At 34.6% G+C, this 144,179-nt stretch overlaps 16 protein-coding genes across 17 annotated transcripts in view; 10 read left to right on the forward strand and 6 right to left on the reverse strand.

The window, feature by feature from the left end:
- The first annotated feature begins 7,385 nt into the window (after window positions 1-7,385).
- On the forward strand, window positions 7,386-8,725 carry LOC132800287 (lignin-forming anionic peroxidase-like). The gene is made up of 2 exons (XM_060813648.1): window positions 7,386-7,704; window positions 7,798-8,725. The coding sequence occupies exons 1-2, from the start codon at window positions 7,486-7,488 to the stop codon at window positions 8,533-8,535; spliced, it is 957 nt and encodes a 318-aa protein (XP_060669631.1). The 5' UTR covers window positions 7,386-7,485; the 3' UTR covers window positions 8,536-8,725.
- A 9,679-nt stretch (window positions 8,726-18,404) lies between these two features.
- Window positions 18,405-19,912, forward strand: LOC107405827 (lignin-forming anionic peroxidase). Its single transcript, XM_016012921.4, has 3 exons — window positions 18,405-18,725; window positions 18,835-19,026; window positions 19,134-19,912. The coding sequence occupies exons 1-3, from the start codon at window positions 18,480-18,482 to the stop codon at window positions 19,692-19,694; spliced, it is 999 nt and encodes a 332-aa protein (XP_015868407.2). The 5' UTR covers window positions 18,405-18,479; the 3' UTR covers window positions 19,695-19,912.
- A 1,612-nt stretch (window positions 19,913-21,524) lies between these two features.
- LOC125418719 (lignin-forming anionic peroxidase-like) lies at window positions 21,525-22,963 on the forward strand. The gene is made up of 2 exons (XM_060813650.1): window positions 21,525-21,877; window positions 22,014-22,963. The coding sequence occupies exons 1-2, from the start codon at window positions 21,663-21,665 to the stop codon at window positions 22,753-22,755; spliced, it is 957 nt and encodes a 318-aa protein (XP_060669633.1). The 5' UTR covers window positions 21,525-21,662; the 3' UTR covers window positions 22,756-22,963.
- Window positions 22,964-32,754: 9,791 nt separating this feature from the next.
- Window positions 32,755-34,340, forward strand: LOC125418506 (lignin-forming anionic peroxidase-like). Its single transcript, XM_060813670.1, has 3 exons — window positions 32,755-33,046; window positions 33,159-33,350; window positions 33,583-34,340. The coding sequence occupies exons 1-3, from the start codon at window positions 32,834-32,836 to the stop codon at window positions 34,141-34,143; spliced, it is 966 nt and encodes a 321-aa protein (XP_060669653.1). The 5' UTR covers window positions 32,755-32,833; the 3' UTR covers window positions 34,144-34,340.
- Window positions 34,341-36,911: 2,571 nt separating this feature from the next.
- LOC107429730 (serpin-ZXA) lies at window positions 36,912-37,736 on the reverse strand. The gene has a single exon (XM_016040477.1). The coding sequence runs from the start codon at window positions 37,734-37,736 to the stop codon at window positions 36,912-36,914; it is 825 nt and encodes a 274-aa protein (XP_015895963.1).
- An 8,954-nt stretch (window positions 37,737-46,690) lies between these two features.
- LOC107405828 (lignin-forming anionic peroxidase) lies at window positions 46,691-48,027 on the forward strand. The gene is made up of 2 exons (XM_048463043.2): window positions 46,691-47,004; window positions 47,098-48,027. The coding sequence occupies exons 1-2, from the start codon at window positions 46,791-46,793 to the stop codon at window positions 47,838-47,840; spliced, it is 957 nt and encodes a 318-aa protein (XP_048319000.1). The 5' UTR covers window positions 46,691-46,790; the 3' UTR covers window positions 47,841-48,027.
- A 1,844-nt stretch (window positions 48,028-49,871) lies between these two features.
- Window positions 49,872-54,422, reverse strand: LOC107429729 (serpin-ZXA). The gene is made up of 3 exons (XM_048462075.2): window positions 54,261-54,422; window positions 50,278-50,679; window positions 49,872-50,183 (listed from the first exon to the last, which is right to left on the reverse strand). The coding sequence occupies exons 1-3, from the start codon at window positions 54,420-54,422 to the stop codon at window positions 49,872-49,874; spliced, it is 876 nt and encodes a 291-aa protein (XP_048318032.2).
- Window positions 54,423-58,784: 4,362 nt separating this feature from the next.
- Window positions 58,785-59,168, forward strand: LOC125418507 (lignin-forming anionic peroxidase-like). Its single transcript, XM_060813204.1, has one exon. The coding sequence runs from the start codon at window positions 58,785-58,787 to the stop codon at window positions 59,166-59,168; it is 384 nt and encodes a 127-aa protein (XP_060669187.1).
- A 1,713-nt stretch (window positions 59,169-60,881) lies between these two features.
- On the reverse strand, window positions 60,882-63,038 carry LOC107429735 (serpin-ZX). The gene is made up of 3 exons (XM_016040481.3): window positions 62,895-63,038; window positions 62,278-62,705; window positions 60,882-61,833 (listed from the first exon to the last, which is right to left on the reverse strand). Exons 2-3 carry the CDS (start codon window positions 62,677-62,679, stop codon window positions 61,030-61,032), a joined length of 1,206 nt encoding a protein of 401 aa, XP_015895967.2. The 5' UTR covers window positions 62,680-62,705; window positions 62,895-63,038; the 3' UTR covers window positions 60,882-61,029.
- A 21,134-nt stretch (window positions 63,039-84,172) lies between these two features.
- Window positions 84,173-86,495, reverse strand: LOC107429736 (serpin-ZXA). The gene is made up of 2 exons (XM_016040483.3): window positions 85,960-86,495; window positions 84,173-85,142 (listed from the first exon to the last, which is right to left on the reverse strand). Exons 1-2 carry the CDS (start codon window positions 86,338-86,340, stop codon window positions 84,336-84,338), a joined length of 1,188 nt encoding a protein of 395 aa, XP_015895969.2. The 5' UTR covers window positions 86,341-86,495; the 3' UTR covers window positions 84,173-84,335.
- Window positions 86,496-89,140: 2,645 nt separating this feature from the next.
- LOC107429740 (lignin-forming anionic peroxidase) lies at window positions 89,141-90,586 on the forward strand. Its single transcript, XM_016040486.3, has 2 exons — window positions 89,141-89,407; window positions 89,681-90,586. Exons 1-2 carry the CDS (start codon window positions 89,198-89,200, stop codon window positions 90,425-90,427), a joined length of 957 nt encoding a protein of 318 aa, XP_015895972.2. The 5' UTR covers window positions 89,141-89,197; the 3' UTR covers window positions 90,428-90,586.
- A 742-nt stretch (window positions 90,587-91,328) lies between these two features.
- Window positions 91,329-94,915, forward strand: LOC107429734 (pentatricopeptide repeat-containing protein At3g09060). Its single transcript, XM_016040480.4, has 2 exons — window positions 91,329-94,101; window positions 94,320-94,915. Exon 1 carries the CDS (start codon window positions 91,471-91,473, stop codon window positions 93,550-93,552), a length of 2,082 nt encoding a protein of 693 aa, XP_015895966.2. The 5' UTR covers window positions 91,329-91,470; the 3' UTR covers window positions 93,553-94,101; window positions 94,320-94,915.
- Window positions 94,916-97,237: 2,322 nt separating this feature from the next.
- LOC107429739 (defensin Ec-AMP-D1-like) lies at window positions 97,238-98,053 on the reverse strand. Its single transcript, XM_016040485.4, has 2 exons — window positions 97,894-98,053; window positions 97,238-97,613 (listed from the first exon to the last, which is right to left on the reverse strand). Exons 1-2 carry the CDS (start codon window positions 97,955-97,957, stop codon window positions 97,444-97,446), a joined length of 234 nt encoding a protein of 77 aa, XP_015895971.1. The 5' UTR covers window positions 97,958-98,053; the 3' UTR covers window positions 97,238-97,443.
- Window positions 98,054-101,878: 3,825 nt separating this feature from the next.
- Window positions 101,879-105,139, forward strand: LOC107429717 (uncharacterized). Of its 2 annotated transcripts, XM_048463283.2 has the most exons (4): window positions 101,886-102,718; window positions 102,908-103,148; window positions 104,342-104,459; window positions 104,652-105,139. In XM_048463283.2, exons 1-4 carry the CDS (start codon window positions 102,111-102,113, stop codon window positions 104,741-104,743), a joined length of 1,059 nt encoding a protein of 352 aa, XP_048319240.1. In that variant the 5' UTR covers window positions 101,886-102,110; the 3' UTR covers window positions 104,744-105,139. The 2 variants fall into 2 exon arrangements, with proteins under 2 accessions (XP_048319242.1, XP_048319240.1); XM_048463285.2 differs by lacking the exon at window positions 104,652-105,139 and having other exon boundaries at window positions 101,879-102,718; window positions 104,298-104,427.
- A 28,759-nt stretch (window positions 105,140-133,898) lies between these two features.
- LOC107429733 (glucose-6-phosphate 1-dehydrogenase, chloroplastic) lies at window positions 133,899-138,047 on the forward strand. The gene is made up of 10 exons (XM_016040479.4): window positions 133,899-134,358; window positions 134,666-134,910; window positions 135,003-135,097; window positions 135,196-135,310; window positions 135,912-136,117; window positions 136,229-136,378; window positions 136,461-136,581; window positions 136,682-136,911; window positions 137,006-137,206; window positions 137,520-138,047. The coding sequence occupies exons 1-10, from the start codon at window positions 134,139-134,141 to the stop codon at window positions 137,767-137,769; spliced, it is 1,833 nt and encodes a 610-aa protein (XP_015895965.2). The 5' UTR covers window positions 133,899-134,138; the 3' UTR covers window positions 137,770-138,047.
- A 5,235-nt stretch (window positions 138,048-143,282) lies between these two features.
- The window catches only part of LOC112493117 (disease resistance protein Roq1-like), a gene marked incomplete at its 5' end in the record, with an annotated part of 1,673 nt that continues 776 nt past the window's right edge, over window positions 143,283-144,179 (reverse strand). Inside the window, one exon of the mRNA XM_048462077.2 lies at window positions 143,283-144,036. Within this exon, the coding sequence (XP_048318034.2) occupies window positions 143,283-144,036 (754 nt within the window). The remainder of the gene's footprint in view (window positions 144,037-144,179) is intronic.

The raw sequence follows: 144,179 nt of genomic DNA on the forward strand, positions 1-144,179 counted from the left end.
TTTCTTTTCTTTTTTCCTTCCTTCTTCCCCGAGCCCGACCAAAACACAAAAAACACGCAGCAAGCTTTTTTCTCCCTTTCTCTCTCCTTTGACTCTCTGCGGCCGGCGAAGTCGCGGCGGCGAGGTGAAAATTTTCCGGCGATTCTCGTCGTTTCCGACCAACCCAGCCCGTCCCATACCTCTATCCCACCATTTTCGACCCCTCTGAGTCCATTTCCGGGGTTAGTTTGCCCAAAATCCCCACCGTTTGAAAGATCCCTCAATATCAAAACCGGCCGAAGCTTTCCGGCCACCTCCGGCGGAATTGGGGTCGATGGAGACCGGATTTGTGATCCTCGTCCCACGAGCTTCGATTCGGTATATCATTCGCCTATTTTGGTTAACGTTTGCGTTTAAGCCCCCGGTACCAGGTATTATTTATCCGATTAAAATATTAATTTATTTGACTGTCTGTGAATTTTGTTCTAGGAGCACCGGTGAGTCGTAGAATTGATCCCGTGGTAGATCATGGGTTAATTGCGTGCTCCAGGTGAGTGACCCACCTTCAAATTAATTTTGGGAATTTAATTGGTGAATATATTATGTGTGATTTAAATATTTGGAATTTCATTACTATGCCAAATATTTATTGGATTTATTGTGGAATTATTTATGAATTTATTGGATTTAAGAAATGTGCATTTCACCAATTTATGCCATGTGAAATTATTTTATGGTTTTGCGAATTTTGAAACTCGAGTGGTTTTAATGTTAAATGGGACATGATTTGATTTTCAAATATTTCAAAGAAAATATTTGGTTATGTTGGTGATTTCAATTTTTATAAAATATGCCCATGGAATATTATGAGATTTGATTATGATATTTCGAGAATTTATTTATGCTTGGAAAAATGTGAATATTTGAATTGATGGATTTGGGAGTTGGTGGATTTGAAAATTATGAAATTTATGGTGTTGATTATAAAGAAATTAAGGAGAATTTCCGGGTTCAAGCGGATGGACTATGCCCGCTATGTTTATGAAAAATGTGAAATTTGTTATATAATTTAAACATGTGGATTTTATGATTTTTGGATGCACCGTGCACGTACTGGTGTTCTGTTTATATGTGATATGGTTAGTGTGCACACGGTTGTGATTAGCGCGCAGGTGATGTGATTAGCGCGCAGGTGGGTGTGAGTAGCGCGCGGTTGATATTATAAGGTTGTCCTGTGGATGCCATCGGATGAGGGTAGGCCACCCCCCATGGCCGGGACACCTGGTTAGCAGCGGCGCAGTGGGACGCCACGCGACCGTATGCCGGTTTCTCTCTATAACCTCCTGTCTGGCGGTACCTTGGGACGCTGGGTACTGTTGGCGCCACTGGTATATAGTGGGTGCATCAAATGATTTTCAGAACTGTGTTTTAAAAATAAAATGTTTGGAAACTGTATTGGAATTAAAAATATAATTATTACTGTTTGTGGTATTTATTTGATGTCTTGGTTTTCGGGGAGTCCGAACAAAGGGTTTTGTGAAAAGGTTTTAAAAGGGGAACTTTTCCAACTGAGAGAATTGTAAGGGTTTTGAGAGAAATTATTATTTCCAATTAATTATTATTTATATACTTATTACTGTGATATTATATTGTATAGTAGATAGGGTCACTCACTGAGATGATTAGCATCTCACACTCTTAAATTTCGTTCCTCTAGGTACCAGGTTGTCGGTGTTCATCCAGAGCGGACTTGATCTTCATCGCTGTTTTACTTCGTGAAGTACCCTGTTCTTCTTTCATTGCAGTTGTACTATTTCTTCACTCTTGTTGTATTTATTTTGCACTGAATTACTGTATTTATATTGAAGTGCTGAAATTTATGGAAACAATTTGTAGTCTGTGGGAGGAATAAGGGGATGTTGTTAAAAGTGTATTTTCAGTGCAGGTAATTTGTGGTAAGTAAATCCCTTAGGGGAGGCTCTGCAGAATTTTCCGTTGGAGGGTTCGGTAGGGTTTCCCTGGGATCAGGGCTGTCTAGGGTTCCGGGAAAGGAATTCTGGACGGGTCCTGACATTTCGAAGCCAAGAGACCCGAGAAACTGGTCCAAAGTTTTGCCTGCCGACCCGGAAGCCGCCATGTTTAGGACAATGTTCATGGATGCCGGAGACATCACAACGTTCTTGTTGGGATTATTCTTGGTCAGCTCCTTCAAAATCCCTTCTGTTACAACTTTCACACACAACTCCATTTTTTGGAAAAGGGAGAATTATTGTGAGCTTTTAGCGGAACACCCTATTTATATTGAAATTGAAGAGAAACAAATCAAACTTGCGTGAAAAGAAACTACTTCAGGTTCTCGTTTGAAATATGGATTTATACACCTATAAATATATATTTATATATATATATATATATATATATTTTGGACTTAATGCCTAATAAGAATATGCAAAAGTTATTACTTTTTTTTTTTTTTCCCTTCTCCAATGCAACCTGAGATTGCAGGGTAGATCGGCGGCTCAAGGTTTCAATGCAAGACAACGCAGAATAAAACCCTTGCATTTTTAAGCCTATATGTAAAGGCATAATTTTAATTTTTCTTTTTCTTTTTCTTTTTTAAAAAAAAAAGTTTGGCATTTTAATTTCGTAGGCCCATACAATACAATGGAAATTGTGCCAAATAACCCAATTAAAAATCTTGTTGGACAAGTCCCTATCAATAACTATGCCCGCATCTGTTACATGAAATAGGAATTATGTTTCAAACAAATTAATTACATTACATACATATTTGATGAAAGGCTGGCTAATAAATAAACACTAGGCTTGTATATCATTTTTATCTTCATTTTGATCAATTGTAAATAACTATGAGATCAATTTTAATTTATTATATTATTCCTTTTTTTTTTGTGCTCATAATAAGAACAATAATACAAAAACAAAAAAAAAAAACAAAAAAAAAACATTGATATAATATAATTTATAGTTTTTTGCTTTCCAATTATCATTTAAATATGATGTGGCAGCCATATGATAGACTTACCAATAGAAAGTAATTTCAGTTGTAAAAATATTTTCATTAATCTTATTCTGCTTTTTTTTTTACACAATTTCAACTGAAATTACAGTTCAAGGATGACGGAGACATTGCGACGTTGTTGTTGGGATCCTTGATCATCTCCTCCATAATACCTTTTGTAACAATATTCATGCAAACTCCATATTTTTTTTTGCAAAGTGTTGAAAATAGAATAAAAGGTTGGTGGATGAGTGTGAGGTTAGAATACGAACAAAATAATATAAAAAGACAAATTTGTGTGACAAGCAACTACTTGAGATATGAACAAAATCTGCTTAGTAGCAATATTTTGAGATTAAGGATTTGAATAAAAAATGTAACACCCCGTCCCAAAGTACAATAGAAAATTTTCAACTTTGACCGTTGACCGTTGACTTTGACTGTTGACTGTTGACTGAAGGGGGTCAAAAGTTGACTTTTTGTTCCGATTGGAATTCTAGGTTGACTGAGGTACTGTTACGAAGTACACGTTGGCACGAGTTCGTAGACTAGTAGCACGTTCAAAACGGAGCTACGGTTTGAAAGTTATGAGTAAAACAAGTTGAGGTCCAAACTGTCCAAGGAGTGCCCGAGTTGACTTTTTATTCATGCAAAGTTGAGCGTTGACTCATGCATGGTTGTGAAGTGCTCATTGATAGGAGTCCGTAGACTAGCGGCACGTCCGATTTGGACATGTGGTTTGGAAGTTATGGACCTGTAGAGTTTTTCAAACACGATATTATTTTAATATTATTTTTGAACGTGTAACGATGTGCCACGTGTGACTTAATGAAGGTGACCATGTGTCACCATGGTGAGGTGCCGCATGTCAACCATGTTTAATATCAAATTATTTTATTATTATTTTATATAATATTGTTTTTATTATTATTTAATTATTTTTATTTTATTTTATTTTCCTTTTTATTTTCTTTTTCTTTTCTTTTCCCCCACGTGGGAAAAAAGGCCATGGGGCCCGATCCTTCTTCTTCTTCTTCTTCTTCTTCTTCTTCTTTCTTTCTTTCTTCCCACCGGCCGTCTCTCTCTCTTTCCCTGCTGCACATTTTCCGGCCACCGGAACCACTCACGCGCCGGCCGACGTGAAAGCCCGCAGCTGGGCAACACCGGCAGCCAAATCTTCTGCCGAATGGCCAGCAGACGCACCGAGATCGGCCTCCAACGCCGGCGGCCAGTGTGTCGCTGGTTTGCCCATTTTCCGGCAGCCACCGTCATGCAATCGGTCCTTTCTCACTAATTTGGACCCTCTGATTCCGATTCTGAGCTCCAATTAACTCAACTCCCGTCGATTTGCAAGATACGAAGGGATCAAAATCGGCCAAATCTTTTCGACCAAATTTCAGCCACCGCCGGTCGAATTGAACTCAATGGAGGTCGGTAATGTGATCCTCATCTCACAAGCTTTCCATAGACATATAATTTGTCAATTTTGGATAACGTTTGTGTTTGACCCCCCGGGTACCGGGTATTATTTACCCGAATAAAATATTAATTTATTTGACTGTGTGTGAATTGTGTTCTAGGAGCACCGGTGAGTCGTGGAATTGATCCCACGGTGGATCATGCTTTAATTGCGTGCTTCAGGTGAGTGACCCACCTTTAAAAATATTTTGGGCAATTTATTATATTTATTTGGTGTTTATTTGATATCTGGAATTTATGCTCATGTGGCGTATTTTAAATATAATCGGGAAAAATATTATTTTATATATATAATTACCCATTGGTGGTAAATGAAATTTTGGGGTCATTAAGAAATTCCCGATTCTTATTTTATGGTGATTAAATGGTATTTATTATGCATGAGCAAAGTATATTTCAGTAATAATCGTACGTGGTTTTAAGTGTTATTTTTCGGGCATAATTGGGTTAAATATTTTATGAAAATATTTGTTTAAGTTGGTGGTTTAATTTTATAAATTATGCCCGCGGTATTTTAATTGTTGAACCTCGTACTACGAGAAAATTATGGTTTTGTTTGTTATCGATGTTTTCGTACCGGTTTGTTAAATAAAAATATGTGGGATGGTAAGTGTGAAAATTTGGTATATTTTCCACGGTAATTTTGGAAAATGGTACGGTTTGTTTAATAATTATTTTAGACGCATTCACACAGTATTGGTGTTCTAATATATGTATATGTGGTTCAGCACGCAAGTATTATTATTTCTCCCGTGAGTTGCCATTGGACCGTGGGCAGGCAAGTCTTATATAGTGCACACAGCCGCCCCCCTCCTTGGCCAGGATGACGGTTTCAGCAGCGGTACTGTCGGGACGCCGAAGTGCCGTTTGCAAGTTTCTCTCTTTAATCTCCCCACCAGTCGGTGCTCAGGACGCTGGGTATCGGAGGGCATCACTGGTATATGGTGTGGTGCATCAAGTACAAATTTTTCGAATAGAAATTTCAAACCCAAAGAGTACAAAATTATTTATTATAATTTATTGCAGTTTATTTATATTTGGGGTATTTATTTATTTATTTGTTGTTTATTAAATTATTTGGTCCCTTGGTTTTCAGGAAGTACGAATATCGGGTTTTGTGAAAATGTTTTAAAATGGGAACATTTCCAACGGAGTGAATAGTGAGGGTTTTGAGAGAAATTGTTACCTCAATTGTTTATTTATTTATTTATTTAATTGTTCGGTATTGATTAATTAAATCCCTTTATTTGGTATATTATTAATATTAAAGGTGTACAGTAGATAGGGTCACTCACTGAGATGATTAGCATCTCACGTTTTTAAATTCCGTTCCCCTAGGTCCAGGTTGGGAGACGTTGATTGTCCGGGGCGAGCCCAACGTCTCAGTTCGTTGCCGAAAGTCCAAGAAGTATTTCTTCCCTTTTTCCTCTCCATCCTGTATTACTTCTTATCTGTCATTGTATAAATTTCACATTTATCTGTATAATGCTCTGTATACTGTATTGGACGTGTAGTTATTATTTATGCACTTGGTTGCTGCTGTTATTATTTGAAGTACTGAAATTTGTGGAATCAATTTGTAGTATTGTGAGAGGAATAAGGGGATGTTTATAGAAGTGTGTTTTCAGTGCAGGTAATTTTTGGTTAGTCTACCCTTAGGGGAGGTGCTGCCGGATTTTCCGTTGGAAGGTTCGGTGGTATTTTCCTGGGATCAAGGCTTGTCTAGGGTTCCGGGAAGGAATTCTGGATGGGTCCTGACAAAAAAAAAGTTAGATATATTTTTATAAAAATATGGATGGATTTTGAAAATGCAAAATTTTACTACATTTGCAATGGTTTGATGTGGATTTTTTTTTTTTTTTGGGTACATAATTTCTTTTTTGGAGATTGAGAGGCAATAGGATTTGAAAAAAAAAAAAAAAAAAGTAGGATACAATATTTATAGATGGGTTTAGGAAACTATTTAGACGTATTTCAAATTTGAAAACGTGTTGTACAAAAAGATATGTATTGTTTCGATCACCAAAAAAAAAAAAAATGAAAACAAAAACAAAACAAAAACAAAGAAATATATATTGTTTATGTACATTTAAAAATAGCCCTACATGTATATTTTACCATTAGAAATTGTAACTAATTATTTCAAAAGCAATGCTACAGTACCAAATTTGTGTACAAGATTATTTACTAATTGATGTAGTTTAAATTACCAATTTACATTAATTGATGCCCCACATAAAGTTCGAATACATATATATATATATATATATATATATATATATTGCTTCAACGAATATTTTTGGATATTTGATTCCAAAAAGATCAATGACAATGACAGTTATATATATATATATATATATATACATATTTGGATATACTTGGTATATATAGCTCAGCGAGGCAGTTCGTATATGTAGCAATGACAATGATCCCAATTCAAGTACATATAACACAATATATATATATATATATATATATATTACTTTTTTATTTTCAATAATATATACAAATTACTTTACAATATAAAATGGGCCGGAAAAATGTTAAAACTAATTTGCTAATGCCAATGCGGAAAAATGTCAAACTTGTGCAAAGAGTCTGGATGCAGGTGTTACCTTTTGGTGAATTGGATGCCAGCCGTTATATACTTTGGAATATCATTATATTTATATATTCGGCTGCAGCTTTCATATGTAGATTGTCTTTATTCACAAATTGCCAAAGACGACCAACTCCAACTTTATATGCATGGAGTTATCATCTTTGACTTTTTGTACAAATTCAACCCCACTGAATTTTCTTTCAAACAAGTACTTAGAACTATTCAACGCGTCACAGCAGACAAAAAAATGAACTATAAATTTGACGAGAGGCTCCTTTTTTCTCCACACCATTTGCAGTTAATATCATTTGCTTCTTTCTCTTCATCAATATTTCCCTTTCCCCACTGAAGCAAAACTCCACTCTAATTTGCCAAAAAACTAGCAAATTATTAATTTTATACGATGGCTTCCAATGCATTTGCATTTGTTCCTGCCCTTCTCTTTCTGTTGATGATGCTTTTCAGCTCAACAAGCAAAGCTCAACTATCTTCTACATTTTATGACAAAACTTGTCCTAATGCTCTCAGTACAATCCGAACTTCCATTAGAGCTGGAATTTCCCGTGAACGTCGAATGGCGGCCTCTCTCATTCGCCTTCATTTCCATGACTGTTTCGTCAAGGTATTTAATCAAAATTCATATGCATAAATATGGTGTGCTCGTTGTTCTTTAATTTTCCTCGCATATTAATTAATATTGTTCCTCGTTTTGCAGGGTTGTGATGGATCCATTTTACTCAACGATACTGCTAATAATGAAAGGGAGGTAATTTTCAATAAGAATTCAGCAAGAGGTTACGAACTCATAGACAATGCGAAAACAGAGGTCGAAAAAATCTGCCCCGGTGTTGTATCTTGTGCTGATATTCTAGCAGTGGCAGCTCGTGATGCATCGGTTGCAGTGAGTGGTCCATCATGGACGGTGAAGCTTGGAAGAAGAGATTCAACAACACCATATCCAGATGTTGCATTGTCTGATCTTCCTCGTTTCACCGAAAGCCTTCCGGAACTTATAGCTAGATTCGAACACAAAGGCCTAAGTGAAAGGGACATGGTTGCCTTGTCAGGTTCGCATTCAATCGGACAAGCTCAATGCTTCACATTCCGCGACAGAATTTATAATGGCGGCGACATTGATGCTGGCTTCGCTAGCACTCGAAGACGGGGTTGTCCGGTTAGCTCAGGCGATTCAAAGTTGGCACCACTTGAGTTGGTGACACCAAATCAATTGGACAATAATTACTTCAAGAACTTGCTTCAGAAGAAAGGTCTTCTTCAATCTGATCAGGTTCTATTCAGTGGAGGATCAACGGACACCATTGTATCTGAGTATAGTAGGAATCCTTCAACTTTCTTGGCTGACTTTGCTTCTGCCATGGTTAAAATGGGAGATATTGAACCTCTTACTGGTTCTGCTGGACAGATAAGGAGGATTTGTCATGCTGTCAACTAATTGGAATCTGCCAAATGTATAAGCTGCCTTAAATATTCTTTAACCTGTATCTAATTACAGATTTGTTAATTTGTTTAAATAAATAGACACTTTGTGTAATGATCATTTGTATTTTCATTTCAATCAATTGTAAACAATCAAGAGATCAATGTTAAAATTTTATTATTTCACTTCAATCCAACAAAAAAGGAAAGAAAAGACTTGAGTATGTATTAAACCTTGTTAGTGTGATTAATTCGGTGATCTTCATTTAATTTGTTGAGGATATATATAAAACCGAACAATGCAAATTAAACAATGTTGGCTTAATGCTTTCTTATTTTCAATTTCAGATTTCTTATTTCTTTAAGTTAATAATATGTTGAACTTTGTACGGAATTTTTTAGCAATAATTGTGGTTTCAAGTTCCTAGTTTTCCGATCAGCATTAATGGTCTATCTTAATAGCATGGGTGTTCTTTGTACTAACAGAGGAACTTAATTGGGAAAATAAATTCAAATTCAAACTCAATATTACAGTAGTAACATTGATATTGTAATTCAAGCATAATTTAAAAAAAAAAATAGAAAAGGAAATATTAAAAAGAGCTAGCAGCATGCCAAAACCGTTGAATTGTAAACAATTATATCCCAATATATATGCTTGTCATAGATAGGCAGCGACATAAACTTTTTCAATTATCCAGAAAGGGGATTAAGAACAGCCCCAGTGAAAATCACAGCCCGGGAAACTTTTTCTCTGATCGTGAACATGAAAGGATGGTTGGCTACAAACTCAGGAGGGCGATATCTTGATCTTGCCATTCCTCCCGAGATTAGTTTACAAGAAACTGAACTGCTTCTGTTCCTTATCAATTTCAATACATGATTTCTGAAACATTTTGTCAAAAAAAAGCAGTTTTCCAAGCGGCTTGTAACGGAAAGGCAATGTCAGTCCTAATTTCTTCATGAGCTTAACAGTATCAAAACCGTAAGAAAACTTCCAACGTGGAATTCATATTTTTGCAATTTTCTTTACTTCAAGGTCAAAATCGAGGAGTAGAAGTTTTGTATCAGAATTGAACTTCTTTAGCATATCTTGAAGTCCATTTTTTTCTTTCAGGAAGAATGATATCCAGACGGAAATTTGGGTGGTTGTTACTGTAATCGTGACAGCCACTTGTATCATAACAGAGTCTGGTAATATCATAATAATGTCTGTTAGACTCTGCATATTCTACTCGATTGGAGTCAGGAAAGGTACTTTAATGGTTTTCCCATCGGGATGGTGGAAATCTTTGTACCAAGGCGACAAGGCTATGAATGGGTCCCTCCAGGCTCCTTTAAAGCAGAGAGCATTTGCAAGTAAGAGTGGTGGTTCCAATTTTACTAAGCGTGGCAAATAGTCTTCGGTGAGGCTGTTTGTGCTATTCTCTGCCCATGAGTTCACTTCATTCCTCATATTTTCTGTCTGCTCAATTGGATTGAAATAATTATTTGTATGGACTGTTACTAATTTTATAATATGTATACACCAAGATTGGTTAATTTTAATGGTTCGAAATCTCTTAAAACCGAAGAGTACTCTGAGACTAAAGTATATATTACTAAAATATAAACTCTTTTTCCTTCTTCCTTCTATGAGTTTTTTTTTTTAACAATTAGGATGCTTTTTTAAGCACTTTGAGAAAGTAAACTTTAGAATTAAGTAAGGTTGGCTTAGTTGGCATGCATAACTGCATCTGGAAGGTAGTCATGAGTTTGAGACACCGCCTTAAAGGAAAATTGGTGTAAATGATTAAAAAAATAAATAAATAAACTTTAGCTTCTTTTGCATACTCCAATTTTGCCATCTGTACTGTCCCAAGGGTTCACCAAACATCACGTTCACGAAAGACAATTGGGGAAGAGCATTCTTCCTCTGCCTCTTCCTTCTTGATGATGATGATGATGATGATGATGTTTACGTGTTGGTATTGAGTCAAGAAGAAGAGCCATCAAATATGAAGACTTGGATCTCAAATTAGTGATGGTTTCTGACCCAAGACATCCACCAAGAGACTACTTCAAAGTTTTGCCTGAAGACCCCAAAGCCGCCATGTTTAGCAAAAGGTTCAACGACGATGCAGACATCACAACGTTCTTGTTGGCATCCCTGATCACCTGCTTCTGAATCCCTTCTGTAGCAACTTTCAAGCAGAACTCCATTTTAAGTGTTTGGATAAAGAATGAATATTGTGAACTTTGATGCTAACACTATATATAGAAGGAGAAATACAAGTAACTTGTGTAACAAGCAACTATTTTAGAGGGTTTCACTTTCTCCTGCTTGAAATATGGATTCTTATATATATCTATATATGGGTAAACAGTGAGATTGTATATTATGAGATATCACTAGTGTCAGGACCCATCTAAGACCCCTCACCAGAATCCTAGACAAATCCTGATCCCAGAGAAACATCACCGAACCTTCTCACGGAAAATCCAATAGCATCTCCCCTACGGGTAGGACTTACCACAATTTTCCTGCACTGAAAATACACTTCTATATACACCCCTTATTCCTCCCATCTTACTACAATATAAGTGCCACAACTAGCAGCACTTCGATAACAAATTATATAAAAGGCATATGATGGAATTTATTTAGTAAATAACCAATTAAAATATACCATCATAGATTCTCGTCCGCCCACACCACCCACTTAGTGCTGCACATATCAATTACACTTCAAATGTCGTTTTACAAATATGTCAATGCGTAACATAGAAAGAAAGGTAAAACGACATCACATTAACAATAATAAAAAAATAAAATAAAAACAATAACAAACATGTTAATGATAATGGTATTAATGTAACTTGCCTGAGGGCTATCATATTCCTATACATGCCCGAGGGCGATCACCTATCCAAAGGCTATCACATAACCACACCTGTGCAAGGGCTATCTCATCTAAGCAAAGGCTACCACTTGTCCGAGGACTATTATACTTATCCGATAGCTATCTTTCTTACTCGTAGGCTGTAATATTTGTCCGAAGGTACCATATGATAGTAATAATAATAAGAACAATAACAAAATTAATATTAAAGACCTAAATTATTTATTAAAATCTCAATAACTGAGAATAGCAACTGCGATATACCATTGATAATAACAATAATAACAACTATAATTATAATAATGATAATAATAGAAATTGGAATTACAATAAAAATAATCATTATAAATAATAATAACAATCTCGATAATAGTGACAATAATGATTGAATAAATAGTTAAATACAATTAATAGTAATAAGAATATAATAACATCGATTAAGACTATTAGTAAGAAATTAAATCACAAATAGATAACATAACATAATTACATAAAATCATATCTTAAAATCCATAGCATAAAATGAAATATGCACGCTCGTAATGGAGATACGTATGATACCTTCTAACATGCTATGTGATCCATGATTCCAGCTGTCGCCGACACTCTGCACCAATACAAACCAGGGTGGTTGCCTATATTGGTCATCCGATCCCTGGACTCGTAAGCAACATGGTTATAAGGCTAGCTCTACATGGACCACATTGGTTTGTTGCCTCTGTATGGTGCGGTATATGCAGTATAATATCAAATAATATAACATACAAATATATGTACGAACATATAAAAAAATACTTGATACACCATACTATATACCAGTGGTGCCCTATGATGCCCAGCGTCCCGAGCACTGTCTGGCGGGAGGTTAAAGAGAGAAACTTGCATACAGTCACTTCGGCGTCCCCACAATGCCGCTGCTTAAACTGTCACCCCGGCCATGGAGGGGGGCGGCTTATGTGCACTATATCAAACTTGCCTGCCCTTGGTCCGGTGGCAACTCACGGGAGACATTACAACTTACGCGCTTATCATAATCATATATACGATACAGAACACCGGTACGTGTATGGGTGCATCTTAAAAAAAACTATAAATTTTGTAATATTATAAAATATTAAATTTAGATAAAATATAATCCAATTCATATGTTTTTATCAAATACATACACAATAATAATAAATAATAAATAATCAAATATACGGATATTCCTGATCACAATAATTTGATATAATTATTTTCTCAAACCTTCAATTCAATTGATATCAAACATATCATTAAAGCCAAGTAAAATTTACACATAATTAAATTCCACAATTTTAAATATTATCCAATAATTCATATATTCTCAAGTATCAAAATCTCATAAATACTGCTGGATTAAATACTTCCTTTCAAGTCCATATAAATCACATTTTCTTTAGACCACCATCATAATCCTATCAGCTTAAATTCATCACTGTACATCCATTAATAGATAAATAAATAATAAACAAATGCATAAATAAAATTTTTGAACTCAATAATTAATACAAATATTCTCATAAATCTTCTTGAAATTTACTTGCACACAACCTCATTTAAATCGCATTATAAAATACGTGCTCATATTTGAATTCACAAATAACATTCTAATTTACATAACATTTCAACAATGATTTAACAATTATTAACAAAATTCCATATCCATGAATAAATAAATATCTAAAGGCATAAATATATTTACAGCCATATAGATATACACTTTTTATCAAATCCGTAGAATTTCATATTTTCTTTTAAACAATCATATAATTGAATATAACAAAAGTTTCAGTAATATAGATATATATATATATATATATATAATCAATTTTGCCAAACCATATAACGAATATTATATAACATTATGTTTAAATCAATTAAATAGCATAATAATTTAGATAATACTTCCTTAAATTTTCTAGTCAACCATAATACTTATCAGGATACACATATTTATATATATATATATATATATATATATATGATTACATCTATCTACTCGCACACACACACACATATATCCACATATATATAATTATCTTTTTTTCATATAAAATCACACATCTCCATATATATATATATATATATACATACATATATGTGTCATACGTTCACAGTACATGTGTATATATCTATATATATATATATCAATCTATACACTTGCTAACTATAATTTTCATATAATGATTCCAATCAACATAGCAAGTAAACTCACAAAAAATCTATAACAATCCTTTTACACCTTTTGCTTAATATTATCAACATTGTCCATCCTAATTTGATAGAATACAGGATGAACCCATATGGCCTAAACTGCAAATTTGTGATTTTTCAATATCTTGACATTTAATTCAAATTAACCATTCCTTTAGCCTCTAGCAATCATTAAGAACCCAAATGTAATGGCAATTGGCTAAGGACTTGTCCAACCTCTATCCAATTTCAACATAAACACAACCTAGCTCCATCAATGGCAACTTCCTAATTACTCAATTATAATTCACATTCTAACTACCAATTTGAAGCTTATAATGAGAGCATCAAGAAGATACCTTCAATTGGTCCAACCGCCGTCGGAGGTCGCCGAAATCCTATCGTGAAGTTGCTGCCGAAATGGGCTCTTATCATATCTCACAAATGAGCAAGATTTGAGCCAATCCGAGATTGGAAACGGACTTGGGGGCCCCAAATTTATGGAAAAGGACCCGTCACATGGCCGGTAGCAGTTAGAAAATCGGCCAATAGAGAGGGCACATGTCTCCGGTGTTGGGCACCGATCCCAACGCATCCGTCGACCAACCGGCAGAAGAATCAACGACTGAGCTCGCCTAGTCGTGGGCCATCCCATTGCCTGGCGCATGTAGCCGTCCGAGGGTGGGGAAAGCTGCAGACAGGGAGAAGGACCGACGGGAGGGAGAGAGGAAGAAGAAGGAGTCCCCTGCCCCCCCTTTTTCCCCAGGGGAGAGAAGAAAAAAAGAAAAAAAAAAGAAGAAAAAGAAAATAATTAAACAAGTATATAAAATAATATTAAAATAATAATATAATATAAAATAATAAAATGATGATAAGAAAATAATGTGATATTTAATTATTGTTGACATATGGTATTTTCTTGTCGTGACACGTGGCATCCTTTATAATGTTACACTGTGGCATCGTTGTTCATTACACTCACATATCGATGAATAGTCACAGTTGTCTCAGAAAACTTGATAGATCCATAACTTTCAAACCACATGTCTAAATCAGGCGTGCTGCTAATCTACGAACTCGTATCGACAAGTACTTCACAACCATACATGAGTCATAACTCAATCTTTCAAGGATAAAAAGTCAACTCTGACACTCTCGGACAGTTCGAACCTCAACTTGTTTTGCTCATAACTTTCAAACCGTAGCTCTGTTTTTTACGTGCTACTAGTTTACGGACTCGGATTGATGTGAAATCTGCAATGGTACCTTGGTAAGTGCAAAATTCCCTTTAAAGCAAAAAGTCAACATTTTGATCCACTTGGTCAATGGTCAAACTTGATCAACCCTCGGTCAACGTGAAAATTTCTGACGTATTTCAGGACGGAGTGTTACAACTAGTCTGTTTTTTGTTTCTTTGTTTTTTTTTTTTTTGGGGGGGGGGGGGTGGGGGATAAATTTGGAAGTAGAAATTTTAGCACATAGGATTATCACCTCCAACAGTTAAAAAGAAAAAATTATAAAAGGAAAATCGAATTTCTTTCCAATAGAGTAAATATAGCATAAAATTTGTTAAAGTATATAACGCAATTCTAGTTCACCTCATAAATTGGAGCTTTTTGACAACAATGGTATCGGGTTGTGGTTTGACAAGATTAATTAAGTACCCTACAATGCAATATTTAAAGTCTGAATTTGTTTATGCAAATAAGAAGGATTTGTACTTTGTTGTTGGTATCAACTCGATAAACAATATTGTTTGATGATCGAGTCAGGTTAATTATTTTTAGAGCATAAAAAAAAAAATTTAAAGTTTATTTTAGTATTGATTCAAATCCCATATTTTTGTCGTTCTGGAGATAATCCAATGATAAATTAATCACTGTTTAATTTTCCAAAGGTAAAGTTTATGAGTTGATCATATCCTTGCAACCCATTTAAATTCTTAAAAGACAAAAAAAAAAAAAAAGAAAAAAAAAAAAACTATGTCTTTCTTATGTACGAGATGGATGCATTTTAAAATTATTATAGATAATGAGCAAACTATTATAATGTTATTTGTGTTCCTTTAATTTGTGTAACTTTATGTTATAAGGGTAGCCCAAAAGGCCCTGCACCATACGTATAACATCTAGGCGGGTAGGTACTCGCTAAAAATCCAATATGGAGCCCACCCAACATCAGGGGCTGTATTTCACCTGTCACAAGCTCATTTGAGTCGTTCAGATAAGCCAGGTTGGGCAATCCATGCGGTCAAGATTCAGACACAAATAGGCAGAGTTTGTCATTATCTCCAAATGTCACCTCCTGAGAGAGCGGGAGTTCGTCCACCTCGCAAATGTAATTATTATCTTCATATCAAAAACTGAAAGTGACATTGGAATGTTTGACCATACATTTGCGTCTGCATGTGTCCAAATACCTATTTAACAACATTGGAAAGTTCAAAGATATTTCTTTGAGGGAGTGTCCCAGCTGTCCACAACTTCGACTACATTTTTAAATTTCTACTCTGTTTAATTTATTAATTTCATTATTCCAATTAGAGTATAGTTAAATATTTCTTTTGGGGAAGTTGCATGCATGGCTTCCTTAAAGTTTCTCTCGGCTGTCATCATCATTTCACATAGAATATTCATAATGAAACTTTGAAAGTGAAATCAATCAGAATTTTTTAGTCTTCCAAGCTCAAAAAGCACATGACGTATATGTATATATATATATATATATATGAATTTAATAGTAGATGATATATTGACTATGTGCCTCATATGACAAATCTACAACTTTATTATATTCTCTTGTCGTATTTAATTAATTGATTTATGCATGTATTCTACTTTCCATGTCGGTTCTTAATTAATTAAAGTACAGGTACTTTTAGAAATCGAGTTAAGACAACATACTAACTACAATTAATTATGTCAGAAAAAAGGAGAAGGTAGCATGTAAACTATTATGCTTTTAGTTTTTATGAAGATTAAAATATTTTATTTTCAAAAATAAGAAAAAAAAAAATTTTTTAACACCCGAAAAGTTTTCAATATTTGTATCTTATTTTGTTCAGGTTTCGAGAACACAGTGATAGTACTCAAGATAACACAAGTGCGGTAGACGTTAGATATATATATATATATATACATAAAGAGAAAGAATTCTTCTGTAGTACACATGTTTGCGTATTTTTAACGTCTGAATGTCTGTAATTTTTAAAAAAAATTAATATTATCAATAAAGAAGGTAGTTTTTTGAAAAATCATCTTTGTTAATGTTTGTATTTTAAAAAATATGTATATCTATACCATACAGCCAACCATATATATATATATATATATATATCATAAAATTAATTTCGTTTCTCATGAATCTGAGTATTAGAACTCCGAAGGTAAATTTATTACATAGTTTTACATAATTGATTTGTACATGAATTGATTTGTCCACACTATCCCAGAAAACTCCGAACGTAAAAAATGATGGCCAATGAATTGGATTTATTGTTTTTTTTTATTTTTTATTTTTTGTTTTTGTGTCGTTGTTGAAGGATAACATATTACAAATTTATAATTAGTTATGACCACGGTCTTGAGATGAATGCGGTGCAACCAATCATAAAATTGTTTAATCATTTTTCTTTTTCTATACCTTTTTTTTTTTTTTTTTTGGGGTGGCGGATGGAGGAGACTCGTTAAATAAGAGTTGGATTATATCACATGATTAAAAGAAATATTTTTAAAGAGGTTGGCGTGCATCAGAACTACGTCTGCTCAAATAATTAGAATCTAGACTAGACATCCTGTGCGAAGAGTTCAATTTAGTTGTCAGACTTAGTAAAATGTCAAGGGATGAGTTCGCGTGAGCAATATATATATATATATATATAAAATTTATGTGTATTACAATTGATCAATCTCCTAGAAAGAGAAATAATTGTACTGTATTCCAATCTTATGAAATTAAGATATTTTGATTTTAAAAATCAAAGTATTTATGAAAATGATTATACGTATACAAATTACATAAATGCTTTACGCAATGCAACTCTTATTTTCAATAGGAGAATTTATATATATATATATATATATATATGAAACTTAAATTATAATTCCATGATCGAAAATGAATAAGAGTATTAGCATTTTTCTTAAAAACATAAATAAAAAATACAGTTATTTATATGAATTTTCCCATTAATCTCTGCTTAATTCTACTCTTGTTTGACAATATTAGAATATATATTTTTCGTATTATTTGGTTGCAAAACTAAGGTGGAAAACGAGAAAACATGAGCTGCTTTTCTTAATTACCAAACGTACCTCATCTAGAAATCAAATCAAAGAGAGCTAGCTGTACCTCTTGCTAATTACCAATAGGGTCGACGATAGATATAATGTAAAATAAATAGTTTTGGGGATCATAATTCTCTCTTTATTCACAATAAGCCAAAAACCAAATTTAGCCTCCTATAGTGTGTGTGTATATATAATTGCAATTGGAATTATTATATATATATCTTTGACCTTCTTTTAATTTTATAATACATGTATAGTAAATTCCCGCACGCCATTTATGCATGTGGCAGCCAAAGAAGATCCAGAACCGGTCACACATCGCACACAGATTGATTTTTTCTTTTTTTGGGTAATAACATCGCAAACGGATTGATATATTATTTATTAATCTTCCATGAAACAATCCCAAATTAACCTACTCTGCTACACAGCTCTGGTATATATAGAGGATAGTCCCTAATAGCTTTTTCTCCAACATATTCACACATTTTTCCTCTTGATATCCATTCAAATTAAGTTTTCAGAGTTAGTGCTTCCTTTGGGGAACTTGTTTAGTAGCTAGAGAAACATAAAGAATGGCTTCAATGAATTGGAACTCGAAGAGCACTATTTCTTTTACATTTGTTAATGCTGCTCTATGTTTGCTGTTGGTTTTGCATTTCACGACAACTTGTGAAGCTACATTGTCTTCCAAGTTTTATGACAAAACCTGTCCCAATGCAATTAGCACCATTCGAAGCTCCATTCGGTCAGCAATTTCCCGAGAGCGTCGAATGGCAGCATCCCTCATTCGCCTTCATTTCCATGACTGTTTCGTTAAGGTACTTCAAATACACTATGTAGATGCTTAATTAGTATGGTACATATTTTTGACAAACATATAATTAATTAGTATAGTTTGCTTATGAATATGTTCTTGGTTTTTCGTAGGGCTGTGATGCATCAATCTTACTTGATGACTCTTCCACATTCACAAGTGAAAAGAACGCATTGCCTAATAGGAATTCCGCAAGAGGTTACGAACTCATAGAAGATGCAAAAGCAAAAGTTGAGAAAATATGCCCTGGAGTTGTATCTTGTGCTGATGTCCTTGCAGTTGCAGCACGTGAGGCTTCACTTGCTGTAAGTAGCAATTAAAATCCAACCTCGTCATATCAAAAATGAAAAACTATATATTATAAGATATTCCAATTAATTATTAAATTAATGTAAAAATTTAATTTATACAGGTAAGTGGCCCATCGTGGACAGTGAAACTTGGAAGAAGAGATTCAACAAGAGCATATCCAGATGTGGCCAATACCGATCTTCCTGGTTTCACAGAGAACCTTGACAGACTTATATCTAGATTTGGTGGCAAAGGCCTAAGCGCAAGAGACATGGTTGCATTATCAGGAGCACATACAATTGGACAAGCTCAATGCTTCACTTTCCGTAACAGGATTTACAGCAATACCAGCGATATCAATGCTAGCTTTGCGCGTTCTCGAAGAAGCCGTTGTCCTGCTGCTGTAACCCAAGGCAGTAGCAATTTGGCACCCCTTGAATTGGTAACGCCCAATTCATTCGACAACAATTACTTCAAGAACTTGATTCAGAAGAAGGGGCTTCTTCAATCTGATCAGGTTCTGTTCAGTGGAGGATCAACAGACAGCATCGTATCCGAGTATAGCAAGAACTCTGCTAGATTCAGGGCTGATTTTGCTGCTGCAATGGTTAGGATGGGAGATATTGAGCCTCTCACTGGTTCTGCTGGGCAGATTAGAAGGGTTTGCGGTGCTGTCAGCTAAAATTTGTGACTACATTCTTTCATTCTTTGATGTCTTCTTAAGAAATATATGTTCATTTGTTGAAAAATAATTAGCATTGGATTTATATGTTTTTAATAAAGAACAAACACAAACGTTTGTCATTAATTTGTATTTGCAGTTTTATCCAATTGTCCCAAAAAAGAAAAACACTTGTGTGATTCAAGTGTGTTCATTATATTTTAATTAATAAACGTGGTTTTTTTTTTCCCCCATTCTACCAAATAATACATTGGACAACAATTACTTCAAGAACTCGACTCGGTTAAATTAAAAAGGATCTTCTTCAAAACATTTTAAATTCAATTTACTTCAACCAAAATATTTTTTCCAATAGAGTAAATGTAGCATTAAAGTAATTAAAGTATCCTGCAATGCAATAGTTAAAGTCTGAATTTTTCTTCTGCAGATAAGAAGGATTTGTACTTTGTTGATGGTGTCAAGTGTCAACTAGATAAATGATATTGTTTTTTTTATTTAATCATGTTAATTACTTCCGACGTACAAAAAAGAAAATTAAAGTTTCTTTTAATGTTGGTTCAACATCCAGTATTTTTTTTTTTTTTTTGGTCGTTTTGGAAACACTGCAGAGACAAATTAATCATTGTTTTCTTAGATAATGTTTATGATTTCATAACCTTTCACCGCATTCAAATTAAAAAAAATAAATAAATAAATAAAACTTGTGTTTCTTGAGTCAACAAAACATGTTAAGATGGATTTATTTTAAAATTATTATAGATAATGTGCAAAAATATTAATTTTATTTGCAATCCTTTTATTTGTGCAAATATATTCTTGTATATACATATAAATCTAATTAATTATTCAAGTATAAAGTTGGTTAAAAAAAAAAAAAAAAAAGCTTAAAGGCCCAAATAAAAAAGTTAGATGAGATAGAATCAAGCCCTCGCATAATTATTCCACCAAAAGATAAGCAAATAAATAAAAGCCTCCAATTACTTAAAAAAGAATTTCCAAAGGACAAAAGTTGGTGGTCTTCGAATCGGTGCACGTGGTGCCTACCATCTACAGGGAAGGAAAAGCAACGTATCACGTCTAAGCTTATCCTTATTTATTTATTATTATTTTTTTTCTGAAACATCTAACTTTTTTTTTTTTTCTTTTTTTGAAACACTGAAATATCTAACTCTATCGGCAAATTTTATTAACAAAATTTTTCTAGCTAGCCAAACTATTTCAAGTTTTATATTAATCAATCAAATATATATATTTTTTCTTACATACATTGAAGGATTCAATTTTGGAACCTCATCTGAAAGAAAAATAATTTTGCCACTAGACCATCTTGAAAAGGACAATTAAATAGAAACTTTAATTAATAATCAAGTCATTAATTTTTATTATCCTTGATTTTTTTTCCGACCATCATGCGTTATTTACAATGTTTTTACTTTTTAGACACTTTGGAATGATTTGTTTACCATTTAACTAAGATACCACATAAAGTAGGCGGTAAAAATAATAAAAATATCAAACTTGGGCATGCAGGTGGGCCGGATCTGCAGCTGTTATATGCTTTTGGAAACTGGCATCATATATGCATATATTCTCTTGCAAATTTCACATGTGTGTACATCGGCTTTTGTTCACAATTTGCCCAAATAAGACCAACTCTAACTTATAGAAAAATCAACTTTGACTTGTACAAATTCAAATCTATAATAATTTTCAAATTAATCAATTTTGAGAGCCAACCAAAGAATTAATTATACTATAGAACAATTCATCAACGCGGTCAGTGAAAGAAGAAAAACATCATACTATAAATATGATAACAAACCCAACTCTTTCTCCACATCAATTTCCATTTGCTTCTTTTCTGATCATAATCATCTTTTTCTCCTTCTCTATCAAATTAGCAAAAAACTTGCATAATATAATTAATTGCAAAAAAAATCTTGCTATTAATTATATTTATATTATATAATGGCCTTCCGAGAACATCACGTTCTTCCTGCCTTTCTTTTCCTCTCCATGCTTGTCAGTGCAACAACGACCAAAGCAAACCTATCTTCTACATTTTATGACAAAACCTGTCCTAAAGCTTTAAGTACTATCCGAACTTCCATTAGAGCTGGAATTTCCCGTGAACGTCGAATGGCGGCTTCTCTCATTCGCCTTCATTTCCACGATTGCTTAGTCAAGATATATAAACTTACTAAATATATATAAAAAGATTTAATTATAAACAGATGCTTGTTATAATTAATTTGTTCTCCAATTGTTGTGCCAATATTATTTTATTAATTAACTTTTTTTTTTTTTTGGGGGTCTTTAACAGGGTTGTGATGGATCAATTTTACTTAATGATACTGCTAATAACGAAAGGGATGTAATTTTCAATAAGAATTCAGCAAGAGGTTACGAACTCATAGACAATGCGAAAACAGAGGTCGAAAAAATATGCCCCGGTGTCGTATCTTGTGCTGATATTCTAGCAGTCGCAGCTCGTGACGCATCGGTTGCAGTGAGTGGTCCATCATGGACGGTGAAGCTTGGAAGAAGAGATTCAACAACACCATATCCAGATGTTGCATTGTCTGATCTTCCTCGTTTCACCGAAAGCCTTCCGGAACTTATAGCTAGATTCGAACACAAAGGCCTAAGTGAAAGGGACATGGTTGCCTTGTCAGGTTCGCATTCAATCGGACAAGCTCAATGCTTCACATTCCGCGACAGAATTTATAATGGCGGCGACATTGATGCTGGCTTCGCTAGCACTCGAAGACGCGGTTGTCCGGTTAGCTCAGGTGATTCAAAGTTGGCACCACTTGAGTTGGTGACACCAAATCAATTGGACAATAATTACTTCAAGAACTTGCTTCAGAAGAAAGGTCTTCTTCAATCTGATCAGGTTCTATTCATTGGAGGATCAACGGACAGCATTGTATCTGAATATAGTAGGAACCCTTCAAAATTTCTGTCTGACTTTGCATCTGCCATGGTTAAAATGGGAGATATTGAACCTCTTACTGGTTCTGCTGGACAGATAAGGAGGATTTGTCATGCTGTCAACTAAAAATTTGGAGCCTATAGCTAGCTACTATATTGGACTTGTCAAATGTATATGCTGCCTTTAAATTCTGTCTTTGATTTGTATTCAAATTAAAAAGAAAAAATTATTAAATTTTTAATAAGTAGACACTTATAGTTATTTGTATTTTTCATTTCCATCAATTGTAAGAGATTATGACATTAATTAATGTTAATTTTCGTTACTTTGTTAATGTTCATGATGTGTTAAGCATTCTAACAAAAAGAAAAGAATTAATCTTTGATAGATATTGTTTAGTTTTAAGGCTATATATACAATAATTAAAAAAATAGTAATTATCCTCTTTCTCCAACAAAAGAAAAATTAAGTTATACACAGATTTCATCCTCTTGATGTGCCTAGTCAAATGTACAGATCCGATGCATTCGGTTTTTCCATAGTTTAGCTTTAGAAGAAAGATTATCCATCTTTAACTTTGGTTGTCCATCTTTATTTTGGCATTTTAAATTCAAACCTTATAAATTTTGCCCTATATTTACTTTTCTACTCTTGAGGAGATAGCGAAGTTCTAATAGTTTATTATTTCTTTCGATAATTATTTGAGTTTGAATCCTCAATTTTCAATATAAAAAAGCAAAAAAAAATATATATATATATATATATATATTCGTACCATTCTAAGTTCAGGGTTGAAGTACCACCATAAAGTGGTTGGAGGAGGGCTTGACGTTGAAACCAACCTCTCCTCCAGCGATTATTGGTGGTCCTCTAGAGGGCAATAGTGCACCGGCAATGACCAGCTGCTGGTGGTTTTCCGGTTGCAACTCACTAGAGTAGTTTTAAGTAAAAGAAAAACGCTAGGAGGCAGAAAAAAGATCGAGACAGCTAACCTCTATACATGCATGCGTGCAAGCATATAATATGAAATGGTCAACATCTCATGGAGCAAATCAACTTCAAAAATTAACTAATATGAAATCGTTTCAAAACCTTGACATTTGTGAAGAAGAACTTAAATTGGCTGCGATTAATGCGAACATATTTGACTACGGAACTTATAAAGAACGACACCTCTCAATAATTTTATATTTTATAATCTTGTTGTATGTATTTTAAAATTGAGGGATATCATAATTGGTCCAAATTAAAATCATAAAAGTCAAAGGGAAATTGAAATGTTGAGTTGGTCAAATCTTTGAGTTGACCACAATATTAATTCTTTTACCTAAATTCTTATCACCGCTGCGAGCGACGAGTACATATAATATTTTTATTTTTGCTGCACGGTATTTTTTATTTAATAATTACAATTAAAATATAAAGTCATTGTTAGGGAAGAAGATGCATGAGCTAAAGTAATTTAATTTCCTCATCGTCATCATCATGATATACTCCTTATACATCATAATGTAAGTGAACCACTTAAGCAGAATGTGATTTTCGTATGTCTTCCAGCTCAAGTCTCTTGATGAACACATATGTAAATTTTGAAAAAAATAATGTATTAATTAATTAAGGATATAATATTATTATATAATTAGGTAGCTGCTGACCTATATCTATATATATATATATATATTTTATTACGCTGAACTATATATTTATTGCTTTATTAATAGATCAAAATCCTATATATCTTAATCTATAATAAAAATCCACGTCACTTAGAAAGGACCAGTATTTATTTAGATATTGTTTACAAGAATTGATTCTCGGGCGATGTAATAGTGGCATTAAAGTGGTTAGTGCTTCGAAAAAAACATCGATCAAGGTAGGCTTTAATTAATAGTAAGGTGGGCTGGTGCCTTCGCCCATGTACCAATGCACACTGCCATATTTAAATAATAATAATTAAATTAATTTAACTTTTTTTTTTTTTCCTTCAATTATACTATGGACCCTTTGTTGATTTTTTTATATACTATTCTTTTTCTTGTTTGTTTTTACCCTTACGTTAATAAGATTAACATCTAATTAAGAGATTAATAAAGAATTGAATGCTATTAAAAATAAAATTTGAAGTACAAACATGAAAAATTCAAGTAGTCTTTGCCTAGGTACCAATACGCACACTACCAATTTAAAAAAAAAATAATAACAATTGAATTAATTTAAACATTTTTTTTAATTATACTATGGACCTTATCTTCATTTTTATTATATACTATTTCTTCTTTCTTATTTGTTTTTACCCTTGGGTTGGTGAGTTCAATATTCAATCAAGATATTATTCAACAAAATTGGAAATCTGCTAGTCATGCACATTGGCTGGGTTTAACTTTCATAAATACTTCATCTTTATTCACAATAATTTGCCAGACTAACTCCAACTTTTTAACTCTTGTATCGTAGTAATAATGTCTTCGTTGTCTTATTACTTTATACAAATCTATCATGATTTTTAAATCTACATAATACAATTCAATAGCCAGCCAAAGAATAAGAGAATTTGCCAAAGCCTTTCTTGTTAATTTCTACTACGTACTGAGTAATTATTTTCCTTCCCATCCATACAAAGTTTTCCAAAGAAACAAACATCTAATAAGTAATGTCCTCCCATACGTGCAATATTGTCCCTTCCACTTTATTCCTAATCCTGATACTTATTTTCACCACAACATGCAAAGCCCAAGTATGTATGTTTTCTTCGTGTTATGAATGAACCTGTCCAAATTAGGTTTCCATTCAATTTCATGTACGAAAACGTCAAATTCTTGTTACAATAGTACTATTGTTAACTTTAAAATAACATACTGTAATTATTGTTCCAAAACGACTACTTAAAAAGTTTAAAAAAAAAAAAGCCCAAAAGTTATTCTAATTACTTAATCTATGATCAAATATATATATATATATATATATGCTGTTCCAGTTTGTGGTGAAAGTAATAACAAATAAATTTTTTTCACCAAAAAAAACCATAACAATTAACATTTAACCTTGCCAGTTAGTGCAAATATTATATCATAATACTCTTAAAAGAAGTAGATGAGAACTCAAAGCCTAATTGGTCTAAATAAAATATATATCCCTTAGAGAGTTAAAAGGGTGACAATTCATTTAGACTCACTTTGGATGAATTGATCGCTGGGTCTTGTCACCGGAGCTTGTAACCAAGTAGGGTATTAATGTGGTTGGTGCTTTGAAGAACTTGATCAACGTGGGACTTTAATATGTGAAATGTTTGTAATGATTTGATTGGGAATATTAATGTGAAATACTGTGAAATGATTTGATTGGGAATATTACTGTGAAATTGTATGTTAGTTGATTAGGAATATATGAGAAATGCTTACAGTTATTTGATTGGAAATATTAAATTGAAATATTGTGAAACGTTTGCAGTAATAGTTTGGTAGAAGTAAATATAAAGTGAAATAACGTGAAAAGTTTCCACTTATAGTTGATTGGAAATAATAACTGAAATGCTTGCGAAGCCTTGGCTCAGTTGTCAATGCACACAACCATTTATTATTATTATTATTATTATTATTATTAAGTTTAAGTTTTAGTTTTTAAGGCTGTACAAAATTAATGGAAATAATTAAATAAATTAAGTATCCACTTTCTACAATTAAAAAAAAAAAAAAACTTAAATTGAAGTATATATTAAGATTTCAAAATCCTCTACATGCTAAGTCAAATACATCTATTTTAATTTGTTGTTGGCTTCTGAAGACAGTTTATCTATCTCGATCTTTAACGTCGGTTTTCCATTTTTTTCTTTTGGCATTCTGAATTCAAACATTACGTAAACACGCGATCTCTATACATGCATACTTTCAAGCATAAGCATGAAATGGTCATCTAATCTTAAATGGCAAATCAACCTCAAGAATTAATATTCGTTTCTAGGCAGGCATCGATCAAATCCTTGACATTTGTATGAAAAAAGAACTTAAATTGGCTGCAATTAGTGTGAACAAATTTGACCATGAAACTTAAAAACCTCTCTCAATATAAAAGTCACAAATCAAAAAGGGAAATTGGAACGTTGACTTGATCAAATCTTTGAGTTCATAATACTCTTTCATCTAAATTCTTATTACCTGTGGTGACGACGAGATGGGTATCTATAACATCTTTTAATCTTTTTTCCAATGGCATGGACAATTTTTTTTTTTTTGGGACAAAAAGACATTAGTTACCTTAATAATTCCAATTAAAACATAAAATAAAGATTTTTTTTTTTTTAAGAAGAAAGTACTCTTTCCTCATCGTCATCATCATCCTATATTCCTTCTACATCATAATTAATGAAAACGAACCAGTAAATTAAGCAGAATTTTTTGGTCATACCATCTCAAGTCCATAGATGAAGACATACATCCAAGTTTTAAAAATAGAAACGTATTAATTAATGATATAATATTAACATATTAATCAATGATATAATATTATTATAAACATTTGTTGTGCTGAATTATCTATTGCTTTGCTAACATATCACAAACATACTTTTAGTTGTTAGAGAAAAATATAAACCAAATGAAAGTTCACCTTTCATCGATTTAAGCTTTTGGAATAAGTGATAATTCAACATGATATCAAAATCAAATATTCAAAAGGTTTAATTAAAAAAAAAAAAAAACACATGCAAAGATCCAAAAGTGGACCTACATATGAAGGTATCAGAACCAGAAATCCAAAAAGTCTTGAGTTTAAAACTCATTAACTTCATCCAAAATAAATTAATTAAAAAAAAAACCACATGTAAAGATCCAGAGACAAACATGAGAGGGAGTGTTAGAGAAAAATAATAAATTAATTAATAAAAAACACATATAAAGACCCAAAAATTTTAAATTAGCTTAAACTTTTGAAATAAGTGTTAACTCAACATTAATATTCTATACTTTTAAATCCATACATCTATATAAGGTAATTTAAATAAAAATCCTACATCATTTAGAAAGTAAAAACAAGTAGTATTTATTTGGACATTGTTTAGAAAAGTTCATTGTTGGGTCTTATAACATTGTTTTCGTAATTAATTAAGTTGGGATATTAAAAAAGTTGGTGTATCAAAGAACTTTGAATTAAGGTGGGCTTCTATAAAGTTGATATACGTTTGCTTATATTGCATAGTGATTTTTTTGTACAAAACACAAAAAGTACGAGTAACCTTGACTGAGGTGCCAATGCACACAACCATTTTTTTAATCAAATAATTTAACCTTTTTTTTAAAAAAAAAAAATTATACTATGCACCTTTTTCTTTCATTTTTATTATATCTTCTTTTTTTCTCATTTGTTTTTACCCTTGGGATGATGAGTTCAATATATAATAATTTGCCTAAGACCATCTCCAAGTTTAGCTTTTGTATTAGATACAGTAATAATATCCTCTCTTTATTTTATTATATGTTATACACATTAATATATCAGAATTTTTAAAACTACATAAATAATTTAATAATTCAATAGCCAGCGAAAGAATAATAGAATTTGTCAAATCCTTTCTATTTCTACTATATGCTGAGTTATAATTATCCTTGGTCAAACTCTTTCTGATTTATACTATATGCTGAGTTATAATGATGTTACAATATTTTCCTTCCCATCTCATACTTTTCCAGTTTTAATTTTCTTTCCCATCCAAAAAAAAAAAATTCCAAAGAAACAAACAATCCAATAACTAATGGCCCTCCGTGCAATATATCTTCTTCGTTTAATGAATGTACATGTCCAAATTAGGTTTCCATTCAGTTTCATTGTAACACCCCGTCCCGAACTATGTCAGAATTTTCGCACGTTGATCGAGGTTGACTGTTGACCGAATGGGTCAAAAGTTGACTTTTTGACCCGATTGGAATTCTAGGTTGACTGAGGTACCGTTACGAAGTACACGTTGGCACGAGTTCGTAGACTAGTAGCACGTTGAAAACGGAGCTACGGTTTGAAAGTTATGAGCAAAACAAGTTGAGGTCCAAACTGTCCAAGGGGTGCCCGAGTTGACTTTTTATTCATGCAAGGTTGAGCTTTGACTCATGCATGGTTGTGAAGTGCTCGTCGATACAAGTCCGTAGATTAGCGGCACGTCCGATTTGGACATGTGGTTTGAAAGTTATGGACCTATAGAGTTTTTTAAAATACTGTATTATTTTAATATTATTTTTTTAACGTGTAACGATGTGCCACGTTTGACTTAATGAAGGTGACCATGTGTCACCATGTTGAGAAGCCACATGTCAACCATGTGTAATATCATATTATTTTATTATTATTTTAAATAATAATATTATTATTTTAAATAATAATATTATTATTTAATTATTTAATTATTTTTATTATTTTATTTTATTTTTGTTTTTCTTTTTCTTTTTCTTTTCTTTTCCCCCACGTGGGAAAAAAGGGGACCCAGCCCCGTTTCTGTTCTTCTTCTTCCTCTTCTTCTTCTTCTTTTCTTCTTCCTTTCCCTTCCTTCCTCCCTCTCGGCCTCACCGTATTTTTCAAATTCCGGCCACCCATAGTCCACACGCGCTGGCCAGTGATGAGCGGAGGGAGGAGGCAAGCTCGGTTGCCAATTTTCACGGTCACCGGCTGCCGGACGTGCCCCGATCGGGCTGGAGAAGCCGCCGGCGGGAAAAATTTCTCTTTCCTCTTTTCTTGTGTTTTCTGGCCAGCCCAATCCAAATTAAACCTCCTCTCCCCCTACTTTGGGTCCTCTGAGTTCAAATATGGCCTCCAATCTCAAAAATTCAAAGCGGTTTGCGAGATACGAGGAATTGAAAATCGGCCAAAGCTTTCCGATCAAATTTCGGCCACCTCCGGCCGAATTGGGGTCGATGGAGACTGGGTTTGTAATCCTCGTCGCTCAAGCTTCGATTCGGTATATTATTCGACTATTTTGGATAACGTTTGTGTTTGACCCCCCGGGTACTGGTATTATTTACCCGATTAAAATATTAATTTATTTGACTGTGTGTGGATTTTGTTCTAGGAGCATGGGTGAGTCATGGAATTGATCCCATGGTGGATCTTAGGTTAATTGCGTGCTTCATGTGAGTGACCCACCTTTAATAAATATTTTGGGATAATTAATTATATTTAATTGCTGTTAAATTGGTATCTGAAATTATGCTCATGTGGTGGAATTTAAATATAGTCGGGAAAAAAATATTATTTTATATATATATATTTTACCTATTGATACTAAACGGAATTTTGGGTTACTAAGAATTTCCCAAGTATTATTTTATTGTGGTTTAATTTATTTATTGTGCATGAGCAAAGTATATTTCAGTAATAATCGTACGTGGTTTTAAGTGTTATTTTTCGGGAATAATTGGGTTAAATATTTTATGAAAATATTTGTTTAAGTTGGTGGTTTAATTTTATAAATTATGCCTGCGGTATTTCAATTGTTAAATCTCGTATTACGAGAAAGGGTATGGTTTTATTTGTTATCGATATTTCCATACCGTTTGTTAAATAAAAATATGTGGGATGGTAATTGAGAAATTTGGTATATTTCCCACGGTGATTTTGGAAAACGGTACAGTTGGTTTAATAATTATTTTAGACGCATTCATACAGTATTGGTGTTCTGGTATATGTATATGTGGTTAAGCGCGCAAGTATTATTATTTCACCCATGAGTTGCCATTGGACCGTGGGCAGGCAAGTTTATTATTGGCCACAGCCGCCCCCCTCCTTGGCTGGGATGATGGTTCAGCAGCAGTACTGTCAGGACGTCGAAGTGCCGTTTGCAAGTTTCTCTCTTTAATCCCCCCGCCAGTCGGTGCTCAAGACGCTGGGTATCAGAGGGCATCACCGGTATATGGTGTGATGCGTCAAGTGTAATTTTCAGATAAAATTTCAAACCCCAAAGAGTACAAAATTATTTATTATAATTTATTACAGTTTATTTATATTTGGGGTATTTATTTATTTATTTGTTGTTTATTAAATTATTTGGTCCCTTGGTTTTCGGGAAGTACAAATATCGGGTTTTGTGAAAATGTTTTAAAAGGGAAACATTTCCAACAGAGTGAATAGTGAGGGTTTTGAGAGAAATTGTTACCTCAATTGTTTATTTATTTAATTGTTCGGTATTGATTAATTAAATCCTTTTATTTGGTATATTATTAATATTAAAGGTGTACAGTAGATAGGGTCACTCACTGAGATGATTAGCATCTCATGTTTTTAAGTTTCGTTCCCCTAGGTCCAGGTTGGAGACGTTGATTGTCCAGGGCGAGCCCAACGTCTCAGTTCGTTGCCGAAAGTTCAAGAAGTATTTCTTCCCTTTTTCCTCTCTATCTTGTATTGCTTCTTATCTATCATGGTATTAATTCCATATTTATTGTATAATGCTCTGTATACTATATTGGACGTGTAGTTATTATTTACGCACTGGATTGCTGTTATTTTTGAAGTGCTGAAATTTGTGGAATCAATTTGTAGTATTGTGGGAGAAATAAGGGGTTGAACATAGAAGTGTGTTTTCAGTGTAGGTAATTTTTGGTTAGTCCTACCCTTAGGGGAGGTGCTGCCGGATTTTCCGTTGGAAGGTTCGGTGGTATTTCTCTGGGATCAGGGCCTGTCTAGGGTTCCGGGGAGAAATTCTGGACGGGTCCTGACATTCATATTTATGGGAACGTTAATTTTTTTTTTTTTTAAAGATTATAGTACTACTGTTACTTATTGTTCTAAAATGACTACTTAAAATAAAAATAAAAAGCCAAACGTTATTCTAAGTACTTTATAATCGAATATATATATGTTGTTCCAGTTTGTGGTTTAAAAGTAATAACAATTAACGTTATAACTCTCTCAATTCATGTAAATGTGGTAACATTCTTAAAAGAATTAAATGAAAATTAAAAACATAATTGGTCTAAATAAAAAGGAAAGTACCACATCATTGTAAAAGTAAAAAGAATCACTAATTATTTAGACTCAGTTTAGAGGACTTAATTGCCGGGGCCCTGTAACGAGGCTTGTTACCAAGTCAGGAGTGATTGGTGCTCTGAAATGTTATGTCAAGGTGGGACTTGCAATTAGTTGATTGGAAATATTGTGTGATATGAAATATTGTGAAATGTTTGCAATTAGTTGATTGGAAATGTTAATGTGAAATGTGAAATATTGAGCCTGGGCTCAGGTATCAATTCACACAACCCCCTTTTTTTTTATGTGTATTATTACGCTTAATTTGCTAGCTAATTAATATTTTTATAGTATCCTAATTTTATTTTTTTAATTAATTTTACCCTTGGATTGATGAATTTAATTAAGAGATTAATCAATAAACAAAATTGGAAATCTGCTAGCCATGCAGGTGGGGCACTGAAATTAATTTTCATTTGTACTTTTCCTTCGTTTTGTTCTCTGCCATGAAATTTTGGAATGTTGATTGGTCGATCAAATATTTGAGCTGACCATAATATTCTTTTATACATTTAAATCCTTATCACTGTTCTCACAGCAAGTAAAATATAATACTTTACCCCCTCCCCCCCCCAAAAAAAAAAAGAAGAAGTAAAATATAATATTTTTTATTTTTTATTTTTAAGAAAACATAAAACAAATAAATTTTTATGGAAAGAAGATGGATAAGCTAATGAATTAATTAATATTTTTAATTATATCATTATGTACCTTTTTCTTCATTTTTATTAATCCTATTTTCTTTCTTGGTTTAATATTTAATAACTGATAAACAAAATTAGAAATCGGCTAGGCTGCTAGCCATGCAAGTGGGCTAGGCTGCTAGCCATGCAGGTGGGCTGGATTTAACTTATATATATATATATATATATACTTTGTCTTTATTCGCTATAATTGTCAAAGTCGACAAACTCAAACTTTATCTTTTGTATTATAATAATAATATCTTCTTTTGACTTACAATTATACTCTCTACAATTCAATCTGAATTTTCAAAATAAATAATAATTCAACGGTCAGCAAAATAATATAATAGAATTTGTCAAAGCCTTTCTTGTTTCTACTCTGCATTACTGAACTATAAATATGACCACTGGAACGCTAATCTTTCTCCAAACATATCGATCCCTATCTTTTTCCTTACCATCTCATTGTTTTTCCTTTCCCATCCAAAGCAAAATTTTCCAAAGAAACAAACATCTAAATAATGGCCTCCCGTGCAATATTTGTCCCCGCTGCTTTGTTCCTTCTACTTCTTTTCAGCACAACATGCAAAGCCCAACTATCCTCTTCCTTCTATGAATCTACATGTCCAAATGCCCTCGCTACCATCCGAAATTCCATTAGAGCTGCAATTTCCCGAGAACGTCGGATGGCAGCTTCTCTCATCCGCCTTCATTTTCATGACTGCTTTGTTCAGGTATATATATATATATATATATATGTACTTAATACACATACACATATATACTTTTTTATTTTTTGTACAAATAATGTAATTTTGGAATTATATATATTATTGGTTTTTGCAGGGTTGTGATGCATCAATTTTGCTTAATGGAACTTCTACTATTAGAAGTGAAATGGAAGCAGGACCCAATAGGAATTCAGCAAGAGGCCACCAAGTGATTGATGCTGCAAAATTGGAGGTCGAGAAAATATGCCCTGGTGTTATATCTTGTGCTGATATCCTTTCAGTCGCCGCAAGAGATGCATCTGTTGCTGTGAGTATATATTTCATATGTGTATATATATATATATATATATATATATGGAACCATTCACCTCATCGAAGATGTTACAATCTTTAGCACCCCCACATCACCATGTCTCTTATTATAAGTTACAAAATAGTTTTTGAGAAATTGAACTTCATGTATAAATAGTAGATTAATTATATCTAAATATATGTTGACATATTTACATACATATCAATGGCTCTGATTATATATGTAGGTGGGAGGTCCATCATGGACAGTGAAGCTTGGAAGAAGAGATTCAACTACAGCAAATCCGGACAAGGCTAACAGTGATCTTCCTAGCTTCAGAGATGGTGTTGATAGACTTATATCTAGATTTGCTGACAAAGGCCTCAGTGCAAGAGACATGGTTGCCTTGTCAGGATCACATACAATGGGACAAGCTCAATGTGTCACATTCCGTGACAGAATTTACAACAATGCTAGCGACATTGATGCTGGTTTTGCCAGCACTCGAAGACGCGGTTGCCCTGCTAACCAAGGCGATGGTAATTCCAATTTGGCTCCGCTTGATTTGGTGACACCGAATCAATTGGACAATAATTACTTCAAGAACTTGATTCAGAAGAAGGGTCTTCTTGAATCTGATCAAGTTCTCTTCAGCGGAGGATCAACGGACAGCATTGTTTCAGAGTACAGTAGCAACCCTTCAAAATTTCTGTCTGACTTTGCATCTGCCATGGTTAAAATGGGAGATATTGAGCCTCTCACTGGTTCTGCTGGACAGATAAGAAGGATTTGCAGCGCTGTTAACTAAAATTCTAGCCTCTGCCAGGAAATATTATTTCATTTATATCTTATTAAGCATTTGTTTGTTAAAAAGAACAATAAATAGACACCAGGATTGTCTATAATTTTTAATTTTCACTTCCATCAATTGTAAACAATTATGAGATCAATTTTAATGTATTACTTTATTTCAAGTTTTTCAAACAAAGATAGGAAAAAAAAAAAAATATATATATATATATGTACACCTTGTCAGTGATGTCTAAACCTAAATTTTCTGACCTCATTTCAATTTACAAGCACATACACAAAACGAAGCAATGCAAGCTTAACACTTGGCTCGTTTCTAATATTCTTATGAAAAGAAGAATTATTATAAAAATATATATTGTAGTATAATATAAAGTCTTTGACGTACTTTTAAGACTTACCAATAGCAAGTAATACAGTTAATCTGCTTCGATCGGAAGAGATTCTTCATTAACCAAGAAGTAAGGAAAGAGTGCAATGGTTGATCTGCTTTTACACACTCATTCTTTACCCCCAATACAAAAACTGTAGGAGAAATCTTTTGTGAGAAAAAAGCCAAAACCCTCTGATACCATTGATACTAGAACAAGTTGCATATTGGCTTCCCCAACTAAGACTCTCTCCAACTTTCTTTACAAGCTCATACAATGCTTCATTGTTAACAGCTACAGGATAAGGCAGTGGCATTTGCTCCTTGAAGTCCACAACCGACACCGAATTCTATATATGAACCGCGGCTTGATGATCTATGACCTTGACATGGAACAGAATTGTCAGTTTACATCAAACCAAATTCTTGAAAGGTCGCCAAATATCGAGAAGTTTTACCTCTTTGATTCTTTCCTTGAGGTAAGACAGACATTCAGAGGTTAAGCTCCTAAGGTTCCACCAAATTTTAGTCTCTGGGATTACATTTGCTGCTGGACAGATTAGAAGGATTTGCAGTGCTGTTAACGAAAATTTTGGCCTCTGCCAAGAAATATTCTAATTCTTTAGTTTTTATCTCATTGAGCATTTGCTTGATAAAAAAGATTAATAAATAGACACCAGGATTGTCTAGCTTTGTATTTTCATTTTCATCAATTGTAAACAATTATGAGAGATCATTTAATGTATTATTATTTCATGTTTTTCATTCGAAGATACAAAAAAAAAACAAAAAAAAAAAAAGAATTAAATATGTACACCTTGTTCGTGAGTGACATTCAAACCTAAACTTAATTTTGTGATCTCATTTGAGTTTTCAAGGACTTACATAATATATATATATATATATATATATACACATATATATAAATATATTCTTCTATTATAATATGGAGTTTTTTGCATATTTTGAGACTTGCCAATAGCGAGTAATACAGTTGAACAACTTTGACACTCTGTTTTCTCTGTATATTGATAGTGTTCCTACAGAAAAAAAGGATGCCTTTCTTGTAAAATTTGTAAATTGAGACATTCTTTTAAGGCCAAACCCCGTAATTCTTTGTAATGTTTACTACGATAGCTGGGAATAAAACAAATTATTCTTCTAGTTTTTTTGGTTTCAATCATAATTTGAACTTTGTGAGGAATTCTTAGCAGTATATATATACATATATATGTATTTACAGTAATAGTTTGTCTCATGCTAGAGTATGTATATGAGCGCTTTATGTACTGAGATGAAACTAAGAATGGAAGAATAATAATAAGAAGAATTGTTTAAAAAACTAATAAGAAAAAAAGCTAAAAGCAATTCGAAGTTATAGCAATAATTTGGTGTTATAACATCATCATAATCATAATTTTTCTTTTCAAAAAAAAAAAAAAAATGCAAACAGTAGTATGCCAATACTATTGAATTGTGAACATTAACTTTACAAAACAATTGAATTACTATATATGTATATAAACTTTTAATTATCAGAGAGGGGATTAAGAACAGCTCCAGTGAAAATCACAACCCCAGAAACCATTTCTCTTATCATGAACATAAACGGTTGGTAACTTGAACATCCAGCTCTTTATAACATTGGAAACCGTGGTCAAGGTGCACCAATGCACACAACCATTTTTATTTTTTATTTTTTAATAAAAGAAATCATACTATGGGCCTATGTTTATATACTTAATAACAAGCATCTAATAACTAATGAAAAAAACCCAAAAAATACAGGTAGCCTTGCCACACAGGTACCAATGCACACAACCTTTTTTCTTTTTTCTTTTTTCTTTTTTCTTTTTTAGTAAAAGAAATCATACTATGGACCTGTATTTATATAGTTCATAACAAACATCTAATAACTAATGGCCTCCCGTAGTTTAGCCGAAGAAAGCTAACTGAATCATCATACTTACTCGAGAATTGTGGTTTGAGTTCAATTTGATATGCCCTGCTATTTGCCTTGGCATGTCCCTTTTTAATGTCGCGTAGTGCAGGGCCATCGGCCTGAGGTTGTACAAATCTATCAGAATTTTCAAACTACATAATAATTCAATAGCCAGCCAAAGAATATGTATATAACAGAATTTGTCAAAAGCCTTTCTTATTTCTGCTATACACTACTGAGCTATAAATATGATCAATGGAATGCTAATTTTCTCCAAACATATCCCAATATTTTCCTCACCATCTCATGAAATTAAGAATGAAAAAAGAAAAACAATCTGAAATGATAGTCATAATTTTGGTATTATTGCAATTGCATCATAATCATAAATCTAATTAAAATAAAATGTTATAAAGAGATGGATAATTATATTGAATAAATATTCATAAATATTTCAAATATCAGAGAGGGGATTAAGAACAGCTCCAGTGAAAATCACAGCCCCAGAACCCTTTTCTTTGATCATGAACATAAAAGGATGGTCAGCAACAAATTGTATCTCAGGAGGGGGATACATTGAACATCCCAAATTTTCATCACAAGAAACTATTGAAGCTCCTTCTGTCCCTTCCTCATTAACTGAAATGCATGCTTTATGAAGCATTTTCAAGATAAAAATTTCTTCAGCATCCGGAGAATCCATTGCCTCAGTGAAATCAGCATCCGGGTAATTGAAAGGCAAAGTCAATCCCAATTTCTTCACGAGCTTAACCATGTCCAAACCATAAGAAAACTTCCACTTTGGAATCCATATCTCAGTAACCAGCATATCTTCCAGCTTAAAATCCTGGAGTAGAAGTTTTGTATCAGAATTAAAAATCTCTAGCAGATCTTGGAGTCCATTTTTTCTTTCAGGAAGAATGATATCCATACAGAAACGTGGGAAGTTGTTACTGTAACATCTACCGGCATTATAATTGAGTCTGATAACCTTAAAATCCTCGAATGATCCACACCTCTTCATGCTCTTTTCTATTTGGGTCATGAAAGGTGCTCTGATAGTTTTCCCATCAAGAAGGTGGAAATCTTCGTCCCGAGTCGATGAGGCAACAAATTGATCTAACCATGCTGCCTTAAAGTAGAGAGCATTTGCGAAAAAGAGTGGTCCTTTCAATTTTGATGTGGGTGGCAGAAACCCTTTCATGAGGCCCTTTGTTTTCTCCTCTGCCCATGAGTGCACTTCATTTTTAACTTCTCTTGCTGCACTTTCATTACTCATCAGCAATATTTCTAATATGCATACACCAAGATATTAATGATATTTTGTGCTTGCAATACTATAATGTAGGAAATTTATGAACTTAATTATGATGTTACAAACCAGGCATATTCAAAGAACAAACAAAAACAGAAAGGTATTGAGAAATTAGTCTCCAAGTAAGTACACTTTACTAGAATCAGCACTTACGTATTTTTATTTTTATTTTTTTCCTTTTTTCTAAAAGACAAATTTTAAGTTCTCAATCTTCCTTAAATTTTATACCATTGCAAATATTAACAGAAGTCCAAACTCCTAATAAGCTTTATCCCCAATAATAAAAATCCAACATTCTATATGAGACAGTCGAAATTCTCCGTGAAAACAGCCTTAATTCAATATATATACATTATCTCTTGTTTGTAGATGTTGTGGTTCTCTGACCACTTTAGAGAAGAAATATGAGAAGAAAAATAAAAAGAATTCTATTACTCTCTTTGAAATAGAATACAAAAATACAAAAACTTCTCTCTTGGATTCTCACGTGGAATCTCTCCCTACACTCTCAAATTCTCTCTGGAATTGCTCACTCTTCTCTCAAGCTCTCTCTGGAACTTAAACACTCTCTCTCTCGGAGTTTTCTCTCAATATTCCTCACTTGGGATAATATTGAGTTTTCTCACTTGGCTTGATTTGCATGCAACGGGAAGGAGCCTATTTATAGGCTTACAAGGTCGGTTGCATGGCCACAATCTTCAACAGTTTAGCCCACAATTGTTGATCAATCCATTTTCGGTGCAGCAATGGCCATTGTCAAGAATGGTGGCTGTCGGTGTGTCAAGAATGGTGGCTGTCGGTGTGTCAAAAATGGTGGCTGTGGGTGGTGCGGCTGGACTTCACAATTCTCCCCCTCCAGCCGAATTTAAAACTGATGGTCATCTGCCATCTGTTCCAGCTATGTCTCTGCATAGCTTCAGCTTCTCTTGAGCAACAACTTTTGTTAGCATATCTGTTGGATTCTCTTTTGTGTGAATCTTCATTAGTTTCAGCAACTGTTGATCTATTACTTCGCGTATCCAATGATAGCGGATGTCAATGTGCTTTGTACGGGAATGATACATTGAGTTTTTGCTCAAATCCATGGCACTTTGGTTATCACAATGTATCTTGTAGTCTTCTTGCTTGATACCCAATTCTATGAGAAAACGCTTTAACCACAACATTTCCTTACCCGCTTCCGCTGCAGCAATGTACTCTGCTTCAGTAGTGGATAAAGCAACACACTTCTGCAATCTTGACTGCCATGACACAGCTCCCCCTGCAAAAGTGTAGAGATAACCTGATGTAGACTTTCTATTATCAGGGTCTCCGGCCATATCTGCATCTGTATAGCCTTCTAAGATTGGATCACCTCCCCCGTAGCACAAGCACAGCTTCGATGTACCTTTAAGATACCTGAGAATCCATTTGACTGCTTCCCAGTGTTTCTTTCCAGGATTTGAAAGAAATCTGCTCACAACACCTACTGCATGAGCAATGTCTGGTCTGGTACACACCATTGCATACATCAGACTTCCTACCGCTGAAGAATATGGTACTGAAGCCATCTCCTCTATCTCTTCTTTGGATGAGGGGCACAATCTCTTACTCAACTTGAAATGATTTGCAAGTGGAATGCTGACCGGTTTGGCTTTATCCATGTTGAATCTCTTTATCACCCGTTCAACATACTTCTCTTGAGATAGCCATAACCTTCTATTCTTCCTGTCTCGGATTATTTGCATTCCCAAAATTTGTTGAGCTGGTCCTAAGTCTTTCATATCAAATGACTTAGACAATTCTTTCTTCAGCTGACTAATCTTCATTGCATCTTGTCCAACGATCAACATGTCGTCCACATATAGCAAAAGTGCAATGAAGTTTCCTCCTGAAAATTTTTGAATATAAACACACTGGTCTGCTGCAGTCCTTTTATAACCTTGACTCACCATAAACGAGTCAAACTTCTTATACCATTGTCTTGGTGCTTGCTTGAGGCCATACAAGCTCTTCTTTAGCTTGCATACGAGGTTTTCTTTCCCTGAAACCTCAAATCCTTCTGGCTGCTCCATGTAGATTTCTTCATGTAAATCACCGTGAAGAAATGATGTCTTCACATCCATCTGTTCAAGCTCTAGGTTTAGACTTGCTACTAAACCAAAAATGACTCGAATTGAAGTCATTTTTACCACTGGTGAAAAAATCTCATCAAAGTCAATTCCTTTCTTCTGAAGAAATCCTTTGACCACCAATCGGGCTTTGTGTTTCACCACCTTTCCGCTGCCATCTTTCTTGAGCTTGAACACCCATTTATTCTTTAGTGCCTTCTTTCCTGTTGGAAGCTCAACCAACTCATAAGTATGATTTTTCTGCAAGGATTCCATCTCATCTTGCATTGCTTGCAGCCACTTTTCCTTCTCTTGATGAGAAACAGCTTCCTGGAAACTCTCTGGCTCCCCCTCTTCAGTAAGCAGAATATACTCAGATTATGGAAATCTCTTTGATGGAATTCGGCCTCGCTCAGATCTCCGAACTTGTAAACCACTGGTTTCAGGAGGTGTACCATCATCTGACCGCTGTGATGGCCCTGCAGCTGCTTGAGAGGATTGAGTCTCCCCCTGCTCAATATCCCCTTCTTCCTCCTGGTCTGCTTCTGGTATATCTTCATGCACCTCATTATCTTCTGTGGCTATTTGTGCTGGTGCTGGATTAGGACAAATATTCTCGGCACTAGAACTACAATTAGGAGACATTCTGGGCTTTTCAATGTCTTCCATTTTCTGGTTTTCATGGAATACTACATCCCTGCTTCTAATAACCTTCTTTGTTTTCGGGTCACATAACCTGTATCCGAATTCTTCATCTCCATATCCTATAAAGATGCATGGAGTAGATCTTGCATCGAGCTTCTGTCTGAGCTCCTTGGATACATGTACATAAGCTAAACAACCAAACACTCTTAAATGAGAGTAGGAGGGAATCTTACCCGATCACATTTTCTCCGGAATTTCAAAATTCAACGGTACTGACGGTGATCTGTTGATTAAATAGCAGGCGGCACGAACAGCTTCTCCCTAGAATGGCTTTGGCAGCTTAGCCATACTGATCATACTTCTGACCTTTTCCATAATGGTTCGGTTCATTCTTTCGGCTATTCCATTATGTTGTGGGGTGCGAGGGACCGTCTTCTCATGTCGAATGCCGTGTCTTCTACAGTAGGCATCGAACTCCTTGGAAGTATACTCGCCGCCATTATCTGAGCGGAGACATTTCAGCTTCTTTCCTGTTTCACGCTCTACCATGGTATGAAACAGTTTGAAGTAATCCAATACCTGGTTCTTTGTCTTCAAGAAATATACCCACACCTTCCGTGAAGCATCATCAATGAAGGTCAGGAAATACTTGTTGCCACCTAATGATTCCACCTCCATGGGACCACAAACATCAGAATGCACCAGACTAAGCAACTCTGATCTTCTCGATGCAGAGGAACTGAAGGAGACTCTATGTTGCTTACCAAACAAGCAGTGATTACAAGGATCTAGCACAGCATCCTTGCAAACAGTGATAAGCTTTTTCCTTGCCAAAGTGGATAATCCTTTTTCACTCATGTGACCAAGTCTCTGGTGCCACAGATTTTGAGACGCCTCTCCTTCTGCAATATTGAGGCTATCTGCACATATCTTCACATGAGTCTTGTACAGCGTTCCACAAATATGTCCTCGGGCGACAACTATGGCACCTTTCGTCATTTTCCATGTGCCTTTGCTGAAGTAGTTGTCATAGCCTTGCTTGTCTAAGGCTGCTCCCGAAAGTAGATTAAGCCGAAGGTCTGGAACATGACGGACATCCTTCAAAGTGATTGTACAACCAACATTCGTTTTTATCTGAATATCACCAGTTCCCATAATCTTTGCGAAACTGGAATTTCCCATCTTTACCGTACCAAAGTCTCCTGCTTTGTACGTTTTGAAGAAATCTCTGTGTGGAGTGACATGGTAGGATGCTGCAGTATCGACTACCCACTCAACATCTTGGGTTGATTTATGAAGGCATGTCTCTACTTCGGTGGAGCAGAGCGCCACTTCGCTTGTAACAGTGACTAGTGTCTCTCCATCCTTCTTCGGCTGATTACCTTGGAGTCTCTGCTCTCTCAACAACTTTCTGCAGTTCTTCTTCATGTGACCCTCCAGGCCACAATGATAGCACTTATATGATGATTTTCTACCGTCTGTAGATCTGCCTCTGCTCTTGCTCCTGCCTCTCCCCCTATCTCGACTACCTCTTTGCTGTCTTCCTCTTTCTGTGACGAGGGCATGTGACTGATCCATGCCAATGTCTTTTCTCCTGGCCTCTTCATTAAATATGGCATCCTTAACCATAGACATAGTAAGTTTGCCATTTGGGGCCGAATTGCTGAGAGAGACTACCAATGTCTCCCAACTGTCTGGAAGAGAGCTTAGAAGTAGGAGAGATTGATCCTCATCCCCTAGTTGATAATCCACAGCAGATAGTTGATTTACCAAGCTCTGGAACTCACTGGTATGCTCGGCTACAGAAGTTCCACTCTGTAATTTTAGATTTACCAATCGATTTAGCAACAGGGCTTTGTTCCGAGCAGTCTTGGCCTGGTACATGTCCTCCAATTTTGTCCAGAGGGCATATGCATCCGTTTCCTTCGCTACATGATGGAAGACACTGTGATCGATCCATTGCCTGATTTGACCGATCGTTTTCTTGTTTAATTTCTTCCATTCTGCTACTTTGCTGGGATCGGGGTTTTCTCCTTTAGCTTCTATAGGATCAAATAGATCCTTACAATTGAGGAGATCTTCCATCCGAGGTCTCCAAAGTGTATAATTTGTGGCAGTGAGCTTAACCATAGCTCCTGAAGATGATTCTTCCATTGACATTATGGCTTGACCAAAAATGGAACTGAATTTGGCAAAACGGAGTTAACCGTTGCGTCCGGAACGGCCGAAAATGGTGGACTTGACTCTTTCGGGGTCAAAATATAATTACCAGAAATTTTGGGGCAAAACTGTAATTTCACAAAATTTCTGGATCAACCTGTAAATATACAAACTTAAGGGGTCAATCTGTAATTTACAATAGTTCAGGGGCTGTTCCGTAATTTCAAAAAATATTGATGACGTGGCAGATTGTGCTGACGTGTCAACACGTGGCAGATGACGTGTCAGATGATGTGGCGATGGCGTGGCTGACGACGTGTCGGCTGGCGTGGCAGATGACGTGGCAGGTGTGCTGACGTGGCTGCTGACGTGGTCGTCTTCAACCTCCAGACGGCGCGTGCGGCGCGTGAGGCGCGTGAGCTGTTGCAGAAAACTTCAGGCGGCGCGTGCGGGCACGTGAGACGGTGTCTTTCTCTCCGGAAAACTTGTGTGTTCTCGTCTCGTCGACTACTTTCACCTGGTATTGTCAAATTAATTATTTGAGCAACTTTTTGAAACACCAACTTGAAGAACAGTAGCTCTGTTTCTTCAAATTTTGAACCCAAGCTCTCGACCTGGAGCTCTGATACCACTTGTTGTGGTTCTCTGACCACTTTAGAGAAGAAATATGAGAAGAAAAATAAAAAGAATTCTATTACTCTCTTTGAAATAGAATACAAAAATACAAAAACTTCTCTCTTGGATTCTCACGTGGAATCTCTCCCTACACTCTCAAATTCTCTCTGGAATTGCTCACTCTTCTCTCAAGCTCTCTCTGGAACTTAAACACTCTCTCTCTCGGAGTTTTCTCTCAATATTCCTCACTTGGGATAATATTGAGTTTGCTCACTTGGCTTGATTTGCATGCAACGGGAAGGAGCCTATTTATAGGCTTACAAGGTCGGTTGCATAGCCACAATCTTCAACAGTTTAGCCCACAATTGTTGATCAATCCATTTTCGGTGCAGCAATGGCCATTGTCAAGAATGATGGCTGTCGGTGTGTCAAGAATGGTGGCTGTCGGTGTGTCAAAAATGGTGGCTGTGGGTGGTGCGGCTGGACTTCACAGTAGAAACCGGTTCTTATATTAAAGGCTAGAAAACATTAAAAAAAAAAATTGTATTTAACATAACAAAATGATCATAGCAAAATAGATGGTTAAATTTGTGGCACTAATTAAAGTTGAACATGTCTGTATATGTTAATTTTTATACGTGATTAATTAATTGCAATATATATATATATATATATATTAAGAGGGAAAAAATTACACGAACCTGATCAAAGTTAATCCTCTTTGGTTCTGTTTTGTAGATGTCTCGGACTATCTCTTGGAAAGACGGTTTCAAAGGATATTGCTGGTCTACAAACATGAGGTTCACTAAAGACAATTCAGGAGGAGCACTATACTCTGAATCAGTGTAGTCTGGGTCTGCCGCAGTGTTCAAGTCAAAAAGACCCATCAAAGATGAAGACTTGGAGCTCAACTCAGTAATGGTTTCCGAGCCAAGAGACCTGAGAAACTGGTCCAAAGTTTTGCCTGCCGACCCGGAAGCTGCCATGTTTAGAACAATGTTCATGGATGCCGGAGACATCACAACATTCTTGTTGGGATTATTCTTGGTCAGCTCCTTCAGAATCCCTTCTGTTACAACTTTCACACACAACTCCATTTTTTGGAAAAGGGAGAATTATTGTGAGATTTTAGCGGAACACCCTATTTATATTGAAATTGAAGAGAAACAGATCAAACTTGCGTGAAAAGAAACTACTTCAGGTTCTCGTTTGAAATATGGATTTATATACTATAAATATATATATATATATATATATATATATATATTTTGGACTTAATGCCTAATAAGAATATGCAAAAGTTATTACTTTTTTATTTTTTATTTTTTCCTTCTCCAATGCAACCTGAGATTGCAGGGTAGATCGGCGGCTCAAGGTTTCAATGCAAGACAACGCAGAATAAAACCCTAGCATTTTTAAGCCTATATGTAAAGGCATAATTTCAATTTTTCTTTTTCTTTTTCTTTTTAAAAAAAAAAAAAGTTTGGCATTTTAATTTCGTAGGCCCATACAATACAATGGAAATTGTGCCAAATAACCCAATTAAAAATCTTGTTGGACAAGTCCCTATCAATAACTATGCCCACATCTGTTACATGAAATAGGAATTATGTTTCAAACAAATTAATTACATTACATACTTATTTGATGAAAGGCTGGCTAATAAATAAACACTAGGCTTGTATATCATTTTTATCTTCATTTTGATCAATTGTAAATAACTATGTGATCAATTTTAATTTATTATATTATTTCATGTTTTTTTTTTTGGTGCTTATAAGAAGAACAATAACACAAAAACAAAAAACAAAAAAAAAAAAAAACATTGATCTAATATAATTTATAGTTTTTGGCTTTCCAATTATCATTTAAACATGACGTGGCAGCCAAATGATAGACTTACCAATAGAAAGTAATTTCAGTTGTAAAAATATTTTCATTGATCTTATTCTATTTTTTTTTTTTTTTTTTTTACACAATTTCAACTGAAATTACAGTTCAAGGATGACGGAGACATTGCGACGTTGTTGTTGGGATCCTTGATCATCTCCTCCATAATACCTTTTGTAACAATGTTCATGCAAACTCCATATAATTTTTGCAAAGTGTTGAAAATAGAATAAAAGGTTGGTGGATGAGTGTGAGGTTAGAATACGAACAGAATAATATAAAAAGACAAATTTGTGTGACAAGCAACTACTTGAGATATGAACAAAATCTGCTTAGTAGCAATATTTTGAGATTAAGGATTTGAATAAAAAAAAGTTAGATATATTTTTATAAAAATATGGATGGATTTTGAAAATGCAAAATTTTACTGCATTTGCAATGGTTTGATGTGGATTTTTTTTTTTTTGGGTACATAATTTCTTTTTTGGAGATTGAGAGATAATAGGATTTGAAAAAAAAAAAAAAAGTAGGATACAATATTTATAGATAAGTTTAGGAAACTATTTAGATTTAATACAAATTTGAAAACGTGGTGTACAAAAAGATATGTATTGTTTCGATCAAAAAAAAAATAATAATAATAATAATAATAATAATTGATAACAAAAACAAAGAAATATATATTGTTTATGTAAATTTAAAAATAGCCCTACATCTATATTTTACCATTAGAAATTGTAACTAATTATTTCAAAAGTAATGCTACAGTACCAAATTTGTGTACAAGATTATTTACTAATTGATGTGGTTTAAATTACCAATTTACATTAATTGATGCCCCACATAAAGTTCGCATATATATATATATATATATATATATATATATTGCTTCAACGAATATTTTTGGATATTTGATTCCAAAAAGATCAATGACAATGACAGTTTTACAAATATATATATATATATTTGGATATACTTCGTATATATAGCTCAGCGAGGCAGTTCGTATATGTAGCAATGACAATGATCCCAATTCAAGTACATATAACACAATATATATATATATATATATATATATATATATATATATATTACTTTTTTTATTTTCAATAATATATACAAATTACTTTACAATATAAAATGGGCCGGAAAAATGTTAAAACTAATTTGCTAATACCAATGCGGAAAAACGTCAAACTTGTGCAAAGAGTCTGGATGCAGGTGTTACTTTTTGGTGAATTGGATGCCAGCCGTTATATACTTTGGAATATCATTATATTTATATATTCGGCTGCAGCTTTCATATGTAGATTGTCTTTATTCACAAATTGCCAAAGACGACCAACTCCAACTTTATATGCATGGAGTTATCATCTTTGACTTTTTGTACAAATTCAACCCCACTGAATTTTCTTTCAAACAAGTACTTAGAACTATTCAACTCGTCACAGCAGACAAAAAAATGAACTATAAATTTGACGAGAGGCTCCTTTTTTCTCCACACCATTTGCAGTTAATATCATTTGCTTCTTTCTGTTCATCAATATTTCGTTTTCCCCACTGAAGCAAAACGCCACTATAATTTGTGAAAAAACTAGCAAATTATTAATTTTATACGATGGCTTCCAATGCATTTGCATTTGTTCCTGCCCTTCTCTTTCTGTTGATGATGCTTTTCAGCTCAACAAGCAAAGCTCAACTATCTTCTACATTTTATGACAAAACTTGTCCTAATGCTCTCAGTACCATCCGAACTTCCATCAGAGCTGGAATTTCCCGTGAACGTCGAATGGCGGCCTCTCTCATTCGCCTTCATTTCCATGACTGTTTCGTCAGGTATTTAATCAAAATTCATATGCATAAATATGGTTGTGCTCGTTGTTCATTAATTTTTCTCGCATATTAATTAATATTGTTCCTCGTTTTGCAGGGTTGTGATGGATCCATTTTACTCAACGATACTGCTAATAATGAAAGGGAGGTAATTTTCAATAAGAATTCAGCAAGAGGTTACGAACTCATAGACAATGCGAAAACAGAGGTCGAAAAAATTTGCCCCGGTGTGGTATCTTGTGCTGATATTCTAGCAGTGGCAGCTCGTGATGCATCGGTTGCAGTGAGTGGTCCATCATGGACGGTGAAGCTTGGAAGAAGAGATTCAACAACACCATATCCATATGTTGCATTGTCTGATCTTCCTCGTTTCACCGAAAGCCTTCCGGAACTTATAGCTAGATTCGAACACAAAGGCCTAAGTGAAAGGGACATGGTTGCCTTGTCAGGTTCGCATTCAATCGGACAAGCTCAATGCTTCACATTCCGCGACAGAATTTATAATGGCGGCGACATTGATGCTGGCTTCGCTAGCACTCGAAGACGGGGTTGTCCCGTTAGCTCAGGTGATTCAAAGTTGGCACCACTTGAGTTGGTAACACCAAATCAATTGGACAATAATTACTTCAAGAACTTGCTTCAGAAGAAAGGTCTTCTTCAATCTGATCAGGTTCTATTCAGTGGAGGATCAACGGACACCATTGTATCTGAGTATAGTAGGAATCCTTCAACTTTCTTGGCTGACTTTGCTTCTGCCATGGTTAAAATGGGAGATATTGAGCCTCTTACTGGTTCTGCTGGACAGATAAGGAGTATTTGTCATGCTGTCAACTAATTGGAATCTGCCAAATGTATAAGCTGCCTTAAATATTCTTTAATTTGTATCTAATTACAGATTTGTTAATTTGTTTAAATAAATAGACACTTTGTGTAATGATCATTTGTATTTTCATTTCAATCAATTGTAAACAATCAAGAGGTCAATGTTAAAATTTTATTATTTCACTTCAATCCAATAAAAAAGGAAAGAAAAGACTTAAATAGGTATTAAACCTTGTTAGTGTGATTAATTCGGTGATCTTCATGCAATTTGTTGAGGATATATATAAAACCGAACAATGCAAATTAAACAAAGTTGGCTTAATGCTTTCTTATTTTCAATTTCAGATTTCTTATTTCTTTAAGTTAATAATATGTTGAACTTTGTAAGGAATTTTTTAGCAATAATTGTGGTTTCAAGTTCCTAGTTTTCCGATCAGCATTAATGGTCTATTTAATAGCATGGGTGTTCTTTGTACTAACAGAGGAACTTAATTGGGAAAATAAAAATTCAAACTCAATATGACATTAATAACATTGATATTGTAATTCAAGCATAATTTTAAAAAAAAAATAGAAAAGGTAATATTAAAAAGAGCTAGCAGCATGCCAAAACCGTTGAATTGTAAACAATTATGTCCCAATAGATATGCTTGTCATAGATAGGCAGCGACGAAAACTTTTTCAATTATCCAGAAAGGGGATTAAGAACAGCCCCAGTGAAAATCACAGGCCGGGAAACTTTTTCTCTGATCGTGAACATGAAAGGATGTTTGGCTACAAACTCAGGAGGGCGATACCTTGATCTTGCCATTCCTCCCGAGATTAGTTTACAAGAAACTGAACTGCTTCTGTTCCTTATCAATTTCAATACATGATTTCTGAAACATTTTGTCAATAAAAAGCAGTTTTCCCAGCGGCTTGTAACGGAAAGGCAACGTCAATCCTAATTTCTTCATGAACTTTACAGTATCAAAACCGTAAGAAAACTTCCATCGTGGAATTCATATTTTTGCAATTTTCTTTACTTCAAGGTCAAAGTCAAGGAGTAGAAGTTTTGTACCAGAATTGAACTTCTTTAGCATATCTTGAAGTCCATTTTTTTCTTTCAGGAAGAATGATATCCAGACGGAAATTTGGGTGGTTGTTACTGTAATCGTGACAGCCACTTGTATCATAATAGAGTCTGGTAATATCATAATAATGTCTGTTAGACCCTGCATATTCTACTCGATTGGAGTCAGGAAAGGTACTTCAATGGTTTTCCCATCGGGATGGTGGAAATCTTTGTACCAAGCCGACAAGGCTATGAATGGGTCCCTCCAGGCTCCTTTAAAGCAGAGAGCATTTGCAAGTAAGAGTGGTGGTTCCAATTTTACTAAGCGTGGCAAATAGTCTTCGGTGAGGCCGTTTGTGCTATTCTCTGCCCATGAGTTCACTTCATTCCTCATATTTTCTGCCTGCTCAATTGGATTGAAATAATTATTTGTATGGACTGTTTCTAATTTTATAGTATGTATACACCAAGATTGGTTAATTTTAATGGTTCGAAATCACTGAAAACCAAAGAGTACTCTGAGACTAAAGTATATATTACTAAAATATCAACTATTTGTTTTTTTTTTTTTTTTTTTTTTTTGGGGTTAAAGAAGGGGGTAAAAAACAAAAACAAAACACAAATTTGAGACTCTGTTTTTCTGTTTACATGTTAATTTGAGACTCTATTTTTCTGTTTACATGTTTTCTTTTTTCAATTTCAGATTTCTTAATTATTTAAGTTACTTATAAATTGAACTTTGTAGGGAATTTTTAGCAACAATTGTTGTTTCAAGTTCCTAGTTTTCCTCAAAACTAATGGTCTATCTTAAATTAGATCCAAATTCAAAATTATAGGACTAACATTAATATTATAATTGAATCGTAATAATAATAAAAAAATAGAAAAAGATATCAAAAAGAGCTAGAAGTAAGCTAAAACCATTGAATTATAAACAATTATTCCAATATATATGCCTGTCATAGATAGGCAGAGACATAAACTTTTCAATTATGCAGAGAGGGGATTAAGAACAGCGCCAGTGAAAATCACAGCCCCAGAAACTTCTTCTCTGATAATGAACATGAAAGGATGGTCAGCAACAAACTCCACCTCAGGAGCTTGACAATACATTGATCTTCCCCCAAACCCAAGTCCACCAGAAACTGAAGCTCCTTCTGTACCTTCCTCATCAACTTCAATACATGATTTCTGAAACATTTTGTCAATAAAAAGCTGTTTGCCAAGCGGAGAATGGATCGTCTCTGTGAAATCAGCAAGCTTGTAATTGAAAGGCAAAGTCAATCCCAATTTCTCCATGAGCTTAACAGTGTCAAAACCATAAGAAAACTTCCACTTTGGAATCCATAACTTAGCAATTTTTCTTTACTTCAAGGTCTTCAAAATCACGGAGTACAAGTTCTGTATCAGAATTGAACTTTTGTAGCAGATCTTGGAGTCCGTTTCTTCTGTCAGGAAGAATGATATCCATACAGAAACTTGGGTGGTCGTTATCGTAATGGTAACACCCACCTGTATCATAGTAGAGTCTGACAACCTGGAAATCCTTGAATGATCCATAACGCTGCTTCTGCTCTACTTGAGTCATGAAAGGTACTTTAATAGTTTTCCCAGCCAGAAGGTGGAAATCCCGAGTCAATGAGGCTTTGAATTGATCCTTGCAGGTTGCTTTGAAGTAGAGAGCATTTGCAAGTAAGAGTGGTGGTTTCAATTGTATTGAGGGTGGCAAAAAGTCCTTGATGAGGCCTTTCGTGCTCTTCTCCGCCCATGAGTTCACTTCATTAATTACATTCTCTGCCTGCACAACGATTGAAATAATTATTATAGGGATTGTCACTAATTCTATAATATGTATACACAAAGATTCTAATGTTGTTTTTATATAGGGGACAAAGAAAACACTAACATTATTTTAGTAATATTTTATCCCCCCCAAAAAAAAAAAAATTATTTTGGTAATATATGAAGGATCACTTTTAGTCAACTAAAAAAACAGTTCATATATTAATGGAAGACCGTAAAACATAACAAAGATTTATTAACACAACTATCCAACAAATAGTAACTAATTCTAGGCACTAATTATTAACAAATTGCGAAATATTAGAACAAAAACCAAGAAAATTTATTTAAGAACCTGATTAATAAAGTCGACCGTTTCTGGTTCTGTTTTATAAATGTTTCGGACCTCCTCTTTGAAAGAAGGTTTAAAAGTATAGGTATGATCTAAAAACATCATATTCACCAAAGCCAATTGAGAAGGAATAATAGTCTTCTTCTTCCTCTTCTTCGATGGTGATGATGATGATGATGTTGTTGTTGCCATATCGGTATCCAAGTCAAAAATAAGAGCCATCAAAGATGAAGACTTGGAACTCAAGTCAGCAATGGTTTCTGACCCAAGATGTAACACCCCGTCCCAAATCGCACCGGATTCCGTGCACGTTGACCGTTGACCGTTGACCGTTGACCAAAGGGGTCAAAAGTTGACTTTTTAACTCAGTGGGAATTTCGAGTTGACCAGGGTACCGTGGCGAAGTGCATGACGCCCTGAGTTCGTAGAAAACGGAGCTACGGTTTGAAAGTTATGGGCAAAACAAGTTGAAGTGCAAACTGTCCAGAAGGTGCCGGGAGTTGATTTTTTCTTGTGATGTAATTTTGAGTTGACTCTTGTATGGTTGTAAAGTACTCGTCGATACGAGTTCATAGACTAGCGGCACGCTTAAATCGGACATGTGGTTAAAAAGTTATGGACGTTTGAAGTTTACCGGATACCGTATTATTTTAATGTTTTTGGGTCGTGAACAGTGAAATGCCATGTGTCAGCTTCTGAGTGGTCCACGTGGCATGAACAGTATCATGCAGGGTTTTAATTTTGAAAAACTCTCGGGGAATAGAGAGAAAGAGAGAGAAGAGAGAGAAAGAGAGAGAGGACCCGCCGGCCGCCGGTCATTTTCACGTTTTTCCGGCCTAGTTACTGTACACGCGCCGGCCAGCCAGATTGCCCACCTCATTTCCGGCAAAACCTCCAAATTTCACGGCGAACGGCCTCCGGACGCGCCCGGATCGGACGTCCGAAGTTTGGCGGCGATTTTTCCCCCTCCACCGCCGGCCACCGCGAATCGGACTATTCCGGCCGATATACAGTACACGCGCCATACACCCATCATCCTCTCCTCAAGTCCGGCCTACCAACCAAAAATCACGGCCATCGGACCACCGACGCGCCGGGATCGGAGCGTTTTCCGGCGAGGGGTCGAAAATCTTCAAACGGTGATTTCTCCGCCGTCCGACCTCCGTTTTGCTCACCGTCGGTCCCGTTGGATTGCTCTCCTCACGATCTACAAATCTGCAAAATTTCACAGCCAACGGCCACCGCCGGAAAATACTGTTCCAGTGACCGTCGCCGGAGACCGTGGCGGGCCGCCGGAAAATACTGTTCCGGCGAGTAGCCGAAAAATTCCGGCCAGCTCCAGTCCGCAGTGTTCGACCTCCTGAACCCAAATCCGACTTCCGTTTCCGCCAATTCGCGACGGTTTGGGAGAATTGAGGAGCCGAAATCCGGAAAGCTTCCCGACGAAATTCAAACCCCGTCGGATACGATCATCGAAAATTAAGACCGGATCTGTGATTAGCATCACTCGAGCTTCGATTCGGTATATCACTCGTAAATTCTAGATATCGTTTGTGTTTTGACCCCCTGGGTACCGGGTATTATTTACCCGAATAAAATATTAATTTATTTGACTGTCTGTGAATTTTGTTCTAGGAGCACCGGTGAGTCGTAGAATTGATCCCGTAGTGGATCATGGGTTAATTGCGTGCTCCAGGTGAGTGACCCACCTTCAAATTAATTTTGGGGAATTTAATTGATGAATATATTATGTGTGAATTAAATATTTGGAATTTAATTTCTATGTGCCAAATATTTATTGGATTTATTGTAGAATTATTTATGAATTTATTGGATTTAAGAAAATGCGAATTCTACAATTTATGCCATGTGGAATTATTTTATGGTTTTGAGGATTTTGAAATTGGTGTGGTTTTAATGGTAAATTGGGCACGATTCGATTTTCAAATATTTCAAGGAAAATATTTGGTTATGTTGGTGATTTCAATTTTTATGAAATATGCCCATAAAATATTATGGGATTTGATTATGATATTTCGAGAAATTAATTATGCTTGGAAAAAATGTGGATATTTGAATTGATGGATTTGGGAGTTGGTGGATTTGAAAATCATGGGATTTATGGTATTAATTATAAGGAAATTGTGGAGAATTTCCCGGTTCAAGAGGATGGATTATGCCCGCTATGCTTATGAAAAATGTGAAATTTGTTTTATGATTTAAATTTATGGATTTTATAATTTTTAGATGCACCGTGCACGTACTGGTGTTCTGATTATGTGATATGGTTAGTGTGCACACGGTTGTGATTAGCGCGCAGGTGGGTGTGATTAGCGCGCAGGTGATGTGATTAGCGCGCAGGTGGGTGTGAGTAGCGCGTGGTTGATATTATGAGGGTGTCCTGTGGATGCCATCGGAGAGGGCGGCCACCCCCCTTTGGCCGGGACACCAGGTTAGCAGCGGCGCAGTGGGACGCTACGCGACCGTATGCCGGTTTCTCTCTATAACCTCCTGTCTGGCGGTACCTTGGGACGCTGGGTACTGTTGGCGCCACTGGTATATAGTGGGTGCATCAAATGATTTTCAGAACTGTGTTTTAAAAATAAAATGTTTGGAAACTGAATTGGAATTAAAAATATAATTGTTACCGCTTCTGGTATTTAATTGATGTCTTGGTTTTCGGGGAATATGGATAAAGGGTTTTGTGAAATTGTTTTAAAAGGGGAACCTTTCCAACTGAGAGAATTGTAAGGGTTTTGAGAGAAAATATTTGGAACTTATTACTGTGATATTATATGGTATAGTAGTAGGGTCGCTCACTGAGATGATTAGCATCTCACACTCTTAAATTCCGTTCCTCTAGGTACCAGGTTGTCGGTGTTCACTCGGAGCGGACTTGATCTTCCTCGCTGTTTTAGTTCGGCAGTACCCTGTTATTCTTTTATTGCAGTTGTAATATTTCTTTCACTCTTGTTGTATTTATTTTGCACTGGATTACTGTATTTATTTTTTTTTTTTTTGTTTTTTTTTTTTTAAGTGCTGCAATTTGTGGAATCGATTTGTAGTACTGTGGGAGGAATAAGGGGATAATTTTAGAAGTGTGTTTTCAGTGCAGGGAATTTTGTGGTAAGTAAATCCCTTAGGGGAGGCTCTGCTGGATTTTCCGTTGGAAGGTTCGGTAGGGTTTCCCTGGGATCAGGGCTGTCTAGGGTTCCGGGGAAGGAATTCTGGACGGGTCCTGACACAAGACATCCATGAAACTGCTTCAAAGTATCCCCTGAAGAACCCAAAGCCGCCATGTTTAGCAAAAGGTTCATCGAGGTCGGGGACATCACAACATTCTTGCCTTGATCCTTGATAACCTCCTCCAAAATTCCTTCTGCAGCAAGTTTCACGCAGAACTCCATGGTTTCTAATTTTTTGGGAAGTGGTTGGGTAGAGAATGAATTTTGTGAGCTTTGACACCAACACAATCATATAGAAGGAGAAAGACAGCTAACTTGCGTAACAAGTGTAACATCCCATTCCAAAGTACATCGGAAATTTCTAAAATTTGACCAAGGTTGACCAGGTTTGACCATCATTGATCGAAGAAGGGGTCAAATGTTGACTTTTTGCTTCTGGTGGAATTTCACATTGACCGAGGTACCGTTACGAAGTACACATTGTCACGAATTCATAGACTAGTAGCACGTTGAAAACGGAGCTACAGATTGAAAGTTATGAGCAAAACAAATTGAGGTCCAAACTGTCCAAAGGATGCTGGAGTCGACTTTTTGTTCATGCAAAGTTGAGTTTTAACTCATGCATGGTTGTAAAGTACACATCGATACGAGTTCATAAACTAGTAGTACGTCTGATTTAGACATGTGGTTTGAAAGTTATGGACCTGTAGAGTTTTTCAAATACAGTATTATTTTAATATTATTTTAAATATGTGAACAGTGTGCCACATATGACTTAATAAAGGATGCCATGTGTCACAATGAGGAGATGCCACATGTCAACCATCTTAAATACTATATTATTTTAATATTATTTAATTATTTTCTTTTATTTTCTTTTCCTTTCTTTTTCTTTTCTTTTCTTTTCTTTTTTTCCTTCCCCCACGTGGAAAAACACCCCCAACCCCCCGAACCTTTCTTCTTCTTCTTTCTTTTCCTTTCCTTTTTCCTCCTCTCGGGTCCTTGCCGTTTCTCAAATTCCGGTCAGCGAACGGCCACACTTGCCGACTAGGGAAGGAGCCCATTCTCCGACGACGCCAACCTCCAAATTTCCCGGCCAAATGCCACCGGATGCGCCCAGATCGGGCCAGTGAAGTCGGCAGTAGTGGATTTGAGTTTTCCGGCGATTCTCGCCTTTTCCGGGCAACCCAGTCCGATCTTCCACCCCATTCCCCCTATTTTGGATCCTCTGAGTTTAAATATGGTTTCCAATTGTTTAAATTCGAAGTGGTTCGCGAGTTATGAGGAGGTCAAGTTCGGCCGGTACTTCCTGGGCAAATTCCGACCACCACCGGCGGAATTGGGGTCAATGGAGGCCGGTAATGTGATCCTCGTTCCATAAGCTTCCTTTCAATATATTACTCACAAATTTTGGTTAACGTTTGTGTTAAATCCCCCAGGTACCGGATATTATTTACCCGAATAAAATATTAATTTATTTGAGTTGTGTAATATTGTTGTTATAGGAGCACGTGTGCATCGTGGAATTGATCCGATGGAGGATCTTAGATTAATTGCGTGCTCGAGGTGAGTGACCCACCTTCAAAATTAATTTTGGGAGTCAAATTAATTATATTATGATGTTTTAATATTTGAATATTTTTATTTTATATTAATTGTTAGATAAATTGTGAATTAAATTTTGATGCCATATTTGAATAAATTGAAATATATGATTTTTGATAAATTATGGAAATCTAGATTTTATGACAATTTGATCTTTAAAGGAATTGTAAAAGTAATATTATTTGATTTATTACGGAATTTATTTGTGAATTTATTTTGATTAATAAAAAATGTATTTATATAAATTTATGCATTGTGGAAAATATTTTATGGTATTGAGGATTTGTGGAATTAAATTATATATGAAATCCATGTGGTTTTAATATTATTTTTTGTATGAGTTGATTTTAAAGATTTCAAGAAAAATATTGATTTAAGTTATGGCGCTCTCAAATATATATTTATGCACTTGAAATATTATCTAGTTGATTTTATGATATGAGAAAAATTATATAAATGGCTTGACCTTATGCCAATGAAAAATTTGTATATTTAAATTGATGGATTTTAAAGTGATGGATTTATGATGAGGACTAAAGCAAAATGTGGGATGGTAAATTTGAAAAATGGTATGATTCCCACGGTGAGTTTTGGAAAAATGATTATTTTTAAAATAATATGGTTATTTATTTTAGACGCACTCATACAGTACTGGTGTTCTGTACTGTATATGTGGATGAGCGCGCAAGTTATAATGTCTCCCGTGAGTTACCATCGGATCGAGGGCAGGCAAGTTTTATATAGTGCACATAAGCCGCCCCCCTCTATGGCCGGGTTGACGGTTTAAGCAGCGGTACTGTCAGGACGCCGAAGCGACCGTATGCAAGTTTCTCTCTTTAACCTCCCGCCAGATGGTGCTTGGGATGCTGGGTATCATAGAGCATCACTGGTATATAGTGTGGTGCGTCAAGTATTATTTTTCAGATATAAATTTCAAATCTTAAAGTTTTAAAGTCGTATTTGAATTAAATATATTTAACTTGTTTTATTACCTATTTCCAATTAGTATTTTCTAAAATTTATTTATTCATATTTTATGTCACTTATTTTAAATTAATGTTTTGAAAATGCATCTTGCCATAAAAATATTATATAGATTGGTTGAATATTTCAAAATGAATATTATAGTATTTTTCTACCACTTATTTTACATGATTGTTTGTAATTATTTAAATTATATTTTTGATACTGTTTATTTTGATTTATTAAATTAAATTTTATGAATTATATATTGAATTTTTTCTTTATGTTATATTTCTTTCATGCAAGTATTCTAAATTTATTTTATTATATTTCATTACATTTTATTCGTATTTGGATTATTTAATTATTTATTAAATTAAGTATTCCTTGATTTTTGGGGCATAAATGATTGGGTTTTGTGAAAATGTTTTAAAAGGGAAACCTTTCCAACGAAGTGAATAGTGAGGGTTTTGAGAGAAAATATTATTTTCAATTAATTATTATTTATTACTTATTTATTCTTAATTAATCAAATGTGCTATAATTATCGTTATTATTATAATTGTACAGTAGATAGGGTCACTCATTGAGATGATTAGCATCTCATATTTCTAAATTTCATTCCCGTAGGTACAAGGATTGAGAGACGTTGATCTTCCGGGGCGAGCCCAACGTCTCAGTTCATTGCCGAAAGTCCAAGAAGCATTTCCTCCCTTTTTTCCTCTCCATCTTGTATTGCTTTTTTATCTGACATTGTATTAATTTTATATTTATTTGTATAATACTCTGTATACTGTATTGGACATATTTTATTAAATACTGCATTAATTCCCTGTTATTATTTTGGAGTACTGTAAATTTGTGGAAACAAATTGTAGTAAGATGGAAGGAATAAGGTGGTGTTTATAGAAGTGTGTTTTTAATGCAAGAAATTTATGGTAAGTCCAACCCTTAGGGGAGGTTCTGTCGGATTTTCCATTGAAAGGTCCGGTAAGATTTTCCTGGGATCAGATCTTATCTAGGGTTCCAGTGAGGAATTTTAGACAAGTCCTGACAAGAAGCAAGTATGTTAGAGCGTTTCCTATTCTCGTGCTTGAAATATGGATTTTTATATACATTTTTATATAGATAATGAGTGACATCGTATATTATTAGATGTTATTAGTTTTTTTCTTTTTTTTCTTTTTTTTATTTTTTGGATAAAATTTTTGGAAGGAGAAGTTTTAACCGCATGGGATGATCACCGATAGTTAAAAATCACATATTATAAAAAGAAAGTTGGATTTTTTTTTTTTTTTTTTGGGAGAATAGGAAAATTGGAATACTGAGATGACCATATTTTTGCATTAAATGATATTTAATGTTTTTAATCTAAAGGTTTTTTCTTTTCTTTTCTTTTCTTTTCTTTTCTTTTCTTTTCTTTTTTTTTTTTTTTTTTTTAATCACCAGTGGCTACAAAATTAGTAGTTTTGAAATTTCTTTGATGGCATCATCGTGAACGGCTTTTTGTGGAATCATAGAACATGGAGACTAATTAGTTTATATGTTCATGCTGCTTGGTCTATTTAAATTAATTTCAATTTTGTGTATATCCTAGTTTTCTGGCCTCAAAATTAATTATGTTCTATCTTAAATTAGTTAGTATGAATGGGTGTTCTTTGTACTTCACCTCATCGAGGATGTGACAATCTTTGGCACGACCACATCACCATGTCTCTTATTATTGGTCACAAAATAGTTCTGGAGAAATTAAATTTCATGTTTATATAGTAGATTAATAATATCTAAATATATAAATATTTACATACATATTAATGCTTCTAAATATATATATATATATATATATATATATATATATATATATATGTGGGAGGTCCATCTTGGACGGTGAAGCTTGGATGAAGAGATTCAACTACAGCAAATCTGGACAAGGCTAACAGTGATCTTCCTAGCTTCAGAGATGGTGTCTATACACCTATATGAAGATTTGCTAAAACAGGCCTCGGTGCAAGAGACATGGTTGCACTGTCAGGATCACATACAATTGGACAAGCTCAATGTGCCACATTCCGTGACAGAATTTACAACAATGAGAGCGATATTGATGGTGGTTTTGCTAGGACTTGGAAACGCGGTTGCCCTGCTAACCAAGGCGATGGCAATTCTAATTTGGCTCCGCTTCATTTGGTGACACCGAATCAATTGGATAATAATTACTTCAAGAACTTGATTCAGATGAAGGGTCTTCTTGAATCTGACCAAGTTCTCTTCAGCGGAGGATCAACGGACGGCATTGTATCAAATACAGTAATAACCCCTCAAAATTTCTGTCTGACTTTGCTTCTGCCATGGTTAAAATGGGAGATAATGAGCCTCTCACTGGTTCTTCTGGACAGATAATTAGAAGGATTTGCAGTGCAGTTAACTGAAAAATCCTAGCCTCTGCCAAGAAATATTCTTTCATTTTGCATCTTATTAAGCATTTGTTTGTTGAAAAGAATAATAAATAGACACCAGGATTGTCTATAATTTTTAAACTTTCATTTCCCGTAATTTTAAACAATTATGAGATCAATTTTAATGCATTACTTTATTTCGAGTTTTTCAAAGAAAAGATAGGAAAAACAAGAAAATAAGTACACCTTGTCAGTGACATCTAAACCTAAATTTTCTTACCTCATTTAAATTTATTAGCACATACATAAAACAGAGCAATGCAAACCTAATACTTGGCTCGCTTCTAATGTTCTTATGAAAAGAAGAATTATTACATATATATACATATTGTAGTATAATATAAAGTCTTTGGCGACTTTTAAGACTTACCCATAGCAGGTAATACAGTTAATCTGATTCGATCGGAAGAGATCTTCATTAACGAAGAAGTAAGGAGAGAGTGCAATGGTTGATCTGCTTTTACACACTCATTCTTTACCCCCAATACAAAAACTGTCGGAGAAATCTTTTGTGAGAAAAAAGCCAAAACCCTCTGATGCCATTGATACTAGAACAAGTTGCATATTGGCTTCCCCAACTAAGACTCTCTCCAACTTTCTTTACAAGCTCATACAATGCTTCATTGTTAACAACTACAGGATAAGGCAGTGGCATTTCCTCCTTGAAGTCCGCCACTGACGCCGAATTCTATCTATGCACTGCTGCTTGAAGCCCAATGACCTTGACATGGAACGTAATTGTTAGTTTACTTCAAACCAAATTCTTGACAGGTCGCCAAAAATCCAGACGTGTTACCTCTTTGATTCTTTCCTTGAGGTAAGACAGACATTTAGAGGTTAAGCTCCTAAGGTTCCACCAAATTTTACAGTCTCTGGGATTACATTTGCTGCTGGACAGATTAGAAGGATTTGCAGTGCTGTTAACTAAAATGTTGGCCTCTGCCAAGAAATATTCTTTAGTTTTTATCTTATCGCGAGCATTGTCTAACATTAATAAATAGACACCAGCATTGTCTAGCTTCGTATTTTCATTTCCATCAATTGCAAACAATTATGAGAGATCAATTTTGATGTATAATTATTTCATGTTCTTCATTCGAATGTACAATAAGTAAATATGTACACCTTGTCAGCGACATTCAAACCTAAACTTAATTTTGTGATCTCATTTGAGTTTTCGAGGACTTACATAAAATATAAGTTTTTTGCATACTTTGAGGCTTGCCAATAGCAAGTAATACAGTTGAACTACTTTTAACACTCTGTTTTCCCTGTATATTGATAGTGTTCCTACAGAAAAAAACAGGGTTCCTTTCTTGTAAATTTTGCAAATTGAGATATTCTTTTAAGTCCAAACCCCGTAGTTCTTTGTAACGTTTACTAATATAACTGGAAAAAAAATAAAAATAAAAAATAAAAAATTATTCTTCTAGTTTTCTGGTTTCAATCATAATTTGAACTCTGTGAGGAATTCTTAGCAATATATATATATATATATATATATATATATATATATATTTTACAGTAATAGTTTGTCTCATGCTACAGTACGTATATGAGCGTTTATGTACTGAGATGAAACTAAGAATGGAATAATAATAAAAAGAAGAAGAATTGTTTAAAAAATAATAAGAAAAATGTTAAAAGCAATTCGAAGTTATAGTAATAATTTGGTGTTATAATATCATCATAATCATAATTTTAAAAATAATAATAATAATACAAACAGTAGTATGCCAAAACCATTGAATTGTAAACATTAACCTTATAAAACCATTGAATTACTATATATGTATATAAACTTTTCAATTATCAGAGAGGGGATTAAGAACAGCTCCAGTGAAAATCACAACCCCAGAAACTTTTTCTCTGATCATGAACATAAAAGGATGATCAGCCACAAATTGTACCTCGGGAGGGCGATACATTGATCCAGCCAGTAATTCAGCAGAAAAGATTGAAGCTCCTTCTGTCCCTTCTTCATTAACAGAAATACAAGCTTTGTGATACATTTTCCCAATGTGAAGCAACTTGCCAAGTGGTGAATCCATTGCCTCTGTGAAATCAGCTTCCGGGTATTTGAAAGGCAAAGTCAATCCCAATTTATTCATTAGCTCAATAGTGTCCAAATCATAAGAAAACTTCCACTTTGGAATCCATATCTCAGTAACCAGCATATCTTCCAGCTTAAAATCCTGGAGTAGAAGTTTTGTATCAGAATTAAACCTCTCTAGCAGATCTTGGAGTCCATTTTTTCTTTCAGGAAGAATGATATCCATACAGAAACGTGGGTGGTTGTTACTATAACATCCACCGGTACTATAATTGAGTCTGATAACCTTAAAATCCTCGAATGATCCACACCTCTGCATGCTCTCTTCTATTTGGGTCATGAAAGGTGCTCTGATAGTTTTCCCATCAAGAAGGTGGAAATCTTCGTCCCGAGTCGATGAGGCAACGAATTGATCTAACCATGCTGCCTTAAAGTAGAGAGCATTTGCGAAAAAGAGTGGTCCTTTCAATTTTGATGTGGGTGGCAGAAACCCTTTGATGAGGCCCTTTGTTTTCTCCTCTGCCCATGAGTTCACTTCATTTCTAACTTTCTCTTCCTGCACAATTTCATAATTGTTTAGGACTCATCACTAATATTTCTAATATGTATACACTACAATATAAATATTTTTTGTGCTTGCAAAACTATAGTGTAAATATGTAGGAAATTTCTAAACTTGTGATGTTACAAAGCAGGCATGTACAAACAACAAAAAGAATTAGTATAAATATATATATATATATATATATATTCTAAATATCCTCCCTAAATTTTATCCATTTTGCATATTAGCATAAATTCGAACTCTTTACTATTTAAGAAAGTAACTTTACGCCCCAATAATAAGACACCAATACCTTTTACTAATAATATATTAGGGATTACCCTAAATTTGATATGCATTGTCTCTTATATGTAAAACCCAGTTTTTATATTGAGGCACTAATTAAGTTGAAAAGAAAAAAGAAAAAAGAAAAAAAGAAAGAAATTAAATTAGAACCTGATTAAAGTCGACAATTTTTGGTTCTGTTTTGTAGACGTCTCGGACTATCTCTTGGAAAGAAGGTTTCAAAGGACATTGCTGGTCTACAAACATGACGTTCACTAAAGACAATTCAGGAGGAGCATTATACGCTGAATCAGAGTAGTCAGGGTCTGGGTCTGCCGCAGTGTCCAAGTCAAAGAGACCCATCAAAGACGAAGTCTTGCAGCTCAACTCAGTAATGGTTTCGGACCCAAGAGAGCCGAGAAACTGGTCCAAAGTTTTGCCTGCCGACCCGGAAGCCGCCATGTTAAGAACAACGTTCATGGATGCCGGAGACATCACCACGTTCCTGTTGGGATTATTCTTGGTCAGCTCCTCCAGAATCCCTTCTGTCACAACTTTCACACAAAACTCCATTTTTTGGTTTTTGCTTTTAGCATAAACTGTTAAAAAAGAGAGAATTAGTGTGATTTTTAGCGGAACACACTGTTTATATTGAAATTGAAGAGAAACAGAGCAAACTTGTGCGAAAAAAAACTACTTCGGATTCTCATTTGAAATATGGATTTGTTTATCTATAAATACATATATTTTGGACTTAATGCCTAATAAAAATATGCAAAAGTTATTACCTTTTTATTTTTTATTTTTTCCTTTTCCAACGCAACCGGAGATTGAAGGATAGACCGGCGGCTCAACGTTCCAATGCAAGACAACGCCAAATAGAACCCTAGCATTTTAAGCCTATATATAAAGGCATAATTTTAATTTTTTCTTTCCGAAAAAATTTAAAAAATTGGCATTTGTCTTTCACAGGCCCATACTATACAATGGACATTGAGCCCAATGATCCAATTAAAAAAATCTAATTGGACAAGTCATTCTATTCTCCCATGTATTTTTTTGAAAATTAATCATTTTCCGATTCAATTATTAAAATATAGTAAATTTAAAAAAAAAAAAAAAAAAAAAAACTAGCCAATTTTTGTTTCATCCCGATTAAAATATCTTTTTTTTATTTTTTTTTCTCTATTTTTCCTTTTTTCCTTTCAAAACGCATTCTAGGTTTTTTTTTTTCTCCCCCCCTACTTTCCCCATTTTCCATCCAAAACACATTCTAGGATTTTTTCTTTATTTTCCTTTTCCCTTTCAAAAATATCATCGTTGTTGCCACTTCAACTGTATTCTAAGGTTGTTTTTCTTTACTTTCTCCCTTTCCATCCAAAATGTATTCTAGTTTTTTTTTTTTTTTCCCCTCTACTTTCCCTTTCCCTTTAGAAGAATAATAGTCTCTGGTAGCTGCTTCAACCACTTCACCATTGCCAATTGTCGGTGTGATCCTCACACCTTCATCGTCCCACCAAAAGCCAAAGGCAATTGCAATTGAGAGTGAGAGCCACCCATAGGCAGAGGAGAGCCACCACGCATAGCCTTCTCACACCACCATCGGCCTTACTCTGACCTCCCGTTCACCAATATCGTTCTCACACCATCGTCATCCCACCAAGAGCTAGAAGCAATCTTCATCCTCGCCGTCCCTTTGTCACTTGTAATCCTTGTAGGTCTTTGTTTATTCATTATCATCATTTTATTTAATAATTCATTAAGCTCTGCTTTGATTCCTTCATATTTCTAGTACATTTCATTTGTTTACTGAAAGTTAAGATTTTTATGTGGTTTATTGGATTTTGTTTATTATTTACTTATTTATTTATTTTTTCATAGTTGTTATTGTTTGAAAATTTTAGAGTGTTTTTTCCCTCATAGAATAGAGGATCATTATTACATTGTTGCAATTGGTATTTTGTTTTGGTCACTAAAGTGACCATAATGTTCCGGAAGTCATGTTGAAGCTCTTGATTTTGGGCCTTTTTATACTTAATGGGATAATCACCATAATGTAATAGATATGGTATATAATTGAGAGGGAAAAAAAAGCCATTCTAAAATGGCTTTATATTTTGATGTTTTACCTCCAACCTATCCAAGTTTATTTTTTTATTTTTGTGTTTCACATCTGTATAAACATGTCCATTAGAAGTTTGAACAAACTAGAAGCAATTCCAATCTTTTTATTTATTTAATTTTTTTTTACCAGTCAATTTGTCGCTGTGCTTTGTCTTTGCAATTACTTTTTCACATTTTTTATACATTATTTTTTTTATATTATATATTAAACTATTTAAATCAAGTTAGCCAAAAAATAAGAGACTTTTTGCTCCTCCCTCTTTAACTATAAGCCATGCTCCTCTTGCATTAGTGTTTTCTGATGTGTGGGGACCAGCTCTGGTTGAGTCTCAAGAAGGATACAAATATTATGTTCTATTTATTGATAATTTTACTAGATTCTCATGGATATATCCCATGAAATTAAAGTCTGACATCACAAAAATTTTTCTCCAATTTAAATTAATGGTTGAAAATTTAACACCAAAAAAAAAAAAATTTAAATTTTACAAGGAGATTGGGGTGGTGAATATCGCCCACTACAACAACTTTTAAATAATTTTGACATCATCTTTCAACACCCGTGCTCTTATACTCATAATCAAAATGGAAAAGTGGAGCGTAAACATAGGCATATTACAGAAACTGCCTTAACCTTGTTAGCCCAAGGTTCTATGCCTCTTTCTCACCGGTGGAATGCTTGTTCCACTGCTACTTTTTTAATAAATAGATTACCTAAAAAAGTACTCAATTTTGATTCACCTTTTCAAAAATTATTTAATAAAAAATTTGATTTTTCTTTTTTAAAATGCTTTAGGTGTGAGTGTTATCCTTATTTAAGACCCTATAGATCAAACAAATTTTCTTATCGTTCTGAAAAATGCATATTTATTGGGTATAGTAACTCTCATCAAGGATATAGATGTCTAAGCTTAATATCTGGTAAAATTTATATTTCACCAAATGTTATATTTAATGAATATTCTTATCCTTTTGCTCAGCTACATGGTCCCCACACAAATGAAAACACATCATGTTTTTCTACCATTCCTTTATCTGTTTTACCGTCTTCAATTTCCTTACAGGATATGTCACATTGGGTACATGCACGTGAAGAGCCATCCCATACTTATCCTAGTGTGCCTTTTTCAACTCCTCGTACAACACAATTACCTACTCCACCTACTACTCATTTACCTAATCCTTCACCAACTGTACCACCTATTTTATCCACTACTTTGCCTTTATCTCCACAAAGCCCATCACTTCCTATTCCTTTAGACTCCCAAACGGTTACTCCTTCCTCCTCACTGCCCAACTCGACACCCATCATTCCTACCAACTCTATATCATGTGCTATCTGTGTCCTTCAGCAGGATTTTCAACCCACTCCTACATCCATCCCTACCATACTACACTCATCTCCTCCTCCTCTTAAAAGTCTACAACCCATTCACTCTATGATCACACGTGGCAAAGCTGGAATATTTAAGCCAAAACTTTATTCTGCTGCCATTCAACCAGCATCTCATCTTGCTGAACCCATTTCTGTCAAAGCTACTATTTTATGTCTAAAATGGAAACGTGCTATGGATGATGAGTTTCGAGCATTGCTAGCTAATCAAACATGGGTACTTGTTCTTCCTCACCCTTAATAACGTCTGATTGGTCACAAATGGGTGTTTAAAATCAAAAGAAATTCTGATGGATCAATACAGAGACATAAAGCCCATCTTGTGGCTTAGGGCTTCAATCAAACTCCTGGCCTTGATTTTTTTGAAACTTACAGCCTCGTTGTCAAGCCATCTACTGTTCGTGTTGTTCTCACCATAGTTGTTTCTCATAATTGGGATGTCTATCAAATGGATGTGAATAACGCTTTCTTAAATGGTATTCTTCATGAAGATGTGTACATGAAACAACCCAGTGGCTTTGAAGACCCTCATCAACCCACTGCTGTATGCAAGCTCCAGAAGTCACTTTATGGTCTCGGTCAAGCACCACGTGCATGGTATGATCAGTTAAAATGAACTCTCATAACCTGGGGATTTCATAACTCCAAAATGGATTCCTCTTTTTTTTTATTTCACCATGCTCTTGGTGTTCTTTGGGTTCTTGTATACGTGAATGATATCATCATCACAAGCAATAATAAAATTCTTATCGACCACTTCATCACTAAATTAAATGCCACTTTCTCTTTGGAGGATCTTGGATCTCTTAATTTTTTTCTTGGCATTGAAGTCCATCATACAAGGAGTGGCATCTTTCACAAGTAGGCTACATTAATGATCTTTTATCTAAATTATGTATGCATGATTGTAAACAAAGTCCTTCTCCCGCAAGCACTTTTGTCCAACTTGGGGCCACAATTGGTAATGTTTTCCATGATCCATCCTTATTTCGAAGTACTATTGGGTCATTACAGTATCTAACCATCACTCAATCGGAAATTTCTTTCATTGTGAATAAATTGAGCCAGTTTATGCATTGTCCGATGGATGTCCATTGGTCGGCATGTAAGCAAATCATTCGCTATCTTCGTGGCACTAAGTACCATGGCCTCCTTATTCGTCCCTCTTCCCATCTCAGCTTATGTGGCTTCACCAATGCAAATTGGGCTTCCAATGTTGATGATAGGAAGTCCACAAGCGGTTATTGTATTTTTTTGGGCAACACTTTGGTATCATAGTCCTCAAGAAAACAACAAGTTGTTGCCCGATCTAGCACAGAATCGAAATACAGAGCACTCGCTTTAGGTGCTGTTGAAGTCTCTAGGTTGCAGCAATTAATGTTAGAACTCAATCTCTTCTCACCTGCGGTTCCTATACTTTGGTGTGATAATAAATGTCAGGACCCGTCCAGAATTCCTCCTCCGGAACCCTAGACAGCCCTGATCCCAGGGAAATACCACCGAACCTTCCAACGGAAAATCCGGCAGCACCTCCCCTAAGGGATTTACTTACCACAAATTTACCTGCACTGAAAACACACTTCTATAATTGTTCCCTTATTCCTCCCACAAACTACAAATTGGTTCCACAAATTGCAGTACTTAAAAAAATAAATACAGTAATCCAGTGCAAAATAAATACAACAAGAGTGAAAGAAATATTACAACTGCAATAAAAGAATAACAGGGTACTGCCGAACTAAAACAGCGAGGAAGATCAAGTCCGCTCCGAGTGAACACCGACAACCTGGTACCTAGAGGAACGGAATTTAAGAGTGTGAGATGCTAATCATCTCAGTGAGCGACCCTACTACTCTACACTATCATACCACGGTAATAGGTATATAAATAATAATTATTTGGAAATAATAATGTCTCTCAAAACCCTTACAATTCTCTCAGTTGGAAAGGTTCCCCTTTTAAAACATTTTCACAAAACCCTTTATTCATATTTCCCGAAAACCAAGACATCAATTAAATACCAGAAGCGGTAACAATTATATTTTTCATTAACATTTTATTTTTAAAACACAGTTCTGAAAATAATTTGATGCACCCACTATATACCAGTGGCGCCAACAGTACCCAGCGTCCCAAGGTACCGCCAGACAGGAGGTTATAGAAAGAAACCGGCATACGGTCGCATGGCGTCCCACTGCGCCGCTGCTAACCTGGTGTCCCGGCCAAAGGGGGGTGGCCGCCCTCTCCGATGGCATCCACAGGACACCCTCATAATATCAACCGCGCGCTACTCACACCCACCTGCGCGCTAATCACATCACCTGCGCGCTAATCACACCCACCTGCGCGCTAATCACAACCGTGTGCACACTAACCATATCACATATACCATATCACATAATCAGAACACCAGTACGTGCACGGTGCATCTAAAAATCATAAAATCCATAAATTTAAATCATAAAACAAATTTCACATTTTTCATAAGCATAGCGGGCATAATCCATCCGCTTGAACCGGGAAATTCTCCACAATTTCCTTATAATCCATACCATAAATTCCATGATTTTCAAATCCACCAACTTCCAAATCCATCAATTCAAATATCCACATTTTCCCAATAGCATAAATAATTTCTCGAAATATCATAATCAAATCTCATAATATTCCATGGGCATATTTTATAAAAATTGAAATCACCAATATAACCAAATATTTTCTTTGAAATATTTGAAAATCAAATCATGCCCAATTTACCATTAAAACCACACCAATTTCAAAATCCTCAAAACCATAAAATAATTCCACACGGCATAAATTTGTAGAATTCGCATTTTCTTAAATCCAATAAATTCATAAATAATTCTACAATAAATCCAATAAATATTTGGCACATAGAAATTAAATTCCAAATATTTAATTCACACATAATATATTCATCAATTAAATTCCCCAAAATTAATTTGAAGGTGGGTCACTCACCTTGTGCACGTATCTCAATCAAGATCCTCCGCAGGATCGACTCCGCTACTTGCACGTGCACCTAAAACATCCACAGTACCAAAACCACAAATATTAATATTTTATTCGGGTAATCCCCAAATGGGTACCCGAGGAGCGAACACCAAACGATAACTAAAATTTACGAATTATATACCGAATCGAAGCTCGAGTGATGCTAATCACAGATCCGGTCTTAATTTCCGATGATCGTACCCGACGGGGTCGGAATTTTATCGGGAAGCTTTTCGGGTTTCGGCTCTGCAATTCTCCCAAACCGTCGCGAATTGGTGGAAACGGAAGTCGGATTTGGGTTCAGGAGGTCGAACACTGCGGACTGGAGCTGGCCGGAATTTTCGGGGTACTCGCCGGAACAGTAATTTCCGGCGGGCCGCCACGTCACCGGCAACCGTCGCCGGAACAGTAATTTCCGACGGTGGCCGTTTGCCGTGAAATTTTGCAGATTTGTAGATCGTGAGGAGAGCAATCCAACGGGACCGACGGTGAGCAAAACGGAGGTCGGACGGCGGAGAAATCACCGTTTGAAGATTTTCGACCCCTCGCCGGAAAACGCTCCGATCCCGGCGCGTCGGTGGTCCGATGGCCGTGATTTTTGGTGGGTAGGCCGGACTTGAGGAGAGGATGCTGGGTGTATGGCGCGTACTGTATATCGGCCGGAATAGTGCCGATTCGCGGTGGCCGGCGGTGGAGGGGAAAAATCGCCGCCAAACTTCGGACGTCCGATCCGGGCGCGTCCGGCGGCCGTTCGCCGTGAAATTTGGAGGTTTTGCCGGAAATGAGGTGGGCAAGCTTTCTGTCCGGCGCGTGTACAGTAACTCGGCCGGAACAGTGGCAAAATCCGGTGGCCGGCGGTGGCTCTCTCTCTCTCTCTCTTTCTCTCTCCTCTCTCTCTTTCTCTCTCTTCTCTCTCTTTCTCTCTCTTCCCCGAGAGTTTTTTCAAAATTAAAACCCTGCATGACACTGTTCATGCCACGTGGACCACTCAGAAGCTGACACGTGGCATTTCACTGTTCACGACCCAAAAACATTAAAATAATACGGTATCCGGTAAACTTCAAACGTCCATAACTTTTTAACCACATGTCCGATTTAAGCGTGCCGCTAGTCTATGAACTCGTATCGACGAGTACTTTACAACCATACAAGAGTCAACTCACAATTACATCACAAGAAAAAGTCAACTCCCGGCACCTTTTAGACAGTTTACACTTCAACTTGTTTTGCCCATAACTTTCAAACCGTAGCTCCGTTTTCGACGTGCTACTAGTCTACGAACTCAGGGCGTCATGCACTTCGCCACGGTACCCTAGTCAACTCGAAATTCCCACCGAGTCAAAAAGTCAACTTTTGACCCCCTTCGGTCAACGGTCAACGGTCAACCTCGGTCAACGTGCACGGATTCCGGTGCGATTTGGGACGGGGTGTTACAGCCTTCCCCCCTTACAAAAATTTCGTCCTCGAAATTTCCGCGCGTCACTAGAACAGATAAGGGTTCTGATCACGCACTTGCGCTTCGGGCTCCTACGTCGCTTCCTCGACTAAGTGGTTCCTTACCAACCAATCCATGCCCAACACTACTTCAAGTCCGGATAGATCCAACAGGATCAGGTCTGCTGCCATCACTTGATCTGTGAAATCGTCGGGCGTAGTCCTGGCTCCCTGCTGCGTCATAGCAAACACCCGGCCTTGACTTGTCTGCTGGGTTCTCCTTCCTCTACCTCGACTCGATCCTGCAGACGGCTGTACTGATCCCGAAGAAACTCCTACTGGCTGACTCCCCTGGGAACTCTATCCTGGAAATACCCTTGTAGGCTGTGTCCGTCGACCTGCTTCTAGCACACTGCCACTACCATAAGGGCAATCCCTCCTTATGTGACCTGGCTGCCCACACCGAAAGCATAAACCATCCATCTGACACTGCCCAGAATGATTCCCCCTACAAAGTGGACAAATCCGCGGAGAACTAATGCGTGACTGCTGATACGAGCTTGTATCCACACTGATCGAATGGCGAGCTAGCTGGGGCATGCGATAACTATCTCTCCTCTGGAATCTGCCTCGTGGGCTTAACCCATCACTGTCTGAGCCTGAGCTATGGCTCTTCTTAGCTGCCCCCTGTCGAGGTACTCCGCTATACGATCCTTCGAATGATCTGCGCCTCGAGGGTCTGTGTATCTCCTCCTATCTCTCTAGCTCGAGCGCTGCATCCCTGGCGGACTGATAGGTGGGATGTACTGATCCAGAAAGGGTGTAGCCGATGCTCTCTTTCAATCCGTCTATGAACCTCACCTTCTTCGTGTGATCGTCGGGAATCAGGTGCATGCAGAATCCTGATAGTTCTCGGAATCTCCTCTCGTACTCGGTCACTGTCATGTTCCCCTGTCGCAGTTCCTCGAACTCTCTCCTTCTCGCCTCACGGTACGCAGGAGGACAAAACTCTATCAATGGCAGTTGTTCATCCCAGCTACCACGAAACTGCATAATGCAAGACCTTAGCATGTCTTCTAATGTCTGGATTGTGCGCTCTGCTTGTCCATCAGATTGTGGGTGAAAAGCGGTGCTGTAGTTAAGTCTTGCTCCTAGTGCATCAGCCAACTTCCGCCATAGTCGTGAAGTAAAGCGCGGATCTCGATCGGAGACGATGGCTAACGGTACTCCATGAAGTCTTACAATGCGTTGCACGAACAACTGGGCTAACTTCTCGGGCGAAAAACGTTCTCGTACCGGTAGGAAGTGTGCCGACTTGGTGAGACGATCAATGATTACCCAAATGCCGTCGTACCTTCTAGGTGTGGAAGGAAGCTTGAATACGAAGTCCATGTTGAGTTCTTCCCACTTCCACACGGGAATCGGTAAAGGTTGGAGTAGTCCCGAAGGCTTCTGTCTTTCTGCTTTCACTTGTTGACAAATCAAACACTTTGATACAAAGTCTGCCACTTCTCTCTTCATACCAATCCACCAATAATACTTAACAAGCGTCCGATACATCTTGGTACTCCCAGGATGCATCGCATACATCGAGCTATGCGCCTCCTCCAAAATCTCCTTCTTGAGTCCTGGGATATCCGGAACGCAAAGTCGTCCTTTATACACGAGGGCTCCATCCCTCCTTATGGAAAATTCCGGATCAAGACCTTCTTGTACCTTGCCCTTAATTGTCCTCAACTTAGGATCTTCCATTTGGGTCTCTACTATACGATCCACCAACACCGGTCGTACCTGGAAGCTAGCCATGAGAACTCCTAAAGGATGCATATGCATTAACACCCCCATCTTCTTCAACTCCACCATGAGAGGTAGTTGGATGACTTGGATGTGAGCAAGGGATCCAGTAGCCTTCCTACTCAAAGCATCTGCCACTACATTCGCCTAATAGTGACTTTAACTTCCCTCTTGTGCAACTTTCCTTCTCATGCCCACTAATTAAGGATAGTCAAATTGGTCCACGAGAACACGATCTGCAAGTCTTGGTCATAGTCGAACGCTAACCATAAGGTGCTTCTAAAGCATGCATCCTTAAACCAACAACCAACTCTCGTGACTCGATCAGCACTTTAAAAGGTAAGATTAGAACTTAAGTCTAATTTCCTCAAATACTGGTATCACCAAGTTAAGGTTGAGATTAATTCACTTGTCTTCGATTACCCTCCTAGTACTTACAATTATAAAACCCTTGCTCCTCATTGATTAACCAAGAATCTTAACCTCGACAAACATCAATCTTTCTTTTAACGAAATTCATCAAGGTCATGAATAAAATTTCTCAACATCCAAATACCATTCTTGAAAACCCTAAGTTTCCCCCATTTCAAATAAATTCCATGAATCCACACCTTAAGCAATAAGAAATTTAAATCTTAATTCTAGCATCACCACCAATACTATGAACAAATCACTAGATCCTTAACCCATAAAAGTATTCCACACTTCTTAAATTCTAACTTCGTCCCAAAAATCATACTCCTTATCATTGTAAATTATCACCAACAATACCAACCACCTTGAATCGATGAAGCACCATCAATACGAACCTTAAATCTCCAAGGAAATAAGATATCAAGATCTTAGCTTCTAGAATGAAAAATAACCATGCTTAAACATCCAACCATGCCTAAGGAATCATCCTCATCTCATTAACCTCATCAACCACCAAGTAGAACTTTAGTCGCTATCCGGATCTTGCTTGATTCTCTAAACGCTGTCGTACCTTCTCTTTGTGAACGAAAGTTTAAGCACGAAATCCATATTTACATCTCCCTACTTTACTTGTCGGTGACTTAAGTACCTTTATTCGGATCTTGCAACTTCCTTTATCATGCCAAACCACCATGTCATCCAGTGAGCATTCCATACGTCTTGGTACCCTTGTGGTGTATCGCATACTTTGAATCACGTGCTTCCTTTAAGATCTCCTTTTTGAACTCAACGATACCCTGCTTTGGATTCTTAATTGGCGATACTTAACCTTAAGTCGCTTTTGGAAAAACCATAACAATAAACAAATAATAAAATATATTTTTCAAATATACCTAACTTGCATAGGCAATTGTTAAAACTCCACATTGAAATTCATATCTTAAAATCCATAGCATAAAATAAAATATGCACGCTTGTAATGGAGGTACGTACGACACCTTCTACATGTTACGTAATCCATGATTCCAACTGTCGCCGACACTCTGCTACCAATACAAACCAGGGTGGTTGCCTATATTGGCCGTCCAATTCCCCGGGCTCGTAGGCAACATGATCATGGGGCTAGCTCTACATGGACCACATTGGTTCGCCGCCTCCATATGGTGCAGTATAATATCAACAATATAATATACAGATACATGTACGAGCACAAACCAAAAATACTTGAATAAAACACCTTTAATTTCAAATACCACTTTGAAAAGCATTTAAATTTTGATAATCGATCGGGAAAATATTTTGACGCCTTGAAATCGATCGACACACATCCTTAGGCAATCATCATTCTTCTCCATAAACGAAACGGATACCATTCACGATGATAAGCTTGACCTTCAAAAAGAAAAGGCATCCTCGACCATCGACTAGGCCATAGGAATTTCCCGTTAGGCTAGATGATCCTAATTGACACCCTCGAAGATTAGAGTTATTCAAACTCGGGCAACGAATTTACTTCGAGACAAACAGAAAGAACGCTTCCACGCGGGTAAAACGAGAGACTAGACATGGATGGGACACACAACAATGCACAGTCCCTTCAGAATACTAGAACCTAGAGCTCTGATACCAACTGTCAGGACCCGTCCAGAATTCCTCCTCCGGAACCCTAGACAGCCCTGATCCCAGGGAAATACCACCGAACCTTCCAACGGAAAATCCGGCAGCACCTCCCCTAAGGGATTTACTTACCACAAATTTACCTGCACTGAAAACACACTTCTATAATTGTTCCCTTATTCCTCCCACAAACTACAAATTGGTTCCACAAATTGCAGTACTTAAAAAAATAAATACAGTAATCCAGTGCAAAATAAATACAACAAGAGTGAAAGAAATATTACAACTGCAATAAAAGAATAACAGGGTACTGCCGAACTAAAACAGCGAGGAAGATCAAGTCCGTTCCGAGTGAACACCGACAACCTGGTACCTAGAGGAACGGAATTTAAGAGTGTGAGATGCTAATCATCTCAGTGAGCGACCCTACTACTCTACACTATCATACCACGGTAATAGGTATATAAATAATAATTATTTGGAAATAATAATGTCTCTCAAAACCCTTACAATTCTCTCAGTTGGAAAGGTTCCCCTTTTAAAACATTTTCACAAAACCCTTTATTCATATTTCCCGAAAACCAAGACATCAATTAAATACCAGAAGCGGTAACAATTATATTTTTCATTAACATTTTATTTTTAAAACACAGTTCTGAAAATAATTTGATGCACCCACTATATACCAGTGGCGCCAATAGTACCCAGCGTCCCAAGGTACCGCCAGACAGGAGGTTATAGAAAGAAACCGGCATACGGTCGCATGGCGTCCCACTGCGCCGCTGCTAACCTGGTGTCCCGGCCAAAGGGGGGTGGCCGCCCTCTCCGATGGCATCCACAGGACACCCTCATAATATCAACCGCGCGCTACTCACACCCACCTGCGCGCTAATCACATCACCTGCGCGCTAATCACACCCACCTGCGCGCTAATCACAACCGTGTGCACACTAACCATATCACATATACCATATCACATAATCAGAACACCAGTACGTGCACGGTGCATCTAAAAATCATAAAATCCATAAATTTAAATCATAAAACAAATTTCACATTTTTCATAAGCATAGCGGGCATAATCCATCCGCTTGAACCGGGAAATTCTCCACAATTTCCTTATAATCCATACCATAAATTCCATGATTTTCAAATCCACCAACTTCCAAATCCATCAATTCAAATATCCACATTTTCCCAATAGCATAAATAATTTCTCGAAATATCATAATCAAATCTCATAATATTCCATGGGCATATTTTATAAAAATTGAAATCACCAATATAACCAAATATTTTCTTTGAAATATTTGAAAATCAAATCATGCCCAATTTACCATTAAAACCACACCAATTTCAAAATCCTCAAAACCATAAAATAATTCCACACGGCATAAATTTGTAGAATTCGCATTTTCTTAAATCCAATAAATTCATAAATAATTCTACAATAAATCCAATAAATATTTGGCACATAGAAATTAAATTCCAAATATTTAATTCACACATAATATATTCATCAATTAAATTCCCCAAAATTAATTTGAAGGTGGGTCACTCACCTTGTGCACGTATCTCAATCAAGATCCTCCGCAGGATCGACTCCGCTACTTGCACGTGCACCTAAAACATCCACAGTACCAAAACCACAAATATTAATATTTTATTCGGGTAATCCCCAAATGGGTACCCGAGGAGCGAACACCAAACGATAACTAAAATTTACGAATTATATACCGAATCGAAGCTCGAGTGATGCTAATCACAGATCCGGTCTTAATTTCCGATGATCGTACCCGACGGGGTCGGAATTTTATCGGGAAGCTTTTCGGGTTTCGGCTCTGCAATTCTCCCAAACCGTCGCGAATTGGTGGAAACGGAAGTCGGATTTGGGTTCAGGAGGTCGAACACTGCGGACTGGAGCTGGCCGGAATTTTCGGGGTACTCGCCGGAACAGTAATTTCCGGCGGGCCGCCACGTCACCGGCAACCGTCGCCGGAACAGTAATTTCCGACGGTGGCCGTTTGCTGTGAAATTTTGCAGATTTGTAGATCGTGAGGAGAGCAATCCAACGGGACCGACGGTGAGCAAAACGGAGGTCGGACGGCGGAGAAATCACCGTTTGAAGATTTTCGACCCCTCGCCGGAAAACGCTCCGATCCCGGCGCATCGGTGGTCCGATGGCCGTGATTTTTGGTGGGTAGGCCGGACTTGAGGAGAGGATGCTGGGTGTATGGCGCGTGTACTGTATATCGGCCGGAATAGTGCCGATTCGCGGTGGCCGGCGGTGGAGGGGAAAAATCGCCGCCAAACTTCGGACGTCCGATCCGGGCGCGTCCGGCGGCCGTTCGCCGTGAAATTTGGAGGTTTTGCCGGAAATGAGGTGGGCAAGCTTTCTGTCCGGCGCGTGTACAGTAACTCGGCCGGAACAGTGGCAAAATCCGGTGGCCGGCGGTGGCTCTCTCTCTCTCTCTCTTTCTCTCTCCTCTCTCTCTTTCTCTCTCTTCTCTCTCTTTCTCTCTCTTCCCCGAGAGTTTTTTCAAAATTAAAACCCTGCATGACACTGTTCATGCCACGTGGACCACTCAGAAGCTGACACGTGGCATTTCACTGTTCACGACCCAAAAACATTAAAATAATACGGTATCCGGTAAACTTCAAACGTCCATAACTTTTTAACCACATGTCCGATTTAAGCGTGCCGCTAGTCTATGAACTCGTATCGACGAGTACTTTACAACCATACAAGAGTCAACTCACAATTACATCACAAGAAAAAGTCAACTCCCGGCACCTTTTAGACAGTTTACACTTCAACTTGTTTTGCCCATAACTTTCAAACCGTAGCTCCGTTTTCGACGTGCTACTAGTCTACGAACTCAGGGCGTCATGCACTTCGCCACGGTACCCTAGTCAACTCGAAATTCCCACCGAGTCAAAAAGTCAACTTTTGACCCCCTTCGGTCAACGGTCAACAGTCAACCTCGGTCAACGTGCACGGATTCCGGTGCGATTTGGGACGGGGTGTTACAATAAAGGTGCTGGTTCACTGGCTGCTAATCCGGTGTTTCATAGTCATACTAAGCATATCGAAATTGATGTCCACTTCATACGTGATAAAGTTTTAAATCACAGTTTGGAGGTTCATTATATTCCTTCCATTGACCAAGTAGAGGATATTTTCACTAAGATCCTTTCCTCTGCTCGTTTCCAGTTCCTTCAAGACAAGCTCAATGTGGTTCTTCCCCCATTTCGCTTGAGGGAGAATGATAAAGATAAGTCCGTGCAGTTGAGATAGGTCTCTTAGCTCACATGTGAATTGATGTATCTGTTATACCAGTCAATGTATATCTAGTCAATATATATTTGATACCCTCTTGAACCACTGGATAAAGCTCACATCCTTGTATAAATAGCTGTATCATCTATTCAATAAAATAACACTTACTTTATTCCTTATTTTGTATGCTGCTTTATCATCTGGTCATAAACATGAAAGGATGGTCAACTGCAAACTCTGTGATTGGCTTCTTAGGAGGTGGATTCATTGACCATCCCAGAAGAAATTCAAAATTTGGTAATTAAACTCCCTCTGTCCCTTCCTCATTAACAGAAAAACATGATTTTTTAAGCAATTTTAGCGATATAAAGCTCGTTGCCAACTGAACAATCCATCACCATCTCTGCGAAATCAGCATGAGGGTAATCGAAAGATGAAAGTGAGACCTGATTTCTACATGAGCTAGACAACATCCAAACCATACGAAAACTTCCACTTTGGAATCCATAGCTTTGTCATTTTTGTCACTTTTTAAGGTTAAATTTCTGGTGTAGAAGTTTTGTATCAGGATTGAACATATGTAGCCCATCTTGTAGTATATTTTTTATTTTAGGAAGAATGATATCCATACAAAAATGTTGAAGATGCATGTATTTAAAGTCATATCCTCAATTATAATTGTCAGGACCCGTCCAAAATTCCTTACTGGAACCCTAAACAAGCCCTGATCCCAGGGAAACCCTACCGGACCCTCCAATGGAAAATCCGGCAGAACCTCCCCTAAGGGATGGACTTACCACAAATTCCTGCACTGAAAACACACTTCTATAACGTCCCCTTATTCCTCCCACAATACTATAAGTTGATTCCACAAATTTCAGCACTCCAAAAATAAATAATGATAATCCAGTGCATAATAAATACATAAGTGTCCCATACAGTATACAGAGCTTCATGAAGTACTACTAAGTATAGAATACAACAAGAGGGAAAAAAGTATTACAACTGCAATGAAAGAAGAACAAGGTACTTCACGAACCAACATAGTGATGAAGATCAAATCTGCTCCGGATGAACACCGACAACCTGGTACCTAGAGGAACAAAATTTGAAAATATGAGATGCTAATCATCTTAGTGAGTGACCCTAACTACTATACAATATAATACCACGGTAATAAAGTAAATAAATAATAATTAATTGGAACTAATAATTTTTCTCAAAACCCTTACAATTCTCTCAGTTGGAAAAGTTCCCCTTTTAAAACCTTTTAACAAAACCCTTTGTTCGTATTCCCCGAAAACCAAGACATCAATTAAATACCAGAAACAGTAATAATTATATTTTTAATTCCAATACAATTTCAAAAATTTTATTTTAAAATCCCAGTTCTGAAAATCACTTGATGCACCCACTATATACCAGTGGCGCCAACAGTACCCAGCGTCCCAAGGTACCGTCAGACAGGAGGTTATAGAAAGAAACCGGCATACGGTCGCGTGGCGTCCCACCGCGCCGCTGCTAACTGGTGTCTCAGCCATGGAGGGGCGGCCTACCCTCATCCAATGGCAACCACAGGACAACCTCATAAAATCACCTGCGCGCTACTCACACCCACCTGCGCGCTAATCACATCCGTGTGCACACTAACCATATCACATATAAACAGAACACCAGTACGTGTATGGTGCATCTAAAAATCATAAAATCCACATATTTATTTTATATCTCAAAATCACAAATTTTCCATAACATACCGGGTTTATTCCGTCCAATTGAACCCGGAAATTCTCCACAATTTCTTTATAATCAACATCATAAATTACATGAAAATTCAACTCCACCAACTCCCAAATCCACCGATTTAAATATCCACATTTTCCCAATAGCATAAATAATTCTTAAAATATAATAATTAAATCACATAATATCCCATGGGCATACTTTATAAATATTGAAGTCACCAACATAAACAAATATTTTCCTTGAAATATTTAAAATTCAAATCATGCCCAATTTAATGTTAAAACCACAAGAATTTCTCAATCCTCAATACCATAAAATAATTTTCACATTTGCATAAATTTATATAATGCATATTTTCTTTAATCAAAATAATTTCACCAATAATTCCACAATAAATCAATTAAATATTTGGCACATAGAATTTAAATTCCAAATATTCAAATTACATATAATATTCACCAATTTAATTTCCAAAATTAATTTGAAGGTGGGTCACTCACCTTACGCACGTATCTCAATCAAGATCCTCCGTAGGATCGACTCCGCTACTCGCACGTGCACCTAAAACATCCACAATACACCAAACCACAAATATTAATATTTTAATCGGATAACTCCCAAATGGGTACCGGAGGAGCGAACACCAAACGACATCTAAAATTTACGAGTTATATACCGAATCGAAGCTCGAATGATGAGGATCATGGATTCGGTCTTAATTTCCAGTGATCGGACCCGAGGTGGTCGGAATCCCGCCGGAAAGCTTTCGGGTTTCGACTCCGAAATTCTCCCAAACCATCGTGAATTGGCAGAAAAGGATTCCAGATTCGGGTTCAAGAGGTCGCACACAGTCGGGAGGGATCGGCGGTGCAATTGGGTACTCGCTGGAACAGTAACTTCCGGCGAGCCGCGGCGAGCACCGGCAACCGTCGCCGGCGGCGGCGTGTGCAGTGGGCGTTGGCTGAGATTTTTTGCAGATTTGTAGATCGAGGGGAGAGGAATCCAACGGGACCGGCGGTGAGGCAAACGGAGTCCGGACGGCGGAGAAATCGGGGTTTGAAGAATTTCGGCCCCTCGCCGGAAAAAGCTCCGATCCCGGTGCGTCGGAGGTCCGGTGGCCGTGAAATTTGGTGGGTAGGCCGGACTTGAGGAGGTGGTGAGGGGTGGCTGGCGCATGTGGCCTGCAAATGGCCGGAAAGGGGTCAATCGGCGGTGGCCGGCGGTGGAGGGAAAAATCACCACCGAATGTCCAGCGGCCAACGGCCTTGATCCGGGCGCGTCCAGCGGCCAACGGCCTTGAAATTTTGGGGTTTTGCCTGAAATGGGGAGAGGCGTCCGTCTGGCCGGCGCGTGTAAGGTGAATCGGCTAGAAAATTTAAAAATTCCAGCGGCTGGTCGGTCTCTCTCTCTCTCTCTCTCTCTCTCCTCCCTTTCTTTCTCTCTCTTCCCCGAGATTTTTGTCAAATAAAAGCCACCGTTGTGGCACTGTTCATTCAACGTGGACCAATCAGGTGCTGACACGTGGCGTACTGTACACTTAAACCAGATATAATAAAAAATTATGGTATCCGGCGAACTTCAAATGTCCATAACTTTTTAACCAAATGTCCGATTTAAGCATGCCACTAGTCTATGAACTCGTATTGACGAGTACTTTACAACCATACAAGAGTCAAAACAAAATTACACCATAAGAAAAAGTCAACTCCCGGCACCTTTTGGACTGTTTGCACCTCAACTTGTTTTGCCCATAACTTTCAAACCGTAGCTCCGTTTTCGACGTGCTATTAGTCTACGAACTCGAGGCATCATGCACTTCGCCACAGTACCCTGGTCAACTCGAAATTTCAACTGGAACAAAAAGTCAACTTTTGACCCGCTCGGTCAACGGTCAACCTCGATCAACGTGCACGAATTCCGATGTGATTTGGGACGGGGTGTTACAATAATAGTGTCTGATAACCTTGAAATCCTCAAATGATCCATAAGATTGCTCTCCTTGGCTTGTATTTTTGTCATGAAGAGGTACACGAATAGTTTTCTCATCGTAAGGTGAAAATCTTTGTCCCGAGTAGACGAGACATGGCTATGAATGAATTGCTGGAGACAGCAAACTAAAGAGTAAACCAAAAATTGATTTTTATTAATTAATATTTTAATTAGTACACTCTCACTCACACAAGTGAAAAATTCACACTAACACACACTCATTTGACACTTGACTTTTAATTGCTCACACTAGACACGACACAAACTACTTATTACACTCTTCTCACTTAATAAAAGACAGACACACACACTCACATACACTTTCCTTTTTTCTATTAGTATTGGACAAAACACAAAAACTCATACATCATCACCTTTTTATAGTAGTGAAGGTCGGTTGACTTGGATAATTCTAGATTTAATATATTAATATTTTAATTATAGATTTTTTTCTCATCAATCCCAAGATATTAGCTGCCTAGCCCCATTCTTAAGAGAAATCAAGACAATTTTAGATTCTTCTAGAAAGTAATTATGAGTCGGCATTAATATTTATCAATACTCTCCCTTTGTATCGACTCTTTTGAATGATTCTCTATTCACCATGTCTCCAACATCAACAAATTGACTATGCAATACCCTTCCATTATGATAACCAATCAGCAATATAATTGGTAGAGAATCCAGTATTTCATGCAAGGACAAAACATGTGGAGATACATTATCATTCTATCAGAGTGAGGTGGTCCAAGTTCGACTTTGTGGGAGCTTCTTATTCATGGTCACACAGTCAAAGACTAAGTTTGCATAGTGCTGCGGGAATTTTTGACAACCATAATGGGAGTCCTTCAAGTTGCTGGAGGCATTAAAAAGCTCAACAGTCAGAATTATGGCACGTTGTCGATGTGCATGGGGTCATATTTGAAAGGCCAAGATTTTTAGGAGATCATAGCTGATAGTGAAGTCAAGCAACTACAGGATGCTGAAGTTTTGAAGAAGTGTAATATTAACGTTGGTAAGGCAATGTTTGCCCTTAAATCTACAATTTAAGAAGAGATGTTGGAGTACATACAGGATATAGAAGTTCCAAAAGAGGCCTGGGACAGTTTCGCGAGACTCTTCTCAAGGAGGAACGACACGAGATTGCAGCTCCTCAAGAGTGAATTGCTGTTAATAACACAGACAATTCCATACGGTAAAAACTCTTAGTCGCAACATTACTGAATTAGATCCTAGTTCTTTTATTACAAAAACTTGAAAGAGGAGAATAATTGTATGTGGGTTGAGATCCAAATTTAAAGGATTTATTTCAGCCATTCAAGGTTGGCCAGTCAAACCTTTATTGATTGAATTAGAAAATTTTCTTATTGATCAAGAAAACATGATAAAGCAAATGTTTGGGGTCTCACTAAAGAGCGCTTCTTCAAAGTTAGCTATTTTAGTAATATGAAGGATCTCTTTTAGTTAAATAAAAACCAGTTCATATATTAATGGAAGACCGTAAAACATAACAAAGATTTATTAACACAACTATCCAACAAATAGCAATTAAATCTAGGCACTAATTATTAATAAATTGCCAACTATTAGAACAAAAACCAAGAAAATTTATTTAAGAAACTGATTAATAATGAAGTCAATTGTCTCTGGTTTTGTTTTGTAAATTAATGTTTCGGACCTCCTCTTTGAAAGAAGGTTTCAAAGTATAGGTATGATCTACAAACATCACATTCACCAAAGCCAATTGAGAAGGAATAACATTCTTCTTCTTCTTCCTCTTCTTCGATGGTGGTGATGATGACAATGATGATGATGTTGTTGTTGCATATTGGTATCCGAGCCAAAAATAAGAGCCATCAAAGATGAAGACTTGGAGCTCAAGTCAGCAATGGTTTCTGACCCAAGACATCTAAGAAGCTGCTTCAAAGTATCGCCGGAAGACCCTAAAACCGGCATGTTTAGCAAAAGGTTCATCGAGGTCAAAGACATCACAACATTCTTGCTATGATCCTTGACGACCTCCTCTAGATTCCTTCTGTAACAACTTTTATGCAGAACAGAATGAATATTGTGAGCTTTGATGCTGACACAACCATATAGAATGAGTATTGAAATACAACTGATCCCAAAAGCTTAAACTAATAGAAGGTGGACTTTTATTTCATTTATATTTTTCTCTAACACTCCCCCTTAAATGTAGGCCCACCTCTTTCAGGCTTCTCCTTACATTTGTTTATTTTTTTATTTTTTAATTTTTATTTATTTTGGGTGAAGTTATTGAGTTTTGAACTAAGGATCTCTTAGATCTCTAGCTCTGATACCATGTTGAAATACCATTGATCCCAAAAGCTTAAACTGATGGAAGGTGGATTTTCATTTCATTTATATTTTTCTCACTTCCCCTCAAATGTAGACCCGTCTCTTTTGTGCTTTTTTTTGGATCCTTATATATATATATATATATATATATATATATATATATATATATATATATATATATATATATATATATATATATATATATATATATATATATATTTGGTGGAGTTGTTAAGTTTTAAACTAAGGACCTCTTGGATCTTTGGTTCTGGTACCATATTGAATACCATTGATCTCAAAAGTTTAAGCTAATGTAAAGTAGGCTTTCATTTCATTTATATACCAGGAGAAAAATAGCTAACTTACGTAACAAGGAAGTATTTTAGAGGGTTTCCTTTTATCGTGATTGAAATATGGATTTATAAATATATATAGATAAAGAGTGACGTAGCATATTATTAGATGTTACTAGGTTTTTCTTTTTTCTTTTTTTTGATAAATTTTTGGAAGGAGAAATTTTAACCACATGGGATGATCACCACTAGGCAATAGTAAAAAATCTTGGACAACAGGAAAATTGGAATTCTGAGTTGACCATATTTTTGTATTCAATGACGTTTAATGTTTCTAATCTAAAGGTTTTTTCTTTTTTCTTCTTTTTTTTTTTTTTTTTTTTTTAATCACCAGTGGTGACACAATTAGTAGTTTTGAAATTTCTTCGATGGCATCATTGGCATGAACTACTTTTTTCGGAATCATAGAACATGGAGAATAATTAGTTATATGTACGTTTGCTGCTTTGTTTATTTAAATTAATTTCAATTATGTGTGAATCCTAGTTTTCTGGCCTCAACATTAATTAATGGTCTATCTTAAATTAGTTAGTATAAATGGGTATTCTTTGGACTAATAGAGGAGCTTATACAATGGGAAAATAATCCAAATTTAAAACTATAGCACTATTATTGATATTGTAATTGAAACATAATTTTTTTAAAAAAAAAAAAAACAGAAAAAGAAATATTAAAAAGAGCTAAAAACCAATTTGTTAAACAATTATCCCAATATTCCCGTCATAGATAGGCAGAGACATAAGCTTTTCAATTATTCAGAGAGGGGATTAAGAACAGCTCCAGTGAAAATCACAGCCCCAGAAACTTCTTCTCTGATCATGAACATGAAAGGATGGTCTGCTACAAATTCTACCCGGGGAGGAGAACACGGTGAACTTCCAAAACACCCAAAAACAGCAGTGACTGCAGCTGCTTCTGTCCCTTCCTCATTAACTTCAATAAATGATTTCTGAAGCATACTCTTAATGAAAATCTCGTCGCCACTTGGAGAATCCATCATGTTTGTGAAATCAGCAACTGGGTAATGGAAAGGCAAAGTCAACCCCAATTTTTTCATGAGATCAGTGGGATCCAAACCATACGAAAACTTCCACTTTGGAATCCATATTTTGCTAAATTCCATTGGTTGAAGGTCAAAATTATGGAGTAGATTTTTAGCATCATAGGAGTTGAACTTGTGTAGCAAATCTTGGAGTCCATCTTTTTTATGAGGAAGAATGATATCCATACACATTCTTTCATGCATATATCGGTAATCGTCACCCTGGTTATAATAGAGTCTGATAACCTTGAAATCCTTGAATGATCCATAACTCTGCGTCATCCGCTGTTTTTGAACCATGAAAGGTACTTCAATAGTTTTCCCATCGAGAAGATGGAAATTTTTGTCCCGAGTCAATGCGGCGTCGAATTGATCCTTCCAAGTTGCTTTGAAGTAGAGGGCATTTGCAAGAAAGAATGGTGGAAACAATTGGGTTGGAGGTGACAGAAAGTCTTTGATGAGGCCGTTTGTATTCTTCTCTGCCCATGAGTTCACTTCATTCTTCAATTTCTCTGCCTGCACAATTTGATTGAAATAATTATTTAAAACTGACTGTAAATAATTTTGTAATATACATATACGTTGGATAATATGCAAAAACGTATTTAAACTTGGAGATTTGGATAAAATGGAATCTACTTTCTTAACCATGAAGTATACAGATCAAACTTTTTCGCATGCTGCCGACTTTACTACAAAATTACAAATTATTTATTATTTATTTTTTAACATATACATATATATAGGACAAGATTCTAATGTATCTAATGGTTGGCTAATTTTAATGGTTGGAAATTTATAAAAACCAAATAGTACTGTGACTAAAGTATGTGCTACTACTTACTGGATTAATATCAAGGCTTTTTCTTTCCCCCCTTCATTGTAAGAGTCTTTTCTACTTGCCTCAGGAAAAAAAAAAAAAAAAAAAAGGGAAAAAATGTAATTTCTACAATTAGCATTTATTATTATTATTATTATTATTTTGTACGTTACAAAATTAAGTAAATTTTACCTTATTTTGCTATTTATAGCCGGCGCTAATATATTAGCATAAGTCCAAACTCTTCTTATTCTTTTCTTTTTTCTTTTTTCTTTTTTACTTCAAGAAAGTAAATTTTAGCTTATTTTGCGATTTTACGGCCGGCCCTAATATATTAGCATAAGTCCAAACTCCAAATTTTCTTCTAAGAAAGTAAAATTTATTACCTCGAATAAATATATGCTAAACATCAGTATATGTTAAATATACATGATTAATATATAGCTAAAAAAGTATTAGTATTTGAAAAAATAAAAACACAAGAAAGAATTAACTCAAAAAATTAATAATTACCTCATGAAAGTCAACAGAGGTGGGTTCAGTTTTGTAGATTTCTCGGACAATCTCTTGGAAAGAAGGTTTCAGTTGGGAAGAATATTGTTGATCTACAAACATGACGTTCACCATAGACAAAAGAGGTGCATTCTTGGCCGTGGTGGTTTTGGTGCTCCCGTTAAGTAGAGCCATTAAAGATGAAGAATGGGAGTTGAGATCTGTAAAGTTTTTGGCCCCAAGAAATCGAAAAAACTGCCCTAAAGTTTTGCCATTAGAGCCTGAAGCCACCATGTTTAGTACAACGTTCAACGACGATGGAGACACTACCACATTCTCGTTGGGATTTGTCATGAGCGCCTCCAGAATACCTTCTGTAGCTACGTTCATGCAGAACTCCATGTTTGCTTTTTTCTTTTTTTCAGAAGCAAAAGCACTGTGTTGAAGAGAAAAGGAGAGGGATGATCACCTATATATAAGAGAGAAGAAAGAGCAACAGTTGCTTCAAAACTAAGCAACAATGTTTAGAGATATTAGGACTATGTTGAAGAGAAAAGGAGAGGGATGATCACTTATATATATATAGAGCAACGGTTGCTTTAAAACTAAGCAACAATGGTCAGAGATATTAGGATATTCGCTTTAAAACTAAGCAACAATGCTTAGAGATATTAGGATATTGAAACAAAATAGGAAATACAAATAACGGTTAGAGATATTAGGAAATTGAGACAAAATAGGAAACACAAATAATCATTATATATTTAGATGTAGAATGCGTAATTTCCACGGGAGTTTTCTCCCACTTCCACGGTATTTATATTTGCAATCTCCATATTACCCTTTAATTTTCATAACTAAAAAATAAAAATAAAAAAAAAGGAAAATTAATCCCATCGAAAATAGTCGGGCGATCAATCGATATACTTCCACTTTCAGTGCAAAGTATCGAAACAAACGACCCGACAAAATTCTTAATTTTCTATCTTTCAATCTTTGTAATGCAAGTCAAGTAAACACAGAGCAAAAAATGGCACCTTTCCTATCCCCAAAATTTGATGAAAGATACTAGAAATTAAAAAGAAAGTGCAAAACAAAGTTGCATTCGTGATTTACAAACTCAACTGGCCTGGAACTAGTATTCGTTCTATGGGTTTGATTTTGCAAATTCAATTTATAAGTTCATGTCCATATTTAATTATCTGAAGAGTATATAGCACCACCTTTAGATATATGGCAAATTTTAAAAGCATGGGATAAAAACACAAACATTGTATACATAGTTTTAATATTTGACATGTTAACATCTTTTCACTGTTCTCAATAAAATAATTCTGTATAATTTCTGTATATGAGATATCTATTTCTAAATCAATTTAATTATTAATTTAAAAAGTTAACGCAATTAATTATTACTAGATCATCTGCGGTGCCACCTTAACAATAACAAGTAATGAAAATTGAAAAGAACAAAATTCTCTTCGGAATTCCGGCACCACCAATCATTAATTACACTTTTGTTGTATTTAATGACAAAGTTCTAATACGAAAAGAAGACGATGCAATTACACCAAAAAAAAAAAAAAAAATGGAAGAAGATTGTGTGTGAGGTGATGGGTTCAAACACCCAACGATCAAAATATATATACATAGAGAGTGAGGGGAAAGAAGACAATCATTATTATTTTTATAATATATAGTGCTTTTTTGGTTAGGATATCTTCGATAATTTTTTATCCATACTTCATCCAGTTGGCTTCATGATTTCCTGAATTGAGAAAAATCATATATATATATATATATATGAAGTTGATTAGGTATGGAATGCAAAATCATGAGAAGGAATGTGGATATACATATAGAGGAATGTGGATATTTTATGGGAAGTATTAGAGTTCACCACCGTGATTTCCATGACATATCAATTGGATCACTATTTTCTGCTGTGACGCGTTGACCAGCTTTATTCTATATGTCTATATCCTTTGGCTTGGCCTGGCATGCATATGCATATATAAAAGTGCCTTTTTTTTTTTTTTTTTTTTTTAGTGTTGTTTTTGAAAATTCTCAAAGTCAATGATAAATATGCAATATTATATTAATATAGCATATTCGGAGTTGCAATTGGTATTGGTCTTTTGGCCAGCTACGAAACCTAGATTTTTATAATTTTTTTGAAATTACTATGAAACCGAGGTTGAACAGCTCCTTTTGTATGTATCCAAAGGGCTCGTGCATATTGCTGATTTCCTTATGCGCAGGGCACTTTCTTTAACTTTGTTTTTTATTTATTACAGAATTAAATACATGCTATATATTGGAGTCCACGTTTCCTTTCAAACAAATATGTATATATATATATATAACAAAAACAAACAAATTAATCATTTTTTTAAACAAACAAACAAATTTAATTATCATTAAATATCATATATGTAGACCGTTTATGATATTGACTTTTTGAAACAGCTTAAGATTGTATTTGTTTCTATTTTTATTCTCTTTAATTATATGAAAAACCTAACTAATTATTTTAAGAAAATGTCAATTACTCTACACTAGTGAAGTAAAAAGACAAAGAAAAGCTAAGAATAATTAAAATATATATATATTACCAAAAAAAGCAGTGTGCTTGACATAAGAATTATAAAGTTAATTATTAAAACCATTAAGTTAAAAGAGTTTGGTTATAATACTTAAATTAATGCGTATTAATTATCCTTGTACTATAATATATATTTCTAGCTACTAATCTGCATGCCAATCATGAAAGCTTAGATTGGAAAACTAGGCGTATTGTCAATTTTGTAAAAATATATATATATTTGAGGATCATATATCAACTATTGTAAATTTTCACATGTCTTATGGCTTTCATTTATTGCCAGACAGCGACATAGCCCAAATCCAATTTTTAACTTTTTATACAATAACAAATATTTTATATTATATGGGATATCATCTTTGACCTGCAGGACTTTTCAAAGTACAGAAAATAATTAATAATTGAGAAATAGTGCATGCCAGCCAAAGATACATATCACTTAGTGATAGACAAAATAAAAAATAAAAAATGGCTCAAACGCGTTGCAGCAGAAAAAAGTGACCCAAACGAAAAATCCTATCTTTACCTACTACACTCACCTATATGTATATAAATATCATGGAGCTCTAATCGTTCTCCATCATCAAATCCATTCCTTGTAATATTTTCATATTCTTTCATTTAGTACGTGAAATTAAACACAGAGATTCATCCATGGCCTCTCGAGCATTTGTCCCATCTGTTTTGTTGCTCTTAGCGTTTTTCAGCTCAACATGCACGGCACAACTATCTCCTTCATTCTATAACACAACCTGTCCTAATGCTCTCAACACCATCAGAACAACAATTAGAAATTCGATTTCAACAGAACGTCGAATGGCTGCTTCTCTCATTCGTCTTCATTTCCACGACTGCTTCGTTAAGGTGTATACTTAAACTAACATACCATATAGCAATTAACTATACAAACTTTCTAAAATGCTAAAATTATGATAGGTATCGTCCAATTATATTCAGATATAGCAAGTAAAGAATTCAGTTATATACGAATATATATAATAAGACGATGTCCACCATAATTTTGGCTTTCACATTGATTTGTAGTAAAGTTGTATGGCTATATCCATACGTATATTCAATCATACTATACTTATTTAATACTTTGCATTAATATATGTAATTTTTTGGTTTATATAGGGTTGTGATGGATCAATTTTACTTAATGAAACTCCAACACTCAAAAGCGAAAAGAACACACTTGCTAATAAGGATTCAGCAAGAGGTTACGACGTCATAGAGGCGGCTAAATCTGCGGTGGAGAAGATATGTCCAGGTGTTGTATCTTGTGCTGATGTTCTTGCGGTTGCAGCACGCGATGCTTCGGTTGCGGTTGGTGGTCCGACATGGACGGTGAAGCTCGGAAGAAGAGATTCCACTGCAGCATATCCAGACATAGCAAACAGCGATCTTCCTCGTTTCACGGACAGCCTTAACACTCTTGTATCTAGATTCGGTGGAAAAGGTCTAAGTGAAAGGGACATGGTTGCCTTGTCGGGATCACATTCAATTGGACAAGCTCAGTGCTTCACTTTCCGTGGTAGAATCTACAACAATGGAAGCGATATCGACGCTGGCTTCGCTGGCACTCGGAAACGCGGTTGTCTGGCTACCGGAGACGATTCGAAGTTGGCTCCACTTGATTTGGTGACACCAAATCAACTGGACAATAATTACTTCAAGAACTTGCTTCAGAAGAAAGGACTTCTTCAATCTGATCAAGTTCTATTCAGTGGAGGATCAACGGACAGCATTGTATCTGGGTATAGTAGGAACCCTTCAACTTTCTTGGCTGACTTTGCATCTGCCATGGTAAAAATGGGAGATATTGAGCCTCTCACTGGTTCTGCTGGACAGATTAGAAAGCTTTGCAGTGCTGTTAACTAGATAACATTTTTGTGTGTCTATGTTACTATTTCTTTATGTTTGCCAATTTCATGTATTCATTTCTTAAAAAGTATATTCTTTAATGTGGTCTGTATTTCAATTAATTATAAGCATTTGTTTAATTGTAAAAAGCACACATTGTCTCATATTTGTATTTGTCTTTTCCATCAATTGTAAACAGTTTTGAATTAATAAACTAATTATTTTCTATTTTATGTTTTTTCCAATTAGATAGAATGTTATATTATATCTTGGTAATTATATGTACCAGATGACACAAATATTAATTTGTAATGATCTGTTATATATATATATATATATATTTTACTGATTATATGCCCCCAGACATATTTTGCTTTCTGATAAATTCGAATTCAATATAAAAAGTGTAGGTGAAATTGTTCTTACCATCTAAGCTATCACATTCATCTTGGTCTGTGATATTTATGTACTCACAAACTAGTAGTCATATTTTTGGTACACGCTCATCATGTGTCAAAAGTCTAACCTCCGGTTATTTTCCTAAAATAATACTCACATAGATTGTTAATTTGATCATTTAACTAGAAAAAAAAAAGGAAAAAGAAAAAAAATCACAAATACTTTATCTATTTTATCGATTTTATGTATAAACTTTTTTTTCTTTTTAAATTTTTAGAATTTACAGAAAACACTCGTCTTTTTTTTTTTTTTCTTTTTTTAATATTAGAAAATACTCCTCCTTGTATGTTACTTTTGTACAGCAGTAAAAAGATATCCAAAAGTCAATTACAGCAAATTATTAAAATAATACGATTTTTTGACCAAAAAAACAAAACAATACGATTTTAAAAAATGTGCCCCAAAAAAAAAAATGTTTTGTAAGTTTGCAAATACAAACATATATATGCAATATTAATTATTAATATTGTAATTTCATCTCCAAATTTTAATTTTAAACCAATTTCAAAGTCTGAAAAAAGCATGACTTCACACAACAAGAAGTGCGTCACCGGAGGCTTACTAGAACATGCCGTAACAATGAGCCAAAAAGCGTCTCCGCCATGGTCGACTTCCCCAAATCTCTCTCTGCGAAGCGACTTCTGAAGCTCCTCAAAGCCCAGAAGAATACCCACTCTGCGCTTTCTCTTTTCGACTCCGCCACTCGCCATCCGGGCTACACCCATTCTTCCGACGTGTTTCACCACATCCTCCGACGACTTGTCGTCGTCGACCCGAAGCTCCTCCCCCATGTGGGTCGGGTCGTCGAGCTCATTCGCACCCAGAAATGCAAATGCCCTGAAGATGTTGCTTTGACGGTGATCAAGGCCTATGCGAAGAACAAAATGGCTGATCAAGCTCTCGATGTGTTTCAACGAATGGACGAGATTTTTGGTTGTAGTCCTGGTATAAGGTCGTATAATTCTTTGCTTAATGCATTTGTTGAGTCGAATCAGTGGGACAGAGCCGAGTCGTTTTTCGCGTATTTTGAAACTGTGGGTGTGTCGCCGAATTTGCAAACGTACAATGTTCTGATCAAGATTTTGTGCAAGAAAAAGCAATTTGGCAAGGCCAGGAGGTTGTTGGATTGGTTGTGGGAAAAGGGTTTAGAGCCTGACGTGTTTAGTTATGGTACTCTGATCAACGCGTTTGGTAAAAGTGGGAACTTGGTGGATGCTTTGGTGTTGTTCGATGAAATGCCTGAAAGAGGGGTTACGCCTGATGTGATGTGTTATAATATCTTGATTCATGGGTTTTTTTTTAAAGGGGATTTTGAGAAGGCTAATGAGATTTGGGAAAGGTTGGTGGAAGATTCTTTGGCATATCCAAATGTTGTGAGTTATAATATTATGATTAATGGTTTCTGCAAATGTGGAAAGTTTAATGAAAGTTTTGAAATATGGAATAGGATGAAAAGGAATGAGAGAGATCAGGATTTATATACTTATAGTTCTTTGATTCATGGGTTGTCCAAATCGGGTAATGTTGATCGGGCTGAGAGAGTTTATAAAGAGATGATCGAGAGTGGTATAATACCTGATGTTGTTACATATAACGCGATGCTTGGTGGATACTGTCTAGCAGGAAAGGTAAGGGAGGCTTTGGAGTTGTGGGAGGTGATGGGAAAGGCTGATCGTCGAAATCTTGTAAGTTATAACATATTATTCAACGGGTTGTTTCAATGTGGAAAGGTGGATGAAGCTAATTCTATCTGGGAACACTTGTTTGAGAAGGGATTTTCTGCCGATTCCACAACTTATGGAGTACTAATTCATGGACTTTGCAATAATGGGTACCTGAATAAGGCTATATGCATATTAAAAGAGGCAGAACATAAAGGAGCTGATCTGGATATCTATGCATATTCTTCAATGATCAATGGTTTATGCCAAGAAGGGAGATTGGATGAAGCATCTGGTGTAGTTCATCAAATGGAAAATCATGGGCATGCACTGAATTCTCATATTTGCAATTCACTGATTGATGGGTTTATCCACGCTTCCAAACTTGAAGATGCAATCCGCTTTTTTAAGGAAATGAGCACCAAGGGTTGCTCTCCTTCAGTTGCTTCCTACAATATTCTCATAAATGGTTTATGCAAAGTGGAAAGATACAGTGATGCATATGATTTTGTGAGAGAAATGCTGGAGAAGGGGTGGAAGCCAGATATGATCACCTATAGCTTACTGATAGATGGCCTTTGTCAGAGCAAAAAAATCGACATGGCCCTCAACTTGTGGCAGCAAGTACTTGACAAGGGTTTTACTCCTGATGTGACCATGCACAACATTTTAATGCATGGGCTTTGCTCTGAAGGCAAAGTGGAAGATGCTTTGCAGCTCTGTTTTCAGATGAGGGAATTTAATTGTGTTCCAAATCTTGTGTCTTATAACACCCTGATGGAGGGCTTTTTCAAGGTCAGAGATTATGATATGGCATCGGGGATATGGGCCCTCATTTTAAAAAATGGGCTACAGCCAGACATCATTTCATATAATATTACTCTCAAGGGGCTTTGCTCCTGCAGTAGAATGTTAGATGCCATTGAATTTTTGAATGACGCTTTGGATCAGGGAATTATTCCTACTGCAATAACTTGGAATATACTTGTTAGAGCGGTACTTAGTAATGATGCAATGACGTAATTCTTTTTGGCTTATTATAGGTTGTAAGTATGCATGTCAATTTTTTGCTATCAAGCTATAACGATCTGAGAAGCTTTTTTCCATTTCTTTTGTATTAATACGGTATTAATGACAAAGAAATGTTCATAAAGCAGCACTGCAACAGTATGGTAACAGAGTTAGACTTTTTTGGAGACTGAAGTAAATATCGCCAAAACTAACAGATGTTGATGCAAGAGCTAAACGCTTGATGTATCAAGCCCAAGTCATTAGATTTTGCTTGGGACTATTGTATCATACTCCGTTCCTCCAGGTTAAGGCTAAGTACTTTACACAATAGTTCGCTTTAGTGGAAAGTACAGAGGTCGGGTATTTTTTTCCCCCTCTGTCCTTCTGTTTTTTGTTTCTTGTGTCTCTGATAAAATCGTCTGCTCAAGTATGTACTGAGAAATCGAAACCACTAAATTGCCCCAGTAACTGGGGCATTTCACAAATCAGGTGGAGGAGAGAATGAAAGAATTTAACAAGAATTAAACAATTCCAATGATTAGCAGGGCAATTTAAAGCAAGGTAATTTTTCTTTTTCTTTTTCTTTTTTTTTTTTTTTCTGGTTTTTGATCTTGCATTTTGTTTTGTTACATCTTTTATCCTTGCCATATGGTTCTTGGCATTGCTTTTTTCTTTCGGTTCCTTAACTTCAGGTTCTTATACAACAACTCTTCATTTTGATCTTTTTGCAATCTGATCTTTAAAATCTTCTAACTTGTTTTCATTGTAATGAATAAAAGCATCTTATCATGGGTATCCTCTCCAATCTTGTCGAACTCAGCGTTGGAATCTTCTCCATAGTGGGTGAGCTATGCAGAAGAAATAACCAGGTCGGCTTTTTGAGCTTGGAGCTGCATTATGCTGTAAGCAGCTCTTGCGTGTGAGTATCATCTCCTGGGGAGGGTAACTCTGAGTCAAATCATAAGACTTGCAGAGGCACAGGTCGAAAATGCTTTGTGTTGGACTATGTTGCTGTACAGAAAGAGGTATGAAAGAGCTTTGAGTGGCCTTATGCACAATCACCTCTTTCTTCCTTGTCTTGTGGAATGAGTAACAGGGGAAGAGGTAGAGAGAAAAAGTAGTATATATTTTGACAGTGTATCGTACAAGTTCTTTTTGAGGGTCTCATTTGGTCGAATAAAACTAGTTTTTTATTGTTTTGTAACTTAAAATGATAGAGCTGGTTGACTAAGCTTCTTTATTTGAGAAATGTAGTAAATTTCAGTTTGATGCAAGATTTGGGTCTGAATTTGTTTGATAAAGCCTCTACTAGAGTAGTTCGTTTTTAAATCGAGGGAAAAATAAATAAATAAAATAAAATTTGAGGATTGTTTCCTCTTTTGTATGTTTTGGTAGGAGAAAATAGACTGGAAGACTATTATTAATTGGATTGGGACTATTCAATCTAAATTAAGTGTGGATCATCATCACCTACGTTCTATGTATGGTTGCCATTGTAATTTGTTGTGGAGACTAGTATTAATTTGCTCTGCGACCCGCTATGATTTCCTTTTGTTGTATTTTGTAAGTGTGTGTTTCCCACTATTTTATTATCGAGATATAAGGAGCAGGCCCAAATTCGTCCAACTAGCAGCCGAAGAAAAGGGACTATGTATACAAACCCTGCCTAAATTTTTTAGGCCCAATAATATGTATCTTACAAAGTTATTTCACCATATTTAAACTACTAATTGGATTTTAAATTCTAAAATTTAATATGGTCTAAAAATTAATAAAAAAGATATGATGTTGAAACTATGAGATCGCTTTAATATGATTCTTGTCTAGTTTTTAATTGGATCAATCTGTACAAAATTTGAAATTTAAGAATTCAAATAGCATAATTTTAAAATGTTAGATTTAAATTACACAATCTTAAAAATTCAGGATAGTAAAGTAAAATTAACCCAAATATATATATATTTTTTTGGTTAAACTCAAAGTTTGATTTTACACAACTTTAATGTAACAATATGACCATATATCTATGATATAGATAAATTATTTATATCAAAATAAATCAATTAAGTAGTCCGATCAGTTATTATTATTATTAGTTGATTTTTGAGTCCGGTTGATAAAAAAACCATAGAGAATACACTTTGATAAAATTTCCCTTCTTTTTGGTTTAAAAATTAAAATATAGTGCAATCTCTCTCCAAAAAGAAAGGGGAAAAAAAATTAAAAAAAATCAACTGTTAAGCCTTAGGCTTTCATTTAACATCTCATTGTTTTCGAGAGAAGGTAACAAATGTGCTGCTGAACAATTCTTAAACTGCGTGTACCATTGCACTCTTTGCTATACCAAGTACAGAACCACCTCAAATATTGTTGAATTAGTTACAAATCTAGTTTCTTATACGCTTTGTTTATTTTATCTGTTTCTTTACATACAAAAATATACGTCAAAGATGTGCATAATTTGGTTAACACGGTAACTCTTTAAAGTGGAAACTATTGCAATTAATGTGGACAAGTTAAAAATGGTGTAAACATGAATATATGATTAAAAACTAAAAATCTAAATAAAGAACTGAGAATGGTTAAATATATATATATATATATATATATATATATATTTGCCCTTTCACTTATACAATTCTTGTAACCAATGATCACTTTCATTGTGACAGAATGGAATAAAGTTAATGATTATGTAGAAACTTGGTATGAAGGTTGCAAGAAGGATTACTAATTATAGTCTTGCTTTTGTTACGCAATTTTAAGACGGAATCTGGAAAGGAGTGAAGATGATGGGAAAAGATTAATAGAGCTATGGTCATTATTACTCTATAGTTATTTTTTGTGCTTGTTCACTTTTTTTCTTTTTTTTTCCTTTTTTTTTTTTTTTTTTTTGGGGGGGGGGCAATATTTGTCAAACCAAGCTTATATGACAATATCAAATGGGAGGATTTTGATTTATTTTATGTTTTAGTACTAAAAATTTAATATGAAAAAGTAAATTTTTTAATGACAGCAATAGCGTGTAAGTTCCACTAATATTTGATTATTAGTTATAACAAATAATTTTTTTTTTTTTTTTTTGGACTCTTTAGCATTTTTCTTTATGGATGGACTCATTAATTTGTTGTGTCATCAAGTTCTCGAACTTGATTTCATTGGCTGGTATTTATATCTTAGTTAAGACAAGAGCTTTTTAATACATTTTTAAAGTTGTATCAATAAAAGTATTAAGGTTATCTGGTATCACCGTAATAATCTATGATGAAATGAAATTAATTAACTGAGTTTGATTAAATTATTTTTTTAACTCTTAAAACTAACCATGATAATCTATAAAATTGAAATGTCAGCACATAGGACGACTAGTAATGGAGAAAAAGGAGCAAAGGCACCGAAAATTAAGTATGTGATAATTCCACAGATTAAAAACCTTCATCCTCTAATTGGTCTGCTCTGTCTTGGTGGCGTTATTGACTCAGGGATGTTTTTTTAATTAGCTCTTCCACGGTATATTTCTTTTATTTTTCCCATTTATATAAATATAATTGCCTTAACCCATTTATCAAATTTGTACATAAACAAGGCATTCCCTATTTAATTAATTTTGCGTGCTTATATTATAATTTACTGCTATTCACACATCAGTTGGAAAATTTAGTTTACATGTCCTAGAAAAATATTGTATGGCAAAAAATTATTAACATAAGATAGATTTTTATTCATAAAAATGCAAAATAATCAACATCAAAATGTGCATACAGGAACTCATGAGTAACAAACATTCAACAAAAGATACAAATTATCTCCAAAAACCCAGTTTTAGTTTCAAACAACTAGACTAATTTTATTTCACATTTATATTTATTATCTTCTTCCTTTAGACGACAAAGGTTCATGAAATTAACAAGGTTTAGTGCAGAAGCACCTCCGGCGGAAGCCCCGGCAATGGCCTCCGTGGAAGCCCTCTGTTTTGCAGATGCCTGCACAGTTGCTTTTGCTCACGCATACTCCTTTGAACTTGTGGCTTTGACTCTCACATGTCCTCCCTTCTGCAACCCTTGGCCCCATTTCTACATGCCCAAATCAAAAAAATCATATAATAAGCACATAATATCAATTAATTAATCCATCACATCTTAGAATAACACTAATTTTCTTTTATATCAAATTTCTAACTTTCCTAAATTATAATTAACTGAGGGCATATTTGCTTGTACAACAGAGTGCAAATTTAATTATATACATAAGTATGTATACATATATATATATATATATATAGAGAGAGAGAGAGAGAGACTACTAATATATATAAGAAAAACAGAAATTTAAGAAATATATATATATATATACCGATAGCTACAAGCAGCAGGACGAGGAAAACAGTCGAAAACAAACGCAACGTGGAGCGGCCCATCTTACGATTTACTGAGGAAATTAAAAGAGAGAGAAAGCTGAAGATGCAATGAAGGAGCTCATGCAAGGTCCATATATATAGAGGTTTATTTAATTTAATTTAATTTAATTTTGTTTTATTTATTATATGTGGCGAGTTAAAGTGCATATATACTATGCGTTGTAATCAACTTATTAATTAGAAAGATCCAGAAAAAAGTTGAAGAAAATTGAAGATTTGGATATCAAATTAATTAGACACGTCACCAATCAAGGTGCTCTATTTAAAGCTGCTTTAACTCATTGCACTATATACTTAAGAAAATAGAAAGTAAAATAGTGAGTTTTGATTTGGATTTGCCTGGAAAGTTAGCTTTAGTGCTTTTTCTCACCTGTTATAGACAAATTTCATGGCCACAAGAAGCTTCAAAACCTTTTCTTTTTGGTCACTGCCTAAATATGATCTCCGATGCTTGCCTTCACGTTTGGAATATGTCTTTCAATATTTCGTATAATTCCAGACCAGATTATTTCCTTTCCTTATATTGCATTCAATGAGAATTATTGTTATTATTATTATTATTATTATTGAAAAGAAAAAAAATGGGCTCATGCAATTCTTTATTGATAAGAATTCATAAGTGACAATCCAACATTAAATCTAGCTTTTAAAAAAGAAAGATATCTTTAGCCATAAGGTTTAACATTAGCAACTGATCAAAATAAATTAATTAATCCATAAGGAATTTTTTTTTTTTTAATTTTTTCTTTTGCGACTTGTGAGATCAGAAATGCGAGCTTTTGAAAATGAGATTGAAAAGGACATCTTTGCTATCTATTTAAAATATGTGTGAAAGCAACTATATGGTTCAAAAGATATTTGGCATTTTCCATTTCAGATTTGACAAATGTTAATCTTACAAGATTTTATCTTACTTTTTTCTTTCAACTTTCGATTAGTGCACGCTCATACAGATCTTTTTGATTTATTAATTCTATGTTTCCTAATAGTTAGAATTCTAAACAAAGGTGCAATGGTTGTTACTCTTTAATTGGTCTGATATATATCTTTAATAAAATAAAAAAAATTATGTCGGTAAGTCCATCAAGTCCATCATTTATTATGAGAAATTGAAAAAAATAAAAGTTATAATAATGCTTAACATATTAAGATTTCCCAATGGGTTTTAAAAAAATAAAAATAAAAATAAAAATTAAATCTCATAATTTTTTTTTTTAATCACATTAGTATGTACCCATAAACAATCTAAGCTTCAAATCCGTACGAATATGTTCAGGTTGAACACACTCCAGGTTAGGCATTGATTTAATTTGGGTGTATATAGTTTTTTCTGGGTGTATTCAGATCCATCCCACTTGTTATCCTAGGGGGCCCGACTAAAAAGCCAAGCCTCTCCCAATAGAAACTATATGTAAGGCCTATGTCAGTCTAGCCCGAAACTACACAAAATTTTTTTGTTTTTTTTTTTTTTTAATATGTATCTTTTAATTTATTGAATCATTAGAATGATCTTCTTCGCATTGCATAACATGATAACAGAATTAATATGGCCCAAAAGGCTCTTGAAAGGAAATAATTAAGGTTTAATTGAAATAAAATTGTACGTGGAAGTTTATATTATATAAATTCTAGCATTAATTCCAAACAATAAACAGAAACTTTTGCTCTTATAGCAAAAAACCGAAATTGAAAAACTTTCCCATAACCCAAAAAAAGGTTCCTCTTCCCCGACACTTCGTCCAACACTTTTTGCCATTACAAAGTAAGCAAAATTTTTTGCTTAAACACAATTTAGGCTTCTATATTTTAATTCAGTTTAATTTATTTATGCAGCATTGGATCTGTATGTATGTATATCCATACATATATATTTATATATATAAACATATGACGTGTTGATAAAGAACATGTATTTCTAGGTAGCTAGAGAATTATTGTAGTACTTATAAGTAAATTGGATATGAATATTATCATGTCTCTTTTTGAACAATATTGAAAATATTTCAATTAATAACTTGGATTTTTATTAGTTATTAATTAATGCGTATTTGGAATTATTCTATCAACGTCGACTTGCTGGAATTCATTAACTATGAAACTTTGGTTTTGCTTTCATGGCTTTAACTAGTTTCTAAGTATACTGATCCTCTTCTTTATATATATATATATATATATATATATATATATATATATATATATGTATAAAAGGTGTTTTGAGTAAATATAATAACGATGAATGAGGTTTGACCATTGGTGTGCCCCTGAACTCATTCCTTTTTTAAATTTATAATATTATTTTTTAAAACTCTTACTATCATGAATAATACAAAGTAAAATAAAATAACTCTCACTAAGATAAATAATAATAATAATAATAATAATAATAGATCTGAATTAATTTGTCCAGTTAAGTATCCTATTTTGATCTAATTATCATACATTTTGTGGAAAAAAATCAGAGTTTCTCAGGGTTAAAAAGGGTGTACAATGTCTGAAAAGTTGCAAATAAAAATTATAATTATCATGATTAGATATTGTCCCAACATAGTAGGATTAAGAATACTAATATAAGACATGTAGAGGGGGATAAAGCTATTATTAGCAAAACAAAGAGGGAACAAAATTAAGACAAAAAATTGGATCAATCAAAGTATTTTATAGATTCATCATTCATGTATGTTAGCCAATGACAAAAAGAAATGCATCCGTACCTTTTACATCCAATTTTGCCTGTGGACTGTGGTTTCAAAAAGAAGCTCTAAAAAATGTTAGCTAAATATTCATTGCATTAGAAAAGCCAAATCTTTGCCTAGAATTGACCTTAATAAATTAGTCCCATCAACAATAATTTTAATAATTTGTCATATTTAATTACGTGATTTTTCCTTTCCCTGCATGGGCAGAGTCAATGACAATGATAGTTATTTTGCAGCCATTGCCTAAAAGATAAAGAACACCAATGTTTCTTTCATTTTCCTGAGTGTTATGGAGCTCCATAGTTCAACTAAAATCCTTGTCATTTGGATTTCCATCAATAGTAACATCCTAAAATCCTTAAATTTCCTAATTTGTTGATTTTCTAAAAGTTGCAAACTTTTATGATTTTTTGTTTTATTTTTTTATACGTTGTATTAAAATTATTATTATAAATTATTTGGGGAGTATTATTATTAAATTACTGAATGCTTTATTATTATTTTTCCTTTAATTGTCAGTAACTTTATCAAATCATTTAGCACTGCATTCACTCTACAGCCAAGGTCCCCATCAACCTGTGCTTTACTTTCCCATATTGCTTCATTAACCTTTTGTTCTCCTTCTTATCCTATTTTATTTACCGTCGGAATGAAAATTAATTTAGCAAAAAGATAAGAAAATAAATATCAATATAATCTGGTAATAATAAATTATTAGGATAAAAAAACAAAGTAGCTGCCCAAAAAAAGAAAATAAATGAATAAATAAAAAGATAACGGAAAACCGTTTCAAGATTACTGAAATACTAACGCACTTTTAAAAACTTATTAAAAAAAAAAAAGTAATTACATCACCAATCAAATAGACCCACGTCATTTTTTGACCGTTAGAGGAAAGCTGGGTCCCATAAGACAACTGTCGAGTTGTCAGAATTTGAGTGGGTGTGGTTGTGGATATCATTTGGTGAAACGCACGAGTACACCTACTCCACCTCCAATGCCACTCCAATTTTTGGGCTTGCCGGGGTTGGGTATATACCAACTAACACCAAGGAGAATATTATAATAACAATAATAATAATAAAATCAATAAATATTTATTAAAAATCTGGTTTTCTGGCTCAGGTTTACTCATCATGGTCCACCGGCTTACGTTAGCATTTCTTTCTCTCTTTCTCGCTTCTCGGTCAGAATTATAAGTATTGAGGCCTTCAACGCCCAGATTTCTACACGTGTCTAAATAATCTAGCTTCGTACATCTATCCGTTAACCCTATACTCTTTTTCTCTCTCTTGCTTTCTCTCTCTCTTCTCTCTCTTTCCCGCTCTCTCTCTCTTCTGCAACTTCCATTGAAGGAAGAAGAGGGAAACAGAAAAAAGAAAAAAGAAAAAAGTTTTTTTTTTTTTTTTTTTTTTTTTTTTTGGTTTTTGGGTGGAAAAAAAGAGATAAGTGGGAAAATGGGTAAATTACTATGTGATTCTCCGGTGGCGGAGAAATTTCAAACCCAATCGTCACCGTCGGTTTCTTGGATAGATCCACCGCCGGCGGCAGTCGACGCCATTGAGGCCGTAGATCTGGTCGACCATAATGAGCTAGTAGCTACGACGATGACATGGGATACCGTTCTCGGTCTCGAAGACCAGCAGAGACGAAACCTCCAGAGGCTCCATGCCAAGGGTGTCCTATGGACGCGCCCTGAGGATGACGACTCATCCTCCCAGCAGAGATCGGTGGTGTTCAAGCTCTCCCACGGAGGCGAGGTCTCGGCCGACGGCAACTGCCTCTTCACGGCGTCGCAGAAAGCAATGATGGGTACGTCGGCGCGTGAGATCGACGCGCGGGATCTGAGGAGGAGGACGGTGGCGAGGTTCTTGCAGGACTTCGGATCCGCGAAAATGGAGGAGAAGGAAGCAATAAACAGAGCGATCGGGAACATGTACGCTCCTGATCTGAGGAACGGCTGGGGGGTCCACGTGGTTCAGGAGGTGAAGTTGTTGGCGAGGAAAGAGGACCGAGCTTCTCTCGATTCGGCCATCGACGAGCTCGTTCACCTTGGGATGCAAAGGTAAAAAAAATGTAATATACATTTTCATTTTCAATCTGGATCCTTTCTTTTTTCTGTTTGGTTCTCAAGAAAGTAAGAAAGAGAAAAAAAAAAAAAGATGGAATCTTTTTGGAATCTTTTTGTTTATATTCTTTTATTTATTTATTATTATTATTATTTTTAATTAACTTTTTTGGGTTTTATCCAAAGGGAGCTGGCGGCGGAGTCGATTTACAAAGAGAGGTGTATAACGGTGGAGGACGGTCCGAGTTGGGCAAAGTACATGTCAATCTCTGGTTCGCCTGAAGATGAATACGACATCGTGACGCTGCAATATACGGAGGAAGGATTACTTTCTATTGACGAGAATAGATATGGACATGCAGCTGCCTTTGGCGATGACATTGCAATTGAGTGTCTTGCTACGGAATTCAAACGAGAGATATATGTGGTAAGAAGCAGTTTTGATGCCTCCATTAATTTTTTTTTTCTCTCCTTATTTACAATCTGATTGGAATTTAAGCTTTGGGTATTATTGGGTTTTAGCTGGTTTTTTAGATATATTTTTGTGGTTATAATTTGTCGTAATTACACATATAGAGGAATAGATTTTAGAATAATCTAATGTTTGTATTATTGAAATTGCTCTTGTGATGATCTGTGGTGGGATATGCTAAATGTTTTTTCTTTTATTTTTATTCTTTTTTTTTTCCCCCCCCCTGCAATCTGAGTTGGATTTATCTTTGTGGGTATTGCGTTTTAGCTGGTTATGCATATATTTTTGTGAACGTGATAAATATTAAGGAATTGTTGCTGTGATAATTTGTGGTGGGAATGGATATGCTTGTTTCTGGTTGTTTTGGATCTCATAACGTGTGTAATTGTACTGAATGTGTGGCTTGCTAGAAGATTTGCCTGTACAAAGTAGGGGGTTATTTTGAATTGGCAATAAATAAAAGTTTATTACAGTACATAAATATTTTTCATATTTTATTAGGATGATGAACAGTAGAACCAAGAAACTAAGGGAGATTTGAATACCCATAAGAACTTTACCTGTTATTCCCCCCCTTAAAATTGTGTGGTCCTTCTTTGGTGAATTGGGTTTTGTGGATTGTGAGAAAAAGTGCTCTTAGTTCAGGATAGAAAAGGTTGTTAATGTTATATGTTCCTTTTTGTAAGACTCCATGACTTTAAGACCATCGTTTTGTTTCCTTTTATATTATTAAGAGTTATTTTCAAAGACTCTGTATCATTGGTTTTGGTATTGCTTCATTTTTCTGGTTCTGCTGGTTCTGATATACTTCAAGCATCTTTTAAACCTAATTTGACATACTATTAAAGTCTACTTGGCATTTCTTTGTTTTGTTAGTAAAATTTGGAGAGAGAAAGCCCTGTACCTGAAATTTAGTGCTAGTACTGCGTTATTGCTTCTATTCCTCTGCTTTGAGCTTTTTCTAAGTTCGTCTTTTTGCTGCAGTAGGGTTTTAATAGAGTTTGTATTTTTATCTTCCTTTTACCAAAATTTATTGTTAACATTATTTGAAAAATATTGGAGGACTTCTTGTATGATTGATAATCTGATTATGAACTGGGATAGTCATTGTATGACTAAATCTCCTAGTCTCTGGTTATTGATCTCAGGTTCAGGCACATGGATCAGATGCAATGGTTGATGAAGATAATTGTGTATTCTTTCTGCCTCATCGCCCAAGGTGTCAAATTTGCGAACCTCCTTTCTTCCTTTTCATGAAAGGAACAGGTAAACGAGCTCATTAGTTATGGAATATTACTGCTAGAGCTTGTATAATTTCTTTAACGTGTAAACTAGTTCCTTTTCTTGCTGATTTCTCTGTTTTTGAATGACTATTTATTGGTCGTCCAGGTTACATAGTGGCCATCACTTAATTTCTTTACTAATCTTCAACTGACATTTTAAACCATTCTCTTTCAGGTTGGTGCGGTGCTGGAGCTGATCATTATGAACCGCTTATTGCACATCCTTCTTCATTTGTTTCCTCGGAGAAGGTTGCCATGGTTCTCTGAGGGTATCTATCCTGCAGTTTTGTGTCTAGAGAGATAGAGTATAAGAAGTAGATCTGTTATATTTATTGTTTTCCTCAACGTTTGGTATGCAATCTAGTTCACCTCATTCTTTCCGTGTCACAAGGAAGAATTTCGTTCCGTACACATTCATATTTTTGTTAGCAATAGTTAGAATTGGTCCTATTTTACTCTAACTGAGCAGGTTTTGTGCTTGCGCTTGAGGAACTTACAGTGTTGGTATTAGTTTCGCCGGCTTTTTTCGATGTTTTTCAGAGTTTTTTTTTTTTGGAGGGTGCTTGTATTTTCTAGGTGCTATTTCATCCAAGTGAAATGGTGCTATTCTGTTGTATCTTATGCTGGTTTTATGAGTCAATGATAGAGGCAACTTCCTTTTAATTCCTGTCTTTCATTTTTAGGTTCAATGATAAGCAAGGACAATTCAGCTTTGCTTTGTGGATAATGAGAAAATGTAGATATGGCAATATCTATATATCTCTTTCTCTCTCTCTCTCTCTCTATATATATATATATATATTTGCTAATAAAGGAATTTTCAGATACTCAATTTGAAAGCTAAAATCTAATTTAATAATAAGGAAAATTACAAAGTACGCCCTTGAACTTTCATCAAAGTCTCAAATTGCCCTTGTAAACTTTTTATTTTTATATTTTTTCATCAATTTTTCTCCTCCGTGTGTCAAATTTTGCCCCTTTTTAAAACGCTTAATTAGATTTTGATGAAATTGACCAATCGATATTAAAATTTTGCTCATATAAATAAAACATGCCTAAATAAAAAAAATTTCAAAACTTTTTTTGAATACATTGTTTAAAAGATGAACCAAAATGATTCATTCTCGATATATTTTTCAATTTTTATCAAATGTGATTTTTTTATTTTATAACAAGTTGTAATTGTCATTCTGGAAAATCAAATTTCAAATTTCACTTGTAAAAAAAAAAAAAAAAATAATAATAATAATTTGAATTCTAACCCAAAGAATGTAGTAAAAAAAATTTAGGGAAACCGAACAAATTGAATGAAAATAGAAGGGGCTATGCTATAATTTCATCTTAATAATAAGAATCGAATATTCACTTCCTTATTTATTCCTACTTTTCCATTCATACGAAAACAAAGGATTCATATTTTCTAAGAATAAAGGCCAATTTAACATGAAATTGATATAAAAGCAGTGCGAAGCCAAAGCATCACCCAATTGGTTCACAATCTCCACTCTAATTCTTTCTATAAACTACCCAAACATACTAAGATGTTTACAAATCCTATTTATTATGCAACATAGCAAATGATGTGGTATTATTTTATTGATTCATATTGGGTTTCATTTATCATTTTAAAAGTTAACTTATTACTAATAAGGCTAGTTATATGAAATAAATTTTATCAAGATTGTATCAAGTGCTGTTAATATTTGATTGGTTTATATCTAATTATATTTATCCTTCAAGTTCACTTATCCATAATTTGATTATATTAATATGTTAACTAATAAAATATTAACACTTGGCACTTAGTATAGTTTTAATAAATTTATTTAGTATATCTCTAATATTTCTATTAATTTGCCAACCAATAAAACTATGCTATTACATTATTTTTGCCACATCTTGATGCTGTAGCAGTACTCGTTACCCCCAAAATTGTCTCTTTAACAAGTAACAGAACTCTGCCTAATATAACTCTCCTCCTCTAATTGGGATTTGCTTTTAATTAGAACTCTGCTGAGGTTTGTTTTACTTGGACCCCAAGCTAACTCATCTATATATTCAGCTAGGTTTGTTTTTAATTGGAACCTAAGCTAACCCCCCTATATATATATTCAGCTAGGCTTGCGTCAATATTGTTTTAAAAATTCTTGTTTCAGATTTTGGGAGGGTCAAATTTCCTGTGAGAGAAATTAGGTTGCCCTGGCACTCTCGGGACACTACTGCGGTTTTTTGTGTATAGAGATATAATGGAGGAACTAGCTGTTATATTTAATGTTGTTTTCCTTCGCTGTTTGGGTATGCAATCTACTTCAAAATTGACCCAAAAATATTGATGGAAACAAGGACATATAACAGATCTACTTCTTCCATCATCTCTCTAAGACACTACAAAAGAAGAAAGAAAATGTCTTTTCTTTGGTAAATAATGACGGGGCGTATACTAATGTTCGAAAAACCAAAATAAATTAATTATTCTTTCATACTCTGCACTTTAGAATGTCAAAGTTCTTTTTATTTTATTTTTAATTTTCCCTTTTAATTTTAGTTTATTATTATTATTATTTTTAATCTATTTTGTTTTTTGTTTTCCTTTGTTTTTGATTGTATGATGTGGGCTTGGAGTTTCTTGTAATGGCGGTGTCTAGCTGTGAGAATGGGCCTAAAGCAACTTTTGTTGCTACAGTAGAACTCTAATTTGCAGCCTAGATTTTCTTCCATTACGCACCAGTGTCTTCGTTCTCTGGTTATATAGGCAGGTTTTTGTTTGCAATTTAGTGAGTTAATTTTCTTGTTTGTTTCTTTATTGTTGGATTTGAATTCTCATTAATAGTTAATGCAATAAGCGTTATATTATTGTTTCAAGAATTCTTGTCTAGGATGGTTAAGTCCATCACTATATGAATCCCTTTGTTTCCCATTCTTGTTAAAATTTCCGCCGATAAAAAGGTTTTCCATGGTTCTCAGGGCATTTAGTGGCAGTTTTAGTGTCTAGAGAGACAGAGTACTAGTCATTATATTTAATATTGTTTTCTTTAATTGTTTTGTGATACAATAAAAAAGAAAAAAAGAAAAAAAAAAGAAAAGAAAAAAAAAAGGGTGAACTACAATATTATTGCATGCCAAAGATATGGAAAACAATTAAATAGATATAATGAACTACTACTCCTTAATCTCTCTGAGATACTGATTAAAAAGAGAAGAAAGAAGAAAGAAAAAAGAAGAAAACCACCTAGTTATATTCGTTTATTTACAGGGCTTAAAAGTTATATACGTCTATCAGAATTCTAACTTTCCTCATTGTTTTAATTTTTAACTAGAACTACTCTGCCTAATGTTTGAAAAATTTCTTGTTTCAGGTTTTGGTAATATTGGTGGTTAAGTCGACAACTATGAACCCCTTTGTGCCTATTCTTGTTGAAATTTCATCCAAAAAAAAATTAGGTGCCATGGTACTGGGGCAGTTAGTTTGTGTCTACAGAGACAAACGAGATTTTTTTTTTTTTTTTAAATCTTTTATTATTATTATTTTATTTGTTAATCCTGGATGATGAAGAGGCAATTCCTTTTAATTCCTTCTCCATTTTTAGCTTCAATGATAAACAGGGCCAATCCAACTTTGCTTGTAGATAACTGGGAAACTGTTTACCATTCTTATTTACCAAGTAATATAGCAAACAACATGGTATTATTTTATTAATTCGTATTAAATTTCATTTATCCTTTTAAACTTATTGCTATTTAATATTATATTAATTTCCCAACCAATAAAATTATACTATATTATATTATTTTTGCCTAGGTGGTAATTTACTTGGTAAACATCTTCATGCTGTAGTAGTACTCATTATCCAAAATTCTGTCTCCTATAATTAATAGAATTCTGCCTAACACTAACTTTTCTATGACTTAATTTGCTTTCGATTAGAACTATGCTGAGGTTTGTTTTAATTATATATATATATATATATATATATACATACATTCAGCTAGTGTTTCTTCTGCTACCAATGGCTCCGATTCTGTGGTTATATAAGCATGCATTTATTTCCAATTGAATTTTTCTGTTTGTTTCTTTAGTAATAAATAAATAAATAAAATAAAATAAAAAAGTATAATTTAGTTGGATTTGATTTCCAGTAACCGGCAATATTATTTTAAAAATTATTGTTTCAGGTTTTGGGAGGGTCAAATTTCCTGGGATAAAAATTATGTTGCCATGGCACTCTCGGGGCAATATTTGCAATTTTTTGTGTATAGAGAGACAATGAAGAACTAGCTGTCATATTTAACAATTTTGTTTTTCATCGTTGTTGGTATGCAATCCAGTTCAAATTGACCCCCAAAAAAAATAAAAATAAAATGTGAACCATACCAAATATCGATAGAACAAAGGATACATGACTGCTACATTTCAGACACTGAAGAAGAAGGAAGGAAAAAAAAAAAAAAAAGAAAATCCCTATTTGTTTGGTAAATAGGGATGGGGTATATATTTATGTTGTCAAAAAACCAATATAAAATTTTTTTACTCTGCACTCGTCTAAGTTTTTTTTTAATTTTTGTTTTAGTTTTTTTATTTTTAATATTCCTTCTTTTTATTTATTTATTGTTTGGCCATTTGTTTCCCTCTGTCTCTGATTATATGATGAGGTCTTGGAGTTTCTTGTAATGGGGGTGTCTGGCTGGGAGATTGGGCCTAAAGCAACTGAGGGAGATGATGATAAAAGGACGTGCTCTTTGGATGTGTTTGGTTTGTCGGATTGGCCAGGATTGGATGGGACACAGTCCCAGTCTGCCAGTCTGCTGTTTGGTTGATCATTTTGAGCTCGGGACAGGTTTAACCTAAACAGTAAATTAATCCCAAATGATCGGGACACAGCTGACCCGTCTCCCCCCTAGGTCATTTTTGTCCCAAACTCAAAAAACCCTTGTTCTCTCGCGTATCGTTGCCTCGCGTGGAAGATCGAAGGAAAAATCACAGTTGCAACTCTCAGAGAAAGAAACACGGTTGGTGAGTATCTCTATCTACATCTCTATCTGTTTTCTTCTCTGCATCTCTATCTGTTTTCTTCTTCCTGTATTGTGACATTTTTTCGTATAGGCCATCTTATACTCGATCTGGAAAGGGCTTCCATTTGCAAGTAAAACCCCAAACTCCAAAGAACCCAGGCAAGTGTCATCTTTCTCTCCTCTCTGTTTTGTTGTCGTGGGATCTCGCCGATATATCTTTAAAAAAAAAAAAAAAAATTTCCTTAAAAATTTTACCCAAAAATCGTTAGTGTTTTCTCTGCATTTGGGAAATCTTTTTTCCCTCAATTTGTGTTTTCTTTCGGGTTGGGAAAGGGCTTCCATCTTCCTCTCTGTTTTATGTTGTCGTGGGTGTGGATTTGAAACCCACTTTTGATCTCTCACTGAGATATCTCCATACAGATGTTTTGAAAACTAAAAACATAACCAAGTTTTCTAACCATTTCCATTTTTGTTCTAAAAAATACTTGCATTTTTTGGTTCATTTTTTAAAACCAAAAAATTTAGTTTTTCCGTTCTTCTTTCTGGTGATGCGATAGACTAATTGCCTCTCTTGTTCCCAAACTCTTTAATCCTCTTGCATCCTTTCTCTAGCCTTCTTTGTCACAGATGATGGTTAAATCGCTGGCACTGGAATGCTTGCTGGTGTAAAGCTTATTGACTAATGGTTAGCACAAATTGCTAGATCTGCAGACTAAGATTGTAAGCTACACTTTCGTTTTCTTTTATTTCTAGCATGATAAATCTGTTGTAAAGTTTTTCAGATCTTGGTTTTAGACACGTATTTCGATTTTGACGGTCTAGGCTTTTATTACTCTCACTCCTAGATCTGATATAGTGTAAAACAATGTGTGGTTTTGTTCATGTCTCTGGATATGATCATGATTATTGCTTATAACGTAAAACAATGTGTGGTTTTGTTCATGTCTCTGGATATGATCATGATTATTGTTTCTTTTATTTTGCATTTGGGTCGTAGGGTTGCGTTATTGCTTGCTTTTTCTTCCAAATTTGGATATGAGTTTTTCAGGTTTGGATTGGTTATTGGCAGTATTAAGATATTAATGTTTCTACTTGAAAAGCTTATAATGTTATGTCTTTTCATCTCTTGATAAAGTCTCTCCCTAAATGTTCTGATTGGTTAAGTAAAAGTTATAACAAGGTATCTCATAATCTTTGTAAATGGGCTGTAATTTTTATATTAGGGGAAAGGCTTTTTTATAAATGAATTTTCTTAGCAAAGAAAAATAATAATATATTAAAGATTTTGGAAACAATTGTTTACCATGTCTGCTTGTTTCGAGAACCAGTATATAAGCTGTGTGATATGAATAAGAGCCATATGGTTGGAGAAACTAAATAATTTGAATTTGTCAGGTGAGGCCCATGGAAACCCGCAGAGCTAGATTTACTAGCTTGGACCGAACTATATTCAGTTTGGTCCAAAAAACATTTTCAAAAGTCCAGTTTAAGTTATCTTAGTACAATCCAACATCCCAAAGAAACTGGACTTTTTGAAACTCCTTTGGTTACAAGTTCTCTAGTAAGCCATGCCTATTTATTGGTTTAAGTAAAAAATTAAAAATTAAAAAAATAAAACGTGCGCGCACACATGCAATAACAAAAACAAGACAAAAATTGTCTGATCTCATTGAACCATCCCCAACTTTTATAAGAAAGACATCAAATTGAAATGCTCTTGTAGTGTTTTAATTCTTGTGATAAGATAATATCAGGTCATTACTCTTCAACTAGATACCACAACTTGCATCTAGGGCAGGTTCTTAATGTGCTATAGTCCCTTGTTAAAGAACATTCATTCTATATCCTTAGTTGTGATAAATAGGACAATATAAGTCATTTTAACACTTCTCCCATTAAACTGGTATATTTACTGCCTCAATTAATCTGGGAATGACCAAAGATTGCAAAAATAATGCAGTGCGAAGTTTGAAACAGGAGGAGCAGCTCCTGAAAATGCATTATATTCATGTACTTAAACCTTTAAATTTCAATATTAACGTGTGCTGTTGGAACATCTATATGTTAGGGTAGCTTTCTCTTCTATTTGCATTAATTTTAGAGTCTGGCTTATTGACCAAGGTTATCAATGTTTGTGAGGGTCCCTTGTGTAGCATGTATAGATTAGAATGAAGTGTTTTAGTTTCATTGAAGTGTTATTTTTCTACAAATTAAAAATGGAATAACATAAATGAGGATTCAAGTGACAGGCAACTGCTTCAATGATAGACCTGTAAATTCTCCAGTTTGTAATAATTTGAAATAAAAAAATAAAAGTGTCCATTGCGTGAGAAATTATTCACTAGGCCAGGTTTACAAGTTCATAAATTGTCCCAACCAATGGTAAAATGCTGAACACATTGAAAAATATAACCCAAACACTCAATCTAATTTGTTCTGCATATGCTTATCTGTTATGGAATTACCTTTCTTTTTGTATAGTTTATAGCTTATCATTTATTCATAATGTCTTTCTTATTGTGCAGTTCAGAGATTATCTTGTGATTTGGATCAGTCGGACAAAGAGGCAGTGCAATTTGTGATTGAGAAACTTCGATCCCTGACAGCCAAAAAAGCTTGGTTAGATGAACAGTGCTTCTTAATAGTGGTGTTGATAAAATGTTTTAGATATTGTTTGTTGGTTTCCCTGCTAAGTATTTATCTTTGTATTTCATTGAAGAAAATCTTAAAATCCATCTTGAAGCATTTTATTGATGATGTGTGGCAACAGTTGAAATTTGGGAATGATGTTTGGAAAATCTATCATGTTTGCTCATTTGGTGTTTTCCATTGGCATGCCAATAACCATCTGTTCAAAAACCAAAAAGAAAATCAACTTTATATTATATTAAGTACGCACTTAATATATGTGAACAAGCTTTCAAACTTTATGTTCAGATTTATTCAGCTAATTTTGTTTTTTTTTTTAACAATAAAGGCTTTTAAATTACATTATTGAATATAAGTTTTTGCTTAAGATTGAAAAATTAACAGATTTAATTTATAAGGATTATTTGTGAATGTCATTATACAAATTAGTGCAACCTGGCTAATCAACTAAATTTACATGGCCTGTAAACTAAATAAAAAATAGATAATTCGTTGTTTTTATATATATATATATATATATATATATTTCTTTTTTAACCTTGTGAGATGGAAACATTTAAGACACAGGTTTTAAGGGCAATCAAGTTGTTTTCTATTAGATGATTTGGGTTTTAAAAAATTATAAGCATTTTGGTCTTTCGACCATAAATATTGGATCAATTTTGGAGCATTATTACATGTTATATCCTAGTTATAAAATATGTGTTTTAACCCTACATTTGTTTTAGTGTTTTAGACATAAAATATATTAAGTTACAATTTCTTAAACATGGTATGTGCTTTGGTTGATGACAAATGGAATGAGAAATGCTTTGTAAGTTGAAAAATGCTTGACACGAACATGATTTATTGGATTAGTCAGCTTGTTAAACGACACATGTTATTAAGAATATGCTTGCTCATACTTGAAAAATGGTAAATGAAAATCCTGGTTTGCTACATAGTTGATATATGACAAGTCAAATTAAATTTTGATTAGTCATACTCATCTTATGGCAAACGGAAGGAATAGATTTGCGTTGTTTCATACAAATAGATGTATCTTGGAATTGATTTGCGTTGTTTAGTCCAAAGTAGTTTATGTATCTCAAATTTAATATGCTATTTATTTATTTATTTTTCTTGAGGCATTTTTTTGTTTTTTATTTTATTTTTTTATTTTTTTGTAGTACATATGGATCGAAGAAAAGTCGCTGCATTCCTGTTACTTCCAAATGATTCACAATTAGAGTCTTTTTGTACAGCTTTTATGTTACTTTTGCTTATGTATATGTACTGGGCATATATAAGGCGAAATGTTAGAGGTTATAGAAATCAATTACCTAGGAATGTAGAATTGCGTATGTCTTTTCTAAATAGTCTGCTAGACAATGATGTTAATTGTATTAGTCAGCTTAGGATGGATAGGAGAACATTTGATACTTTATGTCAGTTATTAGACGATGTTGGATATGTTAAAAGTGATGGCATTGTTACATTGCAAGAGCAAGTGTGTATATTTCTGCATATAATTGCTCACCATACCAAGAACCGTACAATTATCACTTGATTTTTTAGATCGGGAGAGACAATAAGTCGATATTTCAATTTTGTGTTGCATGGAGTACTGCGCTTACATAAGATTCTGTTGAGCCATCCAAAACCTGTATCAGATAATTGTTTGGATGATAGATGGAAAGTATTTAAGGTACGTTTGTGGAATAGCTTCGTTATTAATATTATAGTTCAATTAGTTGGAACATCATCTGATGTTAGTAACTTTGTTAATGGCGTAGAATTGTTTGGGAGCTTTAGATGGAATTTACATTAAGGTGAATGTACCAGAAATCGATAAGCCAAGATATCGTACAAGAAAGGGTGAGATAGCCACAAATGTTTTAGGTGTATGTAATCCAAATATGGAATTTATATTTGTATTACCTGGTTGGGAAGATTCCACTTTAGATTTAAGAGTACTCCGTGATGCATTAAGTAGGCCAAATGGGTTAAGAGTACCAACCGGTAAGGCTAATTCTCAAAATTTAAATTGTAGTAACCAACATTGCATATACTAATAGGAGATATGTTTTTACTTTTTAGGTTGTTATTACTTAGTAGATGCTGGTTATACTAATGGTGAAGGATTTCTTGCACCATATAGAGGAACAAGATATCACATTTCTGAGTGGAGAGATGGTTGTGCACCCATAAATCACGAAGAGTATTTCAACATGAAGTATGCATCTGCTAGGAATGTCATAGAAAGATGCTTTGGGGTTCTTAAAAAACGGTGGGCAATTTTAAGAAGTCCATCTTTCTATCCTATTGCAACACAAATCAAGATCATTACCCCATGTTGCCTTAAACATAATCTTATTAGAAGAGAAATAATAATTGATCCTGGGGAAGTTGAGTTTGATAGGAGTGAAGATGTTGCCGTTCGTACCGACGATGACATTATAGGATCGATTTCTTCCTCGGACCAATGGACTAACTGGAGAGATGATTTAGCTAAGAAAATGTTTGATGAGAGGAGATGTCATGGACATTAGTGGTTGAGTGTTTTAATGCTCTTGTAATTGTTTTATTTTATACTGTTTGTTAAACATCTTGGATCATTTGTATGAAAACCAATTTATATTATATGTCATTGTTGTCATATGTGAATGATTTTTTCTTATTTTCTTGCTGTTATTGTACTGTTGAAATCATAAAAATTTGTATTTTAATAGAAATGGAAGTTGGAGGTAGCAGTCATGATATCCGAGGGATTGAATCTAGACATACATGGAGTAAAGTGGAGGAAGATGCTTTGCTGCTTATTTTAGATGAGGTTGTAGCTAGTGGACAGCGGTGTGACACCGAATCATTCAAGCCTGGCACAATTACTATGACTGAGAGGCAATTGGCTGAGATATGTCCTAATTCGGGCTTGCGAGCAAATCCACACATTGAGTTAAAGCTGAAAAAGTGGAAGAAACAATATGGTATAATATATGATATGCTAAACAAAAGTGGCTTCGGATGGAATGACTCTCTTAAATGTGTGGAAGTTGATAGTGACGAAGTTTGGAAGCATATGTGTAACACCCCGTCCCAAAGTACAACCGAAGTTTTCCAACTTTGACCGAGGTTGACCGTTGACCAAGGGGTCAAAAATTGACTTTTTGTTCTGGTTGGAATTCTAGGTTGACTGAGATACCGTTACGAATTACACATTGGCACAAGTTCGTAGACTAGTAGCACGTTGAAAACGGAGCTACGGTTTGAAAGATATGAGCAAAACAAGTTGAGGTACAAACTGTCCAAGGGTGCCCGAGTTGACTTTTTATTCATGCAAAATTGAGCTTTGACTCATGCATGGTTGTGAAGTACTCATCGATACGAGTCCGTAGACTGGTGGCACGTCCGATTTGGACATGTGGTTTGAAAGTTATGGACCTGTAGAGTTTTTCAAATACTATATTATTTTAATATTATTTTTAAGCGTGTAACAATGTGCCACGTGTGACTTAATAAATGTGACCATGTGTCACCATGTTGAGATGCCACATGTCAACCGTGTTTAATATCATATTATTTTATTGTTATTTTATATAATAATATTATTTTTTTAATATTGTTTAATTATTTTTAATTTATTTCTTTTTATTTCTTTTTATTTCTTTTTCTTTTCTTTTTTCTTTTTTTCTTTTCCCCCACGTGGGAAAACACCTGAAGCTCTCTTCTTCTTCCTCCTCCTTCTTCTTCCTTTCCTTTCCTTCTTCCTCTCGGGCCATCGCCGTTTCTTCGTTTTCGGCCACCACCTTGCTACACGCGCCGGCCAGAGATGAGCGAAGGGAGGAGACGAGCTTGGCGGAAAAATTTCACAGTCACCGGCCGCCGGACGAGCCCAGATATGGCCGGAGAAGCCGCTGGCCAGAAATTTTCTCTCTCCTCTTTTCTTGTGTTTTCCGACCAACCCAGCTCAACCCATACCTCTATTCCACCATTTTCGACCCCTCTGAATCCATTTTCGGGATTAGATTGCCCAAAATCCCCACCGTTTGAGAGATCCCTCAAGTTTAAACTCGACCGAATCTTTTCGGCCAAATTCCGGCCACTGCCGGTCAAATTGAGCCCAATGGAGGTCAGTAATGTGATCCTCATCTCACAAGCTTTCTATAGACATATAATTTGTCAATTTTGGTTAACGTTTGTGTTAGACCCCCCGGATACCAGGTATTATTTACCCGAATAAAATATTAATTTATTTGACTGTGTGTGAATTGTGTTCTAGGAGCACGGGTGAGTCATGGAATTGATCCCATGGATGATCTTAGATTAATTGCGTGCTCCAGGTGAGTGACCCACCTTTAAAAAAAAAATATTTTGGGGTAATTAATTATATTTATGTGGTGTTAAATTGATATCTGAAATTTGTGCTCATGTAGTGGAATTTATTATAATTGGGAAAAATGTATTATTTTATATATATTTATACCCATTGATGCTAAACAAAATTTTGGGTTACTAAGAATTTCTCGATTATTATTTTATTGTGATTTAATTGTATTTATTATACATGAGCAAGTATTTTCATTAATTAATTGTGTTCGGATTTTAATATTATTTTTGGGCATAATTGGTTTAAATATTTTGTGAAAATATTTGTTTAAATTGGTGGTTTAATTTTATAATTATGCCCGTGTAATATTATTTGTTGGACCTCGTGTTACAAGAAAAATTATTTGTTTATTCGTTATCGATGATTTCATACCAGGTTTGTTAAAAGGAAAATATGTGGGATAGTAAATTTGAAATTGGTATATTTTCCACGGTAATTTTTGGAAAATCAGTACGGTTATAATTAATTTAATAATTATTTTAGACGCACTCATACAGTATTGGTGTTCCGGTGTATATGTGGTTAGCGCGCAAGTATTATGTCTCCCGTGAGTTACCATTGGATCGAGGGCAGGCAAGTCTTATATATTGCGCATCAGCCGCCCCCCTCCTTGGCCGGGATGACAGTTTCAGCAGCGGTACTGTCGGGACACCGAAGTGCCGTTTGCAAGTTTCTCTCTTTAATCTCCCGCCAGTCGGTGCTCGGGATGCTGGGTATCGGATGGCATCACTGGTATATGGTGTGGTGCGTCAAGTACAAATTTTTTGGATAGAAAATTCAAACCCCAAAGTGTTCAAAAATGATTTGTTATAATTTATTACATTTTATTTATATTTGGGGTATTTATTTATTGTTTATTAAATTAATTGATCCCTTGGTTTTCGGGAGTACGAATATCGGGTTTTGTGTAAATGTTTTAAAAGGGGAACATTTCCAACGGAGTGAATAGTGAGGGTTTTGAGAGAAAATATTACTCCAATTGTTATTATTATTTATTTATTTAATTGTTGATATTAATTAAATTCCTTTCATTGCTATATTATTAATATTAAAGGTGTTCAGTAGATAGGGTCACTCACTGAGATAATTAGCATCTCACGTTTTTAAATTTCGTTCCCCTAGGTTCAGGTTGGGAGACGTTAATTGTCCGGGGCGAGCCCAACGTCTTAGTTCGTTGCCGAAAGTCCAAGAAGTATTTCTTCCCTTTTTCCTCTTCATCTTGTATTGCTTTCTTATCTATCATTTTATTAATTCCACATTTATCTGTATAATGCTCTGTATACTGTATTGGACATTTAGTTGTTATGTATGCACTGATTTGCTGTTATTCTTTGAAGTGCCGTAAATTTGTGGAATCAACTTGTAGTTTTGTGGGAGGACTAAGGGGATGTGTATAGAAGTGTGTTTTCAGTGCAGGAAATTTGTGGTAAGTCCTACCCTTAGGGGAGGTGCTGTCGGATTTTCCGTTGGAAGGTTCGATGGTATTTCCTTGGGATCAGGGCTTGTCTAGGGTTCCGGGGAGGAATTCTGGACGGGTCCTGACAATATGTGTAGGTTTTGAAACTTTGGACATGAGTTTTCATTGAATTTTTTCACTTGATATATGAAGTTATGTTTTTCTATTGTTTACAATTAAAAGTTTATTTTTTTATTTTAGAGTAACCCAAGTGCAAAGGCATGGAGAAGTAAACCGTTTCCACTATATGAGAGGCTTGCTAGTATTTTTGGAAAGGATCGGGCAACGGGACATGGAGCACAAACTCTAATTGATATGGCAATGATTTGAATTTGGAGAATGGAAATGAACAATTTAATGATGTGTGTTCTCCAATGTCTGTGAATGAAATCCATAGTGAACTGTCTACCCGACCCAAATCAAGAGGTAAGAGAAAATCTGGATTGAAGGATGATGACATTGTGAGCGGGTTTGGCAATGTAGCAGAGAAATTGTTTGATAAATTGGGTGCAAAGTTAGATAAATCTGAAGCCAATTATCCATAATACTTAGCTATGGAGCTAGACAGGTTAGGCTTCTATGTTGATGACAATCTCGAAATCTCTAAGACAATGAGATTGGATCCATCGAACGTTGATGTTTTTAAGATTATTAGAATGGATACGGGCAAGATTGAATTTGCTAGAAAATTTTTAAATTACTAAGTGTTGTTGTGTATCATATATTTAAGACTATGTATGAGGGGATAATAACTATGAACACTTAGATGTGAACTTTATGGACATATGTTGTATGGTTGTTTATGGACATGTGGTATGGTAATGGATGTTAGTATTTAATTATGTATGTAAAGACACTTATATGAAGCATGTGTTATATTTTAGTGTATTAATATGCACCTGATTGATTTAGTTAATTGTTATTTTGTCTAATTTTATTATTATCTTATTATATTATGTTATAATTTAGTATAATATGCAGGAACATTAAATGGCCAGGAGAAGAGTTTATGTTGTGTTTGAAGGTAGACAACCAGGAATATATAATTCTTGGCCTGAATGTCATCAACAGGTGTAAGGATTTAAGGATAATTATATCAACAAGTTTATGCTGCTTGTTTGCATTACTATCAATGGGTGTATTTACTTATTTGGCATATAAGTAGATTATTGGTGTAAAATCAAATATATACATTTGTATGGAGACAAGTATGTGAAATCGTACTTATCAACAAGTTTTTAATTAAATATGATGTTAACTTTATTTATTTGTACATATGATTTAACATATTATAATATCATTTTAATTTATTTTGAAAACCATATATTAACGTAATTTGTGGGTGTAAAAAAAATTACAATTTAATTACAATGTAAAAACAAAATTACAATTACAAAATTTCATTACTTAACTTTATTTCTCATTAATTTTTATTTATAAAATATTATGTTATAATTTAATTTTCATTTAATTTTAAAATTACAAATTAATATAGTTTGTGGATGTAATAAAAAGGGTAAATGAAATATGTAAATAAACTTTACATCAATTTCCAATATTAATTAAGTACATTATTTTTTATTGTAATTATAAATAGAATTTTATAATTTTTCTTTAAAAAAAATTAAAAAATTTTAAAATAGTCCAATCCAGTCTAATCCTGCACCAAACATGGAACAGCTAGTCCATCATTCAGTCCGAAACTATACCAAACACAGGACTGCACTATTCTATCCCGTCCGATCCGAACCTGTCCTGTCCGATCCGAACCTGTCCTGCGTACATTAATTTCTTTAATGTGTAAACTAGTTCCTTTTCTTGCTGATTTCTCTGTTTTTGAATGACTATTTATTGGTCGTCCAGGTTACATAGTGGCCATCACTTAATTTCTTTACTAATCTTCAACTGACATTTTAAACTATTCTCTTTCAGGTTGGTGTGGTGCTGGAGCTGATCATTATGAACACTTATTGCACATTGTAACATCCAGTCCCGAAGTACACCGGAATTTTCTCAAATTTGACCAAGGGTGACCATTGATCGTTGACTTTGACCGTTGACCAAGGGGTCAAAAGTTGACTTTTTGACTTGGATGGAATTCTAGGTTGACTGAGGTACCGTTACGAAGTACACATTGGCACGAGTTCGTAGACTAGTAGCACGTCGAAGACGGAGCTACGGTTTGAAAGTTACGAGCAAAACAAGTTGGGGTCCAAACTGTCCAAGTGGTGCCCGAGTTGACTTTTTATTCATGCAAAGTTGAGCTTTGACTCATGCATGGTTGTGAAGTACTAGTCGATACGAGTTCATAGACTAGTGGCACACTTAATTTGGACATGTGGTTTGAAAGTTATGGACCTGTAAGGTTTTTCAAACACTGTATTATTTTAAAATTATTTTTTTAAACGTGTAATATTGTGCCACGTATGACTTAATAAATGTGACCATGTGTCACTATGGTGAGATGCCACATGTTAACCATGCTTAATACCAAATTATTTTATTATTGTTATTTTATATAATAATATTATTTTTTAATATTATTTAATTATTTTATTTAATTTAATTTAATTTTTTCTTTTTCTTTTCTTCTCCCCACGTGGGAAAAAAGGGGGGGCACGGGGGGAATTTCCTTTTTTTTTTTCTTATTCTTCTCCTTCTTCTTTTCTCCCCCGACGGCTCCACTTTCCTCCTCCCTCATCTCTGGCCGATTGATCACCGTGCGGACGACAGCAAGCCACACGCGCTGGCCACCGTCCAAGACCACGCGCCGGCGAGCTCACTAGCCAAATTTGGCGGCCGGCAGGCCGGCGACATGCCCAGATCAGGCCGGTGAATTAGCGGCGGCGAGTTTAAATTTTTCGGCGATTCTGCCGTATTCCGGCCAACCCAGTCCAAATTGCCACCCCTTTCCCTCTAGTTTGGGTCTTCTGATCCCAAATATGGCCTCCAATTTCCAAAATTCAAAGTGGTTTGCGAGATATGAGGAATTGAATCTCGGCCGAATCTTTCTGGCCAAATTCCGGCCACCGCCGTTTGAATTGAGCCCAATGGAGGTCGGTAATGTGATCCTCATCTCACAAGCTTTCCATAAACATATAATTTGTCAATTTTGGTTAAAGTTTGTGTTAGACCCCCCGGGTACCGGGTATTAATTACCCGAATAAAATATTATTTTATTTGACTGTGTAAAATTGTTAATTTAGGAGCACGTGTGAATTGTGGAATCGATCCTATGGTGGATCGTGGTTTAATTGCGTGCTTGAGGTGAGTGATCCACCTTCAAATTAATTTCGGGAATTAAATTTGTGAATATTTTGTGTGAATTGAACATTTGAAATTTATATTCTATGTGTCAAATATTTAGTGGATTTATATGTGGAAATTTTGATACCCATATTTGAGTAAATTAAATCATATTTTGATTTTTGACAAATTATGGAAATTTGGATTTTTATGGAAATTTGATATATACAGGCATTGTGATTTTGATATTAATTGATTTATTGTGGAAATTATTGGTGGATTTATTTTGATTAAAGAAAATATGCATTATATAAATTTATGCAATGTGGAAATTATTTTATGGTATTGAGGATTGTGGAATTCAATTATATATGAAATTCTTGTGGTTTTAATATTGTTTTTGGGCATGATTTGATTTTTAAATATTCAAAGAAAATATTTGTCTAAGTTGGTGGTTTCAATTTTTATAATTATGCCCATGGAACATTATGTGATTTAATTTATTATATTTCAGAAATATTTATGCCGTTGGAAAATTTGAATATTTAAATTGGTGGAATTGAGAGCTGGTGGATTTGAAAATTATGGAATTTATACGATGAATTTATGACGATGATTATAAAAGAATTGTGGAAAAATTACGGGTTTAATTGGATGGGATAAACCCGGTATATTTATGGAAAATTTGAAATTTTGAGATGTATTGATTTATGCTTTTTAGATGCACCATACACGTACTGGTGTTCTGTTTATATGTTATATGGTTAGTGTGCACACGGATGTGATTAGCGCGCGGGTGGGTGTGAGTAGCGCGCAGGTGATTTTATGGGGTTGTCCTGTGTTTGCCATCGGATGAGGGTAGGCCGCCCTTCCATGGCCGGGACACCTGTTTGCAGCAGCACAGTGGGACGCCACGCGACCGTATGCCGGTTTCTCTCTATAACCTCCTGTGTGGCGCTACCTTGGGACGCTGGATACTGTTGGCGCCACTGGTATATAGTGGGTGCATCAAGTGATTTTCAGAACTGGAATTTTAAAATAAATATTTTGAAATTGCGTTGGAATTAAGAATATGATTAATGCTGTTTTTATTATTTAATTGAATGGGGATTTTAAATTGATTTAACTTTCCCTTTACTTAATTATTCAATAAATTAATTTCTTTTCAATTATAAATTTGGAATGCTTGATTTATTATATTTTATTTGATATTTAGTTGAATAAATTGATTCTTTGGTTTTTGGGGATTATGAATAAAGGGTTTTGTGAAAATGTTTTAAAAGAAGAACTTTTCCAACCGAGAGAATTGTAAGGGTTTTGAGAGAAAATATTATTTCCAATTAATTATTATTTATCTACTTAATTATTGTGATATTATAATTGTATAGTAGATAGGGTCACTCACTGAGATGATTAGCATCTCATATTTTTAAATTTCGTTCCTCTAGGTACCAGGTTTTGTCGGTATTCATCCGGAGCGAACTTGATCTTCATCGCTGCCGTAAATTAAGAAGTCCTCCTCGTCTCCATTTATTTTATTGTAATATTTCTTTCATCCTTGTTGTGTAATTTCTATACTTATTATTATTTCATGAAGCTCTGTATACTGTCTCGGACATAAATGTATTAATTATGCACTGAGTTACTGTTATTTATTTTGAAGTGCTGAAATTTGTGGAATTACATTGTAGTAATGTGGGAGAAATAAGGGGATGAATATAGAAGTGTGTTTTCAGTACAAGAAATTTTTGGTTAGTCCTACCCTTAGGGGAGATGCTGCCGGATTTTCCGTTGGAAGGTTCGGTGGTATTTCCCTGGGATCAGGGCTTGTCTAGGGTTCCGGTGAGGAATTTTGGACGGGTCCTAACACACATCCTTCTTCATTTGTTTCCTCGGAGAAGGTTGCCATGGTTCTCTAAGGGTATCTATCGTGCAGTTTTGTGTCTAGAGAGTTAGGGTATAAGAAGTAGATCTGTTATATTTAATGTTTTCCTCAACGTTTGGTATGCAATCTAGTTCACCTCATTCTTTCCGTGTCACAAGGAAGAATTTCATTGCGTAAACATTCATTTTTTTGTTAGCAATAGTTAGAATTGGTCCTATTTTACTCTAACTGAGCAGGTTTTGTGCTTGCGCTTGAGGAACTTACAGTGTTGGTATTAGTTTCGTCAGCTTTTTTCGATGTTTTTCAGAGTTTTTTTTTGGAGGGTGCTTGTATTTTCTAGGTGCTATTTCATCCAAGTGAAATGGTGCTATTCTGTTGTATCTTATGCTGGTTTTATGAGTCAATGATAGAGGCAACTTCCTTTTAATTCCTGTCTTTCATTTTTAGGTTCAATGATAAGCAAGGACAATTCGGCTTTGCTTTGTGGATAATGGGAAAATGTAGATATGGCAATATCTATATATCTCTTTCTCTCTCTCTATATATATATATGTTCTAATAAAGGAATTTTTAGATACTCAATTTGAAAGCTAAAATCTAATTTAATAATAAGGAAAATTACAAACTACGCCCTTGAACTTTCATCAAAGTTTCAAATTGCCCTTGTAAACTTTTTATTTTTTTTTCCATCAATTTTTCTCCTCCGTGTGTCAATTTTTGCCCCTTTTTAAAACGCTTAATTAGATTTTGATGAAATTTACCAATCTATATTAAAATTTTGCTCATATAAATAAAACATGCCTAAATAAAAAAAAATTTCAAAACTTTTTTTGAATACATTGTTTAAAAGATGAACCAAAATGATTCATTCTCGATATATTTTTCAATTTTTATCAAATGTGTTTTCTTTTAATTTTTATTTTATTTTATAACAAGTTGTAATTGTCACTCTGGAAAATCAAATTTCAAATTTCACTTGTTAAAAAAAAAAATAATAATAATAATTTGAATTCTAACCCAAAGAATGTAGTAAAAAAAATTTAGGGAAACCGAACAAATTGAATGAAAATAGAAGGGGCTATGCTATAATTTCATCTTAATAATAAGAATCGAATATTCACTTCCTTATTTATTCCTACTTTTCCATTCATACGAAAACAAAGGATTCATATTTTCTAAGAATAAAGGCCAATTTAACATGAAATTGATATAAAAGCAGTGCGAAGCCAAAGCATCACCCAATTGGTTCACAATCTCCACTCTAATTCTTTCTATAAACTACCCAAACATACTAAGATGTTTACAAATCCTATTTATTATGCAACATAGCAAATGATGTGGTATTATTTTATTGATTCATATTGGGTTTCATTTATCATTTTAAAAGTTAACTTATTACTAATAAGGCTAGTTATATGAAATAAATTTTATCAAGATTGTATCAAGTGCTGTTAATATTTGATTGGTTTATATCTAATTATATTTATCCTTCAAGTTCACTTATCCATAATTTGATTATATTAATATGTTAACTAATAAAATATTAACACTTGGCACTTAGTATAGTTTTAATAAATTTATTTAGTATATCTCTAATATTTCTATTAATTTGCCAACCAATAAAACTATGCTATTACATTATTTTTGCCACATCTTGATGCTGTAGCAGTACTCGTTACCCCCAAAATTGTCTCTTTAACAAGTAACAGAACTCTGCCTAATATAACTCTCCTCCTCTAATTGGGATTTGCTTTTAATTAGAACTCTGCTGAGGTTTGTTTTACTTGGACCCCAAGCTAACTCATCTATATATTCAGCTAGGTTTGTTTTTAATTGGAACCTAAGCTAACCCCCCTATATATATATTCAGCTAGGCTTGCGTCAATATTGTTTTAAAAATTCTTGTTTCAGATTTTGGGAGGGTCAAATTTCCTGTGAGAGAAATTAGGTTGCCCTGGCACTCTCGGGACACTACTGCGGTTTTTTGTGTATAGAGATATAATGGAGGAACTAGCTGTTATATTTAATGTTGTTTTCCTTCGCTGTTTGGGTATGCAATCTACTTCAAAATTGACCCAAAAATATTGATGGAAACAAGGACATATAACAGATCTACTTCTTCCATCATCTCTCTAAGACACTACAAAAGAAGAAAGAAAATGTCTTTTCTTTGGTAAATAATGACGGGGCGTATACTAATGTTCGAAAAACCAAAATAAATTAATTATTCTTTCATACTCTGCACTTTAGAATGTCAAAGTTCTTTTTATTTTATTTTTAATTTTCCCTTTTAATTTTAGTTTATTATTATTATTATTTTTAATCTATTTTGTTTTTTGTTTTCCTTTGTTTTTGATTGTATGATGTGGGCTTGGAGTTTCTTGTAATGGCGGTGTCTAGCTGTGAGAATGGGCCTAAAGCAACTTTTGTTGCTACAGTAGAACTCTAATTTGCAGCCTAGATTTTCTTCCATTACGCACCAGTGTCTTCGTTCTCTGGTTATATAGGCAGGTTTTTGTTTGCAATTTAGTGAGTTAATTTTCTTGTTTGTTTCTTTATTGTTGGATTTGAATTCTCATTAATAGTTAATGCAATAAGCGTTATATTATTGTTTCAAGAATTCTTGTCTAGGATGGTTAAGTCCATCACTATATGAATCCCTTTGTTTCCCATTCTTGTTAAAATTTCCGCCGGCAAAAAGGTTTTCCATGGTTCTCAGGGCATTTAGTGGCAGTTTTAGTGTCTAGAGAGACAGAGTACTAGTCATTATATTTAATATTGTTTTCTTTAATTGTTTTGTGATACAATAAAAAAGAAAAAAAGAAAAAAAAAAGAAAAGAAAAAAAAAAAGGTGAACTACAATATTATTGCATGCCAAAGATATGGAAAACAATTAAATAGATATAATGAACTACTACTCCTTAATCTCTCTGAGATACTGATTAAAAAGAGAAGAAAGAAGAAAGAAAAAAGAAGAAAACCACCTAGTTATATTCGTTTATTTACAGGGCTTAAAAGTTATATACGTCTATCAGAATTCTAACTTTCCTCATTGTTTTAATTTTTAACTAGAACTACTCTGCCTAATGTTTGAAAAATTTCTTGTTTCAGGTTTTGGTAATATTGGTGGTTAGGTCGACAACTATGAACCCCTTTGTGCCTATTCTTGTTGAAATTTCATCCAAAAGAAAATTAGGGGCCATGGTACTGGGGCAGTTAGTTTGTGTCTACAGAGACAAACGAGATTTTTTTTTTTTTAAATCTTTTATTATTATTATTTTATTTGTTAATCCTGGATGATGAAGAGGCAATTCCTTTTAATTCCTTCTCCATTTTTAGCTTCAATGATAAACAGGGCCAATCCAACTTTGCTTGCAGATAACTGGGAAACTGTTTACCATTCTTATTTACCAAGTAATATAGCAAACAACATGGTATTATTTTATTAATTCGTATTAAATTTCATTTATCCTTTTAAACTTATTGCTATTTAATATTATATTAATTTCCCAACCAATAAAATTATACTATATTATATTATTTTTGCCTAGGTGGTAATTTACTTGGTAAACATCTTCATGCTGTAGTAGTACTCATTATCCAAAATTCTGTCTTCTATAATTAATAGAATTCTGCCTAACACTAACTTTTCTATGGCTGAATTTGCTTTCGATTAGAACTATGCTTAGTAAAAAATAAATAAATAAAATAAAATAAAAAAGTATAATTTAGTTGGATTTGATTTCCAGTAACCGGCAATATTATTTTAAAAATTCTTGTTTCAGGTTTTGGGAGGGTCAAATTTCCTTGGATAAAAATTATGTTGCCATGGCACTCTCGGGGCAATATTTGCAATTTTTTGTGTATAGAGAGACAATGAAGAACTAACTGTCATATTTAACAATTTTGTTTTTCATCGTTGTTTGGTATGCAATCCAGTTCAAATTGACCCCAAAAAAAAAAAAAAAAAATGTGAACCATACCAAATATCGATAGAACAAGGATACATGACTGCTACATTTCAGACACTTAAAGAACAAGGAAGGGGAAAAAAAAAAAAAATCCCTATTTGTTTGGTAAATAGGGATGGGGTATATATTTATGTTGTCAAAAAACCAATATAATTTTTTTTTACTCTGCACTCGTCTAAGTTTCTTTTAATTTTTCTTATTTTTATTTTTTATTTTTAATATTCCTTCTTTTTATTTATTTATTTTTTGGCCATTTGTTTCCCTCTGTCTCTGATTATATGATGAGGTCTTGGAGTTTCTTGTAATGGGGGTGTCTGGCTGGGAGATTGGGCCTAAAGCAACTGAGGGAGATGATGATAAAAAGACGTGCTCTTTGAGGCTTTATTTGGCATGTAGGGTTGGATTGGACAAGTACTTGGGATATGATTGGAAAAATTATTTAATAAATTGCAAACAACATATGCATTCTTAGAAAGATTGAATTGCAGTTTCTATTTGCTCTAAAATTGATTCAAATTAAAAAATCAAGCTCAATTTATTTTATTAAACTGAATAAGTTTCAATATGGAGATCATAAAAAGTACAATTTTATCAGATGCAGAATTTATTGAAACAATAATTTATACATTAGTTTCTATTTTTTAAATTTCTTTTTAATGCATATATATATTTATATATTAACGTATTTGTTATGCCAGATCACTAAATAATTTTTTTCTTGTCAATATTATATTTGAGTATAGAATAATATAAAAATTAATTCTAAATTTTGATGTTTAGAGAAGAGAAGAAAATAAATCATTTCAAATTTCAGTTCTAGATAATAAATTTTGCAGAAGATTATTTTATAAATTAAAATAATAAAAATTGAAGGTTAAAAGAAAATTACATTTTCAATGTTTTTCCGATTAAAATATGATGGTTTGACACAAATTAAAATCTTTTTTTTTTTTTGGTCGAGTTTTTTCTTTACAATATAAATTGCAGGTACTAAAAAGATGATAACATCCTGAAACTCTAATAAATGTTTTAGTTGTATAATATCGTGTTTCTAATAAACTATTATACCTGAAAATATTATATGTTTGTAAAATTTTATCGATATAATTAATAATTGGTAGGAAAACAATACTTTGTTTGTCTCTCCTTTATAAAGCCTCCTATGAAGCTTCACTTGCCCCTCTTCTTATTAATTAATTCATGGATGAAGATGTTCCTCTCTTTTCCTCTGGTAATTAATGTCTACATATGTGAAGATTCCTTTGGAGGAATGGGAATCTCATAAAATATTCATTTTCAAAAAAGCATATGCTAATTCTTTGAACTTGGTATTCATAAAATTCAAAAAGAGGCTACAATACTACATATATGCATATGTAGTGAAAGAAACCCAATTCCAATTTCATCAGTATGGCTTTTGAAGGGTCAACAATCAAATATGGCATTTGGGGGGAGGGGAGGTTATGGTGCGGTCGACCCCATGGTACCAGAACTACATATAACTACATATAATTATGTAAAAAGATAAACATCATAAGTCAGAGGTTTTAACACCAAAAGTATACAATATACCAAATTCACAATTGCATTTGCATTGATTGATCACCTCACTCTTTTGCTTTGCTTTAACTTTACATCCCCACTATTGAATCTAACTAAAGTGACCTCAAAAGCTTTTTCACTAACTTTGTTTTTTTCCCCCTTCCCTTTAGATCTTAATTAGATATTGGTGCATGCTTTAAGAAACTTACCCTGTCTCTCTTTTGCCACTAATCTCAAACTTATATTATTTGCATTAACAATTCATGCAAATATTAAATCTACATGAAAGTATTTCTTCCTATGTTTCTGAATTAAAATTATAATGAAAAAAAAAAATCAAGACACTGAACATGTTATTATAATGTTATTCATGCTAGGAAAGCGCCATACACAATCTGTCTTTTCTCCCCGGAGTAGATATTTCTTAACAAATTGCTTTTGCTTTTTATACATACATTCATACACACATATACTGATATGCATGCATGCATACACATGTATACAGCATACATACACAAACATACATGCAGACTTACATATTACGTAATCAAATTGAACAGAGAAAAACAATATGATATATATTAGTCATTATATAACTACTACCTGATGATATTTACTAAAGCATGGTATTTGTTAAAGAAAAAAAAGTATAAAAAAATAAAAGCCCACCTTTTATATCAGTTTTTAAAAGAAGTGTTAATTTAATTTTGTATTAGAGTTAAAAATCCAATAAGTTCTTAATTTAAAACAACAATTTCTTCCAAAAAACTAAAAACATATATAAAAATTTAAAAAGTTCAAAAGAAACGAATTCACCTATAAAAAGGAATATTAAAGAAATAAATAAATAAATAAAAATATAATTCTATTAATTTAAACTTTTGAAAAAAATGAAATGTATGCATGCATACAGACACAATATGATATATATCACATGATCAAATTGAACAGAGAAAAAAAATATAATATATATTAATCATTATATAGTTATTACTACCTAATGATATTTACTAAAGCATGGTATTAAATTAATCTCTTTCATGGGGACTCTAGCTTTATACGTGACCTTAAGAAAAGCAGGGAAAAGCTTTCTAGTGGTAACTTTTCGCAATTGAGCACAAATACAGGGAAACTTATAAAAATGGTAAAAGCATATGAATGTTCATGAAAAATCAGCAGGTGATATTACTATATATAACTTTAGGACAATGCCAAGCATGACGCGAGAGAGCAATATTTTACTTAATTCTTTTTAGTTATTTACTTATTTATTTTTATTTTAGGGTTTCAGAATATGTTTTTTTTGAACTTCAATTTGGATGGCTGATACTCTAATAATATTCATTTTAAGTCAAGACCAGATGCATGGCATTACTTGCATACGTGGTATCTTTGAACGTATAACTTGAATTCGATTATGGATCCCAACGCTAAATCTTTCACTAATTTCATATATGTCCTTTACGACCAGAAACATTAAAATATCATATAATTATAAACAAATTTTTTTTTCCTTTTTCTTTCTTAATTATTATGTATTAGTACCTTGTTCTTGTGAAATATATTTCATCAAACAATTAATGCTACTGTATATTTGTTTAGTTAATTTCTTGTTTATTTTATATAAGTCCGTTTAGCGTTTTGCTATAGTACCTTTTGAGTATGATGACGTAAACTATATTTTTTGCTAGAACTAAGAAGAGGAAAAATCAAAACCATCAACAGGAAAAGTGGAAATTATGAAACTGGCGGCAGAAAAACAAAAGCACCTAAAATTAAACACATTCTCAACCTGGCATGCATGCCTTTTAAAAAGCAAAACCTTCTCCATAAATGCCTCACAATAATTTAATATAAAGCTATATATGCATGCCTTCCACCAAAAATATCTCTCTAACCTCCTTTTCTCACCACTATATAAGTCATTGTTTTCACTGCTTTATGTTCAGTCAGGGATGTGCGTGAATATATCCTCACTAGCTCTCCACAATTCTCTCCCTCTCTTTGCCTCCGAAATTTCTCCCAAACTTAATTAATTAGAAGCTCTTTTTACTGATTAATCTCATGTCCTTCTATAATTTTTCTGTCCCATATATGGATCCAATAAAAGCAGAAAAGCTTCAAGCCATGAAATCTTACAGGAAGGGTCAATTTGTCTACAATCTTTTGCCTCATTCTTTGTTTGCACTAACATGTAGTTTTCTTTGCTGTTTCCCTTTTTGGTTTGCTTCCCTATCTTCTTACATGAAATGCTTATTTATTTCTCTGTCTCTCCCTAATATTTGGTCATCTTTCTTCAATCCCAATTGCTTATTTGTGGTTGTCAATATCATTATTGTCTTCCTTGTTGGGGAGTCAAAACTCCTCGATGCCTCGGACTCATCATCACCGGTCGCTGATATTTACTCCGAGTACGTAGAAAGGAGCCAAAGTCTTAAAAGACAACAAGAATCAAGACTCCAAGAGAAGAAGGAAGAGAGTAAATTGGAAGCTTATAAGGAAGAGATGAATTTGAAGGATGAATTAAACATTATTAAGAGTGCTGATGAAGACCAAGAAGTTAAATCGAAAGACGATGAGGTTGATGATGAATTCGAAGACTGTAGAGATCAAGAAGATGTGGACATTACCAATATTGCTGAAGAAGATGAAAGAGATGGTGAAGATGAAGATGAAGAGTCTGGATTGCCAGCTGAGGAGCTAAACAAAAGAGTTGAAGAGTTTATTGCAAGGGTTAACAAACAAAGGCGGCTTGAAGAATTGGTATACGGTGAAAAAATGAGTTATAATTAGAGGTCAATTAGATAAATGCCAAAAAAATGAAGATAAATTATATAGTTATTGCTAATTAAGCTACAAAGAATTAGTATTATCTCTTTCAGAGGTACATAGAAATTTATTTGCACTTTCGAATATTAGCTAGATATCTTATAACTCAATAATGTATTCATAGTATAAGTATTTTCAAATTTAATGTGAAAATATTTGTGGTCAATCACTAATTTAATTACTAAAGCATGCAGAGAGAGACGGCTTTCAAACGAACAAGTTCGCTCACAGATATATTTTGTATGGAACAAATTAATATTTTAATAAGACAAACCTTAATTTTCATATAAATAATTAATTAATTTGGTGTCGACAATAAAAATGAAGGCTGGGGCAAGATTCTGTTAGCCCGCCGACTTGTTTATATGTGCTTCTAAATTTTTAATTAATTATAAGGCCGTTCAAACTTAGAACATATATATTATATATATAACACAGAGTTTTTATCTTATTTAGCTAAATATATTATTTTCTTCACGAGAAAAGTAAAATTATTTAAATTAATCCCATTAATGCTGGGGATTAATTAACAAATTTGGTCATGATTATGCATTGAGATAACATCTCCTAAACCAAGGAAAAAAAGGGGAAATTTTGTTTGGTTTTTTTTTTTTGTTTTTTCTTCAAGACTATATTATACCAACTAAGTAAAAATGGATTAATTACATTTTGGTATTCTCAATTTTAAGAGTTTTGTAATTTAAGCTATTAATTTTAAAAATTAATGAATTAGATTCTCAATTTTTAAATTTATTACAAATTAATATAATTTCTAATTTGGTTAAACAAATTGATAACGGTTTGTTCATGTAGATCAACACCCATTACTCTTTGCCACCAACTCTATTTTAAGTTTTTGGATGAAATTATTACTAATTTGTTTGATCAAATTGATGATTGAACCCATTTGCAAGAAGTTAAAAAAAATTAAAAATCTAAATTACTACTTTTGAAAGTTAAGGATCCAAATTACAATACTTTATAAATTTAGAGGATAGAAGTGCAATTTATCCAAAACAAAAGTAAAGCAGCCCCACATAACTGGTCCCTAATATATAAAAAAACAAAACTTTTTTGTCGTGTGACATTTTTTTGGGTGAATTTTCAAATCACAATCTTTCACACATAAAAGTATATTGATTTTCTAAGTAAAATATGCCAATTTGATTGCTTTATAGTTTGTATAATATATATTTAGACTAGAGCTTTCTAGTTGTTGCTCTGAGATGGTGAAAACAAATGGTATAAATCTCGTTTTCCTCGAGGTTGCACAAAGCAAATTCCCTTAACAAGGAAAACTTAAACCCCATATAAGACCTTTTTCTAGGTATACAGCCGTATCTATATATTTATTCCATTAGGATTCAAGAATTATTATGGAATATTTATTTATTGCCAGCGATACCCCACCACCATGGTGCCTTGGAGTTTTGACCAACCCAAAGAGTTGAAAATTCTTTCCTTAGCACCGAAGAGAGGGAAAAAAGGAAGAAGGTACATACTAAAAAGTTGAGACTCATATTGGATCTTGCTATATTGAAGTGTACCTAACACAATTTTTAATGAAAATGCATGATTTCCATGCTCCATATGCTAATTTATAGCAAAAGTTTTTTAGATGTGATTGAATAGGAATTGTGCCCTGATCAATGGACATATCGCTTGGTGGCCGTAATTTGGTAAGAAAACTAGGATATTAAATTCAGTTGAACATATAAGTTAAAAATAGATCAAATAGAACTCCAAACCACAAAATAATTTTGAGGAAAAAGATTTCGAAATCATATTCCAACCAAAAAAAAAAAAAAAAAGAAGAAGGAAAACTTAAGTAAATAACATTTGTGATTAGATGCTCTTATTTATTTTTGGTGTGTTGTTGTTTTTCTTATTTTTTAGTTTATTTTTTCTTGCTTGAAATGTTATTTCAAAGGCATTGTCTGTCAACTTTTCTCAACTGAATTATAGAGAATCATGACTTTTCTAAGTTGTCTTGTCTCAAAACTTTACAGATTTGTTTTTTTTTTTTTTTTTTTTTTTTTTTTTTTTTTTTGTTGGGTGAATCCTTATAGAGTTGTTTATTTTCCCTTTTACTGGTTAATGATCCAAAATGTAAAAAAAAAAAAAAAAAAAAAAAAGTGATTGATGGGCCCATATGTTTTTCCTATTGGGCCAATTCATTGGGCTTGAATGCACAATATTTGTTCTGGACGATGAGCCTAAATGGTCAACCCATTAATATCCAAAACAATTTGGGCTTCGTAGGACAAGCATTAAAGCCCATAAGTGCTCTTAGAAAAATTTACAATTAACCTAATAAGCAGATGGGTATCTTATTCCTAACCATTTTATAAGCTAAGCTAATCACGTAATAATTAAACAATAAAATTCTAAGCCCAAACCAAAAAAAAAAATAATAATAATAAAATAATAAAAATACTAAAAAATTAATTAAGAGAAAAAAGAATGAAAAGGTGCACTTGTCTTGCACCTCATCGGATGGTTGGCTGGACAAAAAACAGAGACAGCAACCTTTCGGAGATCTCAAGGGACTTCTGACTCTCTTTCTCTTCCTTCTCCTAAGCCAACGTCGATGTTTCCTAAGTCCCTTTAATGCTCAATAACCTTCTTTGTTTTTTCACTGACCCTTTTAACCCTTCTAATCCAACAACCAAAATCCCAAAGGCCCCTCACAAATTAAGCTCACGAGAATGGCGGCTTTCTCTTCGGCGGCTCACTGTTGCCGTTCTTATTCATCATCCTTCATACCCTCTTCTTCTTCTTCTTCTTCTTCTTCTTCATCGTCTCCTTCTTTGCACGGTCAATTTCAGTGCATTGCTGTATATTCGACTTCTAGACGTTTTATTGCTGCTAAAGTTTCTCTGCAATCTCAATCTCTTTCGCATGACAATGTAGTCCGCACGCAAGACGGTTGGCTATATCTATCCTTTAAATTTATTAACTCTTTCTGGGTTTATTTGCTTTTAGTTATTTCGGTTATTCTATATGGAAAAGAAGCAAATTTGGGTCTGTAAATTTGTCCTTTTTGTTTTTTAAAATAATAAAAATAAAAAATTTCTGCTTTGTACAACATGTAGGAAGATAATAGAAATCCAAAAATGAAGATTGGGTTTGTTGAGATTTGTTATTTGTGAGCTAGAAACTGAGACAAATTGTAATTTAATGGTTCTTTAGTATGTTCAGCTTGTAATTTTATTTCTATGGCTATTGGGTGTAGTTGGTTTAGACGCTGCAGTGGCTACAACAGTAAGTCCCATTGAAAATGAAACCCCTTTCAAGAAATTCAAGGATGGGTTGGTTTCTGTTACTTCTTTGGAAGAACAAAAAGAAGCAGCTGGGATTGATGCGTATGGAAATGAATCCACTGTTAGTATTACTGTTGTTGGAGCCTCTGGAGACCTTGCAAAAAAGAAAATATTCCCTGCACTTTTTGCGCTTTATTATGAGGGTTTCCTCCCTAAGGTCTGTGTTTTGAATTTTTGCTTCTTTCTAGTTCATTGGAGCTTGTTGAATACCAGTATGTACCTTACCTAGTCAATATATTGTTGTTGCAGCACTTCACTGTGTATGGTTATGCTCGAAGTAAGATGACTGATGCAGAACTTAGGAACATGGTTAGCAGGACTCTTACTTGTAGAATTGATCAAAGGTGGAACTCAGCCTTATATGCTTTTATTTTTTCCCAGTTGCATATGCATTGTTAAAGTTGATTGATATATAATATGTAATTCTTTTGGGGAGTTTCAGAGAAAATTGTGGTGAAAAGATGGAACAATTTCTTAAAAGATGTTTCTACCATTCTGGTCAGTATGATACACAGGAAAACTTTGCCGAGCTTGACAAGAAACTAAAGGAACATGAGGTAATTTGTGTAGGATGGTGTGGTGATACTTGTGGATTATGCTTTAGTGATGCTTATAGTTTGTAAAAAAATTGAAGTTTTAAATATGCATGGCTTATAACCTTATACCATAGCATTTTCTTTCATGAAGACTATCAAAAGGCAGTTTCTTGTAGGATATTTTAATTTGCACTTTAGGATTCTGGACTGTTTAAATGTGCCTTCAGCGTATTCTTATTGTGATGCATATGCATTCTGACTCAATCAGTGTCATCAGATGGAAAAAAACTAGGGTGTGATATCAAATTTTTCAGTCAGGGGAAATGAAAATAACTTAGTATGATATATGGGAACACACAGTTGTCTGATGGGCGCACATAAGTTGCCTGTTCTTCATTTTCAATAATTGTACTCTGTTTTCTTTGTAGTTGGGTAAGTGTGTACTCTGTTTTCTTTGTTGTCGGTTTTTTCAATACTCGTACTCTGTTTTCTTTGTTGTTGGGTAAGTTTGTACTTTGTTTTCCTTGTTGTCCCTTTTTTTGGGTCCAATAACATGCTGGTTCGTTATGGACCTCAATATGAATTTCATCCATTTACACTGACAATGGAATGCTGCATGTAGGCTGGGAGGGTTTCAAATCGTCTGTTCTATCTGTCTATTCCTCCAAACATATTCATAGATGCAGTAAGGTGTGCAAGCTTGTCTGCATCCTCAGGTAATGGCTGGACTAGAGTTATTGTCGAGAAGCCCTTTGGTCGAGACTCAGAATCCTCTGCTGCTTTGACCAAAGCCCTCAAACAGTACCTAGCAGAAGATCAAATATTCAGGTGGAGTTTATCAAACTGGGTTTGGTTTTATTATCAATGAATATGGAATATATAAACTGACAAATTGTTTTTTTTTTTTTTTTTTTTTTGTTTTTAATATTAAATATGCAGGATAGACCATTATCTGGGAAAGGAGTTAGTAGAGAATTTATCGGTTCTCCGCTTCTCTAACCTTATTTTTGAACCCTTGTGGTCGAGGCAGTATATAAGGAATGTGCAATTAATATTCTCTGAAGATTTTGGTACTGAAGGTCGTGGAGGGTACTTTTCTATCCCAAATAGGTTTCCCCTTTTATTATCTTATGAGAGTTCTTGATTTAGTTACTTCCTTGGATACATGTAGGTATTTTGACAATTATGGGATAATAAGAGACATCATGCAGAATCACCTGCTTCAGATACTAGCCCTCTTTGCAATGGAAACCCCTGTCAGCTTGGATGCAGAAGATATCAGAAATGAGAAGGTTCTACGAACCATGAAACTGAGGATTTGGAATTGTATTGTTATGTTGCTCTTCCCCTATCGTTTATGTTTTCTGAAAACAGAAAAATTCTTGGTGCCAGGTGAAAGTTTTACGATCAATGAGGCCATTGCAACTTGAAAATATGGTTGTAGGACAATACAAAAGCCATACAAAGGGAGGTGTCACTTACCCAGCTTATACAGATGACAAGACTGTACCCAAGGGCAGCTTAACTCCTACATTTGCAGCAGCTGCCCTCTTTATTGATAATGCAAGATGGGATGGGGTACCTTTTTTGATGAAGGCTGGCAAAGCGTTGCATAATAAGAGGTTGTTTGAGCAAGGAAGATATTATATAGTTTTGTTTTTCTTGGTTTCAGTGGAACTTATATTGACTTGATATTCATTTATTTCTTTCTTACAGTGCTGAGATAAGGGTGCAGTTTAGGCATGTTCCTGGCAATTTATATAACAAAAATTTTGGAACGGATCTTGATCAGGCTACAAACGAGCTTGTTATCCGTGTACAGCCTGATGAAGCTATTTATTTGAAGATCAATAACAAAGTTCCTGGGCTTGGAATGAGACTGGACCGCAGTAATCTTAACCTTCATTATGCAGCTAGGTAAATATAAATTTGCCCTTACATGTGGGATAAAAGAAGGCCTGAGGCAGTTTTTGAAAATTTTTTCAGTTTTCACCAGTCCATCCTGTAGGTAATATGGTAAGAAAATCAGATGAGAGTAAAACAAGTTTTAAATAACGATCAGAATATTTTGGGAATCTGTTAGGTTGGTTGTTCATTTGACAAAGTTATAATATGTCTGAGGATCTATTTATATGATAGACACTGGTTGCTGCAGTGATATACTATTTTTTGCCTCTTTTAGACGAATGATCGTTTTCATTTTATAGAAATTATGTTCATTTTTCTGTAGATACTCAAAGGAGATTCCAGATGCATATGAGAGGCTTCTGTTGGATGCTATTGAAGGTGAAAGGAGGCTCTTTATCAGAAGTGATGAACTTGATGCAGCTTGGTCGCTGTTCACGCCAGTGTTAAAAGAGCTAGAAGAGAAGAAGATAATCCCCGAATACTATCCATATGGGAGCCGGGGCCCTGTAGGGGCCCATTATCTTGCGGCAAAGTACAAGGTCCGGTGGGGTGATGTTGGTGCAGAACAATGACTCTTCAGGGCTTCGCCATTGATTCCTGAGTTAGATTAGGAGAAACAAACACATTGTGATTTTTTGTTTATCCATAAGGTTTCTAGTACCAGATGATAGATGAAGAAAGGTCTCTGTTTCCTTAGAAAGACAGAGATTAGTAGGGTTTAGCAAAAACAGAAAAAAAAATCCAACAAAGGAGGATTACAGTTCCTTTATAATGATTCAATGCACGCTCTGTGATAATTTATTTTGTATCGACTATCATAATATGCAAGTGCTGGATTTTTTAACTGCTCCATCAATTTGCTTCTTTAATATTTTGACCGGAGCTATAGTTTGGTGCTTGCTTTTAAACGAAGTAAATATGGCTTTGAGCCTTTTGGTTCCCAGTGGTCAAAGATCAAAGTAGTATTGGATTTTGTTACTAAGCTTTTGGTTAAAAGTGTTCACTTAAGTGAATTGTTTTAAAACTCAATTGCAGTTTCAATTCCGCCAGATTTAATCCCTTGAATCATTAAGTTTACTGTGATTGAATTATCCAAGGAGCAGAAGCCAGCATAGCAAAATGACTACGGGAGCGAAACACCAACAATAGTTTTACAAGTTATGCCAACATATGTTAAAGGTAGAGCATGATACTAACGCCCTCATTTAGTGATGATGAAAAAAGAAGAAAAGCAGCAGACTAAGAAGCTCCAGGTATTAGCCAATCAACTTGAGAAGTAATCACCTTCCAATTCACAAGCAACTCCATCTGTAAAAACCTCCAAACATCGAGTAGGAAGTATAAAAAATGATCAAGTTCTATACTTCTTGAGTGGATTAAGTGTCAGCTGTTATGCTTTTGTTATTTCTCTCATTATGCGCACTGTCCACTAAAATTGCAGGATGCTTGTGCATTCCTACTTGCTCATGATATTGGCATTCATAGACATAAAGCCGATAGCACTGACGAGTCTATGCGGGTTTATGTCTCTGCTGTTACCATAGTGAAAACATACAGAAGTTTTCAATAACTTTCTTATTTTCTAAATCTTAACTTGGTATCAGAGCAGGGTTTTATTTGGGGACCTATTCCACATATCATGTCTTCAAGTTCCACTACTTCTGCTGCCTCGCCTTCTCCAGGCATTAAATCTCAGGGATGTTTAATCACCCGTCTCTACTAAACTAGACACTACCAATGTTCAGTGGTACCAGCAAGCTGTGGCAGCCATTAAAGGTAATACTATGGTATCTTTTATAGAGTCTAATGCCACAATTCATTCAAAGTTTCTGACTGACACAGATAGAGAAGCTGGGAAATTGAATGATGTCTTTGTTGTTTGGAATAAATTGGACCAAATGATGATGTGCTGGATGACAGAATCGATGAGTTCTGAAGTCCAAGCTCAAATGGTTGGCTGCACCTCATCATCTGAAGTCTGGGTTCCACCGAATGTAGCATAAGCCTCAATTCAAACCATCAAAAAGGGAGGACGTACCATGGCAGAATATTTACTGAAAATGGTGAGCATTGTTGATGCTCTTGCCTCAGCTGGGCATCACATACCAGAAGATGATCAAGTTCTTGAAATTTGAGTGGATTGAGAGTTTACTATGATGCTTTTGTTATTCGGAAGAGTCCCCAGAACAATGATCTGCCAACAAGCAATTAAGGAGAGGTAGTGATGTTATTGTAGAACCCCGTTTCCCTTTATATCCTCTGGCTTGAGATTGCACTGTCCTTGTGGTCTTTCTGGTTGAGGGACCGAAGCTTGATTGTCAGACAATGGGGTCATGCAGTAATTTGTTGTCTGCTTAAATTCCTCCTCATCATGCTGTTATAAAAGTCAAAGACCACAGTTGTAAACCCACTGGCTTTGTCTATCACTAGAAAATGAAGCTTCAATGGAAGTGCAGCTATGCAACTGATATAAAAACCAGAAATGCGGTATATAAGACAGGCATTTGAATTCTCCACTATGTAACTTCTTGAATTCTTCATTGGTTATTTGATAGTGATGCAGAGATAGACCAGCCCTTCCCCTCTCAGTTTCCATATGATAATGAGATAATGTGGAAATCATCAGGAAGAGTACTTGGATGGAGGAGATCAGAAAAATAAGCACATAGAACCAATCCTATCCAATTTCCATCACTATGTAGATCTGATGGTAGTTGCATTGTCACAGAAGGGCCACTAGTGTGATGACAGAACCACTCCAGAATTTCAGTAGGAGGAAAACATGAGTGTAGATGATATCTCGATCAAAATCCTGTAAATATAAATGTTCATTCTGATGATCAGCGAGAGAAATTGAGAATGAAAAAGGGCGGGCTAATTAACTACTTACTAGTCCAGATTTTACTGAGAAATTGACTTGTCTCAGATTTTCTTATTTGCCATCTTCAGTTTTTTCCTGAGATGAGTTCTGATTTATGTTGGCAATATATAGATGAATGATACTCAAATTGCTAAAAAACGATGTGATGCATTGGGCTATTGATTCTCTAAATTCTTCAACATGTCGTTGGTACAAGAGAACAGCACCTAGGTTCTGAATTGTCGCATCTGAGCACTCATGGTAGATGGTAACCTCTATGGAGCTTTGCTTATTCAACTCTGCAACAACCAATGAGGCTAGACAAATGAACCCACCTACATATAACCATCTGAATTCATCTTTAACGATATCAAACAACAGGACAGAATTTGAACAATATCCTTGATCTGTATTCAAATGACATAGAATTCCGAAAGAGATATCTGAATCCTCAAACTCATGGATTGCTGTTTGATGATCATTGTTTACTGAAAAAGCAACACATACAGCTAGACCCCTCCAATTTTTATCAGTATTCAGATTTTCAGGTAATTTGATTGCTAAAATGCTTGAGAATTTCCTTTTGAGGAAAGTATAAGTTCTAAGGAGGTGGAAGGAAAAAAAAAAAAAAAAAAGGCTTTAAAGCAGAAATGATACGACCCCTTAGACATAGAGTGATGTATAGTACTTTTGAGCTGCAGTATTGTTTGATTGAATCCTTGAGCTTACTTTCGTCATTTCCAAATCATTGCATACAATGGAGTATCTGCCGTTATCTGTAAAGGAGTGAGTGCAATTGTTGAAATGCATTCGTGGTACATGAAATAGCACAATTCGATGTGATCAACTGTGAAAGATCGGAAAGCTAGACATTGTTGTTATATACGATATTCTGCTTCCATGGGAATACAAGTCGGCATAGAGACATCCAGGAGTAATTTTTGATCCCACTTATTGTTATGCTGATCAGAGTATGGATGCATTTTGTATCCAACATATACATATATATATATATATATATACACACACAAAATCCTACCAATGACTAATTGATGTCAAATAAGTTTGTTGGAAGGTAACAAAGTACAATTCACCCGAGACTTTGATGGCGAAACCAAAGTGAAAGACGAGAGATGAATGAAGATTTCAGAAGAATTGCAAATCTCCTTATGCCATATCAATAGCATGTTAAGTTAATAAAGTGAATAGCTATTTTAATTTTATTTCCATCATTGACTTTTTAATTCTTTGGGTATACTTCTGTACATAATAATATTATTAATTTAGTAGTATTATAGACAGTAGGCACCAAAGTGTATACTAATTAAAAACATTTACAAATTAGTTTGTTAAGATTATTCGTAATATAACGTAAATATAACTAAGTGAATCATTAAAATAATGAGTTAATACAAAACCAAACCATCAAAATATTATCACCTTGTTCACCACGTCATTTGTCACCTGAGTTTCTGCTAAAGCATGAGCCCACTCTTTCGTACAACTTAATTTGTCAGTCAATCTCTGGACTGATTTATGGAGAAATTTCCTCTATGTACATAAGAATAGAATACGCTCATAGTTATAAATTAGACCTTCAGCCCCCAAAGACCACTTTATGACTAATGTTCTTGTTGCCTATAAAGAGTTACCTCCGAGAAAAAAAAAAAAAAAAAATCAGGATAATCTCGAAGCATGTGCTCACTTTTAATATAAGAGTGGAGCTAATGGATCTGCATAGGCTCCATCTCTGTATGTATTTCAGAAATATTTTTAAAATATATTTTTAAATTTTGACATTGATATATGTTGATATGATTGCCACTAGCAAATATTGGTATTGCTTTTCCAATTACATATGTTAAAAAATAGTATTGATAAATATATATATATATATATATATTTTATTTAATCAATTGTATTACATTTGTTTTGTTTTAAAATGGAAAAATACAATGCACATTATAGATGTTGGTACAAGAGAATCTTAACAGAGCTGGCATCTCGGTGGTCGGTTTTTAATTTGTTACTGTCATATTCAAAGCTGGACATGTGTCATGAAAAAGTTGGTCTTTGTTTTTCCTTTACGTAAGAGGTTGAAAACATATTGTATTGTTTAATCAAGTCAATATACAGATCGAAATTTTCTACTTCTTTGTTCTAGCTTTTCTCTCTCTGTTATCTTTGCTCTTCTTCCTCTTACATTGCATATTTTCGTATCTCTAGGAGACATATATATGTTGCTATCATCAATTAATTTAGAAGAGTCTAAAAGACGGATTGAGGGAGATTCTCAATGACTCAAGACTATGTAAAAAGTGATGGGTTTTGTTAAGACACAGTATTGCCATAAACTATAACTTGTAGAATTAAATGGGTACGACAATATATATATATATATATATATATATGATTCAGACGACAATATATATATATCTTCCTCGTGATTATGTAATATTATTTCCTCAAAAACTAGTGTTTTTAGTAGTTGACCAAAAAATAAAAGAATAAAAAAGAAACAGATATATAAATTTATACGTGTACATGTTACTGGCTAATTTTTTAGTTATTCTACAGTCATACCTTGTGCAACATTAGCTCTCAAAGTAATATCCACACAAAAAAAGCGAGTCCCATCTCGTAAAGATGAGAGAGGAGGAATCTTCCAGAATTACTAATTGAAAATTAGACTTAATTAAAAATGGGAAATGTAAATATTCATGAACTTAAACAAGATTATCACTTAAACAAGATTATCAACTCTTTTCAAAAGAAAGAAAAAGAAAAAAAAAGGATTAGCTACTTTTGAAGAAGCCCAAGAGGATAAATATTATGTTGTTTGAATTTCTTCTTATTCATTGGACTCCATGAGGTAGCATTTATTACATTCTTGTTTACACAGACATGAGTTGGGCCAAATAATTAGAAAATCATCTTTCTAAGTTTTTGTTTGAACTGATTTCCAGCATCCTGGCGTCGAGCTATTTTTCCGCAGGACCTCCCCAGGGATTTGCCTTTTCTATTGATTCCTACAGATTGGATCAAAAACAATTCTTAGCTGTTCGTAATCCACAAACCATTCCGACTGACAAAGAAATAAAGAAGAGGGGAGTAAACTCAAATAGTCTTCTTCACAGTAAGGTGGAGAACTGAACCAAGAATTCTCTCTAAATGGTCTAAATGGAATTTGATTCTATGAAACCGTCGCTGGAATTGAGATCTCATTCAAAAGATTGGCTTTGGGCCTTTCCTGCGCAGCTTAGGTGGAGGGCGATCATTGCAAAATCTAGTCTCTTTTTCGAGTATATCCCAAACAAAAAATATCAAGGACCGAGTCCTTTTATCTTGCGATGCTTGGTTATACGATAATCTTTGCCTGCTAGGCAAGAGGATAGCAAGAGCTTCATCATCAGTTAGTTTGTCAACCTCATATATGTTGTTCTCTCCATATGTCCTCAACAAGTGCTTATCTCTAGTTGTCACGATGACTCTACTCCCTGGACCTAACCATTCATGTTGCACTTCAGCGTTTCCAACTAAAGCTTCTATTTGCTCTAATCGATCAACGTCATCTAAAATGATAAGCACCCTTTTAGAACGTAATCGTTTCCTCAATACATGGATTCCCATATCATCATTTTGTATACTTACTTCACCATCAACCAATTCTTTGTAAAGAAGTTTTTGCAAGTGAAGTAAACGATTTTTTTTCACTTCCTCTCTTACATTTGGTATGAAAGCATGAGCTTCAAATTTGTTGAAACTTAGTTTGAAAACTTCTTGAGCTATAGTTGTTTTACCAATTCCTCCCATACCCCATATCCCTATGGTTCGAACGTCATCCAACCCAATTTCCAATAACAAATCTATTTTCTTTATACGATAAGTCATTCCAACTAAGTCATTGTTACCATTTGGGAATTGATTTATAATTTTTGAAATCACTTTGGCAATTTCATCAATGACATCTGTCTCAGGCCTAAAAAGAAAAAACAAAAAAAAAAACAAGAAAAAAAAAAAAACAAGAAAAAAAAAAAAAAAAAAAAACCAAATACATGAGCGATAGAAATATTAGGAGGATGTTGGAGATCTCAAAATTTTGATATCCCAAATCTTTGCCAA

This window comes from Ziziphus jujuba, chromosome 12 (assembly GCF_031755915.1).
Source record: "Ziziphus jujuba cultivar Dongzao chromosome 12, ASM3175591v1".
Lineage (NCBI taxonomy): Eukaryota > Viridiplantae > Streptophyta > Magnoliopsida > Rosales > Rhamnaceae > Ziziphus > Ziziphus jujuba.

Coding starts and splice junctions, on each gene's coding strand:
- LOC132800287 (XM_060813648.1), top strand. CDS start 7,486: ATGGCTTCCAATGCATTTGCATTTGTTCCTGCCCTTCTCTTTCTGTTG. Junction 7,705..7,797: donor TCCATGACTGTTTCGTCAAG/GTATTTAATCAA, acceptor CTCGTTTTGCAG/GGTTGTGATGGATCCATTTT.
- LOC107405827 (XM_016012921.4), top strand. CDS start 18,480: ATGGCTTCAATGAATTGGAACTCGAAGAGCACTATTTCTTTTACATTT. Junction 18,726..18,834: donor TCCATGACTGTTTCGTTAAG/GTACTTCAAATA, acceptor GGTTTTTCGTAG/GGCTGTGATGCATCAATCTT. Junction 19,027..19,133: donor CACGTGAGGCTTCACTTGCT/GTAAGTAGCAAT, acceptor TAATTTATACAG/GTAAGTGGCCCATCGTGGAC.
- LOC125418719 (XM_060813650.1), top strand. CDS start 21,663: ATGGCCTTCCGAGAACATCACGTTCTTCCTGCCTTTCTTTTCCTCTCC. Junction 21,878..22,013: donor CATTTCCACGATTGCTTAGT/CAAGATATATAA, acceptor TGGGGGTCTTTA/ACAGGGTTGTGATGGATCAA.
- LOC125418506 (XM_060813670.1), top strand. CDS start 32,834: ATGGCCTCCCGTGCAATATTTGTCCCCGCTGCTTTGTTCCTTCTACTT. Junction 33,047..33,158: donor TTCATGACTGCTTTGTTCAG/GTATATATATAT, acceptor TGGTTTTTGCAG/GGTTGTGATGCATCAATTTT. Junction 33,351..33,582: donor CAAGAGATGCATCTGTTGCT/GTGAGTATATAT, acceptor TTATATATGTAG/GTGGGAGGTCCATCATGGAC.
- LOC107429730 (XM_016040477.1), bottom strand. CDS start 37,736: ATGAGTAATGAAAGTGCAGCAAGAGAAGTTAAAAATGAAGTGCACTCA.
- LOC107405828 (XM_048463043.2), top strand. CDS start 46,791: ATGGCTTCCAATGCATTTGCATTTGTTCCTGCCCTTCTCTTTCTGTTG. Junction 47,005..47,097: donor TCATTTCCATGACTGTTTCG/TCAGGTATTTAA, acceptor TGTTCCTCGTTT/TGCAGGGTTGTGATGGATCC.
- LOC107429729 (XM_048462075.2), bottom strand. CDS start 54,422: ATGGAGTTCTGCGTGAAACTTGCTGCAGAAGGAATTTTGGAGGAGGTT. Junction 50,680..54,260: donor AGCAGTTTCATGGATGTCTT/GTGTCAGGACCC, acceptor ATCGTTGTGCAG/GCAGAGAATGTAATTAATGA. Junction 50,184..50,277: donor TCAATTCTGATACAGAACTT/GTACTCCGTGAT, acceptor GACACTGTTAAG/CTCATGGAGAAATTGGGATT.
- LOC125418507 (XM_060813204.1), top strand. CDS start 58,785: ATGGTTGCACTGTCAGGATCACATACAATTGGACAAGCTCAATGTGCC.
- LOC107429735 (XM_016040481.3), bottom strand. CDS start 62,679: ATGGAGTTTTGTGTGAAAGTTGTGACAGAAGGGATTCTGGAGGAGCTG. Junction 61,834..62,277: donor AAATTGTCGACTTTAATCAG/GTTCTAATTTAA, acceptor GAAATTGTGCAG/GAAGAGAAAGTTAGAAATGA.
- LOC107429736 (XM_016040483.3), bottom strand. CDS start 86,340: ATGGAGTTCTGCATGAACGTAGCTACAGAAGGTATTCTGGAGGCGCTC. Junction 85,143..85,959: donor CCTCTGTTGACTTTCATGAG/GTAATTATTAAT, acceptor CAAATTGTGCAG/GCAGAGAAATTGAAGAATGA.
- LOC107429740 (XM_016040486.3), top strand. CDS start 89,198: ATGGCCTCTCGAGCATTTGTCCCATCTGTTTTGTTGCTCTTAGCGTTT. Junction 89,408..89,680: donor TCCACGACTGCTTCGTTAAG/GTGTATACTTAA, acceptor TGGTTTATATAG/GGTTGTGATGGATCAATTTT.
- LOC107429734 (XM_016040480.4), top strand. CDS start 91,471: ATGGTCGACTTCCCCAAATCTCTCTCTGCGAAGCGACTTCTGAAGCTC.
- LOC107429739 (XM_016040485.4), bottom strand. CDS start 97,957: ATGGGCCGCTCCACGTTGCGTTTGTTTTCGACTGTTTTCCTCGTCCTG. Junction 97,614..97,893: donor CCTGCTGCTTGTAGCTATCG/GTATATATATAT, acceptor TTGGGCATGTAG/AAATGGGGCCAAGGGTTGCA.
- LOC107429717 (XM_048463283.2), top strand. CDS start 102,111: ATGGGTAAATTACTATGTGATTCTCCGGTGGCGGAGAAATTTCAAACC. Junction 103,149..104,341: donor TCAAACGAGAGATATATGTG/GTAAGAAGCAGT, acceptor TATTGATCTCAG/GTTCAGGCACATGGATCAGA. Junction 104,460..104,651: donor CCTTTTCATGAAAGGAACAG/GTAAACGAGCTC, acceptor ATTCTCTTTCAG/GTTGGTGCGGTGCTGGAGCT.
- LOC107429733 (XM_016040479.4), top strand. CDS start 134,139: ATGGCGGCTTTCTCTTCGGCGGCTCACTGTTGCCGTTCTTATTCATCA. Junction 134,359..134,665: donor TGTAGTCCGCACGCAAGACG/GTTGGCTATATC, acceptor TATTGGGTGTAG/TTGGTTTAGACGCTGCAGTG. Junction 136,582..136,681: donor AAGATATCAGAAATGAGAAG/GTTCTACGAACC, acceptor TCTTGGTGCCAG/GTGAAAGTTTTACGATCAAT.